At 41.1% G+C, this 111,699-nt stretch overlaps 4 protein-coding genes and 1 long non-coding RNA gene across 10 annotated transcripts; 3 read left to right on the forward strand and 2 right to left on the reverse strand.

Annotated features, from left to right (window-relative positions):
• Positions 1-1,415: 1,415 nt before the first annotated feature.
• Positions 1,416-10,799, reverse strand: rgs11 (regulator of G protein signaling 11). The gene is made up of 17 exons (XM_012861067.3): positions 10,651-10,799; positions 10,300-10,396; positions 10,105-10,155; positions 8,584-8,690; positions 8,286-8,337; positions 8,099-8,157; positions 7,869-7,945; positions 7,710-7,791; positions 6,210-6,278; positions 5,947-5,970; positions 5,800-5,861; positions 5,384-5,497; positions 3,867-3,982; positions 3,187-3,274; positions 1,875-2,013; positions 1,685-1,767; positions 1,416-1,598 (listed from the first exon to the last, which is right to left on the reverse strand). The coding sequence occupies exons 1-17, from the start codon at positions 10,711-10,713 to the stop codon at positions 1,478-1,480; spliced, it is 1,404 nt and encodes a 467-aa protein (XP_012716521.1). The 5' UTR covers positions 10,714-10,799; the 3' UTR covers positions 1,416-1,477.
• A 2,967-nt stretch (positions 10,800-13,766) lies between these two features.
• Positions 13,767-23,527, forward strand: c6h7orf26 (chromosome 6 C7orf26 homolog). 6 transcript variants are annotated; one of them, XM_036137966.1, is made up of 9 exons: positions 13,767-13,811; positions 13,930-13,994; positions 15,345-15,545; positions 15,664-15,885; positions 16,181-16,346; positions 16,431-16,708; positions 16,807-17,044; positions 21,425-21,464; positions 23,151-23,527. In XM_036137966.1, exons 3-9 carry the CDS (start codon positions 15,351-15,353, stop codon positions 23,383-23,385), a joined length of 1,374 nt encoding a protein of 457 aa, XP_035993859.1. In that variant the 5' UTR covers positions 13,767-13,811; positions 13,930-13,994; positions 15,345-15,350; the 3' UTR covers positions 23,386-23,527. The 6 variants fall into 6 exon arrangements, with proteins under 6 accessions (XP_035993859.1, XP_035993858.1, XP_035993857.1 ...); XM_036137965.1 differs by lacking the exon at positions 13,930-13,994 and having other exon boundaries at positions 13,784-13,895; XM_036137964.1 differs by lacking the exon at positions 13,930-13,994 and having other exon boundaries at positions 13,791-13,910.
• Positions 23,528-34,421: 10,894 nt separating this feature from the next.
• tfr1a (transferrin receptor 1a) lies at positions 34,422-48,953 on the forward strand. Its single transcript, XM_036137961.1, has 18 exons — positions 34,422-34,576; positions 39,876-39,925; positions 40,704-40,941; positions 41,408-41,591; positions 41,694-41,919; positions 41,999-42,121; positions 42,250-42,345; positions 43,649-43,788; positions 43,886-44,037; positions 44,130-44,249; positions 44,380-44,465; positions 44,595-44,658; positions 44,765-44,832; positions 44,920-44,981; positions 45,115-45,208; positions 45,309-45,530; positions 46,251-46,409; positions 46,795-48,953. Exons 2-18 carry the CDS (start codon positions 39,893-39,895, stop codon positions 47,035-47,037), a joined length of 2,310 nt encoding a protein of 769 aa, XP_035993854.1. The 5' UTR covers positions 34,422-34,576; positions 39,876-39,892; the 3' UTR covers positions 47,038-48,953.
• Positions 48,954-58,945: 9,992 nt separating this feature from the next.
• On the forward strand, positions 58,946-99,162 carry LOC118563400 (transferrin receptor protein 1-like). Its single transcript, XM_036137962.1, has 17 exons — positions 58,946-58,975; positions 60,471-60,690; positions 61,135-61,318; positions 61,415-61,640; positions 61,720-61,842; positions 61,970-62,065; positions 93,858-93,997; positions 94,095-94,246; positions 94,339-94,458; positions 94,589-94,674; positions 94,805-94,868; positions 94,975-95,042; positions 95,127-95,188; positions 95,315-95,408; positions 95,507-95,728; positions 96,461-96,619; positions 97,005-99,162. Exons 1-17 carry the CDS (start codon positions 58,949-58,951, stop codon positions 97,245-97,247), a joined length of 2,286 nt encoding a protein of 761 aa, XP_035993855.1. The 5' UTR covers positions 58,946-58,948; the 3' UTR covers positions 97,248-99,162.
• Positions 80,755-86,122, reverse strand: LOC118563402. Its single transcript, XR_004931204.1, has 4 exons — positions 86,034-86,122; positions 85,425-85,466; positions 82,999-83,067; positions 80,755-81,149 (listed from the first exon to the last, which is right to left on the reverse strand). It is a non-coding gene; the product is annotated as an uncharacterized LOC118563402 (long non-coding RNA).
• Positions 99,163-111,699: the final 12,537 nt, after the last annotated feature.

The raw sequence follows: 111,699 nt of genomic DNA on the forward strand, positions 1-111,699 counted from the left end.
GGACCTAACATGCATGTTTGTAGCTGTAGGAGAAATCTGGGGTACCAGGAGAAAACCCACACATGCACAGGGAGAGCATACAGTCCCCTTTAATCCTCAGAATAAGAATATGAATTTCTAGGAGGCCTGTTTGTCAGAATAATAGTACATTTCAGGGGAAAAAAACATCTTTACACTGATATTAAAGATACTTTTCATTTAGCCCCATTTTTCTGCATGAAAACCAGGCTTTTTATCAAATATTCTGCAATATTCTAATTTTAAATGCTGTGTTTTTATTAGCTGGAGCTGGGGGGCATAACAGAAATAAAGGCTTTAAACAATCAACCTGTGTTAATCTTTGAAATCCATTTCCCTTAGTGAATGGAGTCACTGAAATATATGAACTTTTCATAATATTTCATATAACTAGGCTGGGAGATGAACCCCCTCAACTATCGCCCAAGGTCAATTATGATTACCAACATTATTTGTATCTCTTTAATAATAATAATGGATATTAACTTATTCCTCTTTTTCAAACTCAAAGGTTGACAGAAACAAGGATTACTATGACTTAAAACAATTCGGAAAAGCCCAGCTGATGTCATGGCTTTGCACGCTTCTGATAGGTCGATTCATTTGAGTTGAATCGAGGCCCACATTTGGATGTATTTTAATCAACACCTCAAACACAACGTTTCCTTCTCTGACGTCACAGCAAATCTGAAATCCGCCCAGGCATCAGGAACAGAATAGTGGACCTTCACGGCACGCGTCTGTTCAAACTGTTGTATGAAAAAAGATAGTATGCCAATGTCCCGCCATCATACGGTCATGAAGGAGACATTATTGCACTGATCCCATGATGGTGTAACCTAAAGAAAACTGATGAAATATTACAAAGCAAGCGAAAGGACAACCCATAAATCATTTGAAATCAGTGAAAAGATCCACACGGGCATCATGCAGAACTGCTCTTGTGACATTTTATTGGAATGAAAACATGCTAGAGCAAGCGTTACAGCAATCACAGTGAGCAGCTCCAGCATGGGATGAACTGGACAAAATGACCAGAGGACAGTCACACTAAATATCTCTTTTCCCTTTATCGCCAAGGCCTTCAGCAGAGCTAGCAATTATCTCTCTATTTTACAGCACGTGCAAAATATCTGACGAGCTGAGAGAGAAAGAACATCTGGGATGAAGGACAGCAGCAAATGGGCGTGGTTGTTTGGACTTAGGAGGGATGCAGATGAAGCTGCTCATGCGCCGATGAGATGATGTTTCTGACGCGTTCAAGCCAGCTTTCTTGCAGGAAGCTCTACGCTAAAAAGTAGCTCTGTCTGTGGAAAAGGAGCTCCGCCCCTTATGTTCACAATGACGTGGAAGACAACAAGAAGTCCACGGTGGGTCGCTGTGGTGAACGATGGAGACGATGGAGACGATGGAGCCTGAGGGGATGCAAGTCAAGCTAAACGGTTGTGGGGCCCCCGCATCACAACTGGGAGCCCGCTGCGGAGTTGGTACCTGCTCGCCCGTCTTCCTCCGCTGCCTGGGCGCTGGCCTGCGCCGGGGAGGGGCTGGAATGCCGCTGACGCCTCATGAAGGGGAACACACTGGGAGGGAGGGGAGAAAGAAAGACACGTGGTGACAAACGGATGGGGGGGGGTCACTCAAAAACAGACCAAAGACGAGTTATTACCTTTTCTTCGTTTCCTGGGGGACGACAGCTTTGGCCAGCATGTTTTTGTACAGGTCGGATTTCAGGTACCTGGGGTAAGAGTCCTAAAAACGCAGGTCAGAATGTTTGTTAAAGGATGTTGAACAGGAAATACTTCCTCAATTTTGAAAGTTGTTTCTAATTATCTGAGAAGCAAAAACTGCAAAAAAACCTTCTTCATGAGGAAGTAGATGTGCATCTGTGCGTCATCCAAGACGAAGCGATGCGGCCGTTTGATCCCCTCTAAAGTTTTGTCCATCGTCTTACTGTCGATGTTGACCCAACGGGCCGCTCCGGGAGCCAGGAAATTTCTGGACAACCAAAAAGTTATGAGAAAGAAATGAATCCTGCACCTACACTGTTCTTCGCATTAAAACCACATACCTTAGTGCATTCTATGGGGATTTTTATGCAAGAGGCTGACACAAAACAGCATGTAGCTGTCAGGTGGAAGGCAAAGGATTCAGGGTTTGTTTGTTTATGGTTTTTTTGCATATAAAAATTATATTCATCCATCCACCCACTGTCTTCAACTTATTCTGAATAAGATCGCAGGGGTAACAGTTCCTTAAGGAGCCCCGGAGAGCTCACTTTAAGTGATATTTTTTTTCAGGTCGTGATCATTTGTGAGCACGTTTCCTTTTATTGAGCCCTCGAATTAATAAAACTTATTCGAGCACACGTTTTAATTATTCGTGGGTGCGTTTTGGTAGATCGATATCTCGAATATACTATAACGTGCTCATGTTTACATGTGTCAAGACAATATTGAGTGCACGTTTTACATATTGTGGCCACGTTTAAGTAGATCGTGCACACAATGTTCTATAACCATGTTCACTAAATTGTGCTCTCGTTTAATAAATTGTGCCCTCGTTTTACAATGATTTACTATATCAATTTAGTAAAATGAGCTCACACTATAGTAAAACGAGAGCACAATATAGTAAATTGTGCACGCGATTTAGAAAAAAGAGTGCACAATATAGTTAAACGAGAGCACAATGTAGTAAAGCGAGCGCACATTCTCTCAACATGCAAAACATTTTGCGATGACCCCTCTAGGGCTCCGTAGTTCCTGGATGCAAAAAGGGAACTAAAAGTAAGCAGCATTTTCTTGAAATTAGTGTATTTGTCTTTGATTTGAGCAGGTAAATGAGATTATCTGCTGATGGAAAAAGATTTTTGCACTTAAAATAGGAACGACTCATCCTGGAGACATCCTTATCCGATGCCTAAACCACCTCAGCAGCGGTACTTTGAGGTTTATCTCGTTTGCATAGAAGAACGAGAGAGACATGCTCAGGGAGGGCTGAATGCAAATACATGCCGCACTTTTCAGATTTATATCTCCTAAAATCTTGAACATCATCTGTCAGTTCCCCTCCACTTTTTAGTTATGTTACTTGACGCTGATGTGTAACATAAAACTTCATCTAAACACACCAAGCATCCAGCAGGGCACTGTGTGTGCGCACACTCACTTGTAAACATCTTCCACCTTCTCTACGATCTTGGAACTTTCTCCGTGTTTAATTTCCTCACACGCTTGCCAGAAATGGAGGTTCTCCGCTGAGTGCAACACACACACACACACACACACACACACACACACACACACACACACACACACACACACACATACGTTAAAGGTTCAGAAACAATGATGCATGGGGAAAAAAAAGACGTTTTACAGCATGAGGGTCTCTGAGGAAAATGTTGGCCCCCGGCAGTATTTTATATGCTCTGTCTGCATGGATGAACAAATCCTCCTAGTCTTTGTTCCAGTTTCCCGTCGTATCCCGTCTTTTGAGTGTTTTTCTTCTACTGAACTCTTTCATCACAATTCATTTTTCTTATCCCCCCTTTTTTTTTACATCATGTCAGTTAATTCTGTAATGACATGATACTTCTTTTCTTGTTCTAAGAATAGCAACAGCTCCCAGGAGGAAATGGTGAATACTATTAAAAGTGCAGATTAACCTGAAGGAATTTGTGTAGCATTTTTACATTAATAACTATAAAAATCAGTACAAGACGGTCCTGATTGCGATTGGTCAACAAAAATTTATGGGAGCTAATTAAATCTCATGAAATTGGGGGTTAAAAACCCTGCGGATTGCTTTGTCCCAGCTTCATCAACATTTGTGTCACCGGTTCTCACCGCTAAACTCTTTCTCCAGGTACGTCATGAACTCCCGCCTCCCCATGGCGTCAGTCAGGAGCTCCATGAAACTGAAGCTCCAGCGCTCCACGCGAAGACGAGTGGGAACAGGCGCCCTGCACCACAGAAAACAGGTTACCTGATCAAATAGTTAGTGATGCGTCTAGACACAGATTGAAGCTTTCATTATTTATACCAAAGTAACTCTTGACTTTTCTTTATCATTGTCTTCTGGCAAAATAGTTAAGCCGTGCACATTTTAGAGCAGTTCTCCATGCGGAGACTCCAAGAAAAAGTTAAAGTGATTTTGAAATGATGGGAACAGTTTAGAAAAATGGTGAAAACAGACTTTCATCACTCCAAAAGTGATCTAGTTAAATGTTTAACTGAAAATCATGTCAATAGATGCCAATAGATGTGATAATAAGTTGCTCAAAGTAGATCAAAGCATATCTGCTGGTTAGAATGGCTCAGTCAAAGTCCAGACCTAAATCCAGGGCCTGCAGAACCTCTCACTGAAGTTGAGCTTTTTTACAAATAAGAATTGGCAAGAATATCAGTCTCTAGATGGGAAGCTGGTAGGAGCATAAACCAGGTAACCTGCAGATGTAATATCACCTTCAGGTGCTGCTAAGTATTGTTCAGGGGGCCTGAATACAAACGGACGCTACACTTTCTATTTATAAAGAATTCTGAAAACCAGGGACCATTTTCCTTAAATTTTAAAAACTATGCACTCACTTTTGGTAGAGTAACAAATAAAAACAGTTTGTCCGTTTGTTAGTTAGTTAGTATGGAATACACTTGATAATACTAGTCAGTTTTTAGAATCATTATTTGGAGTTACATCACAGTTAGTGACTTATTTAGTTACTATGATAGTTAGTTTAGATAGAACACTTTATAGTGTCCACATACTAGTCAGTCTTTTGTAGTTACATCTCAGTTATTAAGCTAGTTTTATCTTAAAGAATACTTATAATTCACTAAAAAAGGTTAGTACAATATAATTTAGTTGAACTTATATCAGGGTTTAGACAATAAAAACTCTGTGCACAGCACTTCTCTGGAGATGTTTTGGAGAAATCCATCCTACTGAGACATCTTTGGTGGAAAAAACAACGATTGAAGTGATGACATGGAAACCTTCCAGCCCTATAGATGGAGGAGGAGCGGTATAAAAACTTCCCAGAGGAGAGGTGCAGAAAGCTTGTTATTAATTATGGGAGCAATTGAATTGTCGTGGCGACACGGAAAGCTTTGCTACTGATTACAGAGCGGCAAAAGGAATAATTTTAGATCCTTTTGTTCAGGTATTAGAGGAACAGTCACCACATTTGAACAAAAACAGCTCCCTCTCAACATCTTTTCCTCAGGTGTCCCATGTCTACATTAGTCCAAACAACGCTATTAGGAAAATAAAACCCATGTTAGCCTGACTGCGTCTCTTTCTCTGAGCAGCAGCAAAGTGGGCTACCGCCTGTGAACTCCAGCGCTTTGCCCGTGTCTCATCTTACATTTCTGAGTTCATGGTCCAGTATGCAATGTCATCAGAGATCCAGGGGTTACTGGGAAGACAGCCTTGCATTATGGGATCGTGGTTCTGGTACTGCTCGCTGTACTTGACAAAACTGCACAGAAGCAGAGGCACACACACACACACACACACACACACACACACACACACACACACATAAAAAAACACATCCACACAGTTTTATTGTATTAGTGCAGCACAACGTAGCAGTTAATGGCCACTAATTCCAACTTGCCCCAGGAAGGGTCCATTAGCTGCTCTCATAGAGGGAGCAGTAAGCTTAGTGGGTGTGCGCTGGAGGAATTTGGACCAAGCAATAGCAGGTCCATTAGATGCCCTGCGTGGAAGTGTGCGTGTGAAAGCGTGCGCGTGGGCCTTCGTCAAACTGACACATACCCTTCAAGGCAGACGGAGGACTTCACTCGGTTCCTTCCCAGAGCGCGCCTGGACGTCTCGATCTGTTAATAACGAAGGCACAAAAGTGATGCGCACCAAACGCAGCCGTCTGCGCCGCACTCGGCTCTGCAGCGATGCGATGCTTACCTCGCTTTTGTAGTAGTCGCTGTTCTAGTTCTGCAAAAGAGGAAGGACAGCATCAGTACGCGAGGCTGCGCGCCCATTGATCCGTCGGTACGCGCGCGTCTCATGGTCGCATCGTTAGCCCATGAACCGTCGAGCACTTACTTTGACATGATCCAGGTAGCAAGATTAAAGGAGAGCAGCAAGAGTGTTAGAGGGAGGACGTGCCATACCCGTTAGAATGATTGAGGAGGGATTAAAATGGGGGGAAATGATAAGTCTCTGACCAGAGGGATCCGTGCGCTAAGGTTGTTTGGTCGCTCCAGACCCCAGTCCAACATGTTCTGCACCCCTGGCTGATAAAGATAAATAAATAAATAAATAAATAAATACAGGCACAATCACAGATTATACAAAGCGTTGTTTGACTGTTGTGTGTTTCTGCACAGAGGTGTTTGTCGTCCTGATGAGACTGAGTTTAAGAGTCAGCACTGAAACTTCCGCTCCACCAACTCTTCCTTTTATTCCAAGCTTTCTTTCTTTTTTCCCCTCGTCCTTAATTCATAAGGCCTCGACAACATGAAGTCCCAGCTGCAAGCCTTAGCTCTCGACGCAAAGCTACCCCCCCACCACCCACTCCTTTATACCTCACTGCTCTCTCCATAATCTCTCCTCTTTTCTTCCCATGAATTTCCCCCTCCACTCAACGTGTTTGTGTGATGATGGCTATGAAGAAGTAAGCAAGAGTTTAACAATTTTCTCATTTCCTTTATGACACCTCCTACCCCCCCCCCCCCCCTTTCATCCCACTCCTACAACACCGTTTCTGCTATTGTCAGCAAAGGCTTTTAACAGATACTGTGAATATTTCATGCAGGAGGCATTAGGAACAGTGGGTGAAGGTTTTGTAGTTCTTGACTTTTTTTGTAGTTTTTTTAAATAGTTGTGTGGTAAAAGAACCCAAAACTATTACGACGTTGCTCTCTGATGTAGTAAATTACTTAGTTACTGCAGAACAATTCACAAACACACATGATAAAATGGACATGTGTGTGCTTGTTTAAAGGCTGGCTCACATGACACAAGCACAAAGCGCACAAAGCAAAACTGGAGGAAAAAGACACAGATCTTTTAACATCCACGGTTTAGATTATCATGTAAAGATACAACAACAAAAAAGCAAATTAATGTTACTCATTCTAATCCACAATCATCTAACAAGAAGGTGGATACGTTCTATAAGCGCCTTGCAGGAATGTCAATGACTTCTCTATACAGATGAGTTCATGTCTGAGTTTACTTCACGGCAACGTTAATGTAGGTGTGATGACAGGATGGTATGAAATACAGCGGCAAAAATCAGCCTTATAAGGTCTTGGTTGTGCATCACGTACATTTTTCATGCACTATTGTTCCCGATGTAGGTACTGGGATTTTGGACTGATATGGAAACTTAAAGAGACATCCAGATCAATCAAGATAAAAGAAATAAAAAATTTAAAATGGCAGAGCCCATTCTGCTACACCTCAAACGGCGTAGTTTCATAGACAAGTAATGCGTGTGTTTAACTGGGCTGGCAGTGGCAGAAAAGACAAAGTAACAGGCACAGAGCACCGAGCGACTGGAATCTCGTATCAGCCAGAACAGGCAAAATGACTCCCAGCACTGTTGAGGCTGCTGAACCCTGGTATAGTATAACGTAATATAGCACGGCACACTGCAGTATAATGAGGTGCAGTACAAAACAGGGCAAACTAGAGCAGGACATTCCAGTTTTTAAATGTACCGGAGGTCTGTTGATGAGCCAGTACGCCTGCTCCTGACATTCTAGGACAATTCGGTCGGCCTTCCTCCTCTGTTTGGACGCCCTATCAACAGAAATCACAGCGGAAGTTTACATGCATGTTTAATCGCGCGTGGGAGCGTGGGATGCGTGTAAGTGTACCTCAGTTGCTCTCTGGCTTGCATCACCACAAAGTCCCAGGTGTGGTTGATCCGCTTGTGCAACAGACTGTACCTCTCCTAAAAAGGCCAGAGGAGGGGGGGGGGGGGGGGGGGGAGAAAAAGGGACGGAAGAGGAGTGATGACACATGCCTTTTGCAGCAAACTCTTTCCTTCATAATTCATCACACACACACATTCTCTGCACCCAGAACACGCACTCCCTTTCCCTACCTTTTCATATTCCATCAGTTCTCCTTGTTTTCTTATGTTCTTTTTGGCGAGATAGATTGCTGCGGATGGAAAAAGCAAAAAGAAACACGGGAAAGAGAGAAGATTAGTGCCAATTCCTTCTTTATGTTGGCTTATCGTGCTTATTTACACACCCATGACCTCTTCCTAACTGTTTTATTTTCCCTACCGTAGTCCAGCTCTGAGGCCGGCCAGCGGGTACTTGTCCAGAAATAGGGAGTCTAGGAAAACACATTGTTTTATTTTTTTTATTTTTATTGTTGTTCATACTGGCAATAAAAGAAGGGTAACAGACATCGACAGATGGATGAAGGATTACTTTAGGAACTGGGCTGATGGAGAGAGAGTGAAAAAGGCACATAAGACACTTAGATTGAAAAGGACAGTTTAGCCCGCGATAGGCTTAAGGAAGGCCCCTTTTTCATGCAGCTGACACAAACATGCAGTCAGAGGATTAATCATCTGACCTGAAAGCGGTAGGGGGACTCGTCGGGTCGTAAGACGAGGCAGCGGGGCTCTTTGAGAGGGTAAATGTACCCGTATCTGACCAGCATCTCGCCAAGATGCAGAGCCTCTGTTAGACAACACAGAATAAAAGAGTATGGATGAAAACACACAAAAAGGAAAAGGTTAGCCAATCGGTGGATGATCATTTACCATTAATGAGAACCACAATATGCACTAAAAAGTGTATAGTCTCATAATGTGGAAAAATATTCATGATTTTGACAATTTGTTACAATAAAAAATCCAAACAGCATTTCATGCGCTTGTATTTAGCCCCGCTAAAGAAACACCTTCCCACCTTTTTCTGTGAAAATGACCCCAAGCCCGCTTTGCACATCTACTGCCAGGATCCACAACATAACACCACCTAAGTATTCACCATGGAGATGATGTGTAGGGTTGGTTTTCTGCCACAAGTTACAGTTTGCATGTAGGCCAAAAGGTTAAACTGTGGACAAAACTGACCAGAACACCTTCTTGCCACTTGGCGGTAAACAGCAGCGCTTCTCCTTATGTCTCTTTTTCAACATCCCCTTTAGTATGATGCTGATGCTGTGAACGAATGACTTTCATGACAATGCACTGTAAACCTGTACAAGGACAGTAGGTGTACCCGTCATGAGGTGCAATCCTACTACTAAATGCAAAAATAAATATAAAAAAAGCACCGGGCGTACACCAGATGATCAGTAATGAAGTAAAGTACGATCAAAAAGAACAAGTAAAACCAAGAGGAAACGTCCAATTGTTCCTACCTTTTACATGAACAGCTAAAAACAATAAAATCAGAAGGGGGGGGGGGGGGGGCTATTGCCAAGTCAGTGACTCTGTGTAATCATCTGGGCTCGCTTAGACAACTTTTTACCACCTGGCACAAACTGAGATTGACTGTATTTTACAATGAATATGGTTCAATTTGAAATTAAAGTAAATTCATTAGAATCAGCTTATACGTTCTGATTGATATATTACTGATTATATATAACTGTGCAAACACTGGCAAGCTAAATTGGCACTACAGAAATACACTGAAATGAACTAAGTTCCAGTTTTATTCCAGATAAAATGCCCCATCAGTCTGTAGCCTCTCCGTCATAGAGCCCAATCGTCATGATCGACAGTTTGCCTCCTTCATTCCCACCTTTTAGTCTGTGCAGAGTGAAAAAGGGAACAGGGTGCACCTTTCTTTTTTTTCCAGGGATGAAATTAGTTCAGGCATGATAATATCCCCCGAGGACCTCCGCGGGAACACTAATCAAACACACATCAGGTGACTTAATCAAACTCCGGCCCAGTGGGGCCCACTCTATTCCTGTTTACTGGAAACAGCAACCTCTGGATCATGGATCGCACACCTAAATCACCTCCACCTCGTCTCAGCAGCAAACACCATATCCTGGCAACTCTGCTATGACACACGGCATGTTAGCCACACACAGAGAGGGAATTAACCAAAGGCCTTCATCACCCAGAGCACTCACCCTCCTCATAGATGTGATATTTCTGAATCAACCAGGTAATTATATCCTGACCTGTAAAAAATACAATAAAAACACAGAGGAAAATCAAATGACAAATGTTCTTTAAGGTCCCAAATCCTTTTTTTTTTCTGTGTTTCTGTTTGAAAGCACACAATAAAAGTGGGTTTTGACAAATGCAAATATTGTTAAACCCACCAGTCATGGCATGCGGGATGACGGTGATGAGGAGTCTCTGATTCCTCATCTTCATGCCCATGTCAGGGTCCTGCATGGCCACTATCACTTTCTCCATCTGTCAGCGGAACGTGCGCAGGAGGAGGAAAAGACGCAAACAGAAAAGGCTCACGCCAAACGCACCAAGTTAGAAGTTAGAAGTTCATAAAAATACAGCAGAAACAGCAGGATACTGCGCAATCCTATATTATCACAGCAGTTTTCCATTGCAAGACATCTAAACATGTTGGGTTATCTAGGATCGCTCCCATTCTGCAGTTCAACATATATTCTAAAAAAAACAACAACGGCTTACAGAGTTAAAAGCGTTACCTTCCGAAAGCAGGCCATTTGCTCCCGGCGCAGCCCTTCTTCAGCCAGCGTGTTAATTGTCATCTTGCGGGGTTCCTGGGATCACCCGGCGGGACGCTGAAGCGCAAAACACCGGAGTGCTTCCGGGAGCGCGCATCAGCGGGAGCGCACAGCCTTCGGGACGCGCGCTCCCGTGGTGAGCGTGGGCGCCCCCTTGTGAACGTCGCAGAAAAGCAGACTCAGTATTTAGCTGATAACGCTGAATTCATAAATAATTTTCTCTTATTTAGGGCAAAGGATCTAATTTATTTTTGTTTTGTAGGTTGTGTGTGGGACAAGATAAAGATGATGTTTCCATCAACAGGGTTAAAGTTTAATTTTTTTGAGTGTTTTTCTAATTTAAACAATCTTATCGCCTCTGATTTATTACTATTATTGTTGTGTTGATAATAAGAGATTTTTTTTTTGTTTAAAAGGTGTGTGCGTAACCTCCAAGGGAATTTAAAAATAAACTTTGCATAAACACATCTGAAAGACTCGTACAAATTTAAGTTAATAGAATCTTTGATGAAAATTTTAGGTTTTCATAGTTCAGTTTCCCTTCTCTAAAACTGTTATTTACATGTATTCAGAGACAATGCAAATCTTTGGTAATCAAAACAAACACAATCAAGAAACAAGATTGAGCAAAGAAAATGACGGCCCTCCAAAAATATTTAGGCTGTAGAGTCATCAGCCAGGGGCCACCCTTTATAAATGCTCCCTCCATTATCCCTGAAACATTTTAAGGTGCAAGTCTATAGACCCCAAAGCGCTTTAGACTGCTGTCATTCACCCACTGATGGTGGTAAGCTAGTTATATACGAGGGAGCTGCATAGTTCAGCCGTGCTTGTTGTTACTCAGAGCCCTGCAGAACTCCCTAACAGTTTTATTCTACAAGTCTGATTATTGAGAAGCAAGGGGTTCATTTCAAAGAATGCTATGCCATGAGATTCCACCATCCGGCCAAGATTTCACAGTCTGCATTTTGGGGGATGCTCGCTTTTTCACAGATTTGTTTGCTGGAATAAGAACCAGCGACATGTGATCAGAGGAGCCCAAATGTGGCAGCTGAGTGGCCCTGTGTCCATGCTTGGTGTTGGATTAGGCTTTTTCCAGTGTCTTTGTTCCCCTAGTGTCACATTTAATGTCCTGGTGGAATTTAGGGAGCACTACTTTCAAATCTGCATAGTTAAAATCCCCCGCAATCACATGCACCACCTCTGGGTGGTTGTTCTGTTGCCTGTACTGCCGTTGGCATCAGGTGGAATGTATACAGCAGTCAACTAAAGACACCCAAACTTTCCAGGTCTGCTGAGCAGTGCACCAGCTGTTGTTCACATAAATGCAGAGCCCCCCCTCCCCTGTTCATACCAGAGTCACAGCTCCTTTCATATCTATACGCTGTGCGTCCTGGAAGCTCAATTGCCATGTCCGGATTGGATGAGTGGAGCCAGGTCTCCGTAATCAGGCGTAAAGACATCTAGACTTTGTCTCCTCTGTGTTTGACGGTGAAATCCAAACAAATATAAAAGAATATTATAAGAAAATTTCTGAGAACGTTAACTGATAACTAAAATTTAGCATTTTACATTGACAGAGATTATGCCTTTAAACAATCTGGGGAAGCCCTGGTGAGTCACAGCATTTGTTGGGAACACCTCAAACACACTGATTCCTCGTGTGACATCAGTGAAATTTTATTTCAAGTTATTTAAACCTTTTGTGTAAAATGTAGGCAAAGTAATGGCGATTAAACAATGATTATTTTATCAGAATTTAGTTAGGTGTCCAGGTACTCACCTAAACCGCAACTTTTAACACATCCCACTTCAGATTCAGGGTCTTCATCTGTAAAATAAGACATTACACCAAATTTTCTTAAACTGCATTGTCTATAGACACGATTCCCGGACTAAGATGGACATTCAATCACCCAGCACATAAAAAACATCTTGTTTGGTTTCTGGCAGATACACCTAAGATGGAAGGCTGACAATCCAAACACCTGGCCTCTGCACTAAAAGTACAATTATTTGATCCAAAATCATTTAAAGAAGCTAGAAAGACATTAGCAGCAATATTGATCCTTGTTGCTCACAGTCGTCTATGTATATAGTGTTCTTCTCCATGATGTGTGAGATCATAACCAGTTCTGTATTCTTTATGGTACTCCTCCTCACTCCACCTGGTCCCGTCAGAATGGCAAAAGGTGAACTCACTCCCCTCTGTACGCTCTCGCCAGGACCGCACTTTGCCAATATTAATTAATTCATCAGAGGTTTCATGGGGTTGCAGAATGATTTGAGGTGACCTTTCATCCAGTATTAGGTTCTGGTACTGTCCCGACTATTTAAGAGTTCTCGACTCTTAAACTCTATAACCATTCATATCAAGAGGGTAGTATTGATATGAATTTTTTTGGTACCACTGACATTCAGACAATTAGCTTCAACCAGCTGCGAAAACTCCACCTGTAGACACCTCCTTAGTCTCCACCTTTAAAACCTCCATCCTTGGGTCATACCCATCCATCAGCTATACTTCAATCCAATCCAACCCAACTTTATTTATAAAGCACTTTAAATGACCAGGAAAAAAAGTGCTGTACAAAATACATAAAACATATTTCAAATAATAAAAATGCCATTGTAAGGTAACAATCAAAAATTCAGAAATAGAATAGAATTAAAATAAATTCAATAAAAGACTAATAAAATTAGCCAGAAGATAACGACTTCTCACAAAGAAATGAGTTTTAAAATATGTCTAGATTGGTGTGTTTATTGATTGTGTGTTGATGTACATCATATATTATAACTATTATATATAGAGGCATGTATTATTGCAATAAATCATCGCGTGACAACGCGATTGGAATTAAAAAGTTATCCTTCTTTTTGTTTTTCTCGTTCTGTTTGTTAACCTCCCTTTTTATTCATCCTCTACCCTATTGCATGTATTTATATATCTCGCATTTCTTTGTAATACGTAAAATATAGTACATAGAGGGTGAATTGCATAAAGAATATTTATATATGTGTGTATATTTCTAATGTACAAAAAGCTGACAAAATGACAACACCGGTGTCTTTTGTACCAAGTAGGCTTCCGTAGCAACAGGAAGCGGTTCATTCTCCTGGTCAGTGGGGTCCATTTTTTTTGTTTGTTTGTTTAGCTTTACTCCATCCGCCTTTCTACTGCTGAATATCGAGCCTTCGACGAGGTGACAGCTCTAAACGTGTGTGTTTGTCTTCTAGAAGCTAAGCTGTGAGAGCCGCGGTCAGGAAGCCTAGCATAGCAGCTAGTCGTCGCCTTGCTAACAGTAAGTGTAGCAGAGTGGACCCAGACAGGCAGTGTAACCTGAACATGCCGACTCTCTGTCAGCATAGGTTACGCTCAAACCAGGCGTGAAAGCTGTGCTTTGTTGTTTTTGGTTTGCTTTGTTTTTTATTATCGTTGCCTTCTTATCATTCTTTCATTTACAGAAGACGGACTGTCGCCTTGCTGCTTTTTACTGATTGACAAAGTCAGCTCTGCATTATTCTTGCCCCTCTCGCGTAATTTCAGACGAACAAGGTGAAGTTAACTCCTAAAATCTAACATCAGGAGCACCTTCTGGGATCATGTTGTATTTCTGCATCATCATCATCATCATCATCATCATCATCATCATCATTCAGAAATTAGAGAAGAGAAATCCAACTTTTAATGTGGCAACATTTTTTCCAGGGAAAAGTCCCACTTTAAGATAGAATTGTTGAACTAAACCAGCAGCGCTACAACTGCAGGCAGCCCTGCTGTTGTGGCCCAACATCCTGCGGCTTAAGGGACATTTTCAGGTTCCCGCTACAGATCAGCTGATTTAAAATGTTCTGGTATATCGAGGACTTCATGATGCCATGCGTTTCAACAAGGTTCCCAGGACCTTTGGAAGAAAAATGGGCCTAGCATCACAGAACGTCTGTCGCCTTTAACTCCGACCATTAGTGTATTTCTACATATTCATCCCTTTTGTTTCAAACTCAACTCACCTGAAATGTTTGTGGCCACGAAGCTCAGTAGAAGTCCAGCCAGAGTCCAGCACACCTCCATTAGCGTCCTGATCACTTCCACGACAGGAAGCTAAGTAGCATCCAGCCTGGTGGCCAGTAGCGCTAAGAAATTATCCTTTGTGTCGCATCATTTTTCCTACTCCAGGAAGAGTCATTGATTAATGATTAGAAGTGACCGGAAATTTTATATAAGTGCAACGACAGTACCTCCACTTACTAAGTGACACACATTATACAGATAACTTACACACAGACTGTTTCCAAGCGTCTATTTCTGTTAATCATGATGCTTTTCTGCTAAACAGCCACACATTTAAGCTAAACATTTAAGATAAGAATGATGCGTCAGACCAATGAAAAACAGATTTAATAGAGATGTGGGCTCAGTGAAAAGCATGTTTAATATCTGCTCATAGGTCACAAAAGATGCTTTGAACCTGGCAAACAAAGCCCATGGCAGCATATTCTAATTTATTGAATATGGCCGTATATTCATTCTCTGAATGACTTTGTGCTCCGCGTCAGCGCTGTAAACATGCGATCCAGACCTGAAACATCTGTGTGTGTGTGTGTGTGTGTGTGTGTGTGTGTGTGTGTGTGTGTGTGTGCTCCTCTGTCAGGTCGGGATGGGTGACATTCGTCAGTCATTGCTGCCTCGGGACGTTCTGAGCGCCGCCAAGGAGCTGCTCTACCACCTGGACATTTACATCTGCAACATGGTGCAGTCCGGCAGGCAGCCCCCGCAGGTGGACTCCAAAACCCTGGATCTAATCGAGGAGTTCATCCTGCACACGCCCAAGGACAGAAACGCACCGGTCAGGGTAAGCCCAAAGTACCCCGACGGGTTCGGAAGGAAGCGCTCGACAAAGCGGCACCGAAATCTAAACGACGATTAAGAGTTGTCTCTGTTTTGTTTTTGCCTTTTTTTTCCCCCCTCAGAGGATGAGTGCTCTGCAGGAGCTCCAGCTCCTGGAGATCATGTGCAGCTGCTTTCAGGAGCAGAGTCGGGAGACGGTGCGCCAGCTCATGTTCTCCGCCCTCTTCAATCTTCAAGGAAACCAGGCGGACGAAAGCCGAATGGCGCTGCTCAGCAAGCTGGTCTCCATGGCCGTCGCCGTGGGCAGGGTTCCTATTCTGGAGTGCGCTGCTGTCTGGTTACAGGTGAGCAATGGAGGCTGGTCCACGACATCAGGCGGTGGGGAGGGAACGTGTCGTCTGGGTTTGACGTTGTTTATTTTGCCCTGTCACCACCACAAACGAGCTTTCATGTGACCGAAGTGGCGCTTAATTGGGATTTAGAAGGAAAAACGATTCGCCGTTTTCCAAAATTCATGCTTGTGTTTTATAGCCCAGTCTAGTCTGGTACCCCTGAATAAAACCCTGAAATCTCGAGCACGTCCGTTTTGGCTGAGAGCGCTCCTACTGATGACTCTGCCGCCTGTGGTTGTGTCTGCAGAGGACCCATCGTCTGTACTGCGTCCGCCTGGTGCAGGTGCTGGTGGATGATTACTGCAGCATGGTGCCGGGATCTGGACCCACCCTGCAGAACATCCACAGCGCGAGTCCACGCTTCTGCTGCCAGTTTATCACCGCCGTCACCACTCTTTATGACCTCACCTCAGGTACTTTAGGACGACACTGAAGCGGCCCGATGGAAAATGTCAAAGTTTAGGACCTCAGCAGCGGTTCTTGTTTTTTTTTTTCAGACGAGCTCACGCCTCCACTGGAACTCCTCCAGATGATCGTGTCGTGGATCCAAGACGACCCTCGCCTGGTCCTGATCACCTTCCTGAACTCGCCCCTCTCGGGCAGCCAGCCCATCAGCGCTCTAGACGTGACGCCGCTCGGCGGGCTCATCCGCTGGTGCGTCAAGGCGCCGCTGGCCTACAGACGGGACAGGAAGCAGGCGGTGGCCAATGGAAGCTCTGACGGCGAGCCAGACGCAGCACGTCTCTTCTCTGCCCTCCATCTCAGTGTTCTCCAGGTGTGTGTGTGTGTGTGTGTGTGTGTGTGAAACATTACACCTTCAGTGCCAATAGCGGAGCCCCTCAAACTGATTTTTCCGGCTTCCGCCTATTGTAGGTCCTAATGCTTTTGCCCAACATACTCAACGAGAAGGGGCTGTTCGGGCGCCTGGCGCTGCTTCAGATGGAGTCGGTGGCCGCTCTGACCTCTGACCTGTCTCGTCTGCTGGACCAGGCTGACAAACACACGCACGCAGCGACCAGCGACGCGCACGCTGCATCTCAGCTGGCCCTCGACCGGCTGGCCCAGGCTCTGCAGGTGGCCATGGCCAGCGGAGCGCTGCTCTGCTCCCGAGGTAGGAGTCAGCAAAAAGCTGTGGAAGCGCCTGGGACACACACAGAGGAAAGAGAGGTGGTGAAATAATTGGGAGACAATTACAGTTTTAGGGCAAATCTCCGCCTCGCTGTAGGGCTGGGCGATATGGCTTAAAAAATAAAATCTCACATTTTATTATACCAAATTACATTAATTCATTTTTCGTTTCACTAAAAGAAGTGAAAGAAATTATTTTAAAAACTTTCTTTTATGTCAAGCATTTCGTCTGGGAGTTGACCTGAATTTTAAAGTGCAACTAAATTCAAGCTGTGAGACAATATATCTAAATGTTTGCTGCTAGTGGTATTACACAATGAGCTAAGAACAGGAGTCACTTCACTCGTGTAACTAACTAACTTAAAAATAAAGTAAATTAATAAGTTAAAGTGCCTCATATTATGGTAAAAAAAAGTTTCCTCTTCACAATATTTTAACAATATATTTTCCCAATCATATATTCAGCATTGAATGCTATTCTCTTCGTGGAAGCCCAATCAGCGCATTGGCAAAATAAAATCATAAAATTATTGTTTTTTTTATATATTTTTTTTTGTTCATCCAAAAACTAAATCTTAATAAATTGTAAGTTTGATTAAATCAGTTTATCGTCCAGCCCTACCTTGCAGTAGCTGTTAAATTTAAAAGCAGCCGTCATCGTATTATTGTCCATCTCTATAAAACACACTCAGGACCTGCAGCAAGAGTAAAAGGCTAAGAGCTCTAAAATCTTTATAGAATTTCTCTACATTGATTTCATTCAAGTAAAATCATCAAGAAAATACAGTTGTACTCAACATTATTCAACCCCCACTACAAATGAGGTTTATTTATTCATATTTACCTCTTATTAAATACAAACCTCCACTTTTAAGGACCAGTTAAATCTCTAAATTATTCAACCCCTCCATGGCGGGTACCCTTATTACTCATTACAATCCCTTTTTGCTGCAGCAGGTTTTTTTTATTCATTTATTTTTTTGCTTGCTTGTTGGATATTTTTCGGCACTACTGGCCTTTATTCAAGTAGTTAGACAGGAGGTAGGCAGAGACGGAACCAGAAAAGGTGTGTATGGGTCACCTGCTCTGCAGTTACGTCAGGCGCCGCCCGAGCTGCAGTGTTTCTGAGGAGAATCTCTCCCTCCTCCTTGGAAAAGGCCTCCAAATCAACGCAACCGCCTTTTTTCACAACTTACCAGATATTTGCAATAGGGAGTGTTAGTGTTCAGGCCCTTGGGTGTTTAATGTGAATTTCTGTGGCAACTGAAACCTCATTGGCTACTGCCTCCCAGTCTTGCTGCAGGCCTCTTGCAGTCAGTTGAGCGTTTTCAGCCACGTCTTTCCTTAGAATTTGGGTGGAAGCCGTTGAAAGCTTCCTGTTTCTGTCACGTTGTCATGTTCCCTTACCTTAAAACCTGTGAAACATGCTGTATGGAAAATTCAGGACCTCTGCTACAAGGCACTGATTTCTTCTCTGAACCTTTTGGACCATTCTCTTCACTAAGCTGTATTTCTAACTGTACTCATACCTTGCGGCACCAGTACAGCTGAAAAAATGTACAAAGTTATGAAAAAGTCACATAGATTTATATAGACAGGAAGCTTAATGATTGTGGCTTACTGATTATTTTAACCAAAAATCCTGTGTCTCAGAAAATGTGAATATTTCATACGCAAAGGATATTTTAAACAGAAATGTTAGACTTGTGAAAAGTCTGTTCATCTCTATGCGCTTACTCCTTTTGAATAAAGTACTGCATCGCTGCTGCGTTGTATGGAGAGGATTTTCAACCAAAATTCATTCAAGGATTTGAGGGAGCTTGACAAGGAGTGGAGAGAGGCTGAAGTGAACACATCAGGAGTCTCTAGGCACAGGCTAACCCTGCACATGGGCTACAAATGTTGCATCCCTTTTGTCAAGCCACCCCTAAACCAGAGACGACGTCAGAAGCGTCTTACCTGGGTTAAGGAGAAAAGGGAAGTAGATGGTACAAAGTCCGCTTTTCAGGTGAAAGTAATGTCTGCATTTTCTTTGTAAATCAACTCCCACAGTCTGAAAGAAGACCGAATAGGACCATAATCCATGTTGCTTTAAGTCCAGAGGGAAGTTTCCACTGTCAGCGGTTTGGGGTGCCGTGTCATCTGCTGGTTCTGGTCCACTGGGTTTTCTGACATCCACAGTCAACTCATCCATCTAGCAGCAAACTTTAGATTAACTTTAGATAATATTTATGGAGATCCTGATTCAGTTTTCCAGCAGGACGTGGCACCTGCCCTCGCTGCCAAAGGTACCAAAAGCTGGTTAAATTACCGTGGTGTTCCTGTTCTTGATTGGCCATCAGACTGGCCTGACCCGAATCCTACAGAAAACCTATGGAGTACTGTCCAGTCCACAAGGTGATCGCCTCCATGCCGCGATGCATTGATGTAGGGCCGGACAATAATGTATGCCGATCGATAGACGTGTGGTGCAATAGAAAAAATAGGATTAGTAAAAAAAATCAGAAAAACAGTTTTCTTTCCATTTGCATTCTAGCCTGTCATGTAGGTTAATACTACAGTCATTGCGTCCTCCCAGCCAATCACAAACGCAGACCCAGGAACGCTCCGTCACCAAGCTCCGCCCCCTTCAAAGAGTTCACCCCGGGCTCACACTGAATACAGTGCGGATACAGTTACGGTGCTGCGAGGAGCCCAGATAATTCAAAATCAAAATGTCCACTCACATCAGCCACGTGCGGAAGGAAGTTTGACCGCATGCTGCAGCGGTCTCCGGATCAGTCTCCCGAATTCAAAATAAAATCACCCCACTAACTAATGCTAACTTGACTAGTGTAGAAAAAACAGCAATACAGAAACACGAGGAAACGGAGGGATGTTGGAGGATGAAATGGGATATTTCTGTGCGCTGATAAAGGGTTTTGCCTAAAAAAAATGAGGGAGGGCAAAAAGGACCACATGCACTTTGTTCCCGTCTGTGCCGTTTCCACAGCCGGGGCCGCTGCTGGCCGCTGTTTCCCTAGAAGCAGTGTGAGTGCGGTTTTGCAGCAAACCAGAACTAGATCAGGACCGCAACCCACAGCGTAGTCTGTGTGAGCCCCGGGTCAGACGGCATGTGTTGTTTTCTTTCTTTTTTTTTAAAAGCTTTCAGTTTTGGTGAGGAGTTGGTTGAATTCAGTTTTTGTGTGTTCTTTATCTAAAAATAGGTCATTAAGCAACAGCATAAAATGGCCAGGGCTGCACTTAAAATCCATGCTTTCAATTATCTATATGCTTTTTCTATATCATCCAGCCTTACATTGATGCAGTAATTCCTGCAACAGGAGGCACAACCAAGTATTGAGATTATAGAAATAGGCATACATTTTAGAAGCCTGACATTTCTGTTTAAGATATCCTTTTTTTTACTGATCCCATGTAATATTCTAACTTTCTGAGACCCTAAATCTTGGGGCGTCCCAATCTATAAGCTATAGTCATCAAAAACACTAGAGATCAAAGGTTGAAATAATTCTCTTTATGTCCATTGAATCCATATAATACAGATTTTCACTTACTGAAATGAGGGGGCGGGGGGGATATTAAACTTTTTCCCGATATGCGTTTTTTTTGGCTTTACTTATTTTTTAGCTTTAATTACTGATAGACCAGATGGATCTGACGAAGGCCTTGGTTAGCTGCATCAAGTGGTCCTGAGACCACACCTGATTTTCAAATGTGGGATCTTATGAAGAATTCTTAAGAAGCACGATTACTTGCAGTTCAGCCGGCCCTCCACCCTCCGTCCCCCAGGCTGTTTGTCAGAGCAAACGGGACCAGAAGGGAAACCCAGCCTCCTTCCCTCTAAGGCAGAGTCCTAACACCGTATTAAAGGAGCTCATTTCAGGCGCTTGTGTTCTGTCATTCATGGTCCCAGATGAGTGTTGGACCTTAGACAGACGCTCAATACATTTAGAACGGCAGAACACAAAACCTGAAGGCCCACGGAAACACCATAATGTGCCAGTCGATAGTGGGTTCAAACCAACCCAAACAAATATGATTGAAGCAGAACAACATTTCAGATTATTGTATTAAGACACATTGTGCAACAATGAAAGGAAAAACAACCCTGCTGTAAAATAAAGTTAATAATCGGACAATAAAGAGATGATGATGAGGTGACCCAGACAGCAGGGGGAGAACCAATGAAATCAACTAGCTACGGGTGTTGTTTAGTGTGACTTTGGAACACTTGTCCCTTTAAACCACAGAATCCATGTGTGGGTTCTTCAATCGGGAATCACTGACAGATTTAAATTTGTGTTCATCTGGTGGTTTTTGCTGTTTACGTTAAATTGGATTTTGCATTTTGTCTTCACAGAGGACCTGAGAGCCATCTGTTCCCGCCTCCCTCACAACAAGTAAGAGCTAATAAATATGCAGCTTAGATTTACTGTAGAAAGATACACTTCGCTGAAGTGGTTTTATCTGCTAAGATACTCAAAACCTATGAACTCGTTCACTTTTTTGTCCTGTTGAAACCACAAACTTCAGTGTGCTGTGTTACGGGTCGGTCATTTTCAAGCCACGGATGCTTTATTGGATTTAGGTCTAGACTAGGGCTGAAACAATGAATCGGATTAATTAATTACTGGAATAGTCGTCATATCATTTAGTAAAAAGCAGTGTGGAAACACATTGTGGTACCATACCCTCGTGAGGAGTGTCTTGCTTCGAAAATGGTGCAAAAAATCAAATTAAGGATTAAAGAGAGACAGACCATGATAACACTTAAAAGTGTAGGTCTTTCCAACCTCAAGCACAGCTTAATAGTAGTCGTGGTAAACAAGTCTCAGTTTCAACCGTGAAAAGGAGGAAGTGTGATGGTCTGGGGCTGTTTTGCTGGATCCAGGGTCGGTGACTTGTGCAAAGTGAGAGGCACCCTGGACCAACATGACTACCACAGCATTCTGCAGTTCCATGCAATTCCCTCTGGTGTGCGCCTGATTGGTCAGGAGCTCATCTTACAGCAAGATAACGACCCAAAACATTACTCCAAGCTATGCCAAAGCTATCTCAGGAAAAAAGAACAAGATAGTAAGCTTGAAAACATGGAGTAGCCAGGACAGTCTCCGGACATAAACCTTGGTTTGGGATGAACTGGACAGATGAATGAAAACAAAGCAACCCACAAGTGCTGCACATTTATGGGAAGAATCTTTGATTTCTGTTGCAGAAAGAATGCTACGAGTTTGTTCAGCTGCCAAAGGAGGCTACTGTGATGAGGCGAAAGTTTAGAATAGATTTTCTCTATGAAAGTGATTCCATGATCTTTTTTTTTTTTAACTCCACTTACCTATTTGTACACTGCTCTCATTTAAGAGTGCAATGAGACACAAAGTGCGTAATTAATTTTTTAACATGCTTTTTCCAAGGCATTTAAAATGTACAGTAAATGTGTTTTTAGTTCAAAATACTTGTTTATTGAGGTATGTTAATTTACTAATCTCTTTTTAGAGTAATATATTAATTGGAAACATTTCGGGGGAATAATGGATAGATTAATCGATCACCAAGATAATCGACAGCTGCAGCGCTAGTCTACACTTTAACTAGGCCATTGTAGCGCATCCATATGCTTTCATCAAAGCCATTCTGTCGTAGCTTTAACTGTATTCTTAGTCGCTGTCCAGCTGGATGATGAATCTCAGTCTTTAGCTTCCTTTAATAGGTCTTTTGTTTTTTAGATTTTGGTATTTAGCTCCATCAACATTTCTAGCTTCTCTGTCCCTGTTTAAGAAAATAATGAAGGATGCTGCTCCACCATGTTTTATCTTTATGTGATGGCGTCCATGTTGCCTTGTAAGGCTACTTTGCTTTAGGAAAGGAGATTTCTTCACCTGTTGTGGGTCAGATGCATTGAAAGCACTGTAACAGCAAGTCCACATGTACAGATTCATTTCTTTCTGACCCATTGATTGAATAAAAAAAATTCAGAGTTTGTTGAAAACAATGCTGCTTTTTTTTTATGTGCGAGGAGTTTTTAGATTTTCATCTTGTACTGCTTGAACCAAGATGTGATAATTTTTCTATCTTTCCTCTTCCAGCCTGCTCCAGTTGGTGCTGTCCGGCCCGGTCATGTACTACAACAACATCCACACCCCACCGCTGGCCTACAGCCCCCACGCTGCTCATTCGCCCATTCCCGCACACACCGCGCTTCCCACGCTGCCGGCGCACACACCCCACACGCCTCTGTCGTCCATCCCGGCCTCCCACGCTCAGTACCCGGCTCAGCCCTTCATGACGGGGATGCCGTTCCCGTTCCGACCCGGCCACTGAAGAAAAAAGACTGCCGCAACGCGACTGCAGATGTGGGGGGGGGGGGGGGGGGTCTGGATAGCGAGTGTTTTGAAGGAATGTTTGAATATGAGTGTTTCAAATTTACTATGAATTCGCACTGAATAAATATTTTTTTATCATATGTGGTGCAGTTCTCCTTATCTACCACTTGTTGTCACTGTTGTTGAGATTTTCAAGTAGACTCGCATCTGGTCTTGGAAATTAAACTGTAATTTGATTTTAAATATGACCTAAATAAGGCCTAACATTCTACTTTTTTTTAAGCTTTCTTTAAAGCTGCACGTTTTAGAGACTAGAAGAAGTTGTTGCTCATCTAAGCTCAACCGTCAACAATATTATTAAGAAATTTGCGCAGGAAAACAAGTGGGGCAATACCTTAGAAATTCTGGCATGATGTGACTTGCATGTGCGGGGCAACGTACTGCCACGCGCTGTTTAGCGATGCTGAACGTAACATTAAGAAACATTTAAAGGTGTGCTGTTCTGCTCTTTCCCACACTCAGCGGGGTTCGTTGCGTAACTATGAGGTGTCACTATCTTCCAGCAGGCCCGAGTCAAGTCCTGTTTTTCTACAGATAGGATATCATCCTGCTGCAAGCACTAAAAAAAAAAAAAAAAAAGAAAGAGGGGGAGGGCAGGACCCTTGCTGCTCGCATTTAAGATGAAAGTTGCATCATCTTCCATCAAAGCTGCTTTTCACTTCCTTGTATCAGTACAAAACGAAAATGATGGGGAAATCTGAAATGTTACGGTAGACTAAATCTGCACTGTCTTCACTTCCTTTAAACTATTGTTTTTTTTTTTCACTTTTAAACTACCTTAGGGGCCAAGTAGGAACTATATACATATGAAATACTTTGGTGTGTCTGCTTGGTAGTGTGGCCATAATTAGCTTTATTTGTACTTCCTTTTCATAGTTGGAATGTTTGAGCGGTCATCCACAGATCCTTTCTTGCATACATCCTGGTTCATTTCTGGAAAGACCTTATGTCATAAATGCGATCGTCTATATTTAGCATCATAACAGATTCCATCTCGCAGTGAAGAACCAAGCGCAAATGCAGCTGCAGGTAGGTTCATTGCAATGTCCGCGTGTCGGAGATTGGGCCGCTTATGGGTTTCCTCCCTGCAGAGTGGGTGGGACAGCGATAATGGTATCTTTTCTCAGAAAACGACGCATTGCTGTTGGGCCGGTTGACGTGACTGATAAAGGCGCAGTTCAAGAGAAAAGGCGGGACGAGGGAGATTGCTTCTGAGCAGGGCTGCTGACAGTGCCAAGAGAACCTGTTGGTCATCTTTCAGATTTATTTTTCTTTCTTTTGTTCATTGAAAACACCATTTAAAAACAGACCAGGCCAAATGCAAAAAAAAAACAAAAACAACTAATAGCCCCTAAACCTTATGACCGGTGGTGCCTCCCTTGGCGGCAACAGCTTCTATCAAGTGTTTGTGATTACTTGCAATGAATCTTTGATATCACTATAAAGGAACATTTGCTCACTCTTCTTTTGAGACTTTGAGAGTCACTGAAGGGGTTTTCCAGCATGAACGGTCTCTGTATGGCTACCCCAAACCATTAAAATAGGATGTCAGGCCCTATTTGGACTAGACTTCTCCAAAAACATCAACTTGATGGATGCTTCAGGTAATTGTCCTCCTGCACAACCATGGATGCTTTAAGTCTTGTTCTTATTATTTTGATCTGGGCTCTTCTGTAACTTCCCAGATTCATTAGTTAGGAAAGCTTTTTTTCCTACTAAGAACTAAATTCATCATTTGAAAACTGTATTTTGTGTGTACTCAGCACATCTTTGTCCGATATCAGAATCTTATCAGTGATGCTGAAACATTTAAGTGCAATAGGGCAAAAACAAAAGGCTGGGGGAAAATACCTTTTGCAGCTATATGTGGACCATTACGTAAACATTACTGATAAAGTTTTAACTGGCCACATTTACTATTAAATTTCTTTATCATATATCATGGATGTTAAGATCATGTAAATTCTGCTGTGGAAATCTATTTTTCCACAGCAGTAAACCAAACCAAACCTTAACTGTAAAAATAGTGCTTTGCCTCAATGTGGTACCTTCTGCACATGAAGAAGTTGCATGCAGCAGCGTTTTCATGATTTCAGGGGAATCTGCGGTTTAGTGCTGAACCACTTTAGCCTTGCAGGTGTTTGTGTCTGTGTCCACAAGCTGCAGCTGCAGAAAACGCCTGCCCCACGCTCCAAGGCCAAACCCAAACCCAGATTGATTGAGTCCTCCAAGCTCACTTCATACCAGAGGTATGAACTTTATTTCGGGTAAAACTCAGTTGAACCGTGTCAGTCATTAACCAATGTGCAGCTGCGCTGGAAGTCCAGGCAAGGCTTAAATCAGTTTACTTGCAGTCAGTTTTTTTTTGGTGAATTGTTTTATTTTAAACCAAAAAGCTATGAGTAGCTGTTTTTGAGCCAGGGGACACTGTGGATTAGTAAGGAACAGTCTCACAGTGGAGAAAGTATTATACTATACCACCTCAGTTGGTTCTCTACTACATTAAATCCCACATGTGCAATGAAAAAATATTCATGCCTCTTGAGTTTATTCACATTGACTCAAACAACCATAAACCTGTCTTTTAGTGGAAGGTCATGTAATGGAGTGGTGCAAAATTGTGTTTCAAAGGCCTGGAACACACTGACTTGAACTAGCTTTTGCTGCAGCTACAGCCAGGGTCTACGATGTCTTTACCAGCTTTGCATATCTTGAAGCTGACATTGTTGGCTGTAAAAAAAAAAGAAAAAAAAAAAAAAAAGGATGACAGATTGGATGGAGAGCATCTTAGAATAGTAATTTTCAAATCTTGCCACGGACTCTAAATTGGATGACTGAGCCGTTCTAACCCATCCTTATGCTTAGGATCCTTATGATGTCAGCTATGGGAGTGTTAGCCTGGTGGTTAAAGAGCTGGCCAGTTGTGTCTTGGAATGACACCAAAGGTTGGCAGTTCAAAACTCCAGTGTGTCACTCTGTGTTGGCAGCATTCTGCTCCATAATCAAGAATCTGTATTGTTATTATGTGGTACCATAACGACATTTTTGATGAGACAGAGGCTGGTTTAGAATGCACACAGATTACACGTGAGACGCAGACATGACACATAATGCTTCCAACCCCATGCATGGATGTATCACATGAACACTACACTCATGCACACATTGAGGGATGGGAGACAAATTTCCTCTCTGTAGGACTGTAAAAAGAATTCAATTGTACCTCCACCAGTCTCTCTCCACTTCCTAAACATGCACTCTCACATGTAATCCCTACGAATGTTGTTAGAATGTGTGCTTGTAACGCAGCAAATTGTGAACAAGTTCAAAGGGGCATTCATGCTTTTGCAAGTCATGCTTTGTGGACTCAATTGATTCCTTCAGAACTGCAGCCCTCTTGGCAGGCTGTGAACAACTGGGGTGGCTTACGGGGAAAATAGTTCATCCACTTTTCATAATCCTAAAAAAAAAATCATGTAAGAAATAACAGAATGCAAAGCAGCTCAAAAAAAGGTTTTACCCACCCCCATGCTGTCTTTTTTTTTTTTTTTTTTTTGCATAACTATGGTGCAGGTGTGAAAGCAATATATTTACACTTCCTCTCTCTTAACTAAAATAACAGCCTGAACAACCATCTGCAGTTAAACTCTAACCTGGGCAAAGACAATGCAAGTAGAGCTCTTTTAGCCGGCTTGTAAGAATACTGCAATCAAAAGGAAGCTGGGAGGGAATGCGCTAAAAGGTGCCATTATCACTCCTGTCTGGTCGTTTCCTTTTTACGTGAGGCTTTTTGGACTTAAAGATCACAAGTGCCGCAGCGGTTTCTGGGGGACCACCCTCATTAGTTTCCTTCAAAGACAAGATCTCTGCTGAGGATACCGCCTGCCAATCTTGAGCTTAACCGTCTTTACCTCAGAGACAGTTGGAGCTGAGTGTTGACACAACGTCGTTTTCAGAAGGGATTTAGGGGCATTGTGAGAAACCCAGGGCCTTCCTTTCTCATAACACTCCTCTTGCAATCGGTTTCTCGGAGGAGAGTCAGGTTCATTATTAGCCCCCTATAATGAGCTTCTTGTGTTTAGACATGCTCTATTTATCCCAGTATTGATATATTTTGGAATAACTCGATCACCATTATGCATGTTAGTGCTGTAACGTGACGAAATCTCATGCTGATAGTAGAATAGCAGCTAATGTAACTAACAAGTGGGCCTTTGTACAAATTTAGCATGTAAGACGCCCAGGGATACCCAGAAAAAAGCATTAAATGCCCCTTAAAAAAAGCATTAAGCTTGAAAGTTGAGCCTGGGGAGATTTTTTTTTTATTACATATTTTTTTTACAGTTTCTCTTTACGTGTCCCCTTGACACCCAACACACATTTATTATCTGAAACAACGGCATTTTTGAAAAAGGAAAATTGTGAATAATGTTGCGTTCCCTTGACAAAGCATGATGGGAAATTTGCTTAAGAAGCAAATTTGCTGTTTAAAACCTTCACTAATCCAGGCAAATTTTATAAAACAGAGCACTTCTGATGCTTGTATAATGTCTTGACTTGACTGCTGCACTCTATATTATAATGTTAATTTATTTTATTTCAATTGCAATCTTATTACATTGTCGTAAACTGTATGCAACAAGTTTCCTTTTCTATGCACTCTGTGCATACAAAATGATAATAAAGTTTGTCTAAGTCTAAGACTTAGGGAACAACAGCCATTCATCCCAGACATATCAAGCCACATTATATACCAGTGTCTGCTGATGTTGTGGAGCAAAATGCACAGAGGTCACTAACTTTGCGCAGAGGCAATATTTACAGACCTCCAAATTTCGCGTGGCCTTCAGATTAGATTAAAAACAGTTTGTAGAAAGTTTCATGGAACAGCGTTCCACGAGCACCTGCTTCTAAGCCACAGAGCACCAAGTGCCATGCAAATCATTGGAGCCAGCCGTGTACAGCACACCACCACTGACAAGTAGAGCAGTGAAGACCTGTCTGCTGGAGTGACTAAACATGTCTGTAGCAATCTAATGGATGAGTGGGTTTGGCAGCTACCAGGTGAAGTACTGTTGTCTGACTCTGAGGAGGGGATTGTGGTTTGGGTGTGTTTTAGTAAAGTTGGCTTTGGCCACTTAGCTCCAGTGAAATTAACTCCTAATGCTGCAGCATCCCACAGTATTTTGGCCAATTTCGTTTGGGGATGGGGAGTTTGAGCCAGACCTTCTCGTCCAACATCAGTGTCAGACCTCACACATGTGCTCCTGGAAGAATGGTCTATGGATCAGAGTCGGGATTTCACCAGTGAAGGCAGATAAGTCAAAACCTTAAGCAACAGAGTGTATGTGGGGAGAGAAAAATCCTCATCTACGATCAAATACTGACTTTTTTGCTTTTCCAGATGAGCAAACTGATAAAGTGTCATGAATTTGAGTTTGGATTGAAAATCTATCTGAATCAAATTAGCTGGATTTGTAGGACTAAAAGGCATCAAATGTGTGATTCATGTCTGCAATCTGTTGTCTGCAGATGTTACTAGAAAAAGGCACCATAGAAAACAGTTTATTTCTGGAATAAAAAAAACATAATAAAATACTTTACTTTTAAAGCTCTCTTGCTTTACACAAAACAGTTTGATGAACTGGTTGCGTTAAATATTCTTTTCTCACAAAGGAGGATGTTTTTCTAACGCAGAGGGAAATACAAAGTGTTACAGGTGTGTTGTAATGATTTCAGTGGTTTAGTCTTGCACCACTTTTAAGTCTGTGCAACACTTTTTTCCCCTGCTTTTAGCTGTAAATATTCAGGCCTTTTCAAAAGAACCGAGCTGGCTAGCTTATGGTTTCACTTTTCTGAGAAAACAGTTGCTTCACTACTTTTGCACAGTTGGACCCTTTTTACAGCAGTGTGAGTGTCAGCTACAAAAACAGTACAAATGTATTAGTTTGCTGTTGTGATTACTCTGAACACGGTGACCTGTAACCTGACAGCAGTGAGACCACATCAGCGCAGTGATTAAACTGAGGCGAACCAAAGAGACAGCTAAATCTAAGGCTGACAAGACTCTGCCCTCCATGGTAACTTCACATTCTTGACCTTAAACTGCATGAAACTGTAACAACGACTTACAATCAAATATAAGTCCTGAACTTTCAGGGCTCTAAATGCTCGACTAAGAAACCACTCCTTCCAGGAGGGAAAAAAAATATCATCCACTGTTTGTAAAGCAGAGCGTCTTGGCACCTAACTGTACTGTGCATTTTTAAAACAATACATTTAGGTTCTCCTACATGTGGAAGGTGAACCTTTGTGTTACAGAGGACACAAAATACTCCCAGTCTCAATTAGCTTGCATCTCATAACCTTTCATGGCAAATAACCAGTCTTTACAGTCTTTGTACTCCTTAAACTTACTCCTGTTTTGTCATGTCACAACCATGAGCTTGAATATTTACTGGGGGCAGACCAAAGCAAAGTAACACAGGATTGTGAAGTTATACAATACATGGTCTTCAGTATTTTATAGGATTTGAATCTGGACTTTGATTGGGCCATTATAGTACATACTGCTGCTGCTGCTGCACAGCAGACTTACATGGACTTAAAAGTATTAAATACTTGGTTTGGCCTAATTTAGTACAAATGACTGCACCAGCAGGGCACGGATGTTATCAGCATGTAGTTCTGCTGAGGTGTAACTGAAGCCAGAGTTGCTTTGATAGTGGCCTCTAGGGCAGCTGCATCAGTGGGTCTGGTGTCTGTCATCTTCCTCTTAACAATACTCCATAGGCTCTCTGTGGGGTTCAGGTGAAGGCCTGTTTGCTGGCCAGTCAAGCTCATGGTCACTGAACCAACTTTTGATACCGTTGGCAGTGTGGAGATCCGCCTGTTGTAAAATCAAATCAGCATTTCCATAAAGCTTGTCATCAAAAGAAAACACGAAGGGCCCTAGAATTTCCAGGTGAATTGATTGTGGACTTGAGGAAACACAGTGGTCCGACACCAGCAGATGATGTGACGACCCAATTAATTACTGACTGTGGAAACTTCCCCCTGGACCGCACTGATTACTTTTGGCTCACTCCCCATTGTGAAGGGTGTCGACTGATTTCTGCTGGACAACTGTAAAGTCAGGAGTCTTCCCCGTAACGGTGATGGGGAAGACTCCTGGTGTTGTCTCTGGTTCAGGGGTGGTTTGACATGAGGAATGCGACATTCGTAGCTCATGTGTCGGATTCGTCTGTGCCTACCGGCTATTAATGCTTTGACTCCAGCCTTTGCACACTCCTTGTGGAGCTTCCTCAAATTCTTGAACGTGTTTTGCTTGAAAATCCTCTCACGGCTGCAGTTGTCTCCGTTGCTGACCCTTATCTTGCCACACTTTCCCCTTTGACTCAACTTTCTATGAATGTGCTTTAACCTTTTCCACAATGTTTACATTTTTCTGAGACAAGGACATTTGGCCTTGGAATATTTCACTGTGTAATGATCAATCTAACATACTTCCTGAAACGAGTGGCAAAAAATATAGAGCTTTTTTTTTCCTGACAGTATATTCTGATGTTTTGAGATGTACCTGTAATTTAGATATTATCAGATCTGTAAATCTCTGCAACTCTTCCAGAGCTACCCTGGGCGTCGTATCTGCTTCTCTGACTGAAGATGCTTTCCTGGAGCTCTGTGAGATGTTTAAACACACAAATGTTCCATAAACTAGCTGTTTTGAATCTCGCCACAACTTTCTCCCTGACCTGTCATTAATGTGCCTTCATGCTGCTGTGTGTTCAGTAATGTTCTCTAACAAACCTCTTAGGTCTTCGCAGAACAGCGTCATTTATGATGAAATCAACTACCCACAGGTGGAATATATTTACTGAGACTGGATCCAAGGGGTAGAAATATATTCAGTACTCTGTAACACAGAGCTGTCACATGGGGAACTTAAGTGAACCTGAGACGACATCAAGTGTTCTCTAATTCTCACCAATTGTATGCGAGGGGCCAAGCATAAACATGCAATTACTGAAGTCACACAAAAGAAGTAATTATAGGTACAGTCACATAATCTTCTCGGAGGCTGTTTTCGCCCAATAATCAATGATTAAAATGTGAGAGCAAATAAACACAGCTACAAACCATCAGAAATCCAAAGAACTGCCAAGTTTCTGTGTAAGATTTACTAATAATTTACCACCAGTGGCGACTGATTCACCCCTGCCCACCAACAATAACCCAATCACAGCTTGTTGATTTGTCAGCCTCGTCTGCATGGACATAATAAGTGATTTAAGATTGAATTCATCAATATGTTCTGGCTGCTGAGTCACAAGTTGCGTGTGTTTTTTTTGCTCAGTAAATCAAAACACCCCCCTTTTTATTTACCAGGAGGTTTGGCTTTAGTAAGAGAGGCCAAATGGTTAGCAGGTGTGGGGTTAGTCTTTGCACTTTAAGCTTGAACTGCATAATACCGTCCTACATCAATCCTGTGTGTGTCAGCCACAACAGGACTTTAAAGTTAAACATGCTCCCAAGGAGGTCACAGACATCTTAAGTGGAAAAACTCAGTGCGGCTGAGTCAGCGCACATACCAAGCTGGGCTCACAGACGCGTCCTTTCTTTGCCACAGCTGACATTTTCACAGCTGCTGCAAGGAGGAAATATTATTTATGTGGAACACTTGGCTGAGAAAAGGTTAAAAAAAAAAAAGGTTCTGGCAGACAGTATTATGTTTGCTTTTCTTTCAAGGTGAGCAGACAGTGAAAGACGCCATTCTGTCTGTGACCAGCTGGCGATTGTTCCAGGTAGTTCAGCTGGACCAGCAGCTGTGCATTTGCTAAAAAACCCAGTGCAGAAATGATATATTGTTTCTGACAGGGAAAAAAAGTATTTATAAAAACAGCTCACAAAGTCCTTAATTTTAGGTTTACATCTATTTAAAGTAAGCATGGTCAACAAACAGCTCTTAATGCATTTAAAACAAGTGAAAATACTAATTATGATACATAGGGGCCTCTGTCAATGTTGGGTTACTATTGGCTCTGACGGGATTACTGGCACGCATTAAAGAGTAAACAGCTATGTAGTCATTTTGAAACAGCTTTTTACCCAGTTACATTTGGGTGAAAACAAATGTTTCTATGAAGTCAGTACAACTGTTAGATTTTTACCCATTAAATTTACAACACCGTATTCATGCATTTTATTTTTGCCAGTTTCTTTTAATCAACATCCCTGCGTACAAATGATGTGCATTTAACAAAAGACATTTCATACATTAGTGAAGTTTAGCCAATTTTAATAGATTATTATATTCAACTTTTATTATAATTTTTATTTATTATTTTAATATGCTTCTTTTTGTGTTATATTTGTATTCCATTATATTTAAACATTTTACATTTTATTAATCAAACAGAACAACAAAATGTACAAGCTTGTACTTCAAATCTCTGAGGCCAGAGTTCTCTGCCTTAAAACCTGTAAGCCTGGAAACAAGCAAATGGTTTCTGATTAAGGCATTATACACGTTCTGAATGAGTAATAAACCTTCAAGAAATCTTTTTTCCGTAACAACCACTGCTAAGGTCTCCGGCAGCTACAGCCTCGGGGGCAAGGAGCTCCGCTAAGTAGCAGGTTAGACCCTATCATTATGGCTAAACTAGCTAAAGCTGAATACAAAGTTAAATTCCTGTGACAGCATAAACACTTTCTCAACCCGATGAGTTTTTTACTAACTGTTACTAAGTTGCTGTTTTCATTCCTGTTACAACTGATGTAAACAGTTCAGTTTTATTATTCCCTGCTGGACGTTGCACACGACCAATGAGAAGTATGGTTGACGGAATCATGGCTCACTGCCCAGGGCGTCATTGTGTTAATGGGCAGCAGGAGCACATAGAAATTGTTTATTTATTTATTTGGCACAGGTGGCCTTTATTTGACAGTTAATGAGTGCTTGAAAATAGATTTGTCAGTTGCACCTCAAACTATTTCTTTAGTCCTTATTATTGTTTCTAGTCAAATGGGTATTTTTGAGGAAAACCAAAAGAGAAGGTCCGTATTTTTCTAAAAGTATAGTTAATATTTCTTCTCGAGTCATTTGTGTGAACCCAGTATTGGGTATTGTAAATCAGACCCTAAATAAGGAGCTTCCTTAGGATCGGATTCATGCAAGAACCACCACTGACTGAACCAAATATCCATCCATCCATCCATTTTCTGATATATACAATTAAATTCAAATCAAAATAACTTAGGTGGGGTTTACTTCCAAAAACGTAGTTCTTTGTTGTTATGGCTTCAATATCATCAAAGATTGCTTGAAATAAATTGAAATGTTAATGACTAACATTTAACACTATTTTTTACCACCTTTTTGTGATTTGTAGTATTTATGTTGTCTTCAGCTTTTTTACCAAATTGTATCCCTTTTTGTTTTATTTGCGTTATAATCTTAATATATTTAAATTATTAAATAAAATGTGATATAGTGCTGTGTAAAAATCACCATGATGTGTTAGTGACATATATAAACTGTTGAACTAATATATTTGTTCTGTTGTTAGAGTTAGATTGTATACTTCCAGGTATGAACTGCATGTTTGTCTTGCTAAAATGTGAGTTAAATAAACTGAATTGAATTATCAAAAAATAAGTAGAACTTGGATGGTTTCCATCCCTGAAGGTGACCTTAGTTGAACTCATTGCTCTTTGTTTTGGCTCTTTAGTTTTATTAAGGTCGTGTGTAACCTTGTCAACTCTGCAACGAACTAACTGTAGATTACTGTTAATTAAAATAAATCTACTCAAGTTGGCTGGTGAAATACAGTACTCCTCTAAACTTTACAACCTGTATGAAAGGACTCCGGCACGCGTTCTCAAACGATCCCGGTAGCAGACACCGGGATCTCGCGATGGCTGACGGGCGGGTGTGACGTTTTGGTACACACGTCACGCCGGTTCACTCCAATCAGATAAAGCTGCAAGCAGCGTGGTCTTGCAGCTCGAGTCAAGGGCACCGGGCCGGCGAGTAAGAGAGAGAAAGTCGGGAACTGACCGCAAAAGCTTCCACACGCCAGGGACTGTCACTGAGGGCGAGATTCTAGTTGTTCTGCACAGAAGTGAAGGTAAGTGCTTCTATTACCAGTTTGTAAACTCTAGCTGTTGAAGTCTTGTGTACACAAGTTCAAAGGCTGGCGCGTGGAGAGAGAGAGAAAAAAGCTTTTCATCTTTGGAAACCGGTAAAGGTAATAAATAATAATATAGTCTTTACTAAGCCGGTATTTAAAATAGGGTTAGACCGTTGAACGCAGCCAATAATGTCATGCAAAGGTCTTTTCCCAATAGTCTCTGTGGGCTAAAGGTGAGAGCACCTGTTCACTCTAGACACGTTTCCTTCCTGCTTCGTAGCGCGCGGCTCCTCACATCCAGCCCTCGGGCTGTCACGCTGCCCGCGCAGCGAGGACGCCATAACCGAGGAAGCCGGTAGTCACGTTCAGCGAGCGACCTCCCGCGCTAACCTGATATGCGAGTGATGCAGCGCTGCTAAAATCAGCTCCAATTTCCTCCGCTGACGCTTGAAACTCGGGGAGGCAGCGCTGCCGCGGAGGGGCTGCTGTCCTTGGCGCGACGTACGGCGCTTATCTGTGACCCCGGCGTCCGCTGCGGGAAGCCTCGCGACCCTTTTCTCTCCTTTAAATGAACATTGTTTCGCCCCTCGTGTCAAACGGAGCAGCGATGTGAAGCGGGATGAGAGCACATGGCCGACTGGGTAATAAACCAGTCGTCTCCAAGGCTGCCCGAGCCTACTGGAACAGAAAAAGTCAACCAGGACGGTTGTCCACATGTTAACATTTCATTTCCAGTCAACATATAAAATGTGTTTATTGGGTTACAATCAAACTAATAATAATATTAATAATAATGTAATGTTTTTATGGTTGAAATCACTTTTAATCTAACAAAAACCTTTCTCAATGTGTTGACTGGAAACGAAATGTTCACTTAAAGAGGACAAACTGTCCTGGTTCACTTCTTTTCAGTGTAGTTGTCTGTTTTTCTTTCCGAGAGAAAAATATTTTTGAGGTTGTAATAATAATGTAATGTTATTTTTAGGGGTAAAAATCACTTTAATCTAACAAAAACCTTTCTCAGTGTGGTTGATTGGAAACGAAATGCTCACTTAAAGAGGACAAACTGCCCTGGTTCACTTTTTTCCAGTGTAGTTGTCTATTTTTCTTTCAGAGAGAAAAATATTTTTAAGGTCGGAAACAGCTACCAACATTCTTTTGCAACATTTAACCAAAAAAAAAAGTGCATTCAGCTGATGCAAAGTGAAAAAAAAACAACAACAACAAAACAATCCATCTGTTGTTGCCCAACTTGGGCCTCATATGCGGGTCTGTGGAGTAGGATTTGACCACCTCAGTGCTCCTTCCCGTTTTTTTTTTTCTTTTTTTCCCAGGCTTTACTCCGAGCTTTCCTTCCAGTGTGACTCTCACATGATTTACCACTGCACAATGACTCCTATGCACCCCCCCTGCTACCCAACCCCCACTCCTAATATCAAATGTACATTTTTTTTCCTCCATCATTAGCGTCTGCCTCCCTTTACTTTTATCTTCCCCTCTGCATGGATGGGGCACCTCCTTCTTTACAAAGTGTTAACATTTAATTCACATTTGTTAAATTTCTGGAAAATTCAAACAGGTGATTAAAACTTTGTTTTGCTTTCAATCACAAAATAACATTTCTTTCAATAGTAAGCAAATAGTCTTTTGCAAAGGCGCTGTTTTTGCCACCTCTATAGAATTTACACGTATGACTCAAGTGCAGCCTGCTATGGTTCATGTTGAAGTTATTCTTCCACATTAACAAATATCTATCATTTATCACACAGACCAGAACTCTGGCCAAATTCGTCACCCTGTGAGCTCGTCAGGGGTGCGTTCCAACACCTCTGGACGCGTTCTCTCTGATACCTCTGCCGTAGTTTATTTTTCGGCTTCGGGGAATCCACCGCTGTTGCTTTTCCTCATGCCTTTCTCTCACGCAGGAAGAAAGCGATTTTCATTTTTCTTTTTTTCAGTAAGCAAGTCCTTAAAGCCCGTTCCTGATGGGAAGAAGTGCTGCGTGTTGCATCATTTAATGGAATGCTACCAGGCTCGCACGAGTTTATTGGTTACGCTGCTTCATACCATACATCTTTATTTATAAAGCGCTTAAAAGCAGCCAACAGCTGAAACAAAGTGATGTGCATTGCTACAAGCTAAAACACATCCATTTAAAAAGTAACTGTTAGCAGACTGTAGTCTCTAATATCATTTAGGAGAGACTTGAACACTGTTGCTGTCTGTCATTTAAGGGGAACAGATCTGGCTTTTTCTTGCCGACGGCGATTTCTTTGAGGTCTGACCTGCCGTTTCGACTGTTAAAATTAACTTTTCTAAGGAGGAAAAAGGGTTCTCTAGGCTCTGTCAGCTGATGCTCAAAAAACAGGCACTCAAAAGACGTTATTGAATGTTGATGGAGTTACAGGAGGAACTGGCGGTGGGTCTTGGTGTGGATGCCTATGATGAAGAGGGGAAAAAAAGCTGATAAGCACCAGTCGGAGGGCAAAATATTGGTCCCCGATGAGCTCTGCCTGAGTTATTAGTACATCTGTTAGTGATTGAACAGTAATTGTTAATTGTGCCAAAAGAATCTTTGACGTCACTTTTAATTGTTCTGCTGTTGCCTGATTGTGACGAAACTCCGCTGCAGCTTTCATAAGGAATCGGTTTTTTGGTCAGTTACTAAAACTGCAGCAGTTAAGCTACTTGTTAAGCCTATTTGGTCTGTGACACCACTCCTAGCAGCCTCTCCTTATTCGGCCTCTTGGTAATACAGGCCTTGAAGTTGAACTTGTGCATATTTCTTTGACAAACTTCCGAACCCAACGCCCACCCCACCTCTGTACTGTCTTGGTAACAGAAGAGAATAGGCGCCTGATCTTTGTGTTTTATTGTAAAACCCTTGAGCAGAAGCGCAGCCCAGTCCGGCCCTAATCTCCTGCCAAAGCTCAGGGGAGCACAACGTCCGGCCTGCTGCGATCCTTCAAGGGTGGGACTCGATTTCTGCCTCGCTATCTGTCCCACACACACACGTGTCTTCTAGACAACTGCTACAGTACAAGCAGCGCCTCTTTCCCTCGGGTTGTCTAAAAAAGCTGCTGGAAGGCTTTCCATGTTTTTATGCGCGCACTGGGCTCTTGCTTTGCAATGTTTGCACGTGTTTGAACGCACAGCGCAGTCCGTCCACGCTCCGCTTTATGGCCCATACGTTTCCGCATCTGAAAAGGCCAGGTTTAATTTACCAATCCGATTAACGCATTAGCCGTGAGAAGTCCGGTATGTTTGGTATGTGAGATTATAGAGCGGCTTTGCCCAGTACGTCTCATCCTCACCTGCTGCTGCCACACCAGTCGGGTTCAGAGATGGCCGGGACGCCGGGAACGGCGCGCACAACCCCGAGCATCCTCATTCGTCTTCCTCTGTGATCTATGCTGCTGATTTACTGTTGCTTTTTAGGGGGGGGGGTACAGTGGGTGCTGGGGGTCATCTCCTTGGCCCCCAACACAGGTTGGGAAGCTCAAGGTTGTCCTCGTCATATTCTAAAGTGAGCTGTCATTCACAATGCCCAGAATAACCTCAGAGCAAGCTGCTTCCTTATTTGATTTATTGACACTTGAAATGCAGCGACCCTGACACTGGAGGCTCAGGCTTTCTGTCTGCTCTGCTTTGTACTGGGGACAGGTTTGCCTGGTTCTGCTGCCTTTCATTCAGCCTCCGTTCTCATGTACTTTAAGATTTTAGAAGGAAATGTATGACATGATTTAAATGCTTTTATAAAGCAGGAAAGTGACAGTTATCCCTACTGCTGCTGTAGTCATTAACTAGAGAGTATTCCCGGTTCGAATGATTATAATTTTAACATTAGTTTGATGTTTTAGGTTTAAAGTGCTTATTGCTCGCAGTGTTAAACCTGACGTCTGTGACGCGCCTTATAGAGGAACATTAGTCTAAAAGGCTGTCTGCTCAGGTAGTGAGGTTACCATGTGCTAGCGTGTTTTCACACGTATGGCGACTGGTCAAAACTACTTCATTGATCTTACCAAGGTTTTGATAAACGAGGGCTGTTTTTAGAGTTTAATATTTATTCCTTTTGAGGGTCAGCCAGAGGGTCAAAGGTCGTTGAGCTAAGATTGCTGTTGATTAACCCAATTTTGTTTGTTTTAGTCAAATAGCCTCCTTTCCATTTGCTCGCCTGTTTACGGATGGGCCAGCTGTTTGTTTAGGAGCAATAGAAATATAATCGTCCGTTATGTAGCGCTTAGCCAAAGGCCCAGAGGATCAGACCAGGGTTAGCAGCGCAGAAAGCATAAAACATGTTTCTGTTGCCAAACAAGGAACTAACTATATATTGGGAAGCATTTTGATGTCTGTTAACATCCCTTTTTTCAAACAGCATAAACTGCCAACTGTTAATGCAAATGTGAATAAAACTTGTTTTTTTGTGTGCAAATATTCCAAAAGAGGTATAAGTGTTTCATCGTAGATACATTGCAGGTTTTGCCCTTCTTTTTTTTTTTTAGTCGAGCTAAAACAGATTTCTGCAGCTCTCTGTTCCCAGTTGGATTGCAGTTGTTAACGTTCCCAAAACAGAGGGATGTTTTTGACTGCGATAAGCTGGCCTTGTTTTGTCTTGTTGACCTCTGCAGTGCCGCTAGAAAAAGAAAAGAAATGGCAGCAGAAGGCCACGAAGAGGCCGAATGGTGTCAGATTGCAGCGAATCAGTAAAAATTACACTGAGTGCTCAGAAATTCTACATCACTGCATTTCTTTATTTTTAGATCGCCTGTCGTTGTGTGCCGTTATTTATTTAACAAAGCATGACACATCAAAGAGGCGTCGGTGTCGCCTATTAATGGAAGTTTACTCCTATAAGCTGCATGTTGAACAGACCATCAGCTTGAGGAGAGGATGATCTGCTAGGATTCAATTCTCCTTTTCTGTGAAGAAAACCTTAACTTGATCCTGATGGATTTCTCCCCAATGAGACAGATGGAGAGCCGGTCAGTTTCTGGTGACTTGAGCCCACAATGTAGCATTGATGTCGATGTTTACCTGCGCAGTACACTGCTCTTTTGTGTTCGGAGACGGCGCCTCGTTTCAAGTTAGCCGCACAGGAAACCCCGGGGATGTTTGGACAGGAGGTGGACCACCTCTTATGAAGCAGAAGTATTCCTGCTGTTAAACAGGAACATGTTTCTTACTGGAAAGGGGAAAAAATGACAATATAAATGTGGGAGAAGTGGCTCACTGGGCATTTTCTTTTCGATCGTTTTGTCTTGGAACTAAAAATCTTAATTTTGTGTTTATTTTACAGAGTCCTGAGAAGCAGCGATGGAACAAGCAAGGTCAACTATCTCCAAAATTGTAAGTCCGGAAACTTTGGTTTCTCCATGTTGATCAGATTTCATATTAATATCCTCGTCACCTCTGAGATCGCACCAAATCAGGGCAAATGGGCTGCTTTTAGATTTCAGCATCATACATGTGGTTCAGTTTACTTATATTTGAGGAGTATTTCACTCACGCGTGTATTCCTAGCTCTGGGAGGGGAAACTGCTGAGACTTCTGAATGAATTTTACTGTGTGGCTCTCTACCAAGTTTCATTTTCTGGGAAATTAAACCTGATCAACATTTCACTGCATCCTGTTGTGTTTTCATCATGAAATAGTTTCTGTCTCACCCACCAGAATGGAAACTGTAAGGAACAGACTCATTTCAACTCAAAAATTAATTCTAATTATGAAGTTGAAACAAATGGATGAAAGCTTTTCAGAAGTTTCATAAAAAAAAAAAACAGTGAAAAGTGAGGCCCTAAATAGAATCCAGGCCGACCGATGATCTTCTCAGGTTACCAGTTTAGTGAAGAGGGCCCATCTGCGTGGCATTTATTGTCAGTAGCATAGTTTGTTTAGCCACCTTCCCACATCTTGGTGGCTTTGCTGTTACCTAGAGCTGCTGGAGTGTGCTAGACTTAAAATGTACCCAGATAGGAACTTTCACAGAGCCAGTTGAGGCAAAAGCACTAAATGCTTTTTCTAAAGCATTTAGTGCTACAGGTCAGCTGGGCTACCGTATCTGAAGATGTAAGGCTAGCTAACTTAAAACCTTTCATTCCTATTCCTGCATTTTCTTGTCGAACAGTTTAACGGTGAACCACACACCTACACACGATTCAACTTGACCCAGAACATGGAAGGTGACAACAGCCAGGTGGAGATGAAGCTGTCTTCTGACATGGATGAGGAGGTTGGGGAGAACGGCGTGGGAGGACGGCATCATCACACTTCTAACGGCAAACCTTACATGGCTCAGAAGCTCGGCCGGACACCCAAGGACCTGTGCTTCATGGTGTCTGCTGCCCTCCTCGTCTTCTTCATTGGTAAGATAGAGGCGCTTAGGGAGGAGTGTTTTTATAGCAGCATGGCACTGCTCTGAAGATTATGCACTCAGTTGGTGTTTAGGATGAGTAGCAGCAATGTGACATCCATCATGATGTCCGCTTCTGGGAAAATGAAGTACGTCTGACACATTGTAAACGCAAAGTGATCTGGAACAATTCATAGTGGTGCAAGCCTGCATAACTTTATTGCACAAATAGATGCATTACTTAGTTTTTCTATTTACTTAAAAGATAAAAAGATGAAAAGAAATTGAGTGATTTAGTTGTATATGAAGGAAATAACTAAATGACCACATTGATTTAATAAGAAATTAATTGGTCTGTCAAATTTAGGTTGGTTTACTTTTTCTATATCTTCAGATCATTGTTGAATCTCTGTCCTCCTTCATGCCATTGTTTCTCCCGCTGTAAATTCTCCTAACCTAAATCCATTGATTGCTTTCAGGATTGTTGATTGGATATATAGCTGTAGGGAAAAAGCAGGTGGCTCCTGTCTGTGCATCCTCCGTTAGCCTCACAGAACCCTCAGTTCTCCACGAGACCGGCGCTGCCCCCCTGATGGACTGGGACGATGTCAAAACCCTCTTTGCTCAGAAATTAACTGCTGCTAAACTACAAAATGCCCTCAGGTGATTAGAAAGTTAGCCTGTTCAATTAAAAAATAACTTTCAGTTCTAGTAATGGTATTTGTTACACTACAGGTGCAATATTGTCTTTATATTCTATTGCAGTGAGTTTTCTCAAGTCAGCCACCGGGCTGGTTCTCCTGAAGATGAATCCCTGGGAAACAAAGTGCTGCAGAGGTTTAAGGGGTACGGTATGAACACCTGGACGGATGAGCACTTCATCAAGGTTCAAGACCCCCCATCGTCTGGAAGTAACAGAGTCGTTTTCAAGAACACGTTACAGGAGTTTCCAAAGGGATTCCTGTCCTACAGCAACACTGGATCAGTAACGGTACCAACATGCCCCACAACAGAGAAAACATCCTACCAGCTGTTGTCTGTAGTTAACCAGACTGTTGCTCTGTATGTAGGGCGCCGTGCTGTATGCTCATTATGGCCTGGAGGAGGACTTCAGGAAGCTGCGGGACAGAAACATCAACATGAATGGCAGAGTCATGCTGGTCAGAGCTGGAAAAATCAACTTTGCTGAGAAGGTGACTGGGTTTAAAATGCAAAAAATATGTTTTCCTATTTTTGAATTTTTTTTAAACCGTTTATTTTTGACCACGGTTTTGTTCTTCATAAATGTAGCCCATTTGTCTTTGCTTCTTTCTGTTTCCAGGTTGCCAATGCTGCTAAAATGAACGCCTCTGCTGTTTTGATCTACCCAGACCCAACTGATTACTCTATCGGAGACAAGACTGAACTTTATGGACATGTGAGTGGGGCACACTGTTAAATCAGTGTGTTTAGGCTTTGACATGGAGGAACTAGTTCTAAAGCACAGAAAAACAGAACTTCACTCAACTATGACACATTTTCCTTCCACTCAACTTTCCACTTATATGCTTGGAAACAGCTTTCTGTGAACAGCCAGCTGCCGGGGCTCATCCCTGTGACTGTGTAGGCCAAAAACACAAGAATAGATAAATATTTCTTGGTCCATAATTTTCTTAGAAATTGAAATAACAGAAATTAGGGCTGGATGGTACAGATAAAAAACATATTGATAAAATAGAAATCATATTGATCGATATTGATAATTATCAACAAATTCAAATCATTTTAAGTGCAGCCTGGCCATTTTATGCTGTTGCTTAGCAACCTATCTATAATATGTTTGAAATCTAATTTATCATGAACACAAATACCAAATTCATACTCAACCCTTATTTCAACCAACTTTTTACCAAAACTGCAAGTTTTTATAAAAGAAAAAAAAGAACGGTGCTCTCTGAACTCTTTGAAGGGGACGGAGCCTTCCTGGGTCTGTATTTGTGATTGGCTGTCAGGATGTAATGACTGTAACATTAACCTACATGGCTAGATGCATGCAAAATGAAGGAAAACTGTTTTTCTATTGAACTTTTTACTAACCTTTTTTTTTTCTGTCATTGATATACGGTTGATATATATTTTTATTGAATTATCGCCAGCCCTAACAGAAATAAACACTTGAAATATATCATTGTGTATACAATGAATCTAATTGTTGAAGTTTTACTTTTAAAATAGAATTTCTAATAAGTGGACAACTAAACACAATTTGCTCACGCTACAAAGTGAAGCAGGCTCTGCTATACTCAGGGTAACGCTACAGCACCCCCTACTGGATATTTACTTCTGTTAATTGTAGTGCTTTGGACCTTTTATTACTGTCATTTAAAATGTTAAAAGTAAAAGTCAATGTCTCTTGTTGTTTTTCATTTTATTTCACTGTCTAGTTTTATTGCTTGTTTTTCTGTCTTAATTGATGGTGTTTTATTTCTCTCTTTGTACGGTGACCTTGTGTTTCTTGAAAGGTTCCCTGAAATAAAATTATTTATTTATTTATTTATTTATTATTAGATGTGTGTAGTTCAGTTATGTATAGGCTGTTAATATTTGGTCTTAACATGAAGGTTTAGTTTAATTGGGGGAAAACTGAAGGTCAGACTGTATCTGGTTCTATGAAAGATGGATGTATATCAATTACAGTAGTAGATCAGATCTCCTAACCTTTTCCTGTGGGTCTCCCACAGGTCCACATGGGCTCAGGGGATCCTTATACCCCAGGCTTTCCCTCTTTCAACCACACTCAGTTTCCTCCTGTGGAGTCTTCAGGCCTACCCAGAATCCTGGCGCAGACCATCACACAGGACATGGCAATCAAAATCCTTCGGTAACGCTCATACTGATCTTTCAGTAATGTTGGAGATTGTGTTTTGCACATTGATGTCTGTTAACTCTGTAAAATTATGTTCCTGTGGACCCCAAAGTCAACTCGAGGGTCAGAGAATGCCAGACGAGTGGGAAGGTTACAGCAAGTTAGGAAACGAGAGTGACATCATCACTGTGGAGGTCAAGAACGTCCTTGCTGAGAAGAAGATCCATAATGTGTTCGGCGTCATCAAAGGATTTGTCGATTCAGGTAAAATGGGAATGAAACTCAAGAAAAGAGAAAAATCAGTATGTGTGTTTGGAAGAGATCATGGATTAAAACTCTTTTATGACTTTTTCCAGACCGATATGTGGTTATTGGTGCCCAGAGGGACGCATGGGGTCCAGGCTTTGCAGCGTCAACTGTTGGCACCGCCGTCCTGGTTGAACTGGCGCGCTCCATCGCAGATATGGTGAAGAACGGTGAGTATCGGCTCACTGAACAGCGACATGTCTTGTTGTGCTCCTGGGATCATTTAGAAGCCATGAAGGTGCTCTCCAGATGTGGCGCTGGAACACCCTACAAATAAACATCTGTAACCTTTGTTGACAGATGGGTTTAAGCCGAGGAGGAGCATTGTGTTTGCTAGCTGGAGTGCTGGAGAATACGGAAGTGTTGGCGCCACCGAGTGGTTGGAGGTGAGAAGTGCAGGACATTTTTTCTGAGCTACTTTCTTGTGTTTTATTTCTTGTAAGAGCACTTTAATATATTGCTTGTTGTTTATACAATCCTCGTTTTACATCAGTCTAAAACTTCTGTGTTTGTAGGGATATTTGTCTTCTCTGAGCACGAAAGCCGTGTCTTACATCAACCTGGATGGCATTGTAACAGGTACTCTCCACTCTTCTTAAAACTGAAAATATCTGTTTGTTGATTGATATATATGCTATATAAGGCAGAATTTTCTCTTTTATTGAACAAAATTTCTTCTTTTTAGGTCAGAAAGGATTTAAAGTAGCAGCTAGTCCCTTATTGCACACCTTGATTCAAAAGACTCTAGAAGAGGTAAGTATTCGGCAGATTTAGCGTTTATGATAAATTTGCTTTTCAAACATATTATAGAGTTAATGTGCACATTTTTGTCCCTAATAGGTTAAAAACAAAGATCTGACTCTTTTGAACCAATTTGCAAAGAGCGACTGGGAGTCAAATATGTAAGTGTGTTCTAGATAAAGACACATACCATCACACCCTTGTGTCCATGGTAACATGTTTTACACATAATATGCAACATTTATTGTGTCTATTCTAATCTTCCTCCCTCTTGCTGTTTTTTTTTTTTTTAAGTCTGGAGCCAATGGAGCCAGATAACGCTGCATATTCTTTCCTTGCCTTCTCTGGAATTCCCTCAATATCGTTTAGATTCTCCACTGAAAATTCAGTAAGTCGTTCTTCTTCTCTGCAATTTTTTTTTAACCAGCCATGGTTCCTTAAACCAGCAGCTGATGACGCCTTATATCTCTTCCTGTTTTCCTTCTCAGGGCTACAAGTTCCTTGGAACACTGCAGGACACCTCCGACAACCTGAACATCGCCACATCCAGCCAGGTTCCTCAGCTGGCTGAGGCAGCGGGCCGCTTTGCTGGCCATATAGCTCTGAGGCTGGTCCACGACCATCTGCTGCAGATGGATGTGATGAAGTACTACAAGGTCATACGTTCTCATGTGGCCAAGATCAATGGAAAAGTCAGGGAAGTTCAGCGGGTGAGTTGGGATATTATTGGTTAAAGTGACCGATTTCACTGCTGGCGCATTTGTCTTTATGGGAACTGCATAGTAAATTTGTCTAAGTAAAATTTATTCAAATTGAAGACAATTTTTTTGAGTGGGACCAAATGTTGTCTTTTCTGAGCAAATTTTCTTTAGTTTGAGTAAATTTTACTCAGACAAATTTACTGTGGTATTTGTCTGGGTCGCAGTTTTTGTATTTTGCAACAAGTCACTGGTCGATGTGAAGTTCTGTTAATTTACCTAAAAATATTATATAACACAAAGATTTAAAATGTATTGGAATAGCTTTTATTTAAACCAGACACAGCAAAAATTCTTCCTACTAACACAATTATACTTTATACATGGTTACCTTTGTTATCTATAGCATTTGTCAATTGTTAGGTTGTGATGCTTGGACTTGAGCAAAATATTGACTAATTATGAATTGTCGCCAAATTTGTCTTGCTTTAAAAGAAAGCAGACACCAAGGCTCTGAAGCTGAAAGGTGGTACAGAGACAGGAATGGTCATTGCATATATTAAAACTACCAGATGTGGTTAAAGTTGACTTTGCACAATAAGTAAGTGAGGCATTATGTCCATGGTCCCGGGAATATATGGGCTGACTAGAAAAAAATTTCAGTCAAACTGATTAGTTTTGCTTTAACCCATGCTCTAGCCTCATCAGAGCTCTGTGTTTTGGTTCTTCCAGATAAAACCAGAGCTGTTGCCCAAAGCCCTGACGGTGAAATGGCTGATCTCGGCCACGGGTTCATACAGCCGTGCTGCTCGCAACCTGCTGACCGACATCCAGAACAGTGACCTGGAGGACATCGAAATGTGTCGCCTCATCAACGACCGAATCATGACGGTAAGGCCTCCTAAAGTCTGGTCAGCATCAGAGCGCAGAACTCTTTAATTTGCATAAAGAAAATGTCGGTGACAAAGAGCAATCTTGGCGGAGTCCACCTCTCACTGGAAACGAGTCCGACTTAAGCGCAGCTAAGGTGTTGAGTGGATCAGTTTTGATGACGTTCTGGAGGCCATTGTTTGTGATGAAGACAGATATTGTTTCCTATAGGGAATCTCTGCAGAACAGCATTAATGATCTGGGCTCCAATGCATTCTTTTAAATCACTTCAGAACATTGGTGATATTAGCTTTTCTGATCAGTCCGGTTACTTTAATAAAAACACTTGAAATTTCATTAATAACCAAACAATTTTAAATCTAAACTTCTTTCTTTTATCCTGCAGGTGGAACGCAACTTGCTGTCCCAATACGTTTCCCCCAGAGAGAGCCCGTTCCGCCACATCCTGGTCGGCTCGGGCCCCCACACTCTTAAAGCTCTCCTCAAACACCTCGACGATCTGAAGTACGACAACCCCGACGCGGATGCTGACCTGTTCCGCAACCAGTTCGCCCTAGCTACCTGGACCGTCCAGGGCTGCGCCAACTCCTTAGCGGGGGACATCTGGTCTCTGGATAACGAAATCTAAATCCCAATTCACGCTGCAACCTCCATCCATAATCCGGCCCTCACATTGCAAGCAGGAAGCGTGACCAACCTGCTGTTGCACAATCTTTAAAATCAATAATTGAAAAAAATTGTGAATATCTGTCATAGCCCCCCTGTGTAATTATTTGGATTTGAGCTTCATCTCTATTATTTCTATTTACATGGGACACTTGAAAACCCCAATGTTGAATGCTTTGGTGCTATTAATGACAACATCCTGGCCACTCGATGTGCCGTTACTAGGTAATAGTGTTACCCCATGAATGAGATGAATGTAGAGCAGGACTTTCTTTTTTTCAACATCCTAATAGGTCATAAAACACTTAAAGCTCAGAAAAATACATAATCAAAGGGCACATTCACAAACGAATGACTTTCTACCTGTTTACTAAAATGATTACAATGCGTGCTGTTTGCTGCTGGAGCCAAATGTTCATTCCTGAGCTGGTTTCTGGTGGCAGCTCTAATTTTAGAAAGCAGCTCATCAGTTTCAGAAGGTGCTGAAATTTCCTTTTTTAACTTAATGATGCAGCCGCTGTGGCGCACCGAACACAGCCGCAGATTTGGGATAATCTGCCTCGAAGCTGGAGACGTGCGCCACATCAGCTGCGGTGTTAAGACCGCTGAACCAATCAGAGTCGCTGACCTCATGGCCTTAGAGCTAATATGTGTCGACCTTCCCTGAAAGCAAGGAAGAAGGTCTCAAACATGTGGCACTGAACCAGACACCGTACGTTTATTTATTGTGTTATTTATTTATCAGTGGCAGGGTTCACTATAAATAGCTTTTAATTGCCTTTTTTAAATCTATATAATTATCGGGAGCAGTGCCTTCCATAATTATGACAGTTATACTGTCGAAATGACAAAAGCAGCATCTGCTAAAAGAAGTGTACGTGTCAACCGACGGCCTGGACCCAACACTCAGAACTATTGGTTCTGCTGTTTCAGCATCCGTGCTGGTCCCTTGGTTCGTGTGCACTTCTCATCCTGACAGCATTATCGGAAGCAGTGTTTTCCATAATGCGGCAAAGAAGAAGGTAGTTTTTGCCTACCAGCATGTGTCCGTATCGGAGGCAGTGCCCTCCATATTTCACTGTAGAGGTGGATGTTTTTTTTTATTATCGGGAACAGTGTTTCCCATAATGTGTAAATACAGTTGATAGCTTTGCATACATGTCGCTTCCACTCCTGCATCCTCTGTGAATGTTGTGTTAATCGAGCGCTCGTCTGACCGCTGTCATGTTTTTGTTGTGATTGGAACCGATACAGGAGGTTTTCTGCTTCAACCAGAAGCATGTTGTAAACCTGCAGGAACCCCCCACAGTTGCATCATTGCGCCAGTATTTCCATAATGACACCTCCCTGAGGTATTAGGGGTTTTGTCGTTATCCATTCATGCAATGAGAACATTTCTTGCTGATGTCTTTGTGCCTTTAAGTTTCCTGAATTTTCACTATAAAGATATGATGATTGTTTAGAAGGTAAAAAATGGCGCTTCTTGTTTTGGTTTCCCTTTTTTCTTCTTGCTAGAATCAAAAGTTACTGTTGTAAGATGCTGTTACAACACATTCAGACTCGAATATCTTAGAATGAAAGTATAAATGTAATAAATTTGGGTCTTTGTAATCAGAAGGCAAAGATGCAGCTCCCCCGCAAGAGCTGTGGCATAAATTGAGTTTTAAATGCCCGCTGCAGTCGATAATAGGCCTGCTTGAGGCTGCACATCTGGACCTGCAAGAAAAAAAAAGGATTAACATTCAGGAACACCTCTAGAAAATTCCTTTGGTTCATTGAACTTACCTGAGAATTGTTTAAGCTTGTTTTTCTCCCTGTCACTGTAGAAGCAGGCTTTGCTGGACATTTTTATTGCAATAAAAGTCACTTAACCTCTTATGTCTTTTTCCTCTTTTTTCTTTATTACAGCACAAGTTCTTTTTAATAAGAACTACTTGATTTTTGTACTTCATAAGTAATGAGGCATGGCCAATAGAGAAGGAATGATTAGCACTATGACAAAGAAAAAATTAAGTCATCTATTTACTACATATAACAGGATTAGAAAATTAGATCTTAATGTTCAGATATTTAAATGTATTTATAGGGATTGTATATAAGGCCAACAAATTATTATTTTACATGTAAAAAAGGCAGAAGTCTGATACCCCTAAATTAAATCCTGTTGAACCAGCAGCCTTTAAGAGTCACCGAATTATTAAATACAGTCCGTCTGTGTGTTATATACTCTTCCAGCTGTTCTGAGAGGCCTCAGAGGTTGGTTGGAGAACATTGGTGAATGAAAAGCTTCATGATGACTAAGGTGTTTAGCAGAAAGGTCAGAGATAATCTACTGAGACAGTGCTGTCCACCTGATTCGAGGGAAATCAAATCTGCCCTTGATGTATAAGTGACAATGATAAAGTCAAACTCCTAGTTAAATGATCTCATCGGCATCTTATGGTGTTCTGGTAATAACCCATCCATGAGGTAAGTGTGTTGGATCAGGGATGCATCTAGAAGTTGCAGGACAGTCGCTCTCCTCTGGAGTTGTAGACCCCTGGTTTAGATCAAATACCGATGTTCACAAACACAGACGTACCTCAAAAGGCCTGCAACACACCATGGCACTACAAGGTATTCACTCAGGGGCACTGAAAACAATTCCTAGCAAAACTTTAATATTTTTATTTGTGAACCCTTTTAAAAAAAACTTGAATCTGTCTCACTTTAGCATCAGCCAAATCCTTGGTGTTAATCCATAACACGTACAAAATAGAAATCACAATAAAATCCAATGAGGTTAGGATGTGACAGAATGTGAAAAAGTATTTAAGGCAGGTTATAAAACTGTAAACTAACTTTGTGAAATTTTCCTTGTTAGGAAGTTTCTAAACAACCACTTTTATTAATTTTAGAAATGATGTAGAATATTTTCAACAGTTTTATTTTCAGAAAAGGGGGGGAAATGTTCCTAAAGATGCTATTTTGTTTTTGTTTATAAGCAGATTTGGTGTACTCTAGTCAGTTGAAGTAGAGGTTGGAAATCTTTGCTCCAATAATTCACAATATATCTGATTAATATCCTGTGTTAACTAATTACTTTTGAACAGAATTTTCTTTTAAAAATCAAACAACTTTTTCTTATTAATTTGAATAGTTGTCTGAGAATTTCATGCCAGGACTCAGTTACATCATTTTTATGATTATAGCAACCCAGTCATTTATAATTTTTTCAAAGCAAACTGTTGAGTAAGAAGGATTCTGTAAACTGGAGCCCACAACCAGGGCTCTTCTGGTTGTGTTTGCCTCTGCGCTGCACTGATTGGGTACATGTCTTAAAATGTAGTGACTGAGCACTAACAAGATAAAATATTCATAAAACGCCCCCACACGTCATTTATGCCATTGTTAACAGAAATGTTATGGATGTCAGTGAGTGTTGCGATTCACAACGCAGTTGTGCAAAAAAAAAAAAGAAAAAAAGGCGCATCATATTTTTTTTAAATTAGAACCACACGTTAAATTTCAGATGATTATTGATCCTAATGTATTGCCATAGCTTGGTGCCTGTGAGCTCAAATGAGCGGCAGAGAAATAGTAGAAAACAGCTTCTAAGAGAAGCTGAGAAGAGTATATGCTGTGAAAAGAAAGCCCAGGGTCAGAGGTCAACCCCTTGCCTGCTGTTTCTGCGCTTAGGTGTGCAAAGTGCTGAGAGAAACCAAAATCATACGTGATTGGTTGGTTTCCTAGCACAAGCCGAGGGGACAGCAACAGAGTGAGCCGGCAAGTACCAGAGGTTCTCCACACGGGGGAGTGGAGGAGCATGCTGGGAATGAGAGGTCTGCTACTACCTGATTACACGAGGGCCGATGAAGTAAACATCATGCCAGGAAAAGTGAAAGTAAAATTGATGTATGGTCTGCAGAGTAAGGACACACCAGCAACTGGCCTCGTCATATTGAAAATAAAACAAAAACGTATCACGTGTATTAGTTCCCTCCTCATATGTTAATCATGCTCATTTACTCTGATATAAATATACGTAGAGCTGGCATTGAAGTTGATTTTTTTTTGTTTCATCTCTGCCTTTTAGAAGAACCTGAAGAAGCAGCTTTTTGAATCTTTTTATAAAATCTTCTGATTTTTGCATTGACTTTTTCCAATTTGAAACACATTTTGTTCTTTTTTTGTTTACATTTCATTTTCTTTTAAAAAAAACTTGTCCCTTGGAGTTCTCCATTTGGTAAGTGTCATTCCATCCTTTAATCCAATTTTTGCTTCTGGGTAATAAAATTAATGCATGGGCTGAGGATTTAAGGTGGATTAGTTTTAACTCCTTCCCAGAGTCACACTGTAGGTCCCCGATTAGGGGACAAAGAGGGTGCCTTCTGTCAAAAAATACAGAAAAAGAGAGACGGTCCGGAAACTATGTAAGTTTTATAATTTAATTTTTTATTAATTTTATTATTTTTATTTTAAATCCCACCCAGTCTTGTAAACTTGATTGGGACATTTATTCCCAATTAGCATATGTAAAATCTCTAGTCTCTAATGGACAGAACTGCATTGCATTAAAGTGTAGCTAATCCTGAGGAAGGTTGAAGGATGCAGAAATTTGCATTTTGAGCAAATTCCTACTCCAGAAGTAAGAGAGACAATGTAAATCTAAATTTACATTGTCCAGGATTTCTAGTTTCAGATCTCTTTCAATATAAGCTGTTCTATATTTTGGATTGTTAAATCATACTTTATCACTGATCACTGCCATATTACTTTAGAAATTATAAGCAAAATACTATTGACACCAGATTGGAATATTTGTAATGACAAAGGTGCTGGCTCTTTCTTCTTGTGAAGAAGAAAGAGCCAGCACCTTCTCCTCAACATGTTAAGACGCTCACAGAGACAGAGAGTGTGGTTATGGCTGATTGGAGGATGCCTGATGCTTTGAAAGGAAACTCTCTGGCAATACTGGCTCGACGCCTGACGCGCTGCTAGCAGCGCTAGAGTGTAGGTACCAGACCTGCTTTAATGCTTGGATGGTCAAATCTGCTCGGGGTCCTGCGCTTGCCGATGACCTCACAGTATGGCAACGCCGCTTGGACATTGCACCCGATGTCATGAAAATCAAATCTGCTCGGGGTCTGTATTTATTATGAATAAATGTTATTTATTTAACTTGTTTACGGTGCCTATCACTATTAGTTGTTGGACCAACTACCAATTATACCTTAATACACCAAAAAAAAAAAAAAAACATCCTATTATTGACAATAGGAGCACATAAGGGCAATATAAACTTGTTCTCCCCATGTAAAGAAATTAGTTTGAGTATATATATATATATATATATATATATATATATATATATATATATATATATATATATATATATACACAAATTAAATGTATGATCAAGAAATAAAAATGAAAACATCTGCAGTTATGTTGCCAGGCAAATCCTCATCTACAGAATGTTCTCCACATTCATCAACTTCACATGCAGACTGAGCTGTTGAAGGTGGTTCTTCCTTTGTGCAAATGTAAATCCTTTTTTTCACGAAGATGGCCAACAGTTTCATATAAAGGAATGGCTTTCTTTTGAAGCCACAAACCTCAAAGATGTAATGTAAGAGGAACTACAAGCTAATAAACATTACATATTTTGAATTAATCATTTGCCATTTTAAACCTGAAACTAAGGCAAGTTAAAAACAAACAAACACCTAAAAAGTACAGAGAGCTGAATGTCATAGCAAACTTTATTGTTAAGCTGGTTGTGATTAAGACAAGATCTGAATGCTAGCTGCATGTACTTTCTGTCATTTTCCCAACAATCAGGGCTCTTCTGGTTCTGCTTGCCTCTGCACTGCACTGATTGGGTACATGTCTTAAAATCTAGTGACTGAGCACTAATAAAATAAAATATTCATAAAACGCCAGGTTATTTATGCCATTATTAAAATAAATGTTATGGATGTCACTGAGTGTTGCGATTCACTACGCAGTTGTGCCAAAAACAAAAGGCACATCACATTATTGTTGGATTAGAACCACACTTTACATTTCAGATGATTATTGATCCTAATCAATATGAGAGCAACGGAGCTACAATGAACGGCAGAAATCAAAGCTCACTGGATACATAAACACTAAAAGTGTGCAGCCAGCGAGCAGAAACAAGGAACCTGCACGCACATTGGTGTTACGTGAGTTAATGATTGCCATGTGGGACAACCAATACATAAGGTGATCCCCACCAGAACTCAACGCCGAAAAAAGATTGTCCACTATACCTTTAAGGCTTTGCTAATAAATAACATGACTGAAATACTTTTTTTTAGACCGTCATCCTCCTGAACACATTTCAGTAGGCTAATTTATCTCGTCCAGGTTTTGTGAGTCTCAAACCTATTGCATTTGGTGACTGCAGTATCCTGGATGAGGGTCTTCAGAGTAAATTTGGGGGTTGTCTACCAAACGGAGCACAATAGGGTGTGTACTTGCTTGATCTATGTAGGAAGAAAAGTACAATTGATTGCATCTTACACTTTTTCTATCTCGGAGAACATGGTTCCGTCACATATTCTTACACAATATTACCTGCAACAGTTGGGAAAGATGTGTCAGAATCCTTTATATACAGTATGTCATTAAATACAGCTTTATGGTTGAAAAACCGATACCCATCAAGGGAATCTTAGGAGTAGAAACAAACCTGGACTCTAGTCTAGGTTAAAAAAGAAAGTTATTGAGAAGGATACTGTACTGCGTGGAACTTTTTTAACCTTCCCTTTTTCAGTACTATGTTAAGCCACATTGTCCTCATCTAGCTTTCAGTTCTGCCTATTCCTCTTTCTGGGAATTGCACTTTAAATAAGTCTAGCTTTTTTTTCAAGTGGAGCCAACAGAGGAGCCAACAATTTGTTGACTAGAGTGGAATTGCACTAATCAAGGCAGCTCACCATTGCTGGTTATTCTCTTTAAGAACTATGATATTCTATATTGCCAGAAATATTTACTACCCTGCCTTCACATAGCTATAAACTCAAGTGATCTCCCATTCTTAAGCCATGTAAAGTATGCTAAAACTGATCCAGTTTTTTTGGAAGGCGTTTTGCAAGGTTTAGTTAACCATATATTCCAATCAACAAATCCTCTCTACTTAGGAAGCTAGAGGGCGCTGTAGCAGACCATCGACTGGAAATGGCATACTGGGGTCCGTTCTTCGTACGTTGCTTAAAACATCCGAGATCAAATGACACATCCAAGATGATTTCGTCCGGCTAATCATGATCCGGCTAATTGGGTTCTTCCAACACACCTGTTGTTTACGATTAGTATGGCTGGATTGAGTTATCTGAGACAACTGCGCGTTCATGCGTTTGTTTAAAAGGGGAAATGTATCGATAGTAGAAACAATGATCAGCAGCGCTGCTATTGGCTGTTCAGCAAAGAGCGCGCACAGTTTTTCTCCCAAGCAGAACAAGAGCTTGGAAGGTTATGCCGAATTTGAGTCATTAATTAAAACACCTCAAAATCTGTTAAAGCCTAGAGAGAGGGCCGGCAAAAAGTAGCAGACAAATTAATGCGTAAATACTGTCCATGGTAGATGTTTCTATCACCTTCTACAGCATGAATTTTTGCATTTTAATAATTTGATATTTACTTTGTTCTTTTATATCAGCGCCTCCACGGGACCCACTAGAACATGGGGACAAGTAAAAGTGAAATACAAGAATATTCTACAAAATGGTAGCCTTTAATTATACTTTATTTTAAAAAGGCACTTGTTATGTCAAGAGATCCAAATTTCAGTGTCATTCCTTAGAGACGGGAAGTAAAGACGTGCAAACTGGGAATTTTAACAAAAAAAAAAAATCTTTATCCAGAAAAAATTTAAATCTTCCTTTTCCAAGTCATCCACAGTTTACACGGTAAAACTGTATTGCTCCGTGTCTAGATAATCCATCCATAGTTTTTTCTAATACAATATACGGCTCGACAGGAAGCAAGCCTTTCAAAGTAAACTAAACTTCACAATAAAATGGCCCGAACAAATCTTCTTACTATAGGATAAAAATAAAAAGCAAACCATCATACAAATAACTTAAATATTTTAGATTTATGGCTCCAACACCACTTTTTCCTCTTTAAAAGCCACTGTTAAATTATGTGTTTGTCTGTTTATAACAGCCACCAAGAAAAATCTCTCTACAGTTACACTGTTGTGCTGCGCTAAAGGATCCTGTCTATTGCGCAATACGCGATTAATTCGAAAAACTCTGCAAATTATTCTTGCACCTTCCGCAACAGGTTGCTGTCGTAAAAATGGACATGGCTACGGCAGACTTCCCTATCTCCTCCGCTTATACAGCCGTGATCTAATCTTGTTTACATGAAATAAGCCTGCTCTGGAGCAGGCTTAAGCTGGCGCACATGTTGCTATGACAACAAGTGCTGGATGTCTTTCGAAGAACCAAACGATCCAAGATCATAGCAAATCGTCAACAATGAAATCCTGCTAACTGAGTTAGCGACGTACGAAGAACGGACCCCTGGGCGCATCCTGTGGCCATTGTTAGCTTGATGAATTAACCTTAAAGGTGCATAGCCACCTTTTTTGACTATTTTTATTTTGGTAGCTCACTCTAGTTGCATACAAAGCTTTATTAAAGATTATCACCTCCTGCTGGTGTATGAGTTGTTACTTTGGGGATCTCTGCACTCCTACAGGAGTGTGGCTCGGCTCTCCAGTCCAGCTCAGGAAGATCACAGCCACTTTGATTCTGATTCACAGAAAGCAGACAGTATTTAGCTTGGCCGACAGTCAGTGCATGTTTGTGGGTCTCCGAACCCCATGCAGGTTCCATGGTGGCTTTGTCTCCCCAGTGTAGACGTCTCTTTATGAGGGCCAACGGACAAAGAGAGCTTCTCTTCTCCGGTGCCGAACAACTTGCGAAAGAGGAAGATAAGTCTGGAAGAGCTCGATACGTAGCAGTGTTGGCGCACTACTTTGATGGTGGCAGTTCTTTAATGCCTGTAAAAGTTTCACATTTCATGTAGCTTTTAGCTTACAGTCTGATTTTATCCCACATGGCTGAAAGCACAACAACGGATGCTACGCTGCTACGCTGCTACCTAAATACCTGGGCTGACTTGTCCTCCACTGGCAACTTTTTGGGTTTTTTGGATGTACCCTGGCGCAACATGTCAGGGCATTAGGTCAATTGAGTAGAAAGAGCAAAGGTAGTGCGAAGCAAGCTGGACTTAAAAAGAGGAAAGGTCTGAAACCAGATATGCAAAAATTGGCAACTTTTTTCAGTAATATGAGCTTGTGTCAAATGAGGATGATAATGTGATGAACTTTGCCTGCAAACCACCTTACAAGTTCATTATCAAGTAAATAAATTTTTATTTCTTTAACCAGGATATAGTCCCACTGAGATTAAAAATCTCTTTTTCAAGGTAGTCCTGGCCAAGAGGCCGCAACAAATCGGCACACAAAAAGTTACATAGTTAAAAGAAAACAACAAACTGTGAAAAACAGGTACATGTTATTAAATCAGCCTGAATAACTTTTATTTTGGATGTAAAAGCACTTAATTATATAAATTCAGTTATTTTCAATGTTTTCTGAAGCAAGTTCCAGGAGGACGGCACTAAACGAACCAAAACCTTGCCCAATTTAGTCTGAGCAAAGGGGACTGAAAGCAGCAGCAACATTTCTCAGTGTGATTGCAGTACAGCGATAGGCTGGTAGAAGTCCAAGTAATGACTTGTAAATAAAAATTAACAAATAAGAATTCCTTTGAGCAGCCAAACCTGGCCATCCCACCTGTGAATATAAATCACAATGGTGTGTTGACATTTTGCAGATTGTGATGAGCCTCAGAGAAGAGAGGCACAGTCAAGTATCCTAAGACATTGTGACAAAGCAATCATGTACAAAAGATCTCCATAGTCCAACACATACATAAATGTTGCAGCGAGAATCCACTTCTTAGTAGTATATAAAAAACCCACTTCAATTTCAGCCTTTTTACAAGATTTTCCAAATGGGGTATAGTAGAATAAGAAGTTTCCAAGGCCTCCTGACATGTTGAGAACCAGAGACAGAAAGGAAAAGCCTGTTTGCTTAAGCCAGAGAAAAGATGCGCCTGTAGGATGCCTTTATCAAGACTGGGTATACTTAATAAGCTTTATTCCCAGGAATAAGAGGTAGATATCTGGTCCGAATATGTAACCAAAATATCCCACACACACACATCCATGCAATAGCACACTCAGGTGAGTAGCCAGTATCACATTATAGAGGCTGTAGGGACTTGGCATCTGGGGCTTATAGGTTTTTGGCTATTTCACTTGTTAACAATTCATATTAAGGATCTGGGGTCCCATTTATAAAACTTGTATACCAACAAAATTGGGCCTGAAATGTGCATATGACACTTTCCACGCAAAAGTTGGGTTAAATCAAGAATAAAATTTAAAATTCTCCCTCTCACGTATAAAGCCGTTAATAATCAACCTCCATCATATATCAGAGCTCTGGTTACCCTGTATGTTCCTAACAGAGCACTTCACTCTCAGACTGCAGGTCTGCTGGTGGTTCCTAGAGTCTCTAAAAGTAGAATGGGAGGCAATCAGGCTCCTCTTCTGTGAAATCAACTCCCAGTTTTGGTCCGTGAGGCAGACACCCTGTCTACTTTTAAGACTAATCTTAAAACTTTCCTTTTTGACAAAGCTTATAGTTAGAGTGCCTCATGTTACCCTGAGCTACCTCTGTAGTTATGCTGCTATAGGCTTAGGCTACTGGAGGACATCAGTGTTTATTTTTCTCACTCTGCTGAGTTTTACTGTTCTCCAGTTTTGCATTGCTTGTTGTCATTTCAGCTTTTAACTTTTTGCTCTCTCTCTTTTTTCTTCATAGTAGGTACACCTGGTCTGACGTTCTGTTAACTGTGACATCATCCAGGGAAGACAAAACACCCGCTATTACCATCTAATGTAGAACAGATTACTAGATCAATGTGTGCTTCTGTGCTTTTTGTCTCTCTTGTTGTGTCTCTGCTCTGTCTTTTCTAACCCCCAGTCGGTCGAGGCAGATGAGCCTTCATACTGAGCCTGGTTCTGCTGGAGGTTTTTCCTTCCCATTAAAGGGGAGTTTTTCTTTCCACTGTCCCCTCATGCTTGCTCAGTATGAGGGATTGCTGCAAAGCCATGGACAATGCAGACGACTCTCCCTGTGGCTCTACGCTTCTCCAGGAGTGAATGCTGCTTGTCGGGACTTTGATGCAATCCACTGGGTTCCCTTATATAGGAAATTTTTGACCAATCTGTATAATCTGACCCAGTCTGTTATAATATGATTGAATTTGACTTTGTAAAGTGCCTTGAGATGACATGTTTCATGAATTGGCTCTATATAAAATATATAGATATATATATTTTATATAGATATATATATATATATATCTATATATATATCTATATATATATATATATATATATATATATATATATATATATATATGAAATTGAAAATTGAATTGAAATTGAATTGAAAGCTGAAATCTATTTAAAAATAAATACATTTGGAGAAGGGGAAATTTCCGATGCAGTTGGTGAAGTGACGAATCACAGACGAACTGCATCATGATTCTTTTCAAATTTCAGTTTCACTCCATATCAGACTTTAATCATAGATCGACTTTATCATAAGGATTCAACGCTGGCACTGGAGAAACATAACTATACAAAAGGACCTTTCAAATATATAAAAAAGCTCATAAGCCATCTAAAATTTTAAATAAATGTCCCCACAACATTATATCAGGGTTTTCAACAATCACATCTCCTTATTTTAACTGCTGCAGCAAGTGCCAGCCATGAGTTCACAAGTTCTGAGAGCGCAGGTAAGATTACCACTTAATTGAATATTAGAATTATTATAATGAAGAGAATGGTGCTGTTCTGAATGAACTATGCCCTGAGATGTTAGATGATTCAGCGCTACATTCATGAAAATAGCCTGAATTTATTAGATGGCTTTGTAAAAAAAGAGGATTTGATTTGTGCTGAGAATTATGAACCTGTCCACATTAAGTGAGGCAGCATTGAAGGCATCTTTAGAACCTGATTGGTGTTTGAACTGTTTAGATGCAGGACTTTCTAAGTTATCTAAAAGTTTAGCTTCATCTAAATCTTCAACTTGTATAGAAGACCTAATCCCAACCAAACTATTAAAGGAAGTATTTCTTTTGATTGATGTCCCTATTTTAGACATGATTAATCTATCCTTAGTAAATGGATATGTGCCACAGGCTTTTAAAGTAGCTGTTATTAAACATTTACTTAAGAAACCCTCTCTTGATCAAGATGATTTAATAAATTAGACTACACCAATACTTCAGACTATATTTAATCTTCTTTTCCTATGTAAAATTCTTAAGAAAGTAGTTGCTAATAAAGTATGTGAAAATTTGTAATGACCTATTTGAAGAGTTTCAGTCGTGCTTCAGAGCTCATCATAGCACTGAAACAGCTCTGGTGAAGGTCACTAATGATATTCTCATGGCCTCAGACAATGGACTTGTGTCAGTCCTGTTAGATCTCAGTGCTGCATTCGATACAGTTGATCACAATATTCTCCTAGAAAAACTTGAACATACTGTAGGGATTAAGGGAAAAGCATTGGGCTAGTTTAAATCGTATATGTCTGACAGATTCTATTTTGTTTATGTCAATTCTGGTCTGCCACTGTCTGCAACCCCTGGTCAGTTTGGTTCTGCCATTAACCCCACCTGCATCCTCTTGTCTTCTGCCCATTACTGACAGCGTCATCTGAATATCAGGTTCACCAGCAAAAATCCTTACAAACAGCCCAATGACAAATGGACAAGTTGTGAGGAAAACTGCAGTACCACTCAGGTCCAGCGAGTAGCGACAAGAAGACAGCATAAGTCAAACAGACTTCTTTCTTTCTGTCTGCTCAGGAACCGCAGTGGTATGGGGTGTGTGACTCTAACGGACAGGGGAGACAAGACTGATCTATCTGCTCCAAAGTTTGCTAAATGCAATTTAAATGTAGCTTTATGATTGTATTTTTGCCATGGCGAGAACGACCAGCAGGATTTCCAAGTACAATGCCACAGACTTTTGATCGCATTTCTTGTCAGTAGCATAGTTTGTTTAGCCACCTGCACACATCTTTTGTGGCTTTGTTGTTACTTAGAGCTGCTAGAGTGTGCTGCACCTAAAATCTACTCAGATAGGACCTTTCACAGAGCCAGTTGGGGAGTGTCTGAAGCAAAGCATTTAGTGCTAAGGGTCAGTTGTGCTGATCTGAAGATGTAAAGCCAGCTAACTTAAAACCTTCCATTCCTATCCCTGCATTTTCTTGTCGAACAGTTTACCTGTGAACCACACACCTACACACGATTCAACTTGACCCAGAACATGGAAGGTGACAACAGCCAGGTGGAGATGAAGCTGTCTTCTGACATGGATGAAGAGGTTGGGGAGAATCATCACACTTCCAACGGCAAACCCTACATGGTTCAAAAGCTCGGCCGGACACCCAAGGTCTTGTGCTTCATAGTGTCTGCTGCCCTCCTCATCGTCTTCATTGGTAAGATAGAGGTGCTTAGGGAGGAGTGTTTTTATAGCAGCATGGCACTGCTCTGAAGATTATGCACTCAGTTGGTGATGGATGAGTAGCAGCAATGTGACATCCATCATGATGTCTGCTTCTGGGAAAATGAAGTACGTCTGACACATTGAGTGATTTATTTTATACGACAAAAGCAACTACTTGAACACATTGATTTAATAAGAAAATAAGTGGTCTGTCTATATGAAGTTTGTTTACTTTTTTCTATATCTTCAGATCATTGTTGAATCTCTGTCCTCCTTCATGCCATTGTTTCTCCCGCTATATATTCCATCCATCCTTCCATCCATTTTCCGAACCGCTTAATCCCTCATTGGGTCGCGGGGGTTGCTGGTGCATTCACTGGGCGAGAGGCAGGGTCGCTGTAAATTCTCCTAACCTAAATCCATTGATTGCTTTCAGGATTGTTGATTGGATATATAGCTGTAGGGAAAAAGCAGGTGGCTCCTGTCTGTGCATCCGCCGTTAGCCTCACAGAACCCTTAGTTCTCCACGAGACCGGCACTGCCCCCCTGATGGACTGGGACGATGTCAAAACCCTCTTTGCTCAGAAATTAACTGCTGCTAAACTACAAAATGCCCTCAGGTGATTAGAAAGTTAGCCTGTTCAATTAAAAAAGAACTTTCACTTCCAGCAATGGTTACACTACAGGTGCAAAATTGTCTTTATATTCTATTGCAGTGAGTTTTCTCAAGTCAGCCACCGGGCTGGTTCTCCTGAAGATGAATCCCTGGGAAACAAAGTGCTGCAGAGGTTTAAGGGGTACGGTATGAACACCTGGACGGATGAGCACTTCATCAAGGTTCAAGACCCCCCAACGTCTGGAAGTAACAGAGTCGTTTTCAAGAACACGTTAGAGGAGTTTCCAAAGGGATTCCTGTCCTACAGCAACACTGGATCAGTAACGGTACCAACATGCCCCACAACAGAGAAAACATCCTACCAGCTGTTGTCTGTAGTTAACCAGACTGTTGCTCTGTATGTAGGGCGACGTGCTGTATGCTCATTATGGCCTGGAGGAGGACTTCAGGAAGCTGCGGAACAGGAACATCAACATGAATGGAAGAGTCATGCTGGTCAGAGCTGGAAAAATCAACTTTGCTGAGAAGGTGATTGGGTTTAAAATGCAAAAAATATGTTTTCCTAATTTTTAATTTTTTTTAAACCGTTTATTTTTACCAAGATTTTGTTTTTCATAAATGTAGCCCTTTTGTTTTTGCTTCTTTCTGTTTCCAGGTTGCCAATGCTGCTAAAATGAACGCCTCTGCAGTTTTGATCTACCCAGACCCAACTGATTACTCTATCGGAGACAAGACTGAACTTTATGGACATGTGAGTGGGGCACACTGTTAAATCAGTGTGTTTAGGCTTTGAGATGGAGGAACTAGTTCTAAAGCACAGAAAAACAGAGAACTGTAATAATGGTGTAATTAAGTCTGCTGGCTAATTATGCACAACAAAATTTGGGAGGGGACCACTGTGACTCAGTAGGTAGAGGTTTACCATCCATTCACCACCAGACATCGTTATGGTGTTTTGTGTTAGCAGAGGCCCTGCTTTTCATCTGGGTAAGCAAAACTCTGTAAAGCCTTCAGATCATCTGTAGGAAGTGAATCCGGTGTGGCCCGCAAACGCAAGGAAGTGAAAAAAGGAAGTGTCTGAGCTTCCTGTTTTGCACCAGTCTTATATGTAGATGGCACACTTACAGACATCAATGAAGCTAGGGAAATGTATTGCATCTAAGTCAGACACTGGGGGGGAGAAAATCTGCCCATCTTATTGCCTCAAACCAATATCATTAAGTATAAATTATGCTGGTACCAAACCTTTTCAAAAAATAATAGTGTTTTTTTTCTACAATCACTTAGGAACCAGTGGGATGCAGAGCTTGAAAAGCTGCGCCTGTACTGATGGAATCTGGGGTTGCAATGCATAAAAAGTGTTATATTTCCTATAGAATTCTGCCTTTATTATTAGTGGGCTAAAAGCGAAACAGAAAGGAATCATTCCGTCCGCTCCAACCACAACAAAAAAGTATGCGGAGAACTTTAAATTCAGCCTTTGGCTTGCGAGATTGCTCTCTACAGCGCCCTGCGCCATAGAGGAGATTATTGTCTGGTCAGGGCGGAGACTCAGATGAGAAACCGCCATGAAAGGTGACAATAAATGTTGAGAAACTGTAACAGTCTAGAAGTGCATGGAGCTGAAAAGAGGAAAACATCAGCAGCTGGATCATGCGTAAAGACGCAGAGCCACAAAAACAAACAATAAAAACTTCAAAAGCTAGCATCTCACTGGGTTAAAGGCCAAAAAAAGATGTTTTAAGAGAACATTAATCACAGAAAGTGAAATGGGCTGCCTGATATGTAAAGGTACTTGAATCCAGAGTTTTGTGCAACGACAGAGAAAGCGTGCTCACCTCTCAGCACTCTCTTTGTTTTTTGGATGACTGATAAAAACTGATCTGCCGACCTGAGTAAACGAGAGGGAGCCTGCAGATGAATCAGGTCTGACAGATCCTGGAAAGCAAGGCCATGAAAACATTTAAAAACAAATAAAAGAATTTTAAAATCAATCCGAATGTGAACCAGTAGCCAATGAATTGCTGCTAAAACTGGAGAGATGTGCTCTCATTTTCTGGTGCCAGTTAAAAGAAGAAAATCCGCATTTTGGACCAGCTGTGGTCAAGCCACAAGAGTTTTGTTAAGCCCAGAATAAAGTGCAGTGCAGTAATTTAAGCAAGTTGTAATTAAAGCATTGATTAAAATCTTTAGTCAGCTGTCTCAGTTTGAAAAAGCTGGACTTGACCACAGATTTTAACTGTGCATCAAAGTTAAAATTACCATATTCTGTAGTCTTACACTCAGGTCTGTACCAGTCAGTGTCAGATACTGACTTTAAGATCTCACTCGTCTTAGAAACATAAATGCGCCCAAAGAACATAAACTTTATTTTTAGAGCAACTATTCTCCTTTTCAGTGTCATAAAAGTCTGACTGTCTTTTGCCTAAAAAACAAGGCTGAACACTGGTTTCTGATAACTCACTCCCAAGGCATGGGATAAAGAGTGAAGAGGCCAAGCATGGAGCCTTGAGGCACTCAGCATGAGTGGTACCTTTTAATACATTGAAATAAAAAAACAGTTCTCTATTCTTAAAAAAAAGTAGTGTAACAATAACAGCAATAACTATTATTACTTTATTATCACTCCTAACTTTCCTTAAAAGCTGTTTCCTTTTGAATGTCTTGATCCACATTCAACCCCCTAGCTAAAGGTTGTTAAGGGGACCTCATACTGTATCATGTAGAGTAGCCTGTACCTTAATTAAACTTCTTTCTTGAAACTCTTTTAATCTGAAAATTCAAGGACTGAATTTGCCTCGGGCAATGCTAGGTTTAGTTAGCATTGCTAGTGGAGTAGTAAGCTTTTAGTCTATATATTAAATAATTTGCCACACAAGATGTCAACAAACACTGATTCACTACAACAAAGAAAAAAGAAAAAACATAGAGAGGCACACATGAATAGTTAGGATTCTGTTTTCAATTCCCATTCTTTTATTTTGAATTCAATCTACTGAAATTAGCTACTGAAGCCTCAGGAATTTTAAGGACTCTTTACCAACTTTTTCCTCATAATGTTTTCTCAGAAATACGTCTTTCTTTCATAATCTTCAGGCCCCTGTTTAAAAGTAAATGTACAGTTAAAAGAGCTCAAATATAGATTTAGAATCACAGCAAAATTTCATTATGGATATAAGATGACAATAAAGATGTGTTCATATTCATAGGTTCAAAATTTCTGCTGCTAAAGATCTTTGCCAATTTCTAATTGGCAAACAGCAGGTATTAAAGTATGACTTATTTGCAACTTTTCTCAGACAAAGAACAAATCTCTTCTAATCTCTCTTTTGGTTTGATCTTAACAAAGCTCTATTTTTAGAATGTCTCTGCAAAATTTAAATACAACCAATCATTTTATGGTCTACTTAACCCCAATCACTGCAGTATTAAACTTCTCTTTTTGATGTCCTTTATTCTATCATGTTCATTATCATAAAATTTTCATCATATTAATTTCCTTTATTCATCATATGTATTCTGTCATTCATTTCCTTTATTGTTTATTCAATCAAGTTTTATTTTGCACCTCAAAGGATCAACCACTCCATTCACCTTCCATCCCCATTTCAACGGTTCCATCCATCCATCCATCCATCCATCCATCCATCCATCCATTTTCTGACTCTCTTATCCCTCATGGGGTCGCAAGGGGTGCTGGGGCCTATCTCCAGGCGTTTGTATCAATCCCATTACTTCAAATTACTTAAGCAAACTGCAGCTATTGCAGTTTTAAACTAAGAGCAAGCGAGTCTGTATTTTTATTCTAACACAGCATGAAAATTATTATATTATTATATCGTTGTACGGACTTGATTGGGATACAGTGCAAATCAACAGACCATATCGTCAAGAAAATACATAGCTAATTTAACCTCTTCAAGCAGCTGGAATAAAGAATTAATCATTTTTTTCATTCAAACTGTACCCCTGTATTTGCTGTATCAGACTGTGTGGAGACTAGTATACCCTCTGAGTGAATATTAAAACTATTCCTAGCTTTTTCACATGAAGTCTCCTCCCTCTCTCCCTCAGTGTTGTATAAAGTACTGAAATCTCGGAGTCAAGTAAAAGTACAGGTACCTCTCCAAAATATGACTTTGGTAAAAGTCCAAGTCACTGACTGAAATGTTACTTGAGTAAAAGTCTTAAAGTATCTGAAATGTCTTGTACTTAAGTATGAAAATTACTGTAAAAATATATGTACTCAAGTAATGTAATAACAAGTAAAAGTAAAAAGTAAAACAAAGCAAATGCAGTTTAAGTTACATTTTTTTAGATTTTGGTATACTTTGAAGGTAATATTTACTTAAAATAATATACACAACCAAGTGTTGGAGAAATTTAGGCCAGCTTTAGACAGAAACACACAACCTTTTTGTAAGCTTTCAGTTTTCCTTCTTCAAATAAGGTCAGTGCTATGCACTTTAAAATTGTACACAACCAAGCGCAGGCAAAGGGGGTGAAAAAAATATGGTACATCCGTCAATCAAACTCAAACCACGCCCATATTTCACACCTGTCAAAAAGTGACAACCGGAAGTCCCGCCTTCCACTTCCGGCGGAAGTCCCACCTTCCTTAACCGGATGTCCCGCCTTCTACTGTCCCTGTATGTTCCACTTTCTACCTCCAGGGGTCGCTGTCCCGGCCCTCGGAAACCCCCTCCCTTCGACCGCGCTTAAAATATTATTATTATTTTATTATATCAATTATAGTTATATATTTATTATTGTTTTTAATCATTTTAATTATGTAATTTATTTATGCATTATCTCCATGGTCAGGGGATGTGTTTTTTCTGGGGTTTTCTTATAACCAAACGTTATGATGGAATTTGGGTTTGACAACCTTTGTTTTATTTGTGTGTGTGTGTGTGTGTGTGTGTATGTGTATGTATGTGTTTACTCTGAGAATAAAACTTAAAGTCTGAAAAGTCTGTTTTACATTGCAGTATTTCACGCTGCAGTATCCAGGCACATTCCTCCTTCCATAGTCAAGTCTCCATTCCGGCACTTCCAACTCTCCATACATCCCAGTCTCCGCGCGTGGTTCAGCTAATAACAGCAGCAAGATAGGTTCTCTCTTCACTTTCTCGCTCTAAGCAGTCGGTAAGCTCTTAACTTAAAAGCATTTTACAGAGCGGACCAGATTCTACGCGGCACATCTAAAAAGCAGAGAAATCCGACAGCTCTCCTCGGGACACTGAATTGAATGTGAGCGGTTCAGCTGGTCTGTTAGGGGAGGAGTTTTGCTCCGCTAGCCCGCACCGCTAGTTCCAGACACCGCTGCATCTTTTGCAATCCACATCAGATCAAAGTTTATTTGGTCAGACTTTCGAGACGGCATGGTCAGTTTAAACCCAGCATAATCCTTCCTGTCTGTAGCATTCAAAGGATGGTTTTCCGCCCCACACAGATTAAGTGTTGTAACAAGCACCGTTTCGGGTGGCGAGACGGGCGGGGACCGTGACGAGAAAAGATTGCGCCTTTTCCAATCAACATTGCCCAGGAAGCGCCTTATTCAGACAATTTTTAAACCCAGCGGGACACATCCTGCCGTCTGTAGAATTCAAAGGATGTTTTTCCACCCTGCGCCGTGCAAGGTGCTATTTCAAACACCTATACGGGCGGTGAGACTAGGCGGGGTCGGGACGAAACAATCTGTAAACGATGCTGAGGAGATGGTCGATTATGCTAGTGTACAGCTATCACGGCATCCAGGCCTAGTAAACATGTCACTGGCGGGGTTTAACGATCGGACGATGTGGCTATTGTTTCGGCTACCTGGGGGTACCTGCGTGAAGCCCGCCCTCAATTCAAACCTTTGCTATAAGGCGTCCAGTGAACACCCCTTTCAGAGACACAGGCGGCTTAAACGTGCATCATGTCCGGAGGTCGTTCTTCATCAGTTGCAGCAGCCCAGGTCCATAATGCGGCATTGACACTGACCCAGGAGTTCAACAAGATTTTCACAGGTAAGTTACTGCTTTCATTTTATCTTTAGCCGCTTTATAAGGTATTTTTAACGGAGTTTTATTCTCTGCTGGCTGGCTGGCGGGGCTTTGTGTGTTTGAAGCGGGTAACTACAGGCCTCTGCTGTTTTAAGGGTTTTAGCACGAATTCAGAGGTAAAATGCTGTGTTTAGCACAAGGGCTAGCCCTTTTATTGTTCAAGTTACCTGTTTTTATTGCTATGTGTTTCATTGTTTGCTAGCTGGGCTTTGTGTGTTTGAAGCGGGTAACTACAGGCCACTGCTGTTTTAAGGGTTTTTCCGCAAAGAGCTAGCGGTGATACAGCCTGGACCGACCAGAACGCAAACGTCCCGCGCTGAAAGATTGTGTCCGAAGCCAGTCAAGCCGAGTGTGTTCCGCAAAGAGCTAGCGGTGATACAGCCTGGACCGACCAGAACGCAAACGTCCCGCGCTGAAAGATTGTGTCCGAAGCCAATCAACCCGAGTGTGTTCCACTGAGAGCTAGTGGTGATACAGCCTGGACCGAGCAGAACGCAAACGCCCAGTGAAGCAAGATTGTGTCCGGAGCCAGTCAAGCCGAGTGTGTTCCGCAAAGAGCTAGCGGTGATACAGCCTGGACCGAGCAGACCACATACGCCCCGTAAAGGAAGATTGAGTTTAGCTAAAAGGAGGCTCCCAGCAGAAATAGCTGCTCAGAACACATCAACACCGAAGCGGCAGAGGACTGAAGAACATAACGGGTCAGTTGTTGTAATAAGTTCTCCAGAGACATCAGAGCAACACGTTCGCTTCCCCGAGGAAGCTCCCCGGCTCACCACGTCACACGGCCTCCCTCGAAACGTTAATCAGGGGACAACGCTTCCTGCAGCATGTAAGTTAACTATTATAAGTCTCAAACTAACTCTGATGGTACATTTTCTGAATTAGTCCGGCTCATTTAGTGTATTTATTCATTTACCCACAGTAACAACCCACCGTGACATTGTTGCTCAAGCACTCTTTACGGCAGGAATACAGCCTCATCCCGATACATTTGGCCAGACGGACGGTAAGCCAGCAAGTGTTGTATGCTATATGTTATTATTATTTATTTATCATTTCTTCTTCTTCTTCTTCATGTATTACCTTGTTTAAAAAAAGGCTGTCTCTTCCTGCTTACTATTTCTACAGTAACAATTCAGTCTGTACACAAGAATATTGACACCGAGCTAGCAGCAGCAGCAGCAGAAGCAGAAGCAGCAGCAGCAGCAGAAGCAGCAGCAGCAGCAGCAGCAGCAGCAGCAGCACATGATCGGTCTCGTCCTGCCTCATCTGCTCAGCACCCTGGTGAGTTGACAATGAGTTTGTGGTGCTGTTGGTAACACATTGGCAGTGAAATGGTAGGGTTGCAGTTCTAAACCCCAGTGTAGCCCTTAGCCTATTTTTATTTATTCTTTTCTGTCATCTTTTTCTTTTCATGTATTACACCGTTTTAAAACTCTGTCACCGTCTGCTTATTTTAATTTGTAGTAGCATCAGTCATCCGCCGTGACGCAGGAAAACACAAGAAGAGGCATAGTCTCAGAAGCCTGTGTTCGTCAGTCCTGAGAGTTCAGCAAAACTTCAACCGGTTAATCATCAAAGCGCGTGCGGCTGGTCCATTTATTGAAGGTACATCTTAAGTTCAATGCTTTCAAAGAATTTGTTTGTAATATAATAAATACTTTTTTATTCAATACTCATTATGTACGATAAATCTAATTATATATTTTTTCTTTCTTTTATTACAGCCGCTGCATGGACAGTAAAGCATATGCCAGTTTCTACGGGACGTCAAGCTACCCTCTACCGCCGGAAAGCTGCTGCGCTTCTGAATTACTGCGAGACTCTGATGGTTGAGCTGGTTGACCCGTCGATGCCAGTAGCGTTAACCAGCTAAGTTGTGACCTCTGTTAAAAAAAAATGGAAAGTCAACAAATCAGAGATGCTCTGGATGGAATTGTTGAGGCTGTAAATGAACTCCGGAATCTCCCTTTTCAGCATGCAACCGAATCTGTAAATCTTACCCCAGGATCTCCTGTCAGACTTCAGGGGCAGACTGATCCGGATTGGGATTTTGAGCGGTTTCTATGGTTAGAACAAACCGTTGGCGAGCTAAATGATTCTTTCTCTCAATCAATCACGTCTTTAAACGACTCGCTAGAATTTCAACAACGAGTTACAAATGTTTTAAATGAAATCACGCAAATGGTCAACGACCTTCAGAATATACCCGTTCAGCATGGGGTGGGGGTTGCCGAATTAAACCGGGGTAATTCACCAGATAGACAGCAGGGTCATACGCACTCGGGTTCGAATTATGAGCGTTTATCATCACTAGAACAAGCTATCCATCAATTAAATGTTTCTGTCTCTCAAACATTTACCTCCAATCCTACAAGTCGTCAGTTCCCGCAGCAGCAGCAGCAGCAAGGGGGTCATTTAAATCAAAGTGTAGTCGAAAGAGGTGAACATGATCGGTCTGGTTCTTCGCATACTGTTTTGCAGAATCCCTCATCCAGTTCCCCTCAAGCCATGCATCAAGCCTCACTGTGGCAACGGACAGCCGGCCTCACTGAGCAAACTCCTGTGACTTTCAACGATGTGCATAAATTTGAAGAGATAGTCAAAAGGAAAATTGTTGTTTTCTTTAAAGACGACAAGGAGGCAGTGCTTCGTAAATTTCAGACAGGCTTTTCAGATCGTTCAAACCCCCTTTTCCTGCTTTTGTTCAAAAGTCATTATTATGGAATAAAGAGTCTCACAGGTTTCACAGGCTCGAGGCACATTTGTGGCTACTGCTTTAGCGGTTACGACAACATTGGCACGCATAGCTGTAAGGGTCACTGCTCTGTATGCCTCGACTCAAATTGTACTCTCCAGCAATACAGCCCTGTGCAGTGCATAGATTGTAAACGAATCTGTCGTAATTCTGTCTGCTAGCTAAACACAGAGAACCCACACTGAGACCTAAACTTGGGAAGCTCGTAAGTAAGTAACTGTGACAAAGTTCTGCCCTGTGTGTAAACAGCTTTATTTTGTAGCCGCAGGTGGACAGAGTAAGCCCCACGATTGTTCAACAAAGTGCACGGTCTGTCGTCAGAAAGTGCCTCACGGTGCAGATGTCACGTGAAACGATCATCTGTGCTATATTCAACCGACCCTGACTGATGCGCAACTCCGCGATATGCTCGTTTTTTATGATTTTGAAACTTTTACAGATCAAACTGGAAAGCACATCCCGTATCTTGTAAGCACAAAAACTTTGGCTGGGGATGTTTGGTGCTCTTATGGTTTGAACTGCGTCAGGGATTTTCTGCTTCATTTCAGAAAACCTCGTTTCAGAGGTCATTCTTTTCTAGCCCACAACAGTCGCGGGTTTGACTCATACTTGATTCTAAGTGAGATGGTTAAGCTCGGCATCAAACCGTTCTTGATCACACAGGGGAGTAAAATCCTTTGTTTTACTGAGCCTGATTACAGTCTCAAATTCATTGACAGTCTCTCGTTCCTTACAATGAAACTCAGTCAAATGCCAAAAGCGTTAGGTTTCACTGATCACTGTAAGGGTTTTTTCCCTCACTTGTTCTCCTCTGAGAAGACATTGAACTACATCGGCCCGCTTCCTCCACCCAGCTTCTACGCTGTGGAGCATATGAGCCCTGCTGAGCAGGAGCGTTTTTCCATTTGGTACAGCGAGGCCTGTAAGCATCCCTTTGACTTTCAAAAAGAAGCTCTTTATTATTGTCAGAATGATGTGGAAATTCTCTTCAGGGCTTGTGTGAAATTCAGAGAAGAGTTCTTTAAAGAGACAAACGTTGATCCTTTTAAAAGCATCACGATAGCAGCATCCTGTATGAATGTTTTCACAGCAAATTTCCTTCCACCTAACACACTAGCCATACCTTCCCTGGTGGATTATCGGCGTCAGTGCAAGACTTTTTCTGACGCCTCCATTCAATGGCTGGAGTGGGTAGCTGCTGAACGGGGCATTTTCATTCAACATGCTCTTAATAGAGGTGAAATGAAACTAGGGCCTTATTATGTGGACGGATACGCGGAGGTCCAAGGCGTCCAAACTGTATTTGAGTTCAATGGCTGCTTTTACCATGGTTGTCCTGCATGCTTTCCGGCCGACCAGACGTGCCCGCTCAGAGGAGTCTGCTATGAAAGGTTCCATGCAGCTACCATCGAGAGAGCCAGGGTATTGCAGTCGGTTTACGGGGTGCGCCTGGCGGTTATGTGGGAGCATAGCTGGGATTTAATGAAGGCGTCACACTCTGGTCTCAAAAGGTTTCTGGACTGTTTCAACGCCCCGGCACCTCTTTGCCCGCGGGACGCTCTGTTTGGGGGGAGAACCAGTGCCCTCAGGCTGAGGTACACTGCAGGGGTCGAAGAATCGGTGCATTATTTAGACTTCACGTCTCTGTATCCATTTGTGAATGCTAGCTGCAGCTATCCACTAGGCCATCCCAAAATCATATGCAAAGATTTCGACGATCCCCGTAGCTACTTTGGACTTATCAGAGCGACCGTGTACCCGCCTCGTGGTCTGTTTTTTCCCGTTTTGCCGTACAGGACCTCTACCGGTAAACTGGTGTTCACACTGTGCCGGGCTTGCACTGAGTTGAACTACCAGACGGGCCCTTGTACCCACTCTGACCAAGAGAGAGCGCTAACAGGTGTATGGGCAAGTGTGGAATTCAACAAGGCTCTTGAGCTGGGATATAGGCTTGCTAAAATCACTGAGGTTTGGCATTTTGAAAAACAGAGCAGTTCAATCTTTAAACCGTATATCCACACTTTTCTCAAGGGTAAGCAGGAGGCTTCAGGTTTTCCGGCTGAAGCTACGGACGAGGAAAGTCGTTTGAAATATGTGGCAGACTACAAACGTGAGCAAGGCATCCAGTTAGATGTACGGAAGATTGAGGTGAATCCGGCTAAAAGACAAGTTGCTAAATTGTGTCTGAACAGTTTTTGGGGCAAATTTGCACAGAGAAATGATTTGGCTCAGACAAGCATTGTGAGCCCGAAGAGTTTTTTAACTTCCTTTTTTCAGGTAAATACACAGTCAGCTACTTTCATTTCCTGAATGATGAAATGTGCATGGTTCAGTGGAAATACAAAAAGCGTTGTATTTCAGTGGAAATACAACGCTTACTGTATTTCCACTGAACCATGCACATTTCATCATCAAATACAACGCTTGCTGTATTTCAGTGGAAATACAACGCTTGTTGTATTTCCACTGAACCATGCACATTTCATCATTCAGGAAGTGAAAGTAGCTGACTGTGTATTTACCTGAAAAAAGGAAGTTAAAAAACTCTTCGGGCTCGCTCACAATGCTTGTCTGAGCCAAATCAACAAACACTTTGTTGAACAATCGTGGGGCTTGCTCTGTCCACCTGCGGCTACAAAATAAAGCTGTTTACACACAGGGCAGAACTTTGTCGTGTCACAGTTACTTACGAGCTTCCCAAGTTTAGGTCTCAGTGTGGGTTCTCTGTGTTTAGCTAGCAGACAGAATTACGACAGATTCGTTTACAATCTATGCACTGCACAGGGCTGTATTGCTGGAGAGTACAATTTGAGTCGAGGCATACAGAGCAGTGACCCTTACAGCTATGCGTGCCAATGTTGTCGTAACCGCTAAAGCAGTAGCCACAAATGTGCCTCTAGCCTGTGAAACCTGTGAGACTCTTTATTCCACAATAATTACTTTTGAACAAAAGCAGGAAAAGGGGGTTTGAACGATCTGAAAAGCCTGTCGGAAATTTACGAAGCACTGCCTCCTTGTCGTCTTTAAAGAAAACAACAATTTTCCTTTTGACTATCTCTTCAAATTTATGCACATCGCTGAAAGTCACAGGAGTTTGCTCAGTGAGGCCGGCTGTCCGTTGCCACAGTGAGGCTTGATGCATGGCTTGGGCGTCTGTAAAAGCAGGGTTACAAAGATGTGCTAGACTGGCAGCAAAGCAGAGCTGATTAGAAGCATTTTCAACAAAATAGAGGTGACGTCTTTTTTTATGAATCAGCTCACAGTCCAACGTCTTTGTCGCCTTACGTTTCGCACCGCCGTGAGGGTTTCGTACAATCTGAAGTACTATTTCCAAGTTTTCAGGTCCTGGCAATTCTTCATTAGACTGTGTTAACTCGTCTAAAAATTCCAGAAATGCAGGCAGAACTGAATCACCGTCATCATTTACCTGAACCACTGTATGGCGTGAAAACCCTTCCCCGCTTAATTCAAGTTGTATAACATCATTGCATGATGCTGAATGTGTAACAGAGTCCGCCAGCTCTGTGAGAAGATGATAAACCTGTGTGTAAAATTCGGCGGGGTTAGGAATTTCACCGGTTCGTGAAGCTGTCACGCTGAAAGGACGTCTTATTTCTGTTACATTAAATCGCTCACGTTCAATGCAAGGGTTAACAGCCGGTTGAGACTGACTCGTGCTTGGCTGATCCTCCGGGTTGGATGTGGGAACGACAGGTGCGCTCGAGCATGGCTGTTGAGGGGAACTGGATGAGGGATTCTGCAAAACAGTATGCGAAGAACCAGACCGATCATGTTCACCTCTTTCGACTACACTTTGATTTAAATGACCCCCTTGCTGCTGCTGCTGCTGCGGGAACTGACGACTTGTAGGATTGGAGGTAAATGTTTGAGAGACAGAAACATTTAATTGATGGATAGCTTGTTCTAGTGATGATAAACGCTCATAATTCGAACCCGAGTGCGTATGACCCTGCTGTCTATCTGGTGAATTACCCCGGTTTAAATCGGCAACCCCCACCCCATGCTGAACGGGTATATTCTGAAGGTCGTTGACCATTTGCGTGATTTCATTTAAAACATTTGTAACTCGTTGTTGAAATTCTAGCGAGTCGTTTAAAGACGTGATTGATTGAGAGAAAGAATCATTTAGCTCGCCAACGGTTTGTTCTAACCATAGAAACCCCTCAAAATCCCAATCCGGATCAGTCTGCCCCTGAAGTCTGACAGGAGATCCTGGGGTAAGATTTACAGATTCGGTTGCATGCTGAACAGGGAGATTCCGGAGTTCATTTACAGCCTCAACAATTCCATCCAGAGCATCTCTGATTTGTTGACTTTCCATTTTTTTTAACAGAGGTCACAACTTAGCTGGTTAACGCTACTGGCATCGACGGGTCAACCAGCTCAACCATCAGAGTCTCGCAGTAATTCAGAAGCGCAGCAGCTTTCCGGCGGTAGAGGGTAGCTTGACGTCCCGTAGAAACTGGCATATGCTTTACTGTCCATGCAGCGGCTGTAATAAAAGAAAGAAAAAATATATAATTAGATTTATCGTACATAATGAGTATTGAATAAAAAAGTATTTATTATATTACAAACAAATTCTTTGAAAGCATTGAACTTAAGATGTACCTTCAATAAATGGACCAGCCGCACGCGCTTTGATGATTAACCGGTTGAAGTTTTGCTGAACTCTCAGGACTGACGAACACAGGCTTCTGAGACTATGCCTCTTCTTGTGTTTTCCTGCGTCACGGCGGATGACTGATGCTACTACAAATTAAAATAAGCAGACGGTGACAGAGTTTTAAAACGGTGTAATACATGAAAAGAAAAAGATGACAGAAAAGAATAAATAAAAATAGGCTAAGGGCTACACTGGGGTTTAGAACTGCAACCCTACCATTTCACTGCCAATGTGTTACCAACAGCACCACAAACTCATTGTCAACTCACCAGGGTGCTGAGCAGATGAGGCAGGACGAGACCGATCATGTGCTGCTGCTGCTGCTGCTGCTGCTGCTGCTTCTGCTGCTGCTGCTGCTTCTGCTTCTGCTGCTGCTGCTGCTAGCTCGGTGTCAATATTCTTGTGTACAGACTGAATTGTTACTGTAGAAATAGTAAGCAGGAAGAGACAGCCTTTTTTTAAACAAGGTAATACATGAAGAAGAAGAAGAAGAAGAAGAAGAAGAAGAAGAAGAAGAAGAAGAAATGATAAATAAATAATAATAACATATAGCATACAACACTTGCTGGCTTACCGTCCGTCTGGCCAAATGTATCGGGATGAGACTGTATTCCTGCCGTAAAGAGTGCTTGAGCAACAATGTCACGGTGGGTTGTTACTGTGGGTAAATGAATAAATACACTAAATGAGCCGGACTAATTCAGAAAATGTACCATCAGAGTTAGTTTGAGACTTATAATAGTTAACTTACATGCTGCAGGAAGCGTTGTCCCCTGATTAACGTTTCGAGGGAGGCCGTGTGACGTGGTGAGCCGGGGAGCTTCCTCGGGGAAGCGAACGTGTTGCTCTGATGTCTCTGGAGAACTTATTACAACAACTGACCCGTTATGTTCTTCAGTCCTCTGCCGCTTCGGTGTTGATGTGTTCTGAGCAGCTATTTCTGCTGGGAGCCTCCTTTTAGCTAAACTCAATCTTCCTTTACGGGGCGTATGTGGTCTGCTCGGTCCAGGCTGTATCACCGCTAGCTCTTTGCGGAACACACTCGGCTTGACTGGCTCCGGACACAATCTTGCTTCACTGGGCGTTTGCGTTCTGCTCGGTCCAGGCTGTATCACCACTAGCTCTCAGTGGAACACACTCGGGTTGATTGGCTTCGGACACAATCTTTCAGCGCGGGACGTTTGCGTTCTGGTCGGTCCAGGCTGTATCACCGCTAGCTCTTTGCGGAACACACTCAGCTTGACTGGCTTCGGACACAATCTTTCAGCGCGGGACGTTTGCGTTCTGGTCGGTCCAGGCTGTATCACCGCTAGCTCTTTGCGGAAGTCATTCTGATTTGGCTGGTTCGGACAACCGTAATGCTCGTCAATTAACCCTTTCTCGGTAAGATCTGGAATACAGAAAAATAACAATGGTTGAAACATAGTATTAGTATTTTAAAGACTGTGATTTTAATAAAAATATACTTTAATACAAGGCTGAATCATATCTTACCAATATCCGTTAGCGTAAAATTTAGGTCTTCTAGTTCAGCCGACGTTGGCGCTGAAACAAATAAATAAAATATATTGTAATAACAGCAACGGAAGATATATACTTCTGCAAGCAGGCCACAATGACTGAAACTGCTATTGAACGTCTTACCTCAGAATTCAGACTAAAACACTTAAAAACAGCAGAGGCCTGCAGATGCCAGCACCAAACACAGTAATAAAAACAGTCCGCAACTTGGATTTAGGTCCACAAAGTGACTTAAACAGACAACCATAGCCCCTACAGCAGAAATAAAACAGTTAAAATACCTTATAAGGCGACTACAGCTGACAGATATCTGTAAACCATGTGTTGCATGCTGGCTACATTTAGCTTCACCACCAGATGTATGCTAAAACACTTAAAAATACTTCACTGGGTAACTTGAATAGACAACCATAGCCCCCCATCCAGCTGAAATAAAACACCGTTAAAAATACCTTATAAAGCAGCTAAAGATAAAATTAAAGTTAAAACCCTTAAAACAGCAGAGGCCTGTAGTTACCCGCTTCAAACACACAAAGCCCAGCTAGCAAACAATGAAACACATAGCAATAAAAACAGGTAACTTGAACAATAAAAGTGCTAGCCCTTGTGCTAAACACAGCTTTTTACCTCTGAATTCGTGCTAAAACCCTTAAAACAGCAGAGGCCTGTACATAGCTCTCAACTCTCACGCATTGACCGTGTGACACACGCATTTCACTGACTTCACACGCTCACACGCAACACATGACATTTCACACGCAAACATGGAATTTCTCACGCATAAAAATCACAAAGCCCCTCTGGGCTGCGGACGACAAAACTTCTGCTGAGCTGTTTCGGCTTCTTTCACAGCTTGTGGCCATCAGTAATTCCTGCTGCAGTTTGTGTTAACAGAGCAGCAGGAAGAGTGATCAGAGTTATGAATAATTTTAGTCTTAACAGTGGTGAAAGTGAGCCGGTAAGGTCCTGTACCGCGTACACAGGAGGGGAGGGGGCGGGGGGAGAGCTGCTGCAAGATGACCGTTCCATTCAGAACCAGTCATGGCTGCACGCTGTATCATAAAACAGTTCTGCTAACCAGATGCAGTTTAAAAAGCCACTTAGTCTGTTTATAAGTTTAGTTTTTATTAATTCTGCATTTTTAACTACATGCACCGTATTTCTGTGCCTCCGCGCTTGCTCCTCTCCCCCTCCTTTCCCTCGGAGCAGGTGCTTTTATTACCGTTCAGCATTCAAAACGTGAATCACTGCGTTTAATGTCCTCACATCGGTAGCAACGTGTGCCAGTTAAAGTCAATAGGAGAGTTAGTAGCTGTATTTCATGCTATTTTATTTTTAACAACGAATCAGTGGCGCTTCGGTGGGCGTGCTGCCTCGCGCTTTAATTCAGGTGCGCACTTTTAAGGGTCATTTTAAAGAACTTGTAAGATCAAGGGCTTCATCTCAGACCTGCCAGTACCCCTGTTCCCTTTATAGGACCCCTTTACAGTATTTAGTTATGCATTTTCCCCGCTGTTTATCCGTCGCACGCAGCGCACGGGGGTAAAATCCGCCCACCGCACCGCCCAGAGCGCACTGACGAGAGCAATAGAGAGTCGTCTGATCAGCGCGGCGACTGACTGAGAAACCTGTCGCTGTGAAAGGTGATGAGAATGTTATAAACTGTAACAGTCTAGAAGTGCATTGATCTGAAAAGAGGGAGACATCAGCAGCTGGATCGTGCGTAAAGACGCAGCGGGAACCTCTGTGTGCTTCAGTGTTGCTGCTGAGGGGAAGTTGTTGACCATAAAGGCTTGATGAAACTCAGCCTGTTGCACCAATCAGGTTATAGATTTACAATGATAAACAACCCATAGATGAATGTGTAACAGTGTAATAATTTGGTCAATAACTTAAAACTACTTAATTTTATTCAGTATTATTTGAACAATTGTGTATTTTTTTATGTCTTAATCCATTAACTGAACAATAAAGTATTAATACGTCTCTTTCTCTTTTTAACACAAGTAATACATGTCTACTTCATTGTCTGGTGGGATAAAAATGAGATGGAGTTGACTCCACCGGCTCTTCCAGGGTCCGGTTAGCCCCGCCCCAAACAAGCCCCGCCCCCAAATTAGCATAATCTCACTCTTAACTTTTGATAAAAGTTGAGAGGTCTGGGCCTGTAGTTACCCGCTTCAACACACAAAGCCCCGCCAGCCAGCCAGCAGATAATAAAACTCCGTTAAAAATACCTTATAAAGATAAAATGAAAGCAGTAACTTACCTTTGAAAATCTTGTTGAACTCCTGGGTCAGTGTCAATGCCGCATTATGGACCTGGGCTGCTGCAACTGATGAAGAACGACCTCCGGACATGATGCACGTTTAAGCCGCCTGTGTCTCTGAAAGGGGTGTTCACTGGACGCCTTATAGCAAAGGTTTGAATTGAGGGCGGGATTCACGCAGGTACCCCCAGGTAGCCGAAACAATAGCCACATCGTCCGATCGTTAAACCCCGCCAGTGACATGTTTACTAGGCCTGGATGTCGTGATAGCTGTACACTAGCATAATCGACCATCTCCTCAGCATCGTTTACAGATTGTTTCGTCCCGACCCCGCCTAGTCTCACCGCCCGTATAGGTGTTTGAAATAGCATCTTGCACGGCGCAGGGCGGAAAAACATCCTTTGAATTCTACAGACGGCAGGATGTGTCCCGCTGGGTTTAAAAATTGTCTGAATAAGGCGCTTCCTGGGCAATGTTGATTGGAAAAGGCGCAATCTTTTCTCGTCACGGTCCCCGCCCGTCTCGCCACCCGAAACGGTGCTTGTTACAACACTTAATCTGTGTGGGGCGGAAAACCATCCTTTGAATTCTACAGACAGGAAGGATTATGCTGGGTTTAAACTGACCATGCCGTCTCGAAAGTCTGACCGAATAAACTTTGATCTGATGTGGATTGCAAAAGATGCAGCGGTGTCTGGAACTAGCGGTGCGGGCTAGCGGAGCAAAACTCCTCCCCTAACAGACCAGCTGAACCGCTCACATTCAATTCAGTGTCCTGAGGAGAGCTGTCGGATTTCTCTGCTTTTTAGATGTGCCGCGTAGAATCTGGTCCGCTCTGTAAAATGCTTTTAAGTTAAGAGCTTAACGACTGCTTAGAGCGAGAAAGTGAAGAGAGAACCTATCTTGCTGCTGTTATTAGCTGAACCACGCGCGGAGACTGGGATGTATGGAGAGTTGGAAGTGCCGGAATGGAGACTTGACTATGGAAGGAGGAATGTGCCTGGATACTGCAGCGTGAAATACTGCAATGTAAAACAGACTTTTCAGACTTTAAGTTTTATTCTCAGAGTAAACACATACATACACATACACACACACACACACAAAAATAAAACAAAGGTTGTCAAACCCAAATTCCATCATAACGTTTGGTTATAAGAAAACCCCAGAAAAAACACATCCCCTGACCATGGAGATAATGCATAAATGAATTACATAATTAAAATGATTAAAAACAATAATAAATATATAACTATAATTGATATAATAATTAAAAATAATAATATTTTAAGCGCGGTCGAAGGGAGGGGGTTTCCGAGGGCCGGGACAGCGACCCCTGGAGGTAGAAAGTGGAACATACAGGGACAGTAGAAGGCGGGACATCCGGTTAAGAAAGGCGGGACTTCCGCCGGAAGTGGAAGGCGGGACTTCCGGTTGTCACTTTTTGACAGGCGTGAAATATGGGCGTGGTTTGAGTTTGATTGAAGGATGTACCATATTTTTTTTGGGGTGTATACTAAGAACATGGTGAAGTGATAAACCAGGCTTAGTGAACCTACAGGAAGTGGTAAACCTGCTGATAGATACACCTGCAGGCAGGCCAGCTGACAGCTTTGCTAGGGCCCGGGACAACGCAGTCTTTTTGGGGCCCCCACCTACACCTGCCGCCACCACACACACACACACACACACACACACACACACACACACACACACACACACACATACATGTCTTTAATACATTGTGTGGACTCCGTCCTCATAGTTCATTGTGTGGACCACTACTTCCACTGCATATAGAACAGTGCAAAACACATTGCCACCTCTAGAAAAAAATGTAGATTCAGAATGTGACCTTAGATAACCAAAAGCTCAAAATAAAATAAATCTTTTTCTTGTGGACTTGTGTGGACCAGTTGTTGTTGCCAGGTAGATTTGGGTGTGTTTTTTCTCACCAACAGCCAAGCTTTATTTCATCAAAAAAGCCATTCTAAGCTTCTAATAATTAATTTTTTTTTTCCTTAACCCCCGGCATCATATCTTCTCACATATACTGTCCTTTAAAGATATAGTAGTGCCAATTTAACTACATTATACAGGCTTTGTGAACTAAGATAAACATTTTAAATACTAAAGAACACAATGTGGAGACCGAATGCAAACTATTTTATTTGTTTATGGAACAAAAATACATATTTTTGCTGCTGTCCAAACACTAGGCAAAGGACCATTGCCAAATATGCACTGCTTACAACTTCTTTTGTAGTTTTAACCAAACAATGTAAGATTGACCATATCTAATGTAGAATGTTTTTTCGGCTTTTGAACAGTAATAGTATTGTAAACTTGTTTTTTATGTCTTTCCAAGTTTGGCTTCTCAGTGCAGGCTCAACTTTAAGTACTTCAAGACATGGTTCTTTACCAGGAACTCTCTAAGGTTACATATTGGCAAAGCTGTTGCCATACTGCTGCCTTTTCGGCCTTACTCCAAAGCCATCGATGAGATGTAGGTTCAATAGCTGGTCTATCCACATCCTGATCTTTGCCTGCAACACAAATAAAGAATATACTTCAAACCATTTTAGCATTTTTTGCATTGTAGGTAATATTTACATTACATCAATGTATTAACAAAGGTTTGTCATCTAAATTCTTAACCATTATACCAAACCTCAATCTCGACACAATGATTTTATCAGTTTAAACATTAAGGTAGCAATAGATTAATTTACAGCCAAAATGACCATTTTACCATACATTGGTGTGAAAACGTGATTGCATTCTACCTGATCTCTTATTTGTTTGCATGTTTGTCATACATTAAATTACATTATTAGTTAAATTACATTTCAGTGTACCTAACATGGCAAGTCAATACAACCAATCAATGACAATAGTCAAACTAACCAATAATATCTCACACAAACTCCTTCCACACAACAAGAACCTCCCACTTGGGCATACCAGAGACCCCAACTCTCTAGAAAAGGTTCATATGCAAGTTTAATTGCATATGAACCGCAGCAGTCTGCCGAGCTCAGTGGAGCCATGTACTGCTGGAACCATGAATGGAAAATGGGTAATAGGTTGTTCTAAACTTGGGCTTCTGGGGGCAAAATGCCCAGTTCTTCTCACTCTGCTGTCTTTAAGCACATAACAAAATTTTTAGTGCATAGAGAGACAAAAACTGGGCCCTTGAGCATCATTATATTTTTATGTCCAACTGCTTGTGATATATCAAATTCATGAAATTTCTATTATAAGTTTTTTTAAAGGACCAGTCCAGTCAACAAGGGAAAATCAGTGGATCATTAACTATACCTCAAACTAATACGCCCGTGGTGATTAAATGAATTTAGCGTTAATCAATAAGAAAATAAAAGCATAAATTGTCGTCTTGATCACTGTGTAGGGGGGGCGGCCATTATTGCCCATATTTGGGGAAAAATGTCCACCTGACATCACATCCTGTGATGTCTCTGTGCGGTGAGGCACTGCGCTTTACAAGCTAATTCAATAGTAACTGTTGTACTAGGGCTGAACGATATAGAAAAAAAGTTTATCGATAAAAAATGCATATTGATCGATATCGATAATTATTGAAAATATTTAATATCATATTTTATGTGCAGCTCTGCCTGGATATTTTATGATATTGCTAAATGATTTCATTTTAATAAAGAACACAGACACAGAATTTCAATTAAATCTTTTTTAACCAACTTTAACCATAACAGATATTTTTTAAGAAAAATAACTTACGAGACCTGAGTTATGTTATTAAATACTGACAAAGAATAAACTAAAGTGACCAGTAAAATTACCAAAATAAATACACCAATACCATTTTATCACAAAGAAGGGAGCTCAGTTTAGCTGCTATACCTGCTTTGTTTGGGAAGAAGCTCCGTAAGATTTCTCCGAAGATGACGCGGAGCGGGGCGGGGCTAAAACAGCTCGCGCTGCTGCGGGTGTGAGCAGCTTACGTAATGAAACAAGTTGGTTGCGTTACCAGACTTTGTTTTTACCGGTTCCTTGCAAGTTTTACAAATCACTGTGGATTATTTCTGTCAGACTGGTGAACTAGTAAAACCCCGTTTTGGGACAATTTCCACTGCCGCTACTTGGAAAAAAAAGCATTTGATATTTTGCCACTGGACTGTCAGTATATCAGAAGGAACATATCTCTGAAGTCTCACTGATATCACAAAAAAAATAAATTAGAACACCAGCTAAAGGCTGATGACTCCAATTCAGTTCTCATATGACTGGACTTATTAAAAAAAACTCATTTCGGTTTCATACTTTAATATTACAAAAAGGGAAATCCAATAAAAAAAATGCATTAAGGATTATCAAAACAAAGAATCCAATAGTTTAAATAAAAAAGCTTACCAGTTTTTCCTGCCTGCTTAGACTGCTTTGATGGTTCTCCTTGGTTCTCACTTGGAGATCTTAGGGTCACTGCATCAAATTCTAGAACAAAAGAACATGCCTGTCACCTTAACACCCCTATGTTTAAAAGACATTAAAGAAATAAACCTGTGTAGCAAATTTGTTCTGTAGGAATTTACAAAACTTTGAAATTGTGTGAAATGAGAGAGGAGCATTAGTTAGAACTTGTATATGTCCATAATATAAAAGTTCTAACTAATGCTCCTCTCTCATTTCACACGTCCCACTTTTAAAGACCTGTTGCAACAGTGTCCAGAGATTAATGCAATGATCAATGTCTGAAAAGTGCATCATGTTTCATTTCAGGTAGAGAAATTTGGTGATCGCAAAAACTACTACTTTGAAAAAAAAATCACAAATCACAGTTCACGTTAGGTTTTACTGAGGACACCAGAGTAAAACCTACAATTACACTGAACACTCTCAAGAGCCCCTGCTGCTTTTTTTTTGGGGGGGGGGGGGGGGGGGGGGTTGTTTTGTACCTTGGGCACAGAGCTTGTTTACTGAGGCATCTACCACCCAAATAAGTATCTGGCAACACCAATGACCAAATTGAGTCACAAAGAATTCATTGGATGGTACTTTACAGCCCTGGAAAGAAAGTGTATGTTGCCTACAGTTAAGCACAGTTGTGGTAGTGTCATGTTTTGGGCTGTATGGGTGCTGCTGGCTGTAGAGAACCAAAGTTATTTTAGGGAACATGTACTGTGACATTTCTGAAGTAGAGGATGATTTCCTCACTGTGGAAACTGAACTGCAGAGCAGTATTCAAACATAACTACGCTTTACACACTCACAAGATGACCACTGCCTTGCTAGAAGAGACTGAGGGTAACGGGATGTTATCACAGAAGAGTGAAAAAGGATTCCAGTGGAAACATGTGAAGCTCTAATGAAATCCATGCAAAAGCATTGGTAGAAAAATAATAGTCACACTAAATATTGACACTTTGGGAACAGTTTGGACATTTTCACTTAAGGGTGTGCTCAGAGATGGCTGCCAGCATTTTAGACAATAATGGCTGTGTTCAGAGGTATCATAAGAGGTAGGTGAGAGTATGTCAAAAATGCAAAATGTTGCAAGCTGTGACAAACAGCACAGAGAAAAGAGTTAAGCAAGAATAAAATTTTATTTGGCAACACTAATGTAAAGTTCTATGTTCTATAGTTCATATACTCTTTAGTGCGGTTTACCATAAGGAGGCCATATTTGGTCCCTTGTTATTTTTAATATATGTTAAAGACCTCCCTAATGTTTCAGATAAACTTTCTAAAATCTTATTTGCAGATGATACAAGTGTGTATTACTCCCATAAAAATCCTGAATTTTGAATAAAGGTAGTTAATGAAGAACTTGACAAGTTATCCTATTGGTTCAAGTCCAACAAATTGTCACTTAACATAAAAAAACAAGTTATATATTTTTTGGTTATAAGTTTGATACGTTTAAACCTCCAATTGAAAATTCAAATTGATAATATTTCTATTAATGTTAGATCTGCTCGTTTCCTTGGTGTTATTCTAGATGATTCTTTATCCTGGAAACCCCACATTAGTGCCATAAGTACAAAACTAGCCAAAGTGGTCGGTATACTAGGAAAAATCTGTCACCTGATTAACAAAAAAGTTGCAATTATGTTATATTATTCAATGTTATATCCATATATCAATTACTGTAATGTTGGTTGGGCTAGTACCCACCCAACTAAACTGGAATCTGTTTTTCGACTTCAGAAGCGAGCTTTAAGGCTAATATTTTGTGTAAATCGTAGACACCCCTCACAACCACTGTTTGCTCGGGCAAGTATTCTTAGTGTTTATCAAGTGAATCAACTTCAAATAGCTTTATTCGTTTATAGGTCTATAAAAAAGTTACTTCCTCAGCACTTTTGTAATATTTTTACTTTTAATAATGAATTTCACCAGTATCCAACTCGTAGTAGTTGTCTTATCAGGCCTCCTTACTCTTGTACAACTCAAACACAGTTATTATACAGAGGATCAATGATATGGAACAGTCTTCCCACATCACTGACAGATCTTTCTAAAGAAGAATTTAAACGGAGAGGAAAGTTGCTGCTACTTAGTTGTCTGAATTTTCCATATAGATTTGTGGTCTAAATTAAATGTTTAACTGTTTTATATATTGAAATGTTGTTGTTTGTTGTTGTTGTTTTTTTCTCTTTTTCTTCTTGAAATATATTTGTTATTATGGAGACTGCCACTCATTAAGCCCCTTGAGGGTTTTTTGGCAGTTGTCCATCACATTTTCTTCTCTTTTAGTGAAACAGGATTCTGTTTTTTATATTTTGTTGTGAAAATAAATTAAAAAAATAATAATAACAATATAGAAAAAGTAAACATACCCTTTCCTTCCCTCATCCTTCCTTTGTTTTGCTGATCATTATCTGCAGAGAAAACCATTGCATAAATATAAAAACAGAAATAAACTCTTTCATATAAATATCATATTTATATCATATCATATATTTTTAATATGAATAAAACACATTTTTGCAGCAGCTTTCAAAAGCCAAAATGTACAAAGTCTATGGTTGAGTAAATGTTGATTATGTTTAACAAAACATGCACAGCACTTAAGGTTATTCACAGCAGGTATTAAAAAATACATTTACACCCTTAAAAACAATATAGTATATACATGTTTGTAGCACTTCAAGCTGCCAAAGCTGTAAATGAAGCCTCAACTCCCGGTGCACTCAGCACAGTTAGCATCTGATTAGCCTAATTCAGAAAGCAAGTGGAGCTCTACACAAATTCAACATAGCACACCACTACAGTATTAAGCTTTTCTACTGCATTGTTTTTATTGCAGAGTAGTATTTAGAACAACAGACACTGCAGGGCTGTGGGTGTAAAAATCACATCATATGAACTGCTTTACAAAGCAACCCTCCCTGTCTTATTAGCAGAAAGCAACAACAGGTTTGATATGTAAATAAAACAAATCATACCTTCTATGATGTTTCCCAAGATTTCGGAAAATGCTGTTATCTCCGATTACAAGACTTGTTTCTTGACCTGGCTCCTGTTTCTGCGTGCTCATGCTGCAAGTGACTTTTGATACATTTCTTGAGATGCGTTTAAGACCTGTACGAATGTTTAGTTCTACTGGCAAATGTGCTTGTTGGAAGAAAATTTATTTTAAAAAAAACAACAACTAGTTTTACTAACATCTTATCTTGTTGAACTAGAATTTTAGACATGTTTTTTACATGATGCAGAATCATTTAAAGACATTGCATAGATCCATTTTGTATTAGTTTAACAGATTCCCATTTCCCATGAATTCAACTAGGCTTGTTGAAAGGTCAGCAGTGCAGGTGTTCAACTGAAGGCTCCCCTCCCCCTCCCTTACACTTTTCTGTGGTCTGCTAAAATCTAAATCGAAATGGAAGACATTATAAGTCACAGTAACTTGATTTTAAAGATGTAATAACTACACAGTTTATTTCTTTGGGTATGTAACTTTTAGGAGTGGCTTGTTAAATAATATTGTGTGTAAACATTGATATAAATGCATGCACATCATATTACATGTGTAAGATTACTTAATTGAAATAAACTACAGATGCAAAAAATTGGTTGTAAAAAAAAGAAGAAAAACATCTGATAATCTTAATCCAAAGAGAGTTTGTTTTAGCTCATCTCTTGGACCTCAGCCTCCGCTACATTTCAGTGTGATTTCCCCCACTACACAAAAATAATTAAGTCCATTCAGAACTAAGACATTTTAAACTTTGTATTTTATTTCTGCCTGTTCTTAAAATAAATGTTTTATCTGGTTTTAGGCATCTACTAGGTAATAATATATTCCTAACATTGCTGCACAACATTATTGTACTTTAAGTGAGCAATGGATATAAATATTAGGTTTATTAGGGGAACTACTCCTCAAGAACAGCTAATAGGCTCCAAAGATAATCAACCCAGACTCAAATACATCCTACAGCCCGCAAAATCATCCATCTTCAAAGCTGCTGTGCTTCACTGAGATACAAGAAATGGTACTGTGTTTAACCTTGCTGCTTGGGCTATGAAAGTCCGATTGGGACATACTTGGTGTTGTTGCGAAGAGCCTGATCAGACAGTTAAAATGAAAGCACCAGTATCTCCTTAACCAGTTGCTTAGTGCCAAAACCTAACGCTAAATGGCCGATTCAGGCTTCTGAGGCCTTCTATTAAGGCATAAGCTGGAAACCTTGGGGCACCTGCAGTACTGTGAAAGGGGGATGGGCGACAAGCATGACGAGCTCTAGATAGACCACAGCGACATGCAGAGGAGGTTGAATAAGTGTTCCCTCAATGTCAGAGTGAGACTGCCTTTGGGCCTCTGACCCCATTAGGACATGGCTGACACCGGAGCAATGACCCACCCAGGCTCCACTGTGACACCAACCTGTGTGGAATGACACTACACCACTTTTTAGTTAAATGTTGAGTTTTGCAGCCAGATTCTGTGAGTCTACGTGGCTGAAGGAGGCCAATCTAATTGCTGACCTTTCGTGACCTTTGGGGTTTCCCTCCTTTTTGAGGTAGTTCCCAGCAAAGGATTTCGACCCAACTCATGGAGTGGCATCTCCAGGAGTTGTTGAACATAACCCCATTAGCGGCTAACGGCTAGCATGTTGCCAGCCAGAAGTAGCTGTAGGAAGTTCCTTGAGAGCTGGTATTTTACATGTTTGTAGGGGCTTTGCCGGGGAAGCTGCATACCGATTTTGGCCTTGCTCAGACATGGTGTCTTTGAATTATGAGGTGTCAAAGGTTCAATTATTTGGCCTTTCTTGCCTCTGTCATGCCCAGCTAAAACGACCCAGAGATACCAAAGCCACAGAATCCACTTAGTCTCTCACCCACAACAACATTTCTGAAAATAAACCTTCTATGACAAACTCAGCCAAGTCTGTCAAACCTTACAGATCCAAGTAGGGTTAAAGGAGCACCAGAAGATATATTGCTGCAAAAAAGACACCTGCGAAAATTCCACTTAATGTAGACTTACCAAAACTGTCACACATGATTTAGGTTGCAAGAGGAAGGCACTCTATGAATATGGGGTCTCTATCTGCACAATGGGTTGGGGGAGAGCTGTTTAAAAGTTAACTGAAAACACACTCCAAGGAGAACAGGTCCAAAAAGGGAGAGTGTTTGGAGGGCCGTCTCAGAGTTGGAGCATTCTTTTGAGCCAAACTTAACACTGTTGGAAAGAATCCAATAAGACGATCGAAAAAAGACCACCAATGTTCTGAAAGGCCACTCCTACCTTCCACCATAAGCCTTAATTGGTCCCAAAGGTCGTTTTCTTTAGGGCACTGCAATAACTTTGAATGGAGTTGTGAAGAAAAATCCACCATTTTGCAAAACAGTTGTTTTTCCTTCCATTTGCACATAGGTTAGTTTGTTGCACTCATGCATGGCACCTTTGAAAGGGGAACACCTGACAAGAAAACTGACCCATGCATGAACTTTTAACTCCACCCTACAGCTCGCAAAATGGTCAGTGTTCAGTGCTGCTGTGCTTCATTGACATACAAGAAATGGTAGTGTGTTTGATCTTGCTGCTTGGGCTATGAAAGTCCGATTGGGACATACTTGGTGTTGTTGCGAAGGGCCTGATCAGACAGTTAAAATGAGACCACCAGTATCTCCTTAACCAGTTGCTAAGTGCCAGAACCCAACCCTGAATGGCCGATTCAGGCTTCTAAGGCCTTCTATTAAGGCATATACTGGAAAATTTGGGGCGCCTGCAGTACTGTTAAAGTGGGATAAAAAAACTTAAAAAAGTTCTGTTATCCACCAAAAGGTCAAAATCATCCTTTTTTGGATGGGCAACCAGCCTGATGAGCTCTAGATAGACCACAGCGACATGCAGAGGAGGTTGAATAAGGGTTCCCTCAATGTCAGAGTGAGACTGCCTTTGGGCCTCTGACCCCATTAGGACATGGCGGACACCAGAACAATGACCCACCCAGGCTCCACTGTGACACCAACCTGTGTGGAATGACACTACACCACTTTTTAGTTAAATGTTGAGTTTTGCAGCCAGATTCTGTGAGTCTACGTGGCTGAAGGAGGCAAATCTAATTACTGACCTTTCGTGACCTTTGGGGTTTTCCTCCTTTTTGAGGCAGTTCCCAGCAGAGGATTTTGACCCAACTCATGGAGTGGCATCTCCAGGAGTTGTTGAACATAACCCCATTAGCGGCTAACGGCTAGCATGTTGCCAGCCAGAAGTAGCTGTAGGAAGTTCCTTGTGAACTGGTATTTTACATGCCTGTATGGGCTTTGCAGGGGAAGCTGCATACCGATTTTGGCCTAGCTCAGACATGGTGTCTTTGAATTATGAGGTGTCAAAGGTTCAATTATTTGCCCTTTCTTGCCTCTGTCATACCCAGCTAAAACGATCCAGAGATACCAAAGCCACAAAATCCACTTAGTCTCTCACCCACAACAACATTTCTGAAAATCACATTTGCAAAACAGTTGTTTTTCCTTCCATCTGCACATAGGTTAGTTTGTTGCACTCATGCATGGCACCTTTGAAAGGGGAATACCTGACAAGAAAACTGACCCATGCATGAACTTTTAACTCCACCCTACAGCTCGCAAAATGGTCAGTGTTCAGTGCTGCTGTACTTCATTGACATACAAGAAATGGTAGTGTGTTTGATCTTGCTGCTTGGGCTATGAAAGTCCGATTGGGATATACTTGGTGTTGTTGCGAAGGGCCTGATCAGACAGTTAAAATGAGACCACCAGTATCTCCGTAACCAGTTGCTAAGTGCCAAAACCCAACCCTAAATGGCCGATTCAGGCTTCTGAGGCCTTCTGTTAAGGCATAAGCTGGAAACCTTGGGGCACCTGCAGTACTGTGAAAGGGGGGATGGGCGACCAGCCTGATGGGCTCCAGATAGACCACAGGTACATGCAGAGGAGGTTGAATAAGGGTTCCTTCAATGTCAGATTGAGACTGCCTTTGGGCCTCTGACCCCATTAAGACCAGGCGGACGCCCAAGCAATGACCCACCCAGGCTCCACTGTGACACCAACCTGTGTGGAATGACACTACACCACTTTTTAGTTAAATGTTGAGTTTTGCAGCCAGATTCTGTGAGTCTACGTGGCTGAAGGAGGCAAATCTAATTACTGACCTTTCGTGACCTTTGGGGTTTTCCTCCTTTTTGAGGCAGTTCCCAGCAGAGGATTTTGACCCAACTCATGGAGTGGCATCTCCAGGAGTTGTTGAACATAACCCCATTAGCGGCTAACGGCTAGCATGTTGCCAGCCAGAAGTAGCTGTAGGAAGTTCCTTGTGAACTGGTATTTTACATGCCTGTATGGGCTTTGCAGGGGAAGCTGCATACCGATTTTGGCCTAGCTCAGACATGGTGTCTTTGAATTATGAGGTGTCAAAGGTTCAATTATTTGCCCTTTCTTGCCTCTGTCATACCCAGCTAAAACGACCCAGAGATACCAAAGCCACAAAATCCACTTAGTCTCTCACCCACAACAACATTTCTGAAAATCAGCCCTCTATGACAAACTCAACCAATTATGTCGACCCTTGCAGATCCAAATAGGGTTAAAGGAGCACCAGAAGATGTATTGCTGCAAAAAGAGACACCTGCGAAAATTCTAGTTAACATAGACTTACCAAAACTTTCACACATGATTTAGGTGGCAAGAGGAAGGTGCTCTATGAATATGGGCTCTCTATCTGCTCCATGGGCTGGGAGAAAGCTGTTTTAAAGGTTAACTGAAAACACACTCTAAGGGGAACAGGTCCAAAAAGGGAGTGTGTTTGGAGGGCCCTCTCAGCGTTGGAGCATTCTTTTGAGCCGAGCTTAACACTGTTGGAAAGAACCCAATACGACGATCGAAAAAAGACCACCAATATCCTGAAAGGCCACTCCTACCTTCCACCATAAGCCTTGATTTGTCCCAAAGGGCGTTTTATTTAGGGCACTGCAATAACTTTGAATGGATTTGTGAGGAAAAATCCACCATTTTGTAAAACAGTTGTATTTGCTTCCTTCTGCACATAGGTTAGTTTGTTGCACTCATGCATGGCACCTTTGAAAGGGGAACACCTGACAAGAAAACTGACCCATGCATGAACTTTTAACTCCACCCTACAGCTCGCAAAATGGTCAGTGTTCAGTGCTGCTGTGCTTCATTGACATACAAGAAATGGTAGTGTGTTTGATCTTGCTGCTTGGGCTATGAAAGTCTGATTGGGACATACTTGGTGTTGTTGCGAAGGGCCTGGTCAGACAGTTAAAATGAGACCACCAGTATCTCCTTAACCAGTTGTTACGTGCCAGAACCCAACGCTGAATGGCCGATTCAGGCTTCTGAGGCCTTCTATTAAGGCATAAGCTGGAAACCTTGGGGCACCTGCAGTACTGTGAAAGGGGGATAAAAAAAAAACTTTAAAAAGTTCTGTTTTCCACCAAAAGGTCAAAATCTCCCTTTTTCTGGGGATGGGCAATCGGCCTGAGGGGCTCCAGATAGACTGAAGAATGCAATAGAGTTGAAGGTTAGAAAAATATTCCTCACAAATGTAATAGTTGACCTTGTTTTGCCCATTTTCATCACATTTTATAAATATCAGATGTTGGTGACAAATATCTGGGATATATTTTTTTGCAACCACAAACTATTTTTTTTAAAAACTCATTACAATATTGTCTTGTGGGGATATAAATTAAATTATAAATGTTGTCATTTTTTAATCAAGTTTTAATGATTATCTCCAACCCAAAGATAAATATTTTTGTGAGAAATAAATTAAAATATCTTCTAAGTTGATTATTTCAATAACACAAATTGAAAATAAACATGTAAAAAAACTTACATATGTGCAAAGGACCCTCTGAATATAACAGTCATTTTTTAATCAATAATTGTCTTTACAAAAATGTTGTTTATTTTCAACAGAAATTGTTTCTTTTTGTTGTGGGAAATATTTTTTCAAAAGTTTCAAGTCATTATTACCAGGAAGTCAATTAAATATTTTTTAATACTGACACTAGATGCCAAGCTTTTAAAATACTACTATAAATAGACCACTGCCTTTAAAATGTGTAATTATGATTATTATTTATTATTAATAATCATTATTTTTATTAATATTATTCATTTATTTATTTATTTATTTTAAAAAGAAATCCATTTGCAAAAAAATCTGTTAACTCCATATAGATCTAATCTCAACAAGTAAAACAAGTAAAACATTAGATAAAAAGCATCCTCTCTTCTTAATATAAAATGGACTTGGCTTTGAATCCTTTTCTGAGTGGCATCCTAAGTATGGTGTCACATGATCAGAACTGCCCAATCAGAAAATTCCCCACACAAGCCAATCAGAAAATTCCCAACACAAGCCAATCAGAAAATCCCACTTATTTCGTTGCAGTGCAAGAGAGTTTCCATTAGAGGGTGATCTAGAGCAGAGTCATTCACACACTTTTCAGTGACTCCTATCTCACTGGGGTCCACCTGTAAAAAATTTACAGGGTAATTTTTAGGGTCAAAGGAGCCTATTGGATGATTATTTTTGTGTGGACCAGCAAAATGTCCACACAACTGAGAATCTCCACACAATGTTGGTCTTCCGTCAGGGATTGAGCCACACAAGTATAGAGAGACAAGTGCACACACACACACACACACACACACACACACACACACACACACACACACACACACACAAACCAAAAAAAGTCAAATTAACTGTATACTTCATGCCCTGGAAATCTCGGCATTTTATATTTTCAACCCATCTATTGAATTTAGTTCACTAGTTGATCTTTTCTTCATAAGAGAACAGCAGCACGGCAGCCAGAATATGGCCTTTTTTGACCTGCTGTATATCAGCCAGTCCCTAACAAATTTTCCCTTCCATTGCAGGAGCTAGAATATGTTACTTTGGGAATTTTCTGCCCTCTGAATCTGCAGGCAGTTCATTTTCCGTTGCTGAGTAAGGCTTCGTTTTTGCCATTAAACGCACAACATTTATTCGATCGGAATCAGTCATTTTTGTTGGCCATAACGCAGCATCGCCAAAATTCACGCTGTGATCCGTCTCTGAGCCACTACGCTCAGACTATCCGATCGGGCAGTAAGCCCCTCCACCTGCACTCTGTCTCCTCCTCAAACACACGCTGCTCCCTAGACCTGTTCCTGACTCCTACTCAGCAGCTTTCACCTATTTAATGCAGATAATATTTAGTTTCTTAACTGGGACTAGTTTCATAGTCTAGTATTACAACACGGGAGAAGATAGAGCAGAAACACAAAAAAAACACAGGAATCCTTTCTGTGTTAGAAAGTGTAGTGGCAGATGATCTGCCCTCCTGGATGGTGTCACAGCTAACAGAATGCCAGACCAGGTGTGACTACCATGAAGAGAAAAAAAGAAAACAAAAAGTTAAAAGTTGACATAACAACAAATAATACAAATTGAGGAACAGTGGGAGAACTTGGCAGACAAGAAGAGATCTTCATATCCTCCAGCAACTTAAACCTATAGCAATGTAACTACAGATATAGCTCAGGATAACCTAAGCCACCCTAACTATAAGCTAAATACAAAATTTCACATTAAAATGTCACAGATGTGTGTAGTTCTGTCATGTATAGGCTGTTAATATTTGGTCTTAACATGAAGGTTTAGTTTAATTGGTCTGACGGTATCTGGTTCTATGAAAGATGGATGTATATCAATTACAGTAGTAGATCAGATCTCTTAACCTTTTCCTGTGGGTCTCCAACAGGTCCACATGGGCTCAGGGGATCCTTATACCCCAGGCTTTCCCTCTTTCAACCACACTCAGTTTCCTCCTGTGGAGTCTTCAGGCCTACCCAGAATCCTGGCGCAGACCATCACACAGGACATGGCAACCAAAATCCTCCGGTAACGCTCATACTGATCTTTCAGTAATCTTGGAGTTTGTGTTTTGCACATTGATGTCCGTTAACTCTGTAATAATATGTCCCTGTGGACCCCAAAGTCAACTCGAGGGTCAGAGAATGCCAGACGAATGGGAAGGTTACAGCAAGTTAGGAAACGAGAGGGACATCATCACTGTGGAGGTCAAGAACGTCCTTGCTGAGAAGAAGATCCATAATGTGTTCGGCGTCATCAAAGGATTTGTCGATTCAGGTAAAATGGGAGTGAAACTCAAGAAAAGAGAAAAATCAGTATGTGTGTTTGGAAGAGATCATGGATTAAAACTCTTTTATGACTTTTTCCAGACCGATATGTGGTTATTGGTGCCCAGAGGGACGCATGGGGTCCAGGCTTTGCAGCGTCAACTGTTGGCACCGCCGTCCTGGTTGAACTGGCGCGCTCCATCGCAGATATGGTGAAGAACGGTGAGTATCGGCTCACTGAACAGCGACATGTCTTGTTGTGCTCCTGGGATCATTTAGAAGCCATGAAGATGCTCTCCAGATGTGGCGCTGGAGCACCCTACAACTAAACACCTGTAACCTTTGTTGACAGATGGGTTTAAGCCGAGGAGGAGCATTGTGTTTGCTAGCTGGAGTGCTGGAGAATACGGAAGTGTTGGCGCCACCGAGTGGTTGGAGGTGAGAAGTGCAGGACATTTTTTCTGAGCCGCTCTGTTTGTGTTTTATTTCTTGTAAGAGCACTTTAATATATTGCTTGTTGTTTATACCATCCTCGTTTTACATCAGTCTAAAACTTCTGTGTTTGTAGGGATATTTGTCTTCTCTGAGCACGAAAGCCGTGTCTTACATCAACCTGGATGGCATTGTAACAGGTACTCTCCACTCTGTTTAAAACTGAAAATATCTGTTTGTTGATTGATATATATGCTATATAAGGCAGAATTTTCTCTTTTATTGAATTAAATTTCTTCTTTTTAGGTCAGAAAGGATTTAAAGTAGCAGCTAGTCCCTTATTGCACACCTTGATTCAAAAGACTCTAGAAGAGGTATATATCTGGCAGATTTAGCTTTTATGATAAATTTGTTTTTCAAACATATAGAGTTAATGTGCACATTTTTGTCCCTAATAGGTTAAAAACAAAGATCTGACTCTTTTGAACCAATTTGCAAAGAGCAACTGGGAGTCAAATATGTAAGTGTGTTCTAGATAAAGACACATACCATCACATCCTTGTGTCCATAGTAACATGTTTTACACACATGCAACATTTATTGTGTCTATTCTAATCTTCCTCCCTCTTGCTGTTTTTTTTTTAAGTCTGGAGCCAATGGAGCCGGATAACGCTGCATATTCTTTCCTTGCCTTCTCTGGAATTTCCTCAATATCGTTTAGATTCTCTACTGAAAATTCAGTAAGTGGTCCTCCTCTCTGCAATTTTTTTTAACCAGCCATGGTTCCTTAAACCAGCAGCTGATGACACCTTATATCTCTTCCTGTTTTCCCTCTCAGGGCTACAAGTTCTTTGGCACACTGCAGGACACCTCCGACAACCTGAACATCGCCACATCCAGCCAGGTTCCTCAGCTGGCTGAGACAGCGGGCCGCTTTGCTGGCCATATAGCTCTGAGGCTGGTCCACGACCATCTGCTGCAGATGGATGTGATGAAGTACTACAAGGTCATACGTTCCCATGTGGCCAAGATCAATGGAAAAGTCAGGGAAGTTCAGCGGGTGAGTTGGGATATTATTGGTTAAAGTGACCGATTTCACTGCTGGCGTATTTGTCTTTATGGGAACTGCATAGTAAATTTGTCTAAGTAAAATTTATTCAAATTGAAGACAATTTTTTTGAGTGGGACCAAATGTTGTCTTTTCTGAGCAAATTTTCTTTAGTTTGAATAAATTTTACTCAGACAAATTTACTGTGGTATTTGTCTGGGTCACAGTTTTTGTATTTTGCCACAAGTCACTGGTCGATGTGAAGTTCTGTTAAATTACCTAAAAATATTATATAACACAAAGATTTAAAATGTATTGGAATTGCTTTTATTTAAACCAGAAACAGCAAAAATTCTTCCTACTAACACCATTATACTTTATACATGGTTACCTTTGTTATCTATAGCATTTGTCTATTGTTAGGTTGTGATACTTGGACTTGAGCAAAATATTGACTAATTATGAATTGTCGCCAAATTTGTCTTGCTTTAAAAGAAAGCAGACACCAAGGCTCTGAAGCTGAAAGGTGGTACAGAGACAGGAATGGTCATTGCATATTGTAAAACTACCAGATGTGGTTAAAGTTGACTTTGCACAATAAGTAAGTGAGGGAACTAATGTGGCATTATGTCCATGGTCCCGGAAATATATGGGCTGACTAGAAAAAAATTTCAGTCAAACTTATTAGTTTTGCTTTAACCCATGCTCTAGCCTCATCAGAGCTCTGTGTTTTGGTTCTTCCAGATAAAACCAGAGCTTTTGCCCAAAGCCCTGACGGTGAAGTGGCTGATCTCGGCCACGGGTTCATACAGCCGTGCCGCTCACAACCTGCTGACCGACATCCAGAACAGTGACCTGGAGGACATTGAAATGTGTCGCCTCATCAACGACCGAATCATGACGGTAAGGCCTCCTAAAGTCTGGTCAGCATCAGAGCGCAGAACTCTTTAATTTGCATAAAGAAAATGTCGGTGACAAAGAGCAACCATGGCGGAGTCCAACTCTCACTGGAAACGAGTCCGACTTACGCGCAGCCAAGGTGTTGAGGGGATCAGTCTTAATGATGTTCTGGAGGCCATTGTTTGTGACGAAGACAGATATTTTGTCCTATAGGGAATCTCTGCAGAACAGCATTAATGATCTGGGCTCCAATCTGTTCTTTTAAATCACTTCAGAACATTGGTGATATTAGCTTTTCTGATCAGTCCGGTTACTTTAATAAAAACACTTGAAATTTCACTAATAACCAAACAATTTTAAATCTAAACGTCCTTCTTTTATCCTGCAGGTGGAACGCAACTTGCTGTCCCACTACGTTTCCCCCAGAGAGAGCCCGTTCCGCCACATCCTGGTCGGCTCGGGCCCCCACACTCTTAAAGCTCTCCTCAAACACCTCGACGATCTGAAGTACGACAACCCCGACGCGGATGCTGACCTGTTCCGCAACCAGTTCGCCCTAGCTACCTGGACCGTCCAGGGCTGCGCCAACTCCTTAGCGGGGGACATCTGGTCTCTGGATAATGAAATCTAAATCCAAACTCACGCTGCAACCTCCATCCATAATCCGGCCCTCACATTGCAAGCAGGAAGCGTGACCAACCTGCTGTTGCACAATCTTTAAAATCAATAATTGAAAAAAATTGTGAATATCTATCATAGCCCCCCTGTGTAATTATTTGGATTTGAGCTTCATCTGTATTATTTCTATTTACATGGGACACTTGAAAACCCCAATGTTGAATGCTTTGGTGCTATTAATGACAACATCCTGGCCACTCGATGTGCCGTTACTAGGTAATAGTGTTACCCCATGAATGAGATGAATGTAGAGCAGGATTTTCTTTTTTCAACATCCTAATAGGTCATAAAACACTTAAAGCTCAGAAAATTACATCATCAAAAGGCACATTCACAAACGAATGACTTTCTACCTGTTTACTAAAATGATTACAATGCGTGCTGTTTGCTGCTGGAGCCAAATGTTCATTCCTGAGCTGGTTTCTGGTGGCAGCTCTAATTTTAGAAAGCAGCTCATCAGTTTCAGAAGGTGCTGAAATGTCCTTTTTTAACTTAATGATGCAGCCGCTGTGGCGCACCGAACACAGCCGCAGATTTGGGATAATCTGCCTCGAAGCTGGAGACGTGCGCCACATCAGCTGCGGTGTTAAGAGCGCTGAACCAATCAGAGTCGCTGACCTCATGGCCTTAGAGCTAATATGTGTCGACCTTCCCTGAAAGCAAGGAAGAAGGTCTCAAACATGTGGCACTGAACCAGACACCGTACGTTTATTTATTGTGTTATTTATTTATCAGTGGCAGGGTTCACTATAAATAGCTTTTAATTGCCTTTTTTAAATCTATATAATTATCGGGAGCAGTGCCTTCCATAATTATGACAGTTATACTGTCGAAATGACAAAAGCAGCATCTGCTAAAAGAAGTGTACGTGTCAACCGACGGCCTGGACCCAACACTCAGAACTATTGGTTCTGCTGTTTCAGCATCGCTGCTGGTCCCTTGGTTCGTGTGCACTTCTCATCCTGACAGCATTATCGGAAGCAGTGTTTTCCATAATGCGGCAAAGAAGAAGGTAGTTTTTGCCTACCAGCATGTGTCCGTATCGGAGGCAGTGCCCTCCATATTTCACTGTAGAGGTGGATGTTTTTTTTTATTATCGGGAACAGTGTTTCCCATAATGTGTAAATACAGTTGATAGCTTTGCATACATGTCGCTTCCACTCCTGCATCCTCTGTGAATGTTGTGTTAATCGAGCGCTCGTCTGACCGCTGTCATGTTTTTGTTGTGATTGGAACCGATACAGGAGGTTTTCTGCTTCAACCAGAAGCATGTTGTAAACCTGCAGGAACCCCCCACAGTTGCATCATTGCGCCAGTATTTCCATAATGACACCTCCCTGAGGTATTAGGGGTTTTGTCGTTATCCATTCATGCAATGAGAACATTTCTTGCTGATGTCTTTGTGCCTTTAAGTTTCCTGAATTTTCACTATAAAGATATGATGATTGTTTAGAAGGTAAAAAATGGCGCTTCTTGTTTTGGTTTCCCTTTTTTCTTCTTGCTAGAATCAAAAGTTACTGTTGTAAGATGCTGTTACAACACATTCAGACTCGAATATCTTAGAATGAAAGTATAAATGTAATAAATTTGGGTCTTTGTAATCAGAAGGCAAAGATGCAGCTCCCCCGCAAGAGCTGTGGCATAAATTGAGTTTTAAATGCCCGCTGCAGTCGATAATAGGCCTGCTTGAGGCTGCACATCTGGACCTGCAAGAAAAAAAAAGGATTAACATTCAGGAACACCTCTAGAAAATTCCTTTGGTTCATTGAACTTACCTGAGAATTGTTTAAGCTTGTTTTTCTCCCTGTCACTGTAGAAGCAGGCTTTGCTGGACATTTTTATTGCAATAAAAGTCACTTAACCTCTTATGTCTTTTTCCTCTTTTTTCTTTATTACAGCACAAGTTATGTTTAATAAGAACTACTTGATTTTTGTACTTCATAAGTAATGAGGCATGGCCAATAGAGAAGGAATGATTAGCACTATCACAAAGAAAAAATTAAGTCATCTATTTACTACATATAACAGGATTAGAAAATTAGATCTTAATCTTCAGATATTTAAATGTATTTATTGGGATTGTATATGCGACCAACAAATTATTATTTTACATGTAAAAAGACTGAAGTCCAATACCCCTAAATTAAATCCCGTTGAACCAGCAGCCTTCAAGAGTCACCGAATTATTAAATACAGTCCGTCTGTGTGTTATATACTCTTCCAGCTGTTCTGAGAGGCCTCAGAGGTTGGTTGGAGAACATTGGTGAATGAAAAGCTTAATGATGACTAAGGTGATTAGCAGAAAGGTCAGAGATAATCTACTGAGACAGTGCTGTCCACCTGATTCGAGGGAAATCAAATCTGTCCTTGATGTATAAGTGACAATGATAAAGTCAAACTCCTAGTTAAATAATCTCATCGGCATCTTATGGTGTTCTGGTAATAACCCATCCATGAGGTAAGTGTGTTGGATCAGGGATGCATCTAGAAGTTGCAGGACAGTCGCTCTCCTCTGGAGTTGGAGACCCCTGGTTTAGATCAAATACCGATGTTCACAAACACAGACGTACCTCAAAAGGCCTGCAACACACCATGGCACTACAAGGTATTCCCTCAGGGGCACTGAAAACAATTCCTAGCAAAACTTTAATATTTTTATTTGTGAACCCTTTAAAAAAAAAACTTGAATCTGTCTCACTTTAGCATCGGTCAAATCCTTGGGGTTAATCCATCACAAGTACAAAACAGAAATCACAATAAAATCCAATGAGGTTAGGATGTGACAGAATGTGAAAAAGTATTTAAGGCAGGTTATAAAACTGTAAACTAACTTTGTGAATTTTTCCTTGTTAGGAAGTTTCTAAACAACCACTTTTATTAATTTTAGAAATGATGTAGAATATTTTCAACAGTTTTATTTTCAGAAAAAGGGGGGGAAATGTTCCTAAAGATGCTATTTTGTTTTTGTTTATAAGCAGATTTGGTGTACTCTAGTCAGTTGAAGTAGAAGTTGGAAATCTTTGCTCCAATAATTCACAATATATCTGATTAATATCCCGTGTTAACTAATTACTTTTCAACAGAATTTTCTTTTATAAATCAACCAACTTTTTCTTATTAATTTGAATAGTTGTCTGAGAATTTCATGCCAGGACTCAGTTACATCATTTTTATGATTATAGCATCCCAGTCATTTATTATTTTTTTCTTATTATTTTTCACTGTTTCTTGTTGCATTCCATTTGCAGTCAGAACTCTGAAATTTCTACTTGCAATCAGAAAAATCAACTGTAATGGCTGCTGTAGTCAGACTTTCCCCTTGTAACTACCGGTACAGATCGGGTAGTGACAACACTCAGGAAGTCAGAGAAATATTTAAGGCCGATTGTCAGATCCAACATGGCGGCTCCTCTGATCAACAGTAAGCTTTGTCAAAATATGTTTATTTTACAATACACAGTTGTAAGAGTGCGTCTAAAATCAATATTACATGTAGCGGCAGCTACTCTGGACAGAACAAATTAAGAGTGCTGTTTGTGTGTGGAAGGTACAGCTTTAAATTAGGTTTATAAAGGTACTACGAACAAAACAACAGCATTCCTGGCCGTCGCCATATTGGAATCCTAACCTGTTATTCTATCCTAACCTACAACAATAAAACCTGGAACGCATTTAACTCTGGATAATTCCCTCTCCCAGCTCCTATTTTTAATTTCCAGGGTAAATGGAATGGAACATCTGTCTCCCATTGTGCAGGAGGGTCTAGTGCTGGGGTCTTCAATTCCGCTCCTTCGGGGCCGATGCCCTTCAACGTTTAGAGGTGTCCCTGGCTGGTTCAACAACACACTGGAATCAAATGGCTCAATTGGCTCCTCAGTGTGCAGCCAAGTTCTCTAGAGTCTTGCTGACAACTTGATTATTTGACTCAGGAGTGTTGAAGCGGAGACAAAAGATGCAGAAAACCGGAAATCAAGGACTGGAGTTAAAGTGGTCTTGGTCGGAAGAAAAACTGTAGTGACAATATTTGACGAGTTTAGGGAGACAAAGCAAACTGTTGAGTAAGAAGGATTCTGTAAACTGGAGCCCACAATCAGGGCTCTTCTGGTTGTGTTTGCCTCTGCGGTGCACTGATTGGGTACATGTCTTAAAATCTAGTGACTGAGCACTAACAAGATAAAATATTCATAAAACGCCCCCACATGTTATTTATGCCATTGTTAACAGAAATGTTATGGATGTGAGTGAGTGTTGCGACTCACAACGCAGTTGTGCAAAAAAAAAAAAAAAAAAGGCGCATCATATTTTTTTTGGATTAGAACCACACATTAAATTTCAGATGATTATTGATCCTAATGGATTGCCATAGCTTGGTGCCTGTGCGCTCAAATGAGCGGCAGAGAAATAGTAGAAAACAGCTTCTAAGAGAAGCTGAGAAGAGTATATGCTGTGAAAAGAAAGCCCAGGGTGGGTCAGAGGTCAACCCCCTGCCTGCTGTTTCTGCGCTTAGGTGTGCAAAGGGCTGAGAGAAACCAAAATCATACGTGATTGGTTGGTTTCCTAGCACAAGCCAAGGGGACAGCAACAGAGTGAGCCGGCAAGTACCAGAGGTTCTCCACACGGGGGAGTGGAGGAGCATGCTGGGAATGAGAGGTCTGCTACTACCTGATTACATGAGGGCCGATGAAGTAAACATCATGCCAGGAAAAGTGAAAGTAAAATTGATGTATGGTCTGCAGAGTAAGGACACACCAGCAACTGGCCTCGTCATATTGAAAATAAAACAAAAACGTATCACGTGTATTAGTTCCCTCCTCATATGTTAATCATGCTCATTTACTCTGATATAAATATACGTAGAGCTGGCATTAAAGTTGATTTTTTTTTGGTTTCATCTCTGCCTTTTAGAAGAACCTGAAGAAGCAGCTTTTTGAATCTTTTTATAAAATCTTCTGATTTTTGCATTGACTTTTTCCAATTTGAAACACATTTTGTTCTTTTTTTGTTTACATTTCATTTTCTTTTAAAAAAAACTTGTCCCTTGGATTTCTCCATTTGGTAAGTGTCATTCCATCCTTTAATCCAATTTTTGCTTCTGGGTAATAAAATTAATGCATGGGCTGAGGATTTAAGGTGGATTAGTTTTAACTCCTTCCCAGAGTCACACTGTAGGTCCCCGATTAGGGGACAAAGAGGGTGCCTTCTGTCAAAAAATACAGAAAAAGAGAGATGGTCCGGAAACTGCGTGAGAAACTGCTCTTCTTAAAAAGGAAAAGACACAGAGGTCCCTCTGGCTGGAAGTATAGTGATTCTGGGTGTGTTTAAAACTGGTTCCCCACAAGGGTCTTACTTCTAGAGCAGCTATGTAAGTTTCATAATTTGATTTTTTATTAATTTTATTATTTTTATTTTAAATCCCACCCAGTCTTGTAAACTTGATTGGGACATTTATTCCCAATTAGCGTATGTAAAATCTCTAGTCTCTAATGGACAGAACTGTATTGCATTAAAGTGTAGCTAATCCTGAGGTATGTTGAAGGATGCAGAAAGTTGATTTTTAATTTGCATTTTGAGCAAATTCCTACTCCAGAAGTAAGAGAGACAATGTAATTCTAAATAGTTTTCTTTTCCCAGATGAAAGTTTCAGATCTCTTCCAATATAAGCTGTTCTATATTTTGGATTGTTAAATCATACCTTATCACTGACCACTGCCATATTACTTTAGAAATTACAAGCAACATACTAATGACACCAGGTTGGAATATTTGTAATGACTGCCCTAAGTGAAGAAGAAAGAGCCAGCACCTTCTCCTCAACATGTTAAGACGCTTACAGAGACAGAGAGTGTGGTTATGGCTGATTGGAGGATGCCTGATGCTTTGAAAGGAAACTCTCTGGCAATACTGGCTCGACGCCTGACGCGCTGCTAGCAGCGCTAGGGTGTAGGTACCAGACCTGCTTTAATGCTTGGGTGGTCAAATCTGCTCGGGGTCCTGCGCTTGCCGATGACCTCACAGTATGGCAACGCCGCTTGGACATTGCACCCGATGTCATGAAAATCAAATCTGCTCGGGGTCAGTATTTATTATGAATACATTTTATTTATTTAACTTGTTTACGGTGCCTATCACTATTAGTTGTTGGACCAACTACCAATTATACCTTAATACACCAAAAAAAAAAAACACGCCCTATTATTGACAACAGGAGCACATATGGGCAATATAAATTTGTTTTCCCCATGTAAAGAAATTAGTTTGAGTATATATATATATATATATATATATACATTATTCATTTATGGTGTGCAGTCTGGGATAATTTATTAGGCAAAATATCAGTTCCAATTATATTCCAATTATATTTAACACATCTGTTTTAGCTTGTAGTAATGTACAGCACTTTGTTTCAGCTGTTGGTATGGTATGGGAATGCATCTCTCTATTGATACAAATCATGTGTTAGGTCAATAGGCTGGAGTTATTTTTCCACTGTCAACTAACTTTGTTTGTCAATTGGTCAATATTTACTCTGATATTTACCCTTATATTCTACTCTTGGTGTTTTCTGTAGAGCTAACTTTAGATTAGACAGTTTACTTATTTTTCAATAATAATTGTGTGTGTGTGTGTGTGTGTGTGTGTGTGTGTGTGTGTGTGTGTGTGTGTGTGTGTGTGTGTGTGTGTGTGTGTGTGTGTGTGTGTGTGTGTGTGTGTCAGTGTTACACCTGAATTTCCACATTAAGGGACAGTAAAGGAATTCTCATCTTATATTATATATAAATTTTAGGCAGTGACCTGACCTCCCACCTTAAAGTCCAAACATTTAACATCAAACCCCACACTTTATAATTAAAGAATGCCATTACAAGGTAACTATACCAGATGTTTGCAAATTTCACATTTCCCTTTTAAAATTTTTAAAGCTTTATTAAATCAATTTATCACAGATAAAAGAAAAAGGTGCATATATTTTTTCTCAGTTCAAATTGTGTTCTCATCAAAACACAAATACTGGGTATTTGTGTACAAAAGACAAAAAGCACAGAGGGTCCTGGTGTCTGCTCCTCTGGAAAGGCAGCATCATGGATGAGATGCTGGAGATGTAGGAAGGGGAAAGACAATAAACACAGACGTTATATCTTTGTTACACATGTATCTGACATGTCCACACAAATTAAATGTATGATCAAGAAATAAAAATTAAAACATCTGCAGTTATGTTGCCAGGCAAATCCTCATCTACAGAATGTTCTCCACATTCATCAACTTCACATGCAGACTGAGCTGTTGAAGGTGCTTCTTCCTTTTTGCAAATGTAAAACCTTTTTTTCACGAAGATGGCCAACAGTTTCATATAAAGGAATGGCTTTCTTTGGAAGCCACAAACCTCAAAGATGTAATGTAAGAGGAACTACAAGTTAATAAACATTACATATTTTGAATGAATCATTTGCCATTTTAAACCTGAAACTAAGACAAGTTAAGAACAAATAAACACCTGAAAAGTACAGAGAGCTGAATGTCATAGCAAACTTTATCGTTAAGCTGGTTGTGATTAAGACAAGAGCTAAATGCTAGCTGCATTTACTTTCTGTCATTTTCCCAACAATCAGGGCTCTTCTGGTTGTGTTTGCCTCTGCACTGCACTGATTGGGTACATGTCTTAAAATCTAGTGACTGAGCACTAACAAGATAAAATATTCATAAAACACCCCCACACGTTATTTATGCCATTGTTAACAGAAATGTTATGGATGTCAGTGAGTGTTGCGATTAACTACGCAGTTGTGCCAAAAACAAAAGGCACATCACATTATTGTTGGATTAGAACCACACTTTAAATTTCAGATGATTATTGATCCTAATCAAAATGAGAGCAACGGAGCTACAATGAACGGCAGAAATCAAAGCTCACTGGATACATAAACACTAAAAGTGTGCAGCCAGCGAGCAGAAACAAGGAACCTGCACGCACATTGGTGTTACGTGAGTTAATGATTGCCATGTGGGACAACCAATACATAAGGTGATCCCCACCAGAACTCAACGCCGAAAAAAGATTGTCCACTATACCTTTAAGGCTTTGCTAATAAATAACATGACTGAAATACTTTTTTTTAGACCGTCATCCTCCTGAACACATTTCAGTAGGCTAATTTATCTAGTCCAGGTTTTGTGAGTCTCAAACCTATTGCATTTGGCTGCAGAAGTGACTGCAGTATCCTGGATGAGGGTCTTCAGAGTAAATTTGGGGGTTGTCTACCAAACAGGGCACAATGGGGTGTGTACTTGCTTGATCTATGTAGGGAAAAAAGTACACTCGATAGCATCTTACAGTTTTTCTATCTCGGAGAACATGGTTCCGTCACATATTCTTACACAATATTACCTGCAACGTTGGGAAAGATGTGTCAGAATCCTTTATATACAGTATGTCATTAAATACAGCTTTATGGTTGAAAAACCGATACCCATCAAGGGAATCTTAGGAGTAGAAACAAACCTGGACTCTAGTCTAGGTTAAAAAAGAAAGTTATTGAGAGGGATACTGTACTGCGTGGAACTTTTTTAACCTTCCCTTTTTCAGTACTATGTTAAGCCACATTGTCCTCATCTAGCTTTCAGTTCTGCCTATTTCTCTTTCTGAGAATTGCACTTTAAATAAGTCTAGCATTTTTTCAAGTGGAGCCAACAGAGGAGCCAACAATTTGTTGACTAGAGTGGAATTGCACTAATCAAGGCAGCTCACCATTGCTGGTTATTCTCTTTAAGAACTATGATATTCTATATTGCCAGAAATATTTACTACCCTGCCTTCACATAGCTATAAACTCAAGTGATCTCCCATTCTTAAGCCATGTAAAGTATGCTAAAACTGATCCAGTTTCTTTGGAAGGCGCTTTGCAAGGTTTAGTTAACCATATACTCCAATCAACAAATCCTCTCTACTTAGGAAGCTAGAGGGCGCTGTAGCAGACCATCAACTGGAAATGGCATACTGGGGTCCGTTCTTCGTACGTTGCTTAAAACATCCGAGATCAAATGACACATCCAAGATGACTTCATCCGGCTAATCATGATCCGGCTAATTGGGTTCTTCCAACACACCTGTTGTTTACGATTAGATTAGTATTACTGGATTGAGTTATCTGAGACAACTGCGCGTTCATGCGTTTGTTTAAGAGGGGAAATGTATCGATAGTAGAAACAATGATCAGCAACACTGTTATTGGCTGTTCAGCAAAGAGCGCGCACAGTTTTTCTCCCAAGCAGAACAAGAGCTTGGAAGGTTATGCCGAATTTGAGTCATTAATTAAAACACCTCAAAATCTGTTAAAGCCTAGAGAGAGGGCCGGCAAAAAGTAGCAGACAAATTAATTCGTAAATACTGTCCATGGTAGATGTTTCTATCACCTTCTACAGCATGAATTTTTGCATTTTAATAATTTGATATTTACTTTGTTCTTTTATATCAGAGCGTCCGCAGGACCCACTAGAACATGGGGACAAGTAAAAGTGAAATACAAGAATATTCTACAAAATGGTAGCCTTTAATTATTACACTTTATTTTAAAAAGGCACTTGTTATGTCAAGAGATCCAAATTTCAGTGTCATTCCTTAGAGACAGGAAGTAAAGGACACGTGCAAACTGGGAATTTTAACAAAAAAAAAATCTTTATCCATAAAAAATTAAAATCTTCCTTTTCCAAGTCATCCACAGTTTACACAGTAAAACTGTATTGCTCCGTGTCTAGATAATCCGTCCATAGTTTTTTCTAATACAATATACGGCTCGACAGGAAGCAAGCCTTTCAAAGTAAACTAAACTTCACAATAAAATGGCCCGAACAAATCTTCTTACTATAGGATAAAAATAAAAAGCAAACCATCATACAAATAACTTAAATATTTTAGATTTATGGCTCCAACATCACGTTTTCCTCTTTAAAAGCCACTGTTAAATTATGTGTTTGTCTGTTTATAACAGCCACCAAGAAAAATCTCTCTACAATTACACTGTCGCGCTGCGCTAAAGGATCCTGTCTATTGCGCAATACGCGATTAATTCGAAAAACTCTGCAAATTATTCTTGCACCTTCCGCAACAGGTTGCTGTCGTAAAAATGGACATGGCTACGGCAGACTTCCCTATCTCCTCCACTTATACAGCCGTGATCTAATCTTGTTTACATGAAATAAGCCTGCTCTGGAGCAGGCTTAAGCTGGCGCACATGTTGCTATGACAACAAGTGCAGGAAGTCTTTCGAAGAACCAAACGATCCAAGATCATAGCAAATCGTCAACAATGAAATCCTGCTAACTGAGTTAGCGACGTACGAAGAACGGACCCCTGGGCGCATCCTGTGGCCATTGTTAGCTTGATGAATTAACCTTAAAGGTGCATAGCCACCTTTTTTGACTATTTTTATTTTGGTAGCTCACTCTAGTTGCATACAAAGCTTTATTAAAGATTATCACCTCCTGCTGGTGTATGAGTTGTTACTTTGGGGATCTCTGCACTCCTACAGGAGTGTGGCTCGGCTCTCCAGTCCAGCTCAGGAAGATCACAGCCACTTTGATTCTGATTAACAGAAAGCAGACAGTACTTAGCTTGGCCGACCGTGCATGTTTGTGGGTCTCCGAACCCCATGCAGGTTCCATGGTGGCTTTGTCTCCCCAGTGTAGACGTCTCTTCATGAGGGCCAACGGACAAAGAGAGCTTCTCTTCTCCGGTGCCGAACAACTTGCGAAAGAGGAAGATAAGTCTGGAAGAGCTTGATACGTAGCAGTGTTGGCACACTACTTTGATGGTGGCAGTTCTTTAATGCCTGTAAAAGTTTCACATTTCATGTAGCTTTTAGCTTACAGTCAGATTTTATCCCACATGGCTGAAAGCACAACAACGGATGCTACGCTGCTACCTAAATACCTGGGCTGGCTCGTCCTCCACTGGCAACTTTTTGTTTTTTTTGGATGTACCCTGGCGCAACATGTCAGGGCATTAGGTCAATTGAGTAGAAAGAGCAAAGGTAGTGCGAAGCAAGCTGGACTTAAAAAGAGGAAAGGTCTGAAACCAGATATGCAAAAATTGGCAACTTTTTTCAGTAATATGAGCTTGTGTCAAATGAGGATGATAATGTGATGAACTTTGCCTGCAAACCACCTTACAAGTTCATTATCAAGTAAATAATTTTTTATTTCTTTAACCAGGATATAGTCCCACTGAGATTAAAAATCTCTTTTTCAAGGTAGTCCTGGCCAAGAGGCAGCAACAAATCGACACACAAAAAGTTACATAGTTAAAAGAAAACAACAAACTGTGAAAAACAGGTACATGTTATTAAATCAGCCTGAATAACTTTTATTTTGGATGTAAAAGCACTTAATTATATAAATTCAGTTATTTTCAATGTTTTCTGAAGCAAGTTCCAGGAGGACGGCACTAAACGAACCAAAACCTTGCCCAATTTAATCTGAGCAAAGGGGACTGAAAGCAGCAGCAACATTTCTCAGTGTGATTGCAGTACAGCGATAGGCTGGTAGAAGTCCAAGTAATGACTTGTAAATAAAAGTTAACCAATAAGAATTCCTTTAAGCAGCCAAACCTGGCCATCCCACCTGTGAATATAAATCACAATGGTGTGTTGACATTTTGCAGATTGTGATGAGCCTCAGAGAAGAGAGGCACAGTCAAGTATCCTAAGACATTGTGACAAAGCAATCATGTACAAAAGATCTCCATAGTCCAACACATACATAAATGTTGCAGCGAGAATCCACTTCTTAGTAGTATATAAAAAACCCACTTCAATTTCAGCCTTTTTACAAGATTTTCCACATGGGGTATAGTAGAATAAGAAGTTTCCAAGGCCTCCTGACATGTTGAGAACCAGAGACAGAAAGGAAAAGCCTGTTTGCTTAAGCCAGAGAAAAGATGCGCCTGTAGGATGCCTTTATCAAGACTGGGTATACTTAATAAGCTTTTTTCCCAGGAATAAGAGGTAGATATCTGGTCCGAATACGTGACCAAAATATCCCCCACACACACATCCATGCAATAGCACACTGAGTAGCCAGTATCACATTATAGAGGCTGTGGGGACTTGGCGTCTGGGGCTTATAGGTTTTTGGCTATTTCACTTGTTAACAATTCATATTAAGGATCTGGGGTCCCATTTATAAAACTTGTATACCAACAAAATTGGGCCTGAAATGTGCATATGACACTTTCCACGCAAAAGTTGGGTTAAATCAAGAATAAAATTTAAAATTCTCCCTCTCACGTATAAAGCCATTAATATTCAACCTCCATCATAAATCAGAGCTCTGATTACCCCGTATGTTCCTAACAGAGCACTTCGCTCTCAGACTGCAGGTCTGCTGGTGGTTCCTAGAGTCTCTAAAAGTAGAATGGGAGGCAGATCCTTTAGTTATCAGGCTCCTCTCCTGTGGAACCAACTCCCAGTTTTGGTCCGTGAGGCAGACACCCTGTCTACTTTTAAGACTAATCTTAAAACTTTCCTTTTTGACAAAGCTTATAGTTAGAGTGGCTCACGTTACCCTGAGCTACCTCTGCAGTTATGCTGCTATAGGGTTAGGCTACTGGAGGACATCAGTGTTTATTTTTCTCACTCTGCTGAGTTTTACTGTTCTCCAGTTTTGCATTGCTTGTTGTTATTTCAGCTTTTAACTTTTTGCTCTCTCTCTTTTTTCTTCATAGTAGGCACACCTGGTCTGACGTTCTGTTAACTGTGACATCATCCAGGGAAGACGGCTCACTCGCTATTACCATCTAATGTAGAACAGATTACTAGATCAATGTGTGCTTCTGTGCTTTTTTGTCTCTCTTGTTGTGTCTCTGCTCTGTCTTCTCTAACCCCCAGTCGGTCGAGGCAGATGACCCTTCATACTGAGCCCGGTTCTGCCGGAGGTTTTTCCTTCCCATTAAAGGGGAGTTTTTCTTTCCAGTGTCGCTTCATGCTTGCTCAGTATGAGGGATTGCAGCAAAGCCATGGACAATGCAGACGACTCTCCCTGTGGCTCTACGCTTCTCCAGGAGTGAATGCTGCTTGTCGGGACTTTGATGCAATCTACTGGGTTCCCTTATAAAGGAAATTTTTGACCAATCTGTATAATCTGACCCAATTTGTATAATATGATTGAATTTGACTTTGTAAAGTGCCTTGAGATGACATGTTTCATGAATTGGCTCTATATAAATGAAATTGAAAATTGAATTGAAATTAAATTGAAAGCTGAAATCTATTTAAAAATAAATACATTTGGAGACGGGGAAATTTGCGATGCAGTTGGTGAAGTGACGAATCACAGACGAACTGCATCATGATTCTTTTCAAATTTCAGTTTCACTCCATATCAGACTTTAATCATAGATCGACTTTATCATAAGGATTCAACGCTGGCACTGGAGACACATAACTATACAAAAGGACCTTTCAAATATATAAAAAAGCTCATAAGCCATCTAAAATTTTAAATAAATGTCCCCACAACATTATATCAGGGTTTTCAACCATCACATCTCCTTATTTTAACTGCTGCAGCAAGTGCCAGCCATGAGTTCACAAGTTCTGAGAGCGCAGGTAAGATTACCACTTAAGTGAATGTTAGAATTAATATAATGAAGAGAATGGTGCTGTTCTGAATGAATTATGCCCTGAGATGTTAGATGATTCAGCGCTACATTCATGAAAATAGCCTAAATTTATTAGATGGCTTTGTAAAAAAAGAGGATTTGATTTGTGCTGAGAATTATGAACCTGTCCACATTAAGTGAGGCAGCATTGAAGGCATCTTTAGAACCCGATTGGTGTTTGAACTGTTTAGATGCAGGACTTTCTAAGTTATCTAAAAGTTTAGCTTCATCTAAATCTTCAACTTGTATAGAAGACCTAATCCCAACCAAACTATTAAAGGAAGTATTTCTTTTGATTGATGTCCCTATTTTAGACATGATTAATCTATCCTTAGTAAATGGATATGTGCCACAGGCTTTTAAAGTAGCTGTTATTAAACATTTACTTAAGAAACCCTCTCTTGATCAAGATGATTTAATAAATTAGACTACACCAATACTTCAGACTATATTTAATCTTCTTTTCCTATCTAAAATTCTTAAGAAAGTAGTTGCTAATAAAGTATGTGAAAATTTGTAATGACCTATTTGAAGAGTTTCAGTCATGCTTCAGAGCTCATCATAGCACTGAAACAGCTCTGGTGAAGGTCACTAATGATATTCTCATGGCCTCAGACAATGGACTTGTTTCAGTCCTGTTAGATCTCAGTGCTGCATTCGATACAGTTGATCACAATATTCTCCTAGAAAAACTTGAACATACTGTAGGGATTAAGGGAAAAGCATTGGGCTAGTTTAAATCGTATAT

The sequence above is a fragment of the Fundulus heteroclitus genome, chromosome 6 (assembly GCF_011125445.2).
Source record: "Fundulus heteroclitus isolate FHET01 chromosome 6, MU-UCD_Fhet_4.1, whole genome shotgun sequence".
Taxonomy (NCBI): domain Eukaryota; kingdom Metazoa; phylum Chordata; class Actinopteri; order Cyprinodontiformes; family Fundulidae; genus Fundulus; species Fundulus heteroclitus.

What these genes read in the sequence shown, in the direction of transcription:
- rgs11 (XM_012861067.3), bottom strand. Translation starts at nt 10,713, where the DNA reads ATGACAATTAACACGCTGGCTGAAGAAGGGCTGCGCCGGGAGCAAATG. An exon ending in AACTGATGGAATATGAAAAG is followed by an intron (nt 7,946 to 8,098) that starts GTAGGGAAAGGG and finishes TGGCCTTTTTAG; the next exon opens with GAGAGGTACAGTCTGTTGCA. An exon ending in TCTACTTCCTCATGAAGAAG is followed by an intron (nt 1,768 to 1,874) that starts GTTTTTTTGCAG and finishes CTGCGTTTTTAG; the next exon opens with GACTCTTACCCCAGGTACCT.
- c6h7orf26 (XM_036137966.1), top strand. Translation starts at nt 15,351, where the DNA reads ATGGGTGACATTCGTCAGTCATTGCTGCCTCGGGACGTTCTGAGCGCC. An exon ending in ACAGAAACGCACCGGTCAGG is followed by an intron (nt 15,546 to 15,663) that starts GTAAGCCCAAAG and finishes TTCCCCCCTCAG; the next exon opens with AGGATGAGTGCTCTGCAGGA. An exon ending in TCCCGCCTCCCTCACAACAA is followed by an intron (nt 21,465 to 23,150) that starts GTAAGAGCTAAT and finishes TTCCTCTTCCAG; the next exon opens with CCTGCTCCAGTTGGTGCTGT.
- tfr1a (XM_036137961.1), top strand. Translation starts at nt 39,893, where the DNA reads ATGGAACAAGCAAGGTCAACTATCTCCAAAATT. An exon ending in AAACTACAAAATGCCCTCAG is followed by an intron (nt 41,592 to 41,693) that starts GTGATTAGAAAG and finishes ATTCTATTGCAG; the next exon opens with TGAGTTTTCTCAAGTCAGCC. An exon ending in GATTCTCCACTGAAAATTCA is followed by an intron (nt 45,209 to 45,308) that starts GTAAGTCGTTCT and finishes TTTCCTTCTCAG; the next exon opens with GGCTACAAGTTCCTTGGAAC.
- LOC118563400 (XM_036137962.1), top strand. Translation starts at nt 58,949, where the DNA reads ATGAGTTCACAAGTTCTGAGAGCGCAG. An exon ending in GCGCCACCGAGTGGTTGGAG is followed by an intron (nt 94,675 to 94,804) that starts GTGAGAAGTGCA and finishes CTGTGTTTGTAG; the next exon opens with GGATATTTGTCTTCTCTGAG. An exon ending in AAGTCAGGGAAGTTCAGCGG is followed by an intron (nt 95,729 to 96,460) that starts GTGAGTTGGGAT and finishes TGGTTCTTCCAG; the next exon opens with ATAAAACCAGAGCTTTTGCC.